The sequence below is a fragment of the Panthera pardus genome, unplaced genomic scaffold (genome assembly GCF_024362965.1).
Source record: "Panthera pardus isolate Hobbes unplaced genomic scaffold, ASM2436296v1 HiC_scaffold_22, whole genome shotgun sequence".
Lineage (NCBI taxonomy): Eukaryota > Metazoa > Chordata > Mammalia > Carnivora > Felidae > Panthera > Panthera pardus.
In genome coordinates, this window is record NW_026526788.1 from 6,676,115 (window position 1) to 6,820,293 (window position 144,179).

Here is a 144,179-nt window from a genome sequence, read left to right on the forward strand (position 1 = left end):
CTGCATTTAAATTGCACAGGCTTGTGCACACAGAGAAACTGCGACATTTAGATTTCCTTTGGCAGCAGATGAGGCAACTAACCGATATTGGGAAAGTTCTAGAGCAACAACATGGGAAAGCTTGAACACCATCTTTTGGGGAAGTTATCTGGGCCTTCAGGCCTGCGAGCCTCAACCTCCACCCCACCCCCACCAGCCAAGCAGGCACGGAGAGGCTTTTTCTGCCCTCTAGTGGTCTCTTCTGGAACTGCCTTTGAGAAGACCTGCCCAGGTGGGGAACCTTCCGTCTCACTCAGGCTGCCACCTAGGCCGGGCTATTCCCAGCTACCCTTCAAGCAAACAAGGAACCAACCACAGAGCCTGTTCTTGCAGACTGTTTGGCCCTTCCATCTCTTAACTCTGGTTGTTGTTGTTGAATTTTCTTTAAGTTCCGAGCAGGGGGGAGGCGTGGGGTAAAAGGAAGAAGGCCCACCGGGCGGGCCCACTCACTCTGGTGGGAGAACTGAGCCGGTAAGTGGGGGCATGGAGCCCTGCAGGGCCGGCCCACTCACTGCCCTGTCCCTCCCGGAGCGCACCTCACCCCTGCGGCAGAGAGGGCTGAGGGAGTCGCAGCAGCCCAAGCAGGCCAAGCGGCGGGGTGACGAGGCTGCAGAGTGAGGGACCGTGAGGACCACGGGACCAATGACTCCAAGAGCCACAGAGAGAGACCCCGCGAAGCCAAGCTGCCAAGCGCAGGCCCCACCGCTGGGGGTGCCAGGCCAGCCTAAGACTGAGGGGGCTGGGCTGGGGGCGTCCTCAGCAGCCAGCCCACGAGCCACAGAGACTTTAGATTGGGGTCTGGGTGGGGGGAGACCCCTAAGGAAGGACCCAGCGTGACGGAGAAATCACTGAATGGAACCGGAATTCTCCCCGAGTGAGCGGTCTGCCATCGCAGGGCTCCAAGTCTGAAAATCACGACGAGCTATGGAAGAAACTGGACTTTTCGGGTACATTTTTTGAGTACATCTGTATGATTCATACCCACTAGCTACACTGTAACATGTGTCCCAGTTGGACACAAGTGTATGTGAGGTGATCAGGAGACAGATTTTAACTTTTTTTTCCCCCTTTGGAGCGAAACTACAGACAAACATACAAGTAGAGATCACAGCCTTAAGAACTGTATCAGGTACGGTCTCGATAGGCAGGTGCGCTCACATTAATTTGAGCGAGGTTTCACGTTATGGGTGGGGTGTGGGGAACCAGCCTGAGCTGTTACCTCCCTGACGCCCAGATTGACTAGGGGAGGAAAGGGGTTCTTGGGACCACTGGCGGGGTGTGGGGAGAGGACACCTGGAGAGGGGGCTGTGACCTCTGGTCAAGAGATACACCCGGTCCTGGGAGGGAGACTCAGCAGGGAGGGAGTGGGCGGTACAGATCTGTTCTCGCTCTCTTCTTTCCCTCCTCTGCCTCCCAGGAGGCCAGGGGGCAAGGGAGTCATTATGTCATCCATGTGGTTTGGCCTCTTGGGGTTGGGATCAGGACGGGGAGAGCAGACGGACAAACGGAAAGTATCTGGCATAACCCCAAGCGGCAACAGCGTATTAGGTTTCTGTTGCTGCCGTAACAAATCGCCCCACGTTTTGTGACTCAAAACGCCACCGTGGAAAGTCTCACAGCTGAGTAGATGAGACGATTAGCATGGCATGGCTCAGGTGGGTCCTCTGCTGAGGGTCTCATCTGGCCGTGACTGTGGCATCTGCAGGACTCCACCCCTTTCTGGAGGTTCTGGGGTTAGAACCCACCTCCAGGCCCATTCAGGTTATAGCAGGACTCAGTTGCTTGTAGTCGTAGGACCGAGGTCCCAATTTGCTGATCGCCAGCCAGGAATTGTTTTCAGCTTGTGGAGGTAACCTTGCTCCTCGCCCATAACTGCCTTCCTCCATTAAGACACCAATGTCCAGGCGGGTCCTTCCTACCCTTCAGCGTCATCTTGCCTGCTTTCTGTTTTTGCCTTAGTTGATTCTTCCGCATTCCTCTTCTGGTTTGTTTTTTTAAATTTTTTAAAAAATATTTATTTTTTGAGAGAGACAGAGACAGAATGCGAGTGGGTTAGGGGCAGACAGAGGGAGACACAGAATCCGAAGCAGCCTCCAGGCACTGAGCTGTGAGCACAGAGCCCGATGTGGGGCTCGAACTCACGAGCTGTGAGATCATGACCTGAGCCGAAGTCAGATGCTCAACCAACTGGGCCACCCAGGTGCCCCCATTCCTCTAAGGGCCCACCTGCATTGTCCAGGATAAAGAATCCCCTGTTTTAAGTTCTTTTACATTTTTTTTTTTTTTACAGTTAGTATTAATTTTTTGAGAGGCAGGCAGAGTGTGAGTGGGGGAGGGGCAGAGAGCGAGGGAGACACAGAATCTGAAGCAGGCTCCAGGCTCTGAGCTGTCAGCATAGAGCCTAATGTGGGTCTTGAACTCACAAACTGTGAGATCATGCCCTGAGCCGAAGCCTGATGCTTAACCGACTGAGCCACCCAGGCCCCCAATAACCCTAGTTCTATTTGCAAAATCCTTTCACAGAAGTACCTAGACTAGAATCCTGGAATCTATACAATGTAGCCAACTACAACAGTGATCAGCATTTTGCCAACCTTTGGTAACAAGTTGTTTTTCTTTTTTTAATTACAGTGATTTTTTTTTTTTTTTGAAAACTAAGTTTTGGGGCACAGTCGGTTGAACGTCTGACTCTTGATTTCGGCTCTGGTCAGATCCCAGGGTTGTGGGGTCGAGCCCCATGTCCATTCTCTCCCTCCCTCTGCCTCTCTCCCCACTCGCTCCCTCGCTCTCTCTCTCAAATTAAAAAAAAAAAAAGCTTTATTGATATATAATTCACATGCCATATACTTCACTTATTTAAAGTACACATTTTATGGCTCTTGGTATATGACATTAATTTTTAGAAGTTGTGATAGAATATATATAACATAAAATTTGCCATTTTAACTATTTTTAAGTGTGTGATTCAGGGGCTGTAAGTACATTCACAGTGTCGTCAGGGCATCACCACCACCTACGTCCCCAACTCTTTCATTACCCTAAATAAAAACTCTGAAACCGTTAAGTGATAACTCTCTATTCCCCCTGCTACCCGCCCCGGTAATCTCTCTGGTAATCTCTCATCTACTTTCCGTCTCTGTGAATTTGCCTATTCGAAGGACCCCACATGTGTGGAATCATGCAATATTGGTTCCTTTGTGTCTGGCTTACTTCACTTAGCATAACGACTTCAAGTTTCATCTATGTTCTTGGAAACTTTTTCCTCTTTGTAGCTGAACATTTCATTGTATGAGTACATTTTATTTATCCTTTCATCTGTTGATGGGCACCCGGGTTGTTTCCATCTTTGGTTAAGGTGAACAGGTGATACTTGTCCATGAACACTGATGGACAAGGATCCATTTGAGCCCCTGCTTTCAATTCCTCTGGGTGTCTACCTGGAAGTTATGATCATTTTCTTCTTCTTTTTTTAAAAGTTTATTTTTGAGAGAGAGAGAGGATCCAATGTGGGCTCCATGCTGACAGCAGAGAGCCAGATGCGGGGCTCAAACTTACAAATCACGAGATCATGATCTGAGCTGAAGTCACTTATGCAACTGAACCACCCAGGCGCCCCAGAAGTACTGTAATTTTCTATCCAACTTTTTGAGGAACCACAAAGCTGCCTTCCTTCCTGCTACACCAGTCTACATTTCCACTGGCTATGCACAAGGCTTCCATTTTCCAAATCCTCCTCAACACTTATTATTTTCTGGTCTTTTTTGTTTGCCTGCTTGGTTTTGGTTTTGATTTTCTGACAGCCATCCTAACTGATGTGAAGTGACATCTAATTGTGCTTCTGGCTTGCATTTCCCTAATGATGAATGGTGTTGGGCATCTTTTTGTCCACTTATTGGCCATGTGTAGATTTCTTTTGAAAAAAAAAATGTTTATTCAAATCTTTTGTCCACTTTTGAATTGGGTTTTTTGTTATGGTCACTGCTGAGTTGTAGTTCTTTATATACTCTGGATACTAACCAGGATTTGCAAATACTTTCTCCCCTTCCATGGGTTGGTTGTCTTTTTGCTGTCTTAGTTGTATCCTTTGGTGCACACAAGTTTTTAATTTTGAAGACCGATCTATTTGTTTTTCTTTTGAGGTTTGGGCTTTTGATGTCATCTACAAGAAACCATTGTCAAATCTAAGGTCCTCAAGACTTTTTCCATGTGCTGGCCCCCCAACAATTAAAAGCAGCAGTCAGCAATCAGAACACACAACCCTGATTTTTGGAGAACAAGGTCCTTATGGCCCACCCTGGCCCCAGCAATGCCACTCTAGGAGCTTGGGCTGCTGTCCCCTCTGCCCCACAGTGGGGCTGCATGATGGCAGATGGCCACCACGACTCAGGAAAAGCTGAAATTGGCCGAAATTCAGCAGCCTCTTCATCAAGCTCTCCCCGGGGTGCAGCTGTGTTTTCCTACATCTAGAGATCCAAAGTAGTTCATGCAGACAGCTCCTGCCAGTGCAGTCCTTGTCTTGGTAGAGATGTATCCCTGGACCACCCCACTCTACCATCGGCCTTGATGTACCCTTTAGGTAACTAGGTTTTATGAACCTAAAACACTGTAAGTTTTAGCCCAAATAGAAGCTGTCCCCTTTAGGAAGTTCACGTTGGCAGGCTGTCACTGGTCCCACGGATGCTGTCATGTCCCACGCAGGCCCTCGGGTACCAGTTCCCTTCTGCCTACAACAGGAGGTCTGAGCATCATCACCCCTGCAACTTCTGAGCCCCCCCTTCGCTCTATCCAAGTCAAAGCCCCATTCCCATCCCACCCAAGGGCCAGGACGGAACAGTCCAGGGATCTCGGGCCATGGTCAGTGCCAGGAAAGTGTCTTTGTTCCTTCTGGAGGTGAGGAGAGGGAAAAGAAAAAAACACGGCTCATCTTCAGAACTGAGTTAGGAAACTCCGTTGCCTGCGGTTGAAGAACAGTTTTCTAGAACATGAAAACAATGTCCAAAAGGGTGGTTTGGGGTCCCTGGTAGAATGATTTTTTAATTCAATAAGCCCCTAAGTCTTTTGTGGGAAACAAACCACCCCTTGTAACACTGGGGATGCCACAGATTTTGTAGATTTTTTTAAAAGAGTTTTATTTATTTGAGAGAGAGAGAGAGAGAGAGAGAGAGAGAGAGAATCCCAAGCAGGTTCCACACTGTCAGTGCAGAGCCCAATGCAGGGCTCGAACTCACAAACTGTGAGATCATGACCTGAGTCAAAATCGAGAGTGGGACGCTTAACCCACTGAGCCACCCAGACACCCCAAGATTTTGCAGATTATTAAATGGCGATCTTCTCATTGTGAATCAGCCCCCAACATTAAATCTCTTTATTCAAAAAGCATAAAGACTTTTTTTTACGAAAAAAATTTTATTTTCTGCGCTGATATTTATACAACTGTAAACTCAAGGAATCATCCGATACTTGTAAAAGTCTGGGGGGAACAGTTAATAAGCACCTTCAGTGGTTTCCACAGTTTAAGAATTTACCGTCTGAAAACTTTTAGAATGAATCTAGTAGAATGAATAAAATAGTTATAAAAATTAATACAAAATCATGACGAACATTTGATATAGAGGGCTTGATATGGAATGATAAATATGAAAAGGTGAAACTAATTCATGGGGCTGGGCTGGATAAAAGACCCACACGTTCCCCAAACTGCGTGATTCTCGGGAATGTGTTTGGCTCTCACAAGGAACTCCGATCATTCAGGGCAAGGCTCGTTCCCGGTCCAGGCTCCATTGCGATGCCGCAGCACATGAGGACAAAGTGAGGAGGGGATACGGGCTGGAGGGGTGATGAGTGTACTGAGGTTTGCAGATAAGGGAAGGACCTCTTCCCCAAGGAGAAAAACAGACAAATTCTTCCACGTCCTCAAGCGAAGGTGTCCTTTGGCAAAATGTGCCGTTTTCTCTTTGGAGAGTTTTTCCTTCTTGCCGTTGCTAAATACCTTCTTCTCCCCTTTCCTCTTGGGTTTTCCACTCCTGCTCCTGACCAACCTCTTTGTGACACTTTCTGCTGAGCCTTCTCTGCGCCCTTACCCCAATCTTTACAGACTCCCATCTCCTGATGCCCCACTTTCAATCCAAAATCCCTACTGTTTTGCACCTCGGGGCGGCAGCTGATAAAAAGATAACACTAGCTGCTCGTACGGCCAGGAGATGTTTCTAAACAAACTGTAGAAACATAAACGTGAAATGTGGCGACGGTCCCTTTAATTACACCAATGAGCAATAACGGGTCTGGGTCAGGAGTATAAATACTCACTCTGGCCCTCGTAGGTGGGAACACAGCCAGCAAGAGCCGTGAACAGAGGGGGAAACAAAGGAGACACGGGCTCATGCTGACTGACTGTAGGTTGGCTCTCACCAGTGGAGGTGGGAGATGAAGGCCTATAGACCTGTCACCACTGGCACCAGCCCCCAGTGGGGCCATGCTGCTCAAGAGACCAGATGCTCGGATCCAGGTGCTTTGGGCAAAGTGGGATCGTTTGGTATCCAATGGTGTAATTTAAGGCACATCCAAGAATCCTCGTCCTCAAAACCCGACTCTACGTGTTGAAATTCCTACCACTGGACACTCCTTTGATTGAAGGGCTTGGCCTACCAAGGGCTGCTGCCGAAATGCCAGTAACTTATCTGGGAGGGAATGCTGACGATCGACCATACGTATCCACATGGCCCTAAGACCAGGTGGGTTTTGAACAAAACGGCAGGGCTTGCTCACTACGATGGGGGCCTTGGGCAGGATGCAGGTGCTATAGAACTTGGGAGTAGAAAGCCAGGAGCATGAAGAGGGAAATCAGAGCACCAAGAGAAAAAAAGAGGGGGAGGGTTAACTCCCTCCTTCATTCACGGCCTTGCCCAGGTGGCCCTGGCTGGTGCGTCGGGGAGTTAACAGGATGGTGGGTGTGTCAGAGTGAGGCTGAGCTTATAAGGCCACAGGGGGAGGGGGCAGCTCAGGCCTGGGCGGGCCCTGCTCATCACCGGGGGGATAAACTGGGGACAGTTTCCAGAGCACTGGGATGGGCACATAATCCGGAGTCGGGGTTTTCTGTCTTTGTGGAGGGGGAAGGGGCTTTCCCATTCCAGAAGCCGGCGGCATATGTTTTGGGGAACAGTGAGGGGAATACTGTCGGGGCTCAGGCTGGGTAGGACCTGGGCCTGATCGCCACCAGGTCGGACAGTTTTCAGTCTGGACCCTTTCAAGTAGGGTGACGCTGAGTACCTGCCGAGGGAATGAGGCCTTCTTGTCTTCATTTCCGCTCGATGCAGTCAACTCCCAGGGTGTTGTCAGGGCAACGGCAGGTCCTGCTTCCGGGGGTGGCCAAGCAGAGGTGGGTGCAGCCACCATTGTTCACCGAGCAGTAGTTGTGACCTGGGAAAGGCAGAGGTCAGTCCAACAGCCATCTAAGAGAAGAGCCCGCCCATCAGTCCCCTTCTCGGTTTCCAGGAGACCAAGCGTGTGGGTGCTTCCAGAAAGGGAATCCTCACGGTGATGGATTTGCCAGAGGGCAAAAACACTGATTTCTGAGTTGGGGACTGTGCGGATTTACCGTGAACGTTATCGATGGTCTCAGGGAGGGTCTTCCGGCTCTGGCTGTAACACGCAGCTGGGGTTTTCAAGCACAGAGGGCTCTCTGTCTAGCTTGTCCACTCGGCTTCGCACTGGCCTCGGGGAGGCGGGGAGCCAAGGGGGGTGAGGGAGGGGAGAGGTCTCCCAAGAGGCAACACAGCAGGTCCTGGAGCCAGGCTGCCTGGCTGACCCTCCGGCTGCACCACTGTGAGCCCTGTGACTTCGGGCTAGTGGCTTCCGTGTCCTTATGCATAAAACGGGCCCACAAATAGTACCTACCTCGTGCGGTCGCCATGAGGATTAAGCGAACTAGCGAACACAAGGCACTTAGCCCACCGCGTTCACATATGTAAAGGACCCAGCTCACGGTAAGCACCTTGTCCGTGTCTGTGATTATTATTAGAGGTAATTACTATTGTGGCTGTTAGGCCAAGTGGAGGGACCCTTAAAGCCACAGAGACCGTAACACGGATGTTCCTATCTGGAACCCGGAGACCACATACTTCTAGACCCGGCCCAAGATTCAATCCTTTTCCTCCCCCTTGTCCACCATTTCCAGTTCATTGCCTAATGTTTCCTAGGTATCGACTTGGCTCACTTCTTAAACAATGCAGGCCCTCGATGGAAGGGAGTGCGTCTCGCCTGCCATGTGACCAGACCAGGGCAGGTGGAGGCCCCACGGGCAGCAGGCAGGATGGAGGCGTGGAGCCACAGAGCATCCCTGGCCCCTGAACGGCAAGAGCACGGGGGCGTTACCTTGGGGACACTGAGACAGGGCCGTGGTGACACCGTACAGCCGGGTCTGCTTGTGGGGGTGGAAGGTATCCGTCTCTTTGGAGATGGCAAGATCTACAGCAACCACAGAACTCCTACAAAACACCAAAGGGCAGCAAGTAAAGACACATCTGGTGGCTCCAACCTTCTGTCTACTGGGCAGCGTCTTCTGGGGTTTCGGGGATAAACTGGAGGCCGTGAGGGGACACGCTGGGCTCACTTCCTAGCCATCCTCCCCTCCTCCTGTGGTGGGAACAAGCCTGCATTTCTCTGGCCTCTTTAAGAAAAAAAAAAAAAAAAAAGGACAAAGTTGAGCTAGCTCTGCCCCTCAGCTCTAAATTCCAGGCTGGGAAATCGGCTTTCTCTCCAGATGCCCGTGGTCACAGCTGCTTCCTCCTTTTTGCAGGAAGAGGTGGTCAAGAAGGGGCTGTGGGAATGTCACAGTTTAAATAGAATGAAGTGGGGGCACGGGGTAGGCGGGGAGCCCGCCGGCCAAGTGAGCCTGGGCCAGCTCCTGGGGGAAGAACAGACATGCTCATGAAGTCCAAGTTCACAGACTTGAAGCTGCCCATCCGGGAGCCCTGGGACGGTAAACGGCCCCTCCTGGCCCCCAAGGAGCCCGGCCCTCACCCTCCTACGCCCTCCCCTCCTGACGGGCAGAAGGGCGAGGCAGAGGGCGGGTATCCTGGAAGGTCAAGCCGAGAGGCCACATGGGAAGGGCCTGGCCTCCCCGAGACAGGGTGGCAGGCTCCTGCTCCCCCGCCACCACATACCCCGCCCCCACCCTCCCCCCTGCCCGCCCCCAGCTCACGTACATCTTCCAGTCTGTGTAATACAGATGCTTCCCGTAGCTGGTAACAGCGAAAGGATACTGGAGCCCTTCGAGAACCTTCCGTCTGCTCGGCTGCCCGGGCTTCAGACACTCCACCCGACTGGTGCCTGTGTGCAGCAAAGACAAGCCGTTCATAGAAGAAATGGCCCCTTGGTGTCAAAACGAGGAACGGAGGCAAGGGTGACAGAAAGTCAGCCTTACGATGACAGATCCCGGACAATACACACGACTTGCTCTTCGACAGCAGAAAGCGGTCTCCTCATCCTGCCTTGCCCCTCTCACTGGTCAACACCCACCTCCGCTGGGGAACCCATACCTGGTTCCCATGTGGGCTGGGCAGAGGACCATTCCTTGTCCCGCCCATTCCCAGAGCAGCTGGGGACCCGGTGGGAACGAGGACGTCTTCCAGCTCTCGCTCAAGTCCCTACGCCCCCCGAAGCCTCCCAGGCCCTCCCTCCCTGCAGTCAGAGCTCTTAACAACTGCTAACCTGCACCTCGGCTGCAGCCCCGCACAGCCTCCTATCAGTGCCTACACTGGGGCCAGCTCACGGCTTGCATTTTGATTTAATTATGCGTGCTTCCCTCCTGTGGTACAGTCCCTGCACCGCCCCCCACCCCGGCCCTGAGTACCTGACAGTATTGGGAACAGGGCAGGTACTCCACAGGCACTCGAGGGATGACTGACCTTGCTCCCCGACTGAGCCCACATCCCTCCCCTGAGGGACACCCCAGGCCAGGGGCTCACATCAGGACCCCATGCCTCTCTTCCCTGGCTCCACAAGTCTTGCCTGAGCCCTTGGGGAACAGATGCAAGTGACAGGATGGAAGTCACAAATTGCATAATGCAGAGATAATAATAGGATGAGAACAACTCTAAGGGTCAGCAAGCTTGTTCTCAAAGGGCCAGACAGTAATTAATTTAGCTTTTGTGGGCCAAGAGGCAAAATTGAGGACACTATGGAGGCATTTATTTATGGAACTTTTAAAATGTAACATTTAAAAATGTAAAACCCAAGGGTGCCTGGGTGGCTCAGTCAGTTAAGCGTCTGACTCTTGATCTCGGCTCAGGTCATGATCTCGGCTCAGGTCATGATCTCACGGTTCATGAGTTTGAGCCCCACGTCAGGCTCTGTGCTGACAGCATGGAGCCTACTTGGGATTCTGTCTCTCTCCCTCTTTCTCTGTTGCTCTCCTGCTCTCTCTCAAAACAATGAATAAATAAAAACCATTTATAGCACCTGACTCGTACCAAAACAGGCGGCTGGCTGGATGTGGCTCACGGGCTAGGATTGGCTGACCCCTGATTTAAAGATGGAACACTTGCCCTGGACACCGTCAAGCCTATAGAAACCATGCATTTCAGAGCAAAGACAGGCAGCTGATTTTTGTGTAGGAAAATAAAACAGGTATCTTATACTCTCTTCCCCATAACAGATCCCAGCCTACAGTGGGTGAGAATAACTGTTTAGGTTAAAAGGAAAAAGCACTGTTGCAACCCCAGCAGCCAGGCGCGGGGCTCTTCGTCACCTGCGTCCACCCAGCAGAGCTGAGCCGAGTAGGCATCGAATGTAAGGCCGTTGGGCAGGCCCAGATCATCCTGCACCAGAACCCTCCGGTTTGTGCCGTCCATATAGGAAGTTTCGATTTTGGGGCTTTCTCTGTTCCAGTCTGTCCAATAAAGGTTCCTGCAGGAGGAAAAGGAAGGGAAAGAGGAACAACAAAGATGTTATAAGAGGAATAACAAAGAACAAAGATGGATAAGAAAAATTTTATTTAAAAAAAAAAAAAACTTTAAGAGAACCCACGATGAACACATTAAAACCCAGGATGGCTAAAAGGGGTCTGGAGGTGATAAGACACCTTTTCCTTTGCAGGAGATACTTGGGTTTGGTTCTTGGTTTGAGTTTGGTTATTCTGGTACTAATGACCTCACTTTCCTTAAACGTAGCTGATACAGCGTTATCTCCATAAAGCTATTTAAAAGAACACAAAACAACCCACACCTGAGATAAACATCTGGGGATTCCTACATGCTGTCACTACACAGGGGTGCATAGTGGACCCAGGGGCTCGGGCACAGAAGCAGATGTTGACAGAGTTGGTGGCTGAGGTGTCTGCCATGGGGGGGGAGGTGGCCAAGCGGCCACAGAACTGGGGGTGTGGTCTCACGGGGAAGGAATCACAGCGTGAGGTGCAAAAGGTCTCGCAGGTAAGATTTAAAACTAACTGTAGGGAAAAGAAAAAAAAGCATTGATGTGATGACAAAACCCCCAGGAAGGGGTCTCCAAGGTGTCCATGCTGTGTGGGTCTCAGCCCCAGGGGTACATTTATGCCACTTGGACACCATTCTGGGGCTGGTACAAGGCAAGTGTTTATCCACATTCGACTCGGATGGAAATACCCAATTTCTGAGCCGTGAACTTAGAAAGTCCCTTCCTAAAAGATTTACAAGTAGAACACGGTTGATCAAGTCCATGGTCACAGGGAACTGTAATAAATGTTCTGGCATTTCACAGTGCATATCTGTAAGGCACCAGCTGTAGACCTGTTCATCCTGGAACTCATTCACTTCAGGAGACTGATGCTGGCATTAGAGCCTGACATTTGAGAGTATCTGAAAGAGCAGCTGCAAGTCGAATAGATTTACACAGATTTACACAAAGATACCCTCTCACGGAATCCGTTACGATGCCTCTGGGATTCACCAAGTCAGTCTCAAACAGCACCCGGCGCTGGGTCCCATCCAGCTTTGCAACTTCTATTCGATCCAAGCGAGAATCAGTCCAGAAAATGTTGCGGCCAAGATGGTCGAGGGCAATGCCTTCTGGGCTTCCAAGATCTAGAATCAAACACGGCATACTTCTGGGTTTTTAAAGCAAGTTAAGATTAGGTTTTGTGCATTACTCAGTGTTATTCCCCTCGGTGTTCAATCCTTGCACTTTGGAAAAACAAATGGGAACATGAAATGCATGTTGCTGATCAGATGAGCCACAGTCAAAGTGACAAGGTCACTCGTTCACTCGGCGGACCTCTCATTATGTACCAAGCCCATAATGACGCCTAAGTGGTGGCCCTGGTTTCCAGGAACTTGCAACCAATCTCAATTCAGACTGAGTTTTGGTTTTATGGGAACGTGGAGGGAGACACTAGACTTAGCCTGGGGAGACCTGGGAGGGATTTCTGAGGGAGACAACACCTCGTAAAGCTGGCTCCCCAAGGACCCACAGGAGTTTGTCAGGCAAAGATCCTGGATGCGGGCTTCCAGGGAGTGGGACCCGCACGTAAGTATAAAAGAGAAGATTGGATACAGCATGATTTTGTATGGCTGGAGTCCATGAGGACGGGAGAGTGCCCAGAGATGAAGTTAGGATGCCCGTGTTAAAGAGCTTCGAGCTTAACCCGCAAGCACGGGAGGGGGGGGTGGGGAGCATAGAACAATGCAACAAATCCATACACCTTGTTCATTAGTTATTGGGGGAATAGGGTCATCTCAGAGGAGTAACTGCAAGAAATCACAGCTGTTACTACTTTTGCACAGGTATCAGGAGTACAAAGAAGGGGTGTCGGTGATCGCATATAGCATTCCCAGAAAGTCCTCACTAGGTTTTAAGTAACTGATTTCCAAGCCAGGGCTGCCACAGAGTAAGCCAGCCGCAACAGGAACCTTCAGAGCCACCGAACTAATGGTTTCCGGACTATAAATAAAAGCAAATGAAACATCAGAACCCCACCAGGGTTTTAGTAGTGTCACTTAGGATTCCCTCCCCTCTACTGATCAGAGAACTGAAGATCACTTAGTATGGCTGGAAGTGTAAGCAGGAGGCAGAAGAAGCCAAGGATGAAGCCATCCTACCCGAGGGATCCTGGATATGAGAAAATCATGCCCCCATGTGTTCTTTCATCAGCGTGGAAATGGTTCAGAACGTCCGCTCTCTCGTATCAGCCTCCACTAGACTCCTAATATGACCATGACCCTGGATGCTGGAAACACCACAGCCCCATCCCCCGGAAAGGACCCCAGCCAGAGGCAGTTTATTAAGCATTAGAAACAGCACTCAAACAAGATTTTTGTTATTCAAACCAAAAGTAGAGATTTGTAAAGTATGAAACTGTTTCCCACGTCCCTAGAGGTGAAGGGACAGCGAGCCTGACCTCCAAAGACCTCTTCCGACTTTCAGACAAAGGTAGAATAAATCATTCTGGGGGTGTATCTGGAATGAGCACATTCTCTGCCAGGACACCAGTCACTCAGACACACAGACAGAAGAGTGGGGGAGAAAAGGCTGTTCAGTGACAGTACTTTGCAAGATATCCAGAGGAACCCAGAAACTCCATGTCTCTCTGGTTCCTTATCAACAGCTCTGATCCTGACCTCAAACCCAAGAGCAATCAAACCTCCTCCAACCAGGAAAACACTACTTTATGAACTATCATGCCAAAGGAAAGGTCTGGAAAGCCTCCCCCTTTACTGTGCAGTCAGGGCAATTAGGGAAGACAGCAAGGCAATATATTCCACACTGCTGATGTCAAAAGGAAACAGATGATGATCCTGATTAGAGATGTTTGGTTAGGAGTTTAGCTCAAGGAAAGAAAGAGAAGCTTAGGATTCAGGCTGCATGAACTAGAGAGGAGATACATACCCCCTCTTCCACTCACTAGGGATGCACCAACCTGTACCACAATGAAGATTTAAGTGGAAGTTTCTTTCTCCTTTATTTAAATATTTTAAAAATTATTTTTCAATAACTATTTTTATTTGTAAATAAAAGAAAATTTATTCCCAGTGATCTTTCTTCTACAAAGATCGCATTCTAGTTTAATTCTGTGTTTTCACAGTGGACTTTTGGCCTGGAATGTTTCTTACTGTGCTTAAAGCTTTCTTGGATAATTATCAGTTCCAGAAGCAACAGGAAATAGCAATGATGACCTATTCCCCTTTTCCACTGGGTTTTGAAGTCAAATCACAGACAATAGCAACCACATTTTTCACACACACACACACACACACACACACACACACACACACACACACAATGCAAAAAGGCATTTTCAAAATTCTGCTCATTAAACGAAACCATGAAAACTACCAGACATTATTTAAATAGCATGTCAGCTTCCAGAAAAGGAGTCAGGGTCTATGTCCAAAGCTAGACATATTTAACTCAACCTCAGCCTGGTTCCTGTTGATCATCTTTTGTGAAGGAGCCAAGAAAGGAAAAAAACTGCCCCATAGGCACCCTTCCGGAACATCAATTATTAGAGAAACATTAAATTGGGAGTGGGAAAAGTGACATGCAGCCCCAAGTAAAAAGAAATACCGAACGAGGCTCATACATTTTGAAACCGTACCTTTGATTTGAGTGTTTTGCAGAGGAAACAAGATGATTTTATACAACTATCATTGGCATAACAATGTCTTTCTTTTTCTTTCTTTCTTTCTTTCTTTCTTTCTTTCTTTCTTTCTTTCTTTCTTTCTTTCTTTCTTTCTTTCTTTCTTCTTTCTTTTTTATTTTAGGGATAGAGAACGCAAGCAGGGCAGAGGGGCAGAGGGAGAGAAAGAGAGAATTCCAAGCAGGCTTCACGATCAGCACAGAGCCTGATGCCGGGCTTAATCCCATGACCCCACCCTGGGAACGTGACCTGAGCCAAAATCAAGAGTTGGATGTTCAACCGACTGAGTCACCCAAGCGCCCTCACGATGTCTTTCGATTGAAAATACCTGCAAGTCAGCTGCTGAGTTACTGACTTAGCAACATGTAATATTTGACCTTTTCAGTAAAGGTGAATTTGTACAGACCCTTGGATTTTGGCTGTAATGGTCTTTAATCTTGAGAAAACATATCCACATAAAATAGTTGTGACTTGTTGAAAGTAGGCATTACAATAACGCATAGAGTTCTTGACCTTAATCAACCTCTGTAAGTTAAGGAATTGAGGTTAAATGCTGAGGGGGAGGCTGTGCCAAAGCGTCGTGCACCTCATTACCAGTAATGCAACTGAAATTTGAGGAATGTCTATGGAAGCCCAGCCCGATTTGCTGCACTCCTCTGACACAGGCCATCAGAACAGGTGCCAGTGGAGCTAAGGTAGAAAAGACATCTCCCCACCACCACCACGATGTCACAGGTTGAAGTGACAACTTTTGACTTGAAAACTGTCTTGGGAATAGACAGCTATCAGGGACGATATTTGCCAGTATGTGTGTAACCCTCCCAACTTTATGATCATCTGCCTGTTGCCTTTGGGGAAATCCCAGTGGAGCATACCATGGGGCAGGCATTCTGAGAATCAAGTCTAGGCTCAACAGGCAGAGGAGAAATGCATATCCAAAGTGGATGGTGGAGTTTGGCCCTTACTGTTCATTAAAACTGGGTACGTAAGCTTTTAGAGAAAGGCGTGGGCACTTACCTGTTTTAACTTTATTCATCTTAGGCCAGCCACAAGTCCCAGCTAAGGTGTTCACGATTTAACAATAAGTCCTTGGAGGACTTTCCAGAGAAGGCTGGAAAGGGTGGCGTTGAGGCCAAGGACCCAGTCAGCCTCAAATCACCATCTCCTGTATGCAACCATACGCCCACTCCTCTGCTCTCTCCCAGGAACCCTTTAGGCTTCCAGAAGCCAAACCAAGAAGGAAGAACGGTATTTGCTTGCCCACCTTGCCGAATGATGGTGGTTGGCTCTCCGCCATGCAGACTGGCTCTCCCAATGGAAGGCTCACTGATGTCGGTCCAGTAAACCATCTTGTCCACACAGTCGAAGGCCAGGCCAATGATGACTTTATCCTGGAAGTGCAGACCAGCCATAAGAGTGGCCCACTCACTAGCATTTGAGTGACCAGTGATGGTGGGAATCTTCCATGTGCTTCCTGGCATTCAGACACCTTTATTTTATGAAAGGTCTTCAAGTCTTGAGTCCACTTAAAAATGTTTATTACTGAGCTGTAGAAGTTCTTTATATAGTTCAGCTAAAAACTTGTCGTGTGTGTGTGTGTGTGTGTGTGTGTGTGTATTTCCACTCATTATGTAGTTTTTTTCAGTTTCTTTTTGTTGTTGTTGTTTTGGGTTTTTTCTTAATGGTGTTTTTAACAGAGCACAAGTTTTAAGTATTTATTAAGTTCAATTCATGACTGCTTCTCTTACACTTTTTTACATCATCTAAGCAACCTTTGCCTACCTAAAGATCATTTTTTAAAAAGACAAATATTGGAAAGGAAGAGGTAAAACCACTCTAAGACAACTTGATTGTTTCTGTAGAAAATCCCAGGGAATCTATAGAACTATTATAACTACCAATTGAATCCAGCCAGGTTGCAGGTACAAGGGCAATATAAAATGGTGTTTCTACATACTAGCACAAAATAAAAAATTTAAGAGAGTAATGTTTAAAATAACATTCAAAACAAAGTATTTAAGGACAAATATTTTTAAATGTGCACGATTCTACACTAAATGCTATAACACATCACAAAGTGAAATTAAAGAAGACCCAAATAAATGAAGAGATAAATTAGTTGAATAGATTGTAACATCTAATATTGCTAAGATATCAACTTCCCCTAAATAGAGTTAAAGATTCAATGCCATCTGTATCAAAATCCCAGTAGGCTTTATTTTTCCCTTTGGTAGAATCTTAGAAGCTTACTCTAAAATGTCTATGGAAATGCAAAGTGAGGCAAAGCAAATATATGAAGAACTCCTACAACTCAGTAACAACAAATGACTCAATTACAAAATAGGCAAAGGATATGAGTAGACATTTTTCCAAAGAAGATACACGGATGGTCCATAAGTACATGAGAAGATGCAGATATCGCTTGTTGGAGAAACACAAATCAAAACCACGACGAGGTCGCACTTCACACATATTAGGATGTCTGGCATTAATAATTAAAAACCTTAAGTATCAACAAGGATTTAGAGAAAGTGGGATCTTTGTACCACGCTCGCGGGAATGTAAAATGGTGCAGCTAAGGAAAACAGTATGGCAAGTTTCTCAAAATATAAAGAAAACATACACAGAATTACCATATGATTAGGAAATTCCGGGTCTGGCTCATCCTTAAAAAAAGTGAAAGCAAGGATGTGAACAGACGTTGGTGCATACATCCCCACAGCAGCAATATTCTCAAATGTCCATCGAAGGATGAACAGGTAAACAAAATGTGGTAAATCTATACAACGAAATATTATCCAGCCTAAGAAGGAAGGAAAAGTCTGGCACGGGCTACAGCATGGATGAACCTTGAGGCCATGATGCTAAGTCAAGTAAGCCCCTTCCAAAAGGATAAATACCAGATGGTTCCAAATATATGAGGCACCCAGAGGAGTCAAATCCATAGAGACAGGAAGCAGACTAGAGGTTGCCAGGGGCTGGGGAAGGAGCGAGTTATTATCTAACGGGGACAGAGTTTCTGTTTGGGATGATGAAAACAGTTCTGGAGATGGATGGTGGTGACAGTCACACCATCATTGAGAAGTGGTTAGAAATGGTAGAAACAGGGGCGCCTGGGCAGCTCAGTCGGTCAAGCGTCCAACTTCGGCTCATGTCATGATCTCGCACTTTGTGAGTTTGAGCCCCGTGTCGGGCTCTGTGCTGACAGCTCGGAGCCTGGAGCCTGCTTCTCTCCCTCTGTCTCTGCCTCTCCTCTGCTCACACTCTATCTCTCTCTCTCAAAAGTAAATAAAGATTTTTTTAAAAAATTTAAAAATGGTAACAATACACAAGACACAAAATAAAAGAACAGTGAGTATCTCTCCTATTGTATCAGTGCCCTCCCCTCCACCGGCCCCACCTCCATTTTCTGCTTTTCACAGCCTCCCTTGACATTTAACCTCTTCCCTTCATCGTGGGCGACAATGACTTTCACAGGGAACCTAGCCCACTCCCGCTACGTGAGCGTGTGCTTGAGAGGACACAAAAGGAGAATGATGCTCACCCTCAAAGGGATTTGTGTGTCAGTGAGGCAACAGGACAATACAAAGATCACTTATTCATTCGGCAGCTATGTTCTGAGTGCCAAGCACTGTTTTGGCTCTAACACTGCTGTGAAACAAATACCTCCATGAAACAGGTGGATGGTTTCTGGTCTGGCATGCTTATGTTCCTAGCGGGAATAGATACATCGGATACGGAACATGTACACTGACACATAATGTATCGAGCAGTACTGAGTGCTATGGTGAACAGAAAGCAGGATAAGGGGGCAGAGAGCAGTGTGGCCAGGGTGGCCAGGTCAGGCCTCTCAGAGAGGTGATGTGCCAACAGAAATCTGAGTGAGGCGAGGCAGTGCACTGCAGAAGGGTCTGGGAGAGAGAGGACTCCAGGCAGGTGCAAAGGTCCTGAGGTGGGAATGTGCGTGGTGTGTTGAGGACCAGCCAGAGGGTCAGAGAGCTGAAGCTGGAGAGTGGGGGGATAGTGGCAGGAAATGGGATGGAGGAGGTGGCCAGAGGACAAAGGAAGAACTGGATTCATTCTGTGTGAAGGAAGAGCCCGTCAGAGGGTTTTGTGCAGGAGAAGAACACGAATCCAATCGAGGCTAATTAGGAGGGGATTTGAAAAGCGTCTTCACTCCTTACGGGACCTGAGGGCCGCCCCCCCCCCCCCTTCCGCCCCACTGCTCTGGCAACCCTGACCCAATCCCGCCGGAAGCCCCCAGGTCTCAGGTCTGGTTTCTTGGCGAGAGGGGGTCAGGATCACAGATGAAACAGAACGGCTTTTCAGAAGCGTCCAACCCCTAACAGACAAAAATTCCCCAACTCGCAGAATGCATCTTTGATGCTTTGGAAAGCTCTAAGCCGAAGCTGTTACCGCCTCGGGGCAGATTTGAGGATCCTGAGGCGATGGTCTGCCAAACACGAGCCACTGTACTGAGCAGGAAGGGCAAGGTCAGACCTGGGAGACGCACACAGACCAGATCTGCCAACTCGTGTGATGCCCCACCCGAGGGGTCAGACACCACAGTGGCCTCCCCATGGCCTTCCCGATTCTGCTCCTGCCCTCCCAGCTACACAGGCGGCTCGGGAACACAGTGGCCCCGTCTAGAGACGGACACCTGCGGTCACGTGGAATCGAGAGGCTCCCGTGTCCAGGGGTCAAGCCCCGGTACTGGTCTAACTACACCCTGCTTGTTTTTCCGGGTCACTGAAGCAGAAGCTGTCACCAAGTGCACGAAGCCAGCACTCACCGGGGCATGAAGCAGCGTCTTGGCTTCTGACTTCTGCATAGTGCTTCCTTCCAGGGGGAGGCGCTCTATCTTCCCGGTCTGAGCAAAGAGTAAGTGGGTCCCAGGTGGCAGAGGGATCACAGCAGTGGGGACAGAGGGTCCGTGGTGAATCGGGGGGGCCACTGTACTCAGACCTAGGTGGCAGGAGATGTCAATGAGCAAGGCCTCTGTGCAGGAGGAGTGCACACAAACACACACACGGGGTCACGCCAGCTTCATGGCACCACAGGCGCACAGCTACTCAATGCCCATTTGTGTCTAAAAGCACAAGTTGCAGAAAGACCTCAGTCAAAGGGCATTTGTGAGGAAGAGGAGGTGGGGCATGAGTCTGCCATTAAAGGTCACTTGAAAAAAAATGGCCTGGACTTCCCCGAAATAGAAATAGAAATAATGCGACCATTCACGTCCTGCTTTGGGCATGGGCCGCGGCAGTGAACCAAAACAGCCCCTGGAAAGCCCTGCCCGCAGGGAGCTCACTTCCCAGTGGCAGGCACTAAGCTTCCCAATGCTGGGGGGACTAGCAGGGAAGCAGCCCCACGCACCCTGTCCCCGTGGTGGGCGAGGGTCACACTCACTGCTGTGCGGGAACACGCCCCTTCTGGGCTTTCAGGGACAGAACGAGGATCAGACACTAATTCGCCCCCAGGTTCCCCCTCGCCTCCTAAATGCTGACCCCGATGCCCAGCACGACGCCCCGGCTCCCCTGACGACAGAGTGTCCCGAGAAGGGTGAGGGGCACAGAGTGGGGGTCAGGAAGCCTGGGTCCCAGACCCAGCCCTCCATTCCCTTGCTGTGTGGATGAGTCATGGCTCTTCCTGGGCCTTCTCTCCCGCTCTCTGAAGAGAGAGGGCTGGACCTGGTCGTCACTGGGGCCATTTCCACGTCTTGCTCCTTGTGCCCAGTCAGTGACATAAACCCATCTGGCTGACGTCTTTACTCTCTCTGGAGTTCATCCCTCCTCTCCAAACTCACTGCCAGCCCCTAAGGTCAGTTCCCTCGAAGCTTCTCACCTGGATTAGTTTTCAGCACCTGGACGGCCCCTCCCCTCCCCCAGGGGCCTCTTACTCTTCTCTCGGCTTCCACGGTCCAACCAGCAATCCGTCTAAAACCTACATCTGGTGGCATCAATGCCTGCTCAAGACCTTCCCCGGACTCCCAGCTGCCCTCGTGATCAACGCCTCTGCTGGGCGTCTCAGATCCTCACCTCGACTCCCCTCCCACAGGACAGACACCCCTGCAATGTCTGTGAGCTCTCAGCCTGCTCCTGCTGCCTGGAATCGGCCTCTCAACCCCAGCCCCTCCCCCCCAATAACTTGGTTCACACCATCTGCTCTGGAAAGCCTTCCCCAACTAGCCCCCCATGCCCACAGAAGCCAGGGACACCTTCCTCTGGGTCTCCCGGCCCCGTCCTCTCTCACAGAGCTCCTCTCCCTGCCCTGCACCTGTTCACCTGTCCGCTGACCTTCTGGGTGCCACACTGTGACTCCCCCTTCTGGACCCCCAGCACTGACCCCAGCATCTGAAGCTCAGTGAATGTTGGCCGGATGGATTAATGACCACTTCCTGCTCACTTAGCAGCCTCTTAGCAGCTTCCCGAAAATATCTGGTAGGGGGTCAATCCCTGATTATTAGCTGTATGGAGAATGGAGATTCAAGGACTGACTGCATCTGATTCTGGTAACTTGTGACAGCTACCATTTCCTACGTTTGAGACAGAGGCAGGATTTTAGAGCCGGGATCCATCCAAGAGACTGTTCTGCTCCTCTGCTGGGTGGAGGCTGAGGAAGCCGAGACTGAGGCCATTCGGGTCCCAAGCCACACAGCCCCGCTGGGCACAGGCCCCTACTCCCTGCCCAGCGCTTCCCAGGGAAGGGCTTCGGTCGGCCTCTCCCAGGCCTTCAATGTCCCAACACCACAGACACTGGAAGGCCAGGCCACCACTGCAGGGACTGTGCCCCGGGGGACCCACAGCACACGCACCCTCTGCTACCAACCGAGAATCACGGCAGCCAGTCCCGCTGGCATCTGTACAGAACAGGTCTGCACAGGAAAGGAGGAGAACGGGTATGAGGAGGGAGGGAGGAAGGACGGAGAGATGGAGGGAGTGGGGTTCATGCGAGGGAGACGGAGAAGAGGGGTGCAGAGGGCAGACACAAAGTGCCACCTGCGTCCTGGGCAAGGCCCCCGGTGACGCTCACGGGCACTGGACCCCCGGTGACGCTCACGGTCCCCCAGGCCCTTCTCAGACACAAGCCCAGCACGGCGCTGCCCTCGGACTTACAGGGGGGACTCATCCCGGGCCTGGTCCTGGTGCCCTCCAGCTCACGGCCGTCGCGATCCACGCACCAGCAGTAGCCGGTGCTGCCGTGGCACTGGGTGGGCACGTAGTGCCCATGCTCGTCACACTCGGGGACGAACAGACCTGGCCGTGGTGGGTCCGCCGCCCCCGCCGCCCCGAGGATGTGTTCTCGCTCCAGCTGGCACCGCGTTTTCTCCATTTCTACGACAGAGACAAACGGAGGGAGACGGTCAGCTGTGTCATCGGTCGGTGCTCACCAGCCGTGGCTGCGGGACACCCACGCTGGACTCGGGCCCCCGGAGGCTGCCCGCTCATCACCGGGTTTTGTTTTGTTCGTTTTCTAAAACGTAAACTATCATCCTGGTTGAGGGATTTGACAGTCACGATTACGTTTGCGTTTTCTTTTGTCTGCTAAGCACTTTTTGGTTTCAGTTTGTGACAACTGAGGCAGAACGAACACGCCATAAAATTATTTCAAAGTGAGCGATTCCGTGGCATTTCGTGTAGTCACGGTGAGAGGCAACCGCCACCCCTACCGAATTCTGATCCACTGTCCTCAGCTCCATAGGAAACTGTATACCTAGAAACAGAGCACTGCTCTCTGTCTCCCCCTCCTCCCAGCCCCTGGCAGCCAGCCGTCTGTCTCCATGGATGGCCTCTCCTGGACACGTCCTATAACTGGGATCATATCACACGTGGCCTGTTGTGTCTGGCTGCTCTCCCTCAGCACAATGTCTTCGGGGCTCATTCACCCTGTAGCATCCGTCAGTATGCCATCCTTTTAGATGGCTGAATACTATTCCACAGGGTGGTTACACCACATTGGCTTGTCCATTCATCACCGGATGGACATCGCTGAAATTTGCTTTGGGAAACTTTGCTTCTCTGAAATTTGTCCTTTTTATCATGTCAAGCTGCTTGATTATCCACGTCAAGTCGAGGTCAAAGATTTGGGGAGACCAAACACCACAGGTCACATTTTCCAACAACTGTGTTTCATTTTAATGATGAGCTCGTGTTTGGCATGAAACATGGCCTCTTAGCCTTGCAACTCAGATCCCCACGTAGGGAAATACTTCTAGATCTTTGGGAATCGCCGATAAGAAGCTATGGCCTGGAATCAACAACTTCCCAATACACAGAGTTCTAGCTCGTTCCGAAGCAGCTGGAGTCCGGCCACCACAAGGGCCAGGCCAGCACCGCCCTCAGCCCTACAGTCTCCATCACACGAGTGATGCCCAGCCATCAGCAACGCTGACTGCTGACAGCCATCCTCCGGCCAAACCCAACTATGTCAGCTGCCTCTGTTTTCCAGGTCTTTCCATGTGCTGTGCGTGGTGGGACACTTCCTCCTTGACCCTGCTTTCCCTTCCTCCCAGTTCCTCCCAGTTACTTCCCCCAGGAAGCCTCGCCAGGCCCTCCAGGGCTGGGTCCTGTGTGCCTCCATAGCTCCCGGGGGGCCTGGGCTCACCTGCCCTGGAGCTATATCACACTGACAATGACACTGACTCTGTTCCTCGTTTGTCTCCCCAAGCGGATTCTACTGCATCATCCCTCACCTCCACTCAGGAAGCACCTGACAAGGGAAGAGCTCAAGGGGCTCACGGTCCAGAGGTGAGGGGACAAGAAAACACACTGTTACACTCTGTCCTGACAGAAGAGCCCAGGACAGGCCAGATCCACAGAAGACATCTCCTCCATGGGTCTCAAGGGCAAAGGGGTACCAAAGTGCTGTTTTGGTTTGTTTTTGTTTTTAAAGAGAGAGAGAGAGAGAACGAGAGCAAAAGGCAGAGTGAGAGAGAGAAAGAATCTTAAGCAGGCTCCCCACTCAGCACAGAGCTGGATGCGGGGCTCAATCCCACAGCCCGGGGATCATGACTTGAGCTGAAATCAAGAGTCCAGGCGCCCCAAAGTGCTGTTTTTTTTTAATGTATATTTATTTATTTTTAATTTTTTTACATTTATTTATTTTTGAGAGACAGAGACAGAGCATGAGCGGGTGAGGGGCAGACAGAGAGGAAGACACAGAATCCGAAGCAGGCTCCACGCTCTGAGCAAGCTGTCCACACAGAGCCTGACGCAGGGCTCGAACCCACAAACCGTGAGATGATGACTTGAGCCGAAGTCGAACGCTCAACTGACTGAGCCACCCGGGTGCCTCCAAAGTGTTGGGTTTTTTTTTAATGTTTATTTATTTTTGAGAGAGAGCGAGAGCATGAGCGAGGAGGGTCAGAGAGAGAGGAAGAGAGAATCCCAAGCAGGCTCTGCACTGGGGCTCAATCTCAGGAACCGAGAGCTCATGACCTGGGCCAAAATCAAGAGTCAGAAGCTTAACTGACTGAGCCACCCAGGTGCCCCTCAAATGTTCATTTGTGACCGTGTCTATACATGGCCTTCGCGGTGACATTCAGCACGCATCCTGCCAATAAATGTTTAAAGTACCTTTGTCTGTGTTGCCAGGTCTCATGTTAGCCTGCCTCATGTGGTTGTTCCCTTGATCGGAAGCAGTGAAGGTGCCTGGAAAGTGTGTGTTAAACCTGGCAAGGGAAAAGTGGGTATTGCTTTCCCTTTTAGCCCTAGGGGCTAATATTAAAAAAAAAAAATGATGTAGGAAGAGCCAAACAAAGATGAAACTAAGCCATGCAGTTGGGAATAAAATGTTGGGTCCTGTTCACTCTTGGACATAGAACTTATTCACTTCCTCAATACCTCCCGTGCGCACAGGGTTTTAGAGTTCCCGTACAAGGGGTCTCCGTTTACAGGTGTTTCATTTAACTCTCTACTAGGATCCTATGCAACAGGCAACTAACTGTATTTTTTTCTACCAAATGAGACCCAAGGCTCAGACTGGTGAAGGGCTCCCCGATCACAGCATGAGTAAGCAGCTCAGCTCAAGCTACAACGTGGGTCTTTGGATTCCTAGCCTAGCCCCCTGCCCCTCTGTACCCACAAGCCCAGTGCACGTACACAATGGGTGGGTTGTGTCAACAGTGACATACACAAGTGAGCTTAATACGCTCATGAAATCATCTGTGGCCCACAGACTCCTCTTCCTTCCATCACCATCTGTGTTTGATGTTGCCTTTCCAACTTGAAACCACACCTGGTGCTCTGTGTGCAATCAACCAAAGCAAACATCTGAGGAAGCAGAGGCAGCTCCATTCTACGTGGCTGACGGTTCTGCACTGACGTGGTGTTTGACCAACGTACAACATCTCAAGCGATCGGCAACTTTTACAGCGGAACTTTTAAGTGCTGTATCCTGAACTCATACAAAGGAGGGGAAAACCCCAGTTGTGACTCAGGAGATGGAATTTCAAGTATGTTTATGGAAAGCTGTGATGTCGCTGGGTTTCTTGGGATGGCTTCTCAGCCTGGCCACCAGGCAGTGGGAGCTGCTCCAGGGGCCCCAGCCCCCCATGGAGAATTTTCCACTGTGGGCAGGGTGAGGACGGGGTAATAACGATCCATTTCCTGGCCCTGTTTCTGGCTGATAAAATGACCACTCAGGCAAGATTCCTTTCACTCATCTAGTCTGATCTGCGCGGGGGAGGAAGCAGTCAAGACCTGCTATTTATCCAGGGAGAAGCAGGAAGTCTGGGGTGACTTTCTCAAGGTTGGGGACAAAGAAAATGAGAGAAAAATGAAAGAGAAGGAGAAATAAGAAAAAAAGTACCTTTTTAACTTTCTTGACTTACATTTCATTCTCTCGCTTGATTACATTTCTTTCTCTGTGCTAATTCGCATAGATAACTATTGCAGCCTCTGATATACTCCATGGGGCTGAGGAACTCATTTGGGGAGGCGCCATTTTTTTAGCCTCTTCCTGCCCCGTCTGCCCCCAAGAGGGGCTGGCTGCTCCTGGGGGCTCTTCCACACACAGAGACTTATTTATAATAAAAATAATCTAACCCAACACCAGAGTCTTTCTTTTGGGGCGCCTGGGTAGCTCAGTTGGTTGAGCATCTGACTCTCGATTTCGGCTCAGGTCATGATCTCACGGTTTGTACGTTCGAGCCCCGCATTGAACTCTGCGCGGACGGTGCAGATCCTGCTTGGGATTCTCTCTCCCTCTCTCTCTGCCCCTCCCCCACTTGCATGCTCGCTCTCTCTCTCTCTCTCTCTCTCTAACTAAATAAATAAACCTAAAAAAAAGAATTTCTTTTAAAAAGGGTTTTACTCGGGGCACCTGAGTGGCTCAGTCGGTTAAGCATCCGACTTCGGCTCAGGTCACGATCTCGTGGTCCGTGAGTTCGAGCCCCGCGTTGGGCTCTGTGCTGACAGCTCAGAGCCTGGAGCCTGTTTCAGATTCTGTCTCCCTCTCTCTCTGACCCTCCCCTGTTCATGCTCTGTCTCTCTCTGTCTCAAAAATAAATAAACGGGGGCGCCTGGGTGGCGCAGTCGGTTAAGCGTCCGACTTCAGCTCAGGTCACGATCTCGCGGTCCGTGAGTTCGAGCCCTGCGTCGGGCTCTGGGCTGATGGCTCAGAGCCTGGAGCCTGCTTCCGATTCTGTGTCTCCCTCTCTCTCTTCCTCTCCCCCGTTCATGCTCTGTCTCTCTCTGTCTCAAAAATAAATAAAACGTTAAAAAAAATTTTTTTTTAAAATAAAAAATAAAAAAAATAAACGTTAAAAAAAATAAATAAAAAGGGTTTTACTCAATTTTGAGAAAAATTGCTATAGAAAATTCTTTTATATACAAAGTTCAAGGAACTTTTTTGTAAACCAAGAAATTACTCAGTCCTCATGTTCTTTGTTTATAAAACAAAGGAAACGAATTATAGAATTCTAGAGCTGCTTCTAGCTCTGACTGGGAAATGCAAGTTTTCTATCATAGGGTTTGATTGAAGTAAAGTGCACGCTGAAACACAAACAAGACATGTAAAAAATAAAAAGTGTACATTAAGTTGTTCGTCAGCTTTCTTTCTCTTAAACTGTATTATCTCCTCGATGTTTTCATCTTCTCTTGCAGCCCTGCTTTCTGAACTCTTGAATTGCCTTTGTGTCTACAGTTGTGTGATGTGTCTCTAGGTGCGAGATGCTGGTAAGTGTGATGGGCGTCACACGTGAAGAGATGTGATCAAACATCCATAGGCTTGGCATTTGCCCTTAAGGACCAAGCTTTGCAACTCTAGCCCAGGACTTTGTATTATATGTCTCTTGATCCGCTAAGAATCCGGTCTCCTACTTTCCAAAAATCTAGCCAATTACATTCCTCCAGACAGTCCTCAGGCAAGGTCATTGGCTCTGGTAGCCCGCCTCCAAGACGGCCCCCATCTCCCGCCTCCTGGTAGTTTCACATTTAGGCAATTCCCTTTCAACGCTGTTAGGGGGCTGGCCTGTGACTAACAGTATCACCAGAAGGGACAGTGTGCCCCTTCCAAGATGAGGTTACAGAAGACCATGGCTTCCAGCTTGGGTGTTCTCTCTCTCATCACCTGGTCTGGAGGGAGCCAGCTGCTAGGTGTTGAAGTCACTGAGGCGCCCTATGAAGAGACCCAGGCTGTGAGGATGTCAAGTCCTCAGTACAACAATGCATGAGGAACAGAGGCCTGTCAGCAACCACGGGGATCCTTCAGCCTCTGATGACCCTCAAAGACCACAACCCCAGCTAATCCCCAGACAAAGACCTCATGAGAGACCCTGAACCAAGACCACCCAGTTAAGCGGCTCCTGAATTCCTGACCCACAGAAACTGTGAGATAATAAAGACGTATCGTTTTAAGCTGTCGACCTTGAAGATCATTTGTTACATCACAATAGATAACTACAAAGGCCTCTTCAACAATACGGGTCTGAACGGTGAATTTTTTTTTTACCGAACAGAACTGTAAATGTATTTTCTCTTCCTTATGACTTTCTTCATGAAATTTTCTTTCTTGTCTCTTACTGCATTGTTAGAATACAGTATGTAATACATACCACATACAGACTATGTGTTAATTGACTGTTTATGTTATCGGTCAACAGTAGGCTCTCAGTAGTTAAGTTTTTGGGCAGTCAAAAGTTATACGTGGATTTTCAACTGCGTGGGGGCGTCAGTGCCCCTAACCCCCGTGTTGTTCAAGAGTCAACGGGACCATGGTGGCTTTCAAACTTTCTGGCCATGACCCACAGGAATACATTCCGCTCAGCAACTCGATACACACATGTATACGCACACACACATACTCATCCGTGCAGATACAAGCATCATTTCGTGAAACAGTACTTTTTCCTACTACATATACTCTATATACTCTGATATCTTCTTGATTCTTGTTTTCGATTCCATCTCATTTAAAAGAAAATGGTGCTAGCGATCCATGGAACATACACAGGTCGTGAGCAAGAGTGCAGAAGCTTGGGGGAAACAAATCAGAATTTCTGGTCTTGCCTGTCACCAGTGGACACGGCAGAAGCTGTTGCCTTAACTGACTCACCCTCGAAGCCAGTTTAATTTTTTCAGCTAGTCCCTTCTGTATACAGTAGGTACCAAATTAAGTGCGGACTGTCCGACGCCCTGCACTTCATTGTGTTTGGCAGTAGGCGTCCGGATGACATTAGTTTTCTCGCCGCTAATATTTCAGAAAGTATTTTAGCCAGCCATAATCTAGAAATATACGATGAAAACCTCAGTGTTCATATTCCAGCTGAAAAATACAAAGTCGCTCTTGTGTAACCTCCACAATCCCAACTGCCTCTCTCCTACATGCAGGTAACCCCGTGCTCTGAGTTTTCGTTTTTCATTCCTCTGTATGCGTTTTGTAGATTTCCTACATATGTATACACGCATAGGTTTATTTTCATACAGCGTTATATATTTTTTAAGTTTATTTATTTATTTTTGAGAGAGACAGAGACAGTGTGAGCAAGGGAGGGGCGGAGAAAGAGGGAGAGACAGAATCCATAGCAGGCTCCGCCCCACGCGGGGCTCGAGCTCACGAATAGTGGGATCATGACCTGAGACAAAACCAAGAGTTGGGTGCTCAACTGACTGAGCCACCCAGGCGCCCCAAACTTTTTAACATTCTTACGTTGTTTACGTTTTTAACATTTTACTCATTTTAATTGCTGCATATTATTTCATTGTATGAATTGTTCCAAAACTCCATTGGTCCATTCCTCCCACCAACAGTCATTTAGATTTCTTTTCCGTTACAAGCAATACTCGGTGAACATTGGTATGTATTTCTAGGGCACATTCTCTCTTGACTATTTAACTAGATGTTGAATTTCTTAGGAGAACAGGATTGAATACATAAACAATCCTAGCAGACTGTGCTCATTGGTTTTATCCTTGTCCCAGCTTCATATCCCAGCCTGCAGGGATGAATTTGTTTCTGTTTACTTAACAGAGCCTTAAAGAGGGGGCAAGGAGTGAGGTTAAAAACCAAAAACAAAACCAAGAGATGAAGACATCTGCTTCTTTTTGAACTGGTGATATGAAGCAAGCTTAAGGAAATAATGCGATGTTAGTGATTTTTAGTAGCTGCTGAAGAGTCTTGACTAAGATCATCACGAACTCTTCTCTATGTAATCTGCCTGTCAGAATCGATGGGCAGCACGAACAGTTTTTACCCACAATTTCAGGAACAAAAAGTTGGCCCTGCCTCGGTTCATTCTGGGGTTGGCAAACATTTTCTCTCAAGGGCCAGGGTAGTAAGTATTTCAGGCTTTGCGTGCCTTATAATCTCTGTCACAACTACTGAATTCAGCCTTTGTAAGATTAAAGAAGCCACAGACTATACATAAACTAACAAGCATGGCTGTGTTCCAATAAAAGTTTATTTATAAAAACAGGAGGTGGGCCAGATTTGACGTGTAAGTGGTAGTATGGCGATACTTGTTCCAATCAGAAGGGAACAATGTAGATCAGAAATATGTATTATATACCCAAATTTTAACTTAATCTATGATTTTTTCCCCTGTTAGTTGGACAACTATCCTAAAAACTGGAAAACACCTAGTCCTGTTGAGAGCGGGGATAAATAAATACTTTAATATACTTCTGATAGAAGTGGAAACTGGTACATTCATTTGGTTCTTCAACAGTTATAAATCTGTGAGCACCATCATGGGCCACATGCTCCACGGGATACCGCTGGACATAAAAATAAAATGCATACGCACCCTACACTCACAAGCTAGTGAAGGAGACAGACATTGATCGCTATTAATTGCTTAAAAAGGTGGTGACATGGGGGCTCCGGGTGGCTCAGCAGATTGAGCTTCTGGCTCTTGATTTCAGCTCAGGTTGTGATCTTGTGGTTCGAGCAGCGCAGAGCTTAACTGGGACTCTCTCTCTCCCTCTCTCTCTGCCCCTCCCCCATTCACGCTCTCAAAAATATGTATTTTTTTAAAGGTGGTGAAATGGATATTTTGTCGAAACCTTATATATTTGTGTATTTATATATATAACATATTGACAGTGGCATAACTATATCTGGCTACAAACAGTAGCAGTCATTAAAAATAAGTAACTACGTGACTCCAGTCTACTGTGTCAAATACATTCTTAATCTCATGACGGAATACCGTGTGGTTTAGAGGACTGAATCCAGGCTTGGAGCCCATCAGACAGACCTGGGTTTGAGTCTCAGTTCTAGCACTTACTACGGGTGGGACCTTGATTACGCCTTTATCTTGGTAAGTGTCGGCATTCTCTGCCAATGGGGATCGTAATAGCGTTTGCTCCAAAAGGACAACGGTGAACATTACATGAAAGAGTACGGGGGAAGCTTCTAGCACAGAGCAGGTTCTAACAAACAGCAGCCAATTACACGTATTCACGCGACAGCATCTGTCGAGTGCCTCCCACGTTCCCAGAATTGAGTCCAGATCCGGACCCAGGACTATCATTATTCTTATGGTCTAATGAGATGCCACCCAAGCCTTGGGTCAGCAGGTAACTTCAGCAGGTGCACAGTCCAGGTATATGTGGTAATACAGACAATTCTGTGCAGTCCGTGGCCTCCACCTTTCCCCAGTGGTGGCCCTTCATGCGTGCTCCCCACCACCACCCTAGCTCTATTCCCCGTGACTCCTAGGAAGCTGGGATGGGTCACTTTTACGTGTGAACTTGACTGGGCCACAGGGTGGGGATATGCCAGATACGTGGGTGCCAGATATTTGGTCAAACATTCTAGGTGCTTCTGTGAGGATGTTCTGGATGAGATTTTACCTTCACAGACTGAGTAAAGCAGATGGCCTCAGCCAAACAGTGGAAGGCTAGGATAGAACAAAAAGGCTGGCCCTTCCCTGAGTAAGAGAGAATCCTTCCTTCCTAATGACTATGAATTGGGACACTGGCTTTTCTCTGCCTTCAGTGTCAAATGGAAACATTAGCTGTCCTGGGTCTCCAGTTTGCTAACTGTAAATCTTGGGATTTGCAAGTCTTTATAATCATCAGAACCTCCCTTATAATACATTCCTTTACAAACAAACACAGATAGACAGACAGACACACACACACACACACACACACACACACACACACACTATTAGTTCTGTTTCTCTGGGGAACCCTAATCTAGAGCAGTTCTTACCTGAACTGCTTGCTCAAGTTACAGGGACGACAGACTTCAGGTTGCCAGTACAGTTACGGTCTGTGTGGCATCCTCTGGAGTTGTGCAGTGCACAATCTGCATGCCCGTCCACTACAGCTGTGCTCTGATATCCCACCTTAACAACTCTGAGGACCCTCCATAGAGACTGCAACTTCCCCACCTCACCTCCTCTCCCAGGTTCAGGGACTCAGGATTCACGAATGTGGCAATGGCTTACCAACTCCAAACATCTCTGACACCTTACCTCCAGGCACACAATGGAAGCCGTCTCCGCGATAGCCAGGTTTGCACTGACATGTGAAGGAGCCGGGAGTGTTGTAGCAGAAGGCATCGGGGTGACATTGGCTTGGCTGGCATTCATCCACATCTGCAAAAGAGCCACCAAGCCCAGGGACAATGACACTTGTTCTGGAATTCATAGTTTATACAACAATTTAAACCACTTCGTCAGCTCTAAGGGACCCTGTTTCTGATCTGGGAACAGTGATTTAAAGTTCACTAAACATTACTCATCAAAACACAATCTCCCTGGGGCGCCTGGGTGGCTCAGTCTGTTAAGTGTCTGACTTTGGCTCAGGTCATGATCTCGAGGTCTGTGAGTTCGAGCCGCACATCAGGCTCTGTGCCGACAGCTTGGATCCTGGAGCCTGCTTCAGATTCTATGTCTCCCTCTCTCTGCCCTCCCCTGCTCATGCTCTGTCTCTCTCTCTCAAAAATAAACATTTTTTAAAAAGCCACTAACTCCCCAATTTCTATCTTGTGTATTTGTAAATGTGTTTCACTTTGATGATTAACATTTTCATGGAAAATTAAGCATGCAAAAGGAAAAAAAAAAGAGAAGATTCTTTTGCATATTATATAAAATGATCCTTCTCACCACAAATGAGAGCTTCAAAAATGTCTGAGAGTTTGGAGACATTATTAACCACTGACAGAAAAACCTCGGAGACAAGAGAAAATTCACATTTACTTTTCGTTCAGTAACAAAAAGTAAATATCCCAGGTATGCCTGGGTGACTCAGTCGGTTAAGTGTCCGACTCTTGATTTCAGCTCAGGTAATGATCTCACGATTCTTGAGTTCAAGCCCTGTGTCGGGCTCTGTGCTAAGGGTGGAGCCTGCTTGGGATTCTCTCTTCTTCTGTCTCTCTCTCTCTTAAATAAATAAACTTAAAAAAAAAAAAGAAAGTACTGTATCTCAGAAATTATAATCTTAGAAAAGCTTGGACTTTTCAGAAATACTACATGGTGTATTATTAAGTAAATTTGCAAATCAGGGGATCAGGGTACTTTTTTTTACAGTTATCTTACCTAAAATCATCTTTAAAAAGCATCTTGGCAGCCAACAATGGACTCACCTCAAGTCTGAAAGAATTCTGTGGAGACATTTACTCTCCCAGACTCTGCAGTCATTTATTTAATAAGGAGACTTGGCTTTTTCTGGAGCAGAAGGTGAGAGCAGACCAGGAGAATGGCTATAGCTATGTTACTAAAGAAAAAGCTGGACCTCAAGTCCCCATGTATACAAGGATTATCTGCCTTTTTGGAAAAGACAATCTCCTCAGTTCCTACCAGACAGCAGGGGTCTAATTGTTGCTGAAGCGAGCAAGTCACAGAACAAAATAGTAGGGGGAGGCTGAGCGTCTTCTCCAGTGAGAACAGCTTCCAAAGGAAAATGCATGGTTCACACTACCAGAGACAGACAAAATGCAGCCCATTTACCCAACAGAGTTGAAAGGGTAATTCTCAGGGCGCCTGGGTAGCTCAGTGGGTTGAGCGTCCAACTCTTGATTTCGGCTCAGGTCATGATCTCACAGTTCATGAGATTGAACCATGCCCTGGGCTCCGTGCTGACAGGGCGGAACCTGCTTGGGATTGTCTCTCTCCCCCTCTCTCTGCTCCTCCCCTGCACTCACTCTCTCTCAAAACAAATAAGCAAACTTAAAACAAAAAAGAATAGCTCTGTTAATTTCAGGATGAGTTGGTAATTAGCACATGGAATCTTTTCGGGTTACACAGGGAGAAAAATCAGAGGAACCACATACCTTGGCAGGCTCGGCCGTCCCCAGAGAAGCCCGGCAAACAGGAGCAGGTGTAGGAGGACCCTCCCATGTAGATACACTGCGCCCGCTGTGGAATGTCACAGTCATGGAGGCCCGTCGTGCAGTAGTTGATGGGGCGCTGGTCCACGACAGCTACAAACAAAATGTTGACACGGTGTTTGGAGCGAGGCCTCTGAGTGGTCCCAGTGACCTTCTAAGTTCCCTCTGCATCAGTGGTTTAGTCCACTGAGGGGAATGTGCAAGAACCCCAGACCTCTAGGCATCTTGCCGGGCATCATCCTCCGCTTTCCACTGGGTGATACCCATGGACTTCCTGTTGTCTGCCACCTGGATCCTGCCTCTGATGGTCTTTGCACACGGACACCATGGCTGCTCATCCAACGTGGTACTCACCCTCTCTGTCTCAGGCCACGCTCCATACCAGGTTCCCCCAAACCCAACTTCCCTTTCACCTGGAAGCGAGTTGGAACACCTGCAGGTGTATGTACACACCTCCCGTGGCAGTTCTGTCAGAGCATGTGAGGAGAAGGATCTGAGACTTCCCCACGGCGTCTTTCCCCTTGGCCCACCGGGCAGGAAGAACACGGTTGAACGTGGCTGAAGTCAAAGTCACCCATTTCCCACGAAGGAAGGAGAAATCAATTTTCCCCGTGCAGTGAGACAGGTGTTATAGAAAGACGGTGGGCTTTGCGGGGGGAGGGTAGGCGTCCCTGGGTTTCTACCAGGTGCATGTGTCCGCCACATGGCTTTGGGGAGGTCACATAATTTCTCAGAGCCCCAAGTTGTTCCTCTGTAGGAATTACTTCCTGCATGCCAAGCACAAGGAGGCCCAGTAGATGGAACTCCTGTTTTCTAAAGGGTCCTGCTGATAGAACTCATAGAACGAGGGCTCAGGAAGTGGGTGAGTGACACAGAAGCTAGCCAATAACACCCCACCTTGTTCTCTTCCCTCAAGTTGGAAGTCAAGGGCTGAGGTCTAGGGCATATTTTCAGTGGCTGGTTCAGGTTCTCTGGGGGTTCCCAAGGTACCAGTTAACTTCTGGTTTTAAAGCTCTAAGACCCAGGACAGAATCCTATCCCTCGAAATGGCAGAACAGAACCTCTCCTTCCCTCGAGGGGGCCCTCGGTGTCTGGATTATCCTACAGGAGGGCTTCTCCTCTTTCTCCTGAGTCTTCCCAAGACTGATTCCAGTTTTTCTGGTCTCATGTGCTTTGAGAGTGAGAACTCTGAGCACTGTCAGGGGATACAGAAAGGAGAGGATACTCTTCAAAGGTCTGTGGGAAACGAGAGGTTAGCAAAGTAGTGGTGGATGGAGGAGGTCTAGCCTGTGCACTTGGCAGCTTAGACTCCTGAAGTCAAGACTAAATCAACTCCCATGGGACAGGCGCCATCAAACTGAGTCTTATGGGCCAAAGGGTTGCTGGATTTTAAATTACTGCCAGCAGTCCACAGATATGTCTGGAAAACAGTGAGCTAGATGATACCTAACAAGTCCTAACACGTTCTGCTTCCTTGGACCCTCCTGCTGTCTATTCTTCTATTCTATTCTTTTCTCTAGGGTCCCCTCCCCCACCCCAACAAATCCTTCAGCTCCTGGTGTGAAAGGGGATGCTTTCAACAAATTAGGATCCCCAAAAGGTAGGGAAAATACTGGCCGACAGAACAACCAGGAAATCAGCCTCACTCTGCTTTCTTTTCGCTCTTCCAACAAATATTTATGTCATTTATAGTTTTTAAGCGATCCTTTTATAAATTACGTTTGCCCGGGGCCTCGTTTTGCTGCACCCTTCTCAACAGAGGGGAACCTTGGTGCAAGCACATATGGGTTTCGGTGTTCTCTCCCCACCATCATCTTCACATATGTATGCGTTTCTATAATCTTCAAATCGTTTCTAGAAAAAGGCAATTTATAACTGAATTTTTCTTAAAATTTTTTTTAATGTTTATTTTTGAGAGACAGAGACAGAGCGTGAATGGGGGAGGCGCAGAGAGAGAGAGAGAGGGAGACACAGAATCCGAATCAGGCTCCAGGCTCCCAGCTGTCCGCACAGAGCCCGATGCGGGGCTTGAACTTACAGACCATGAGGTCATGACCTGAGCCAAAGTCAGACCTTTAACCGACTGAGCCACCCAGGTGCCCCTTAATTTCTTAAATCTAGAAATTTAAGAAAATTGAATCTCTTTTTTTTTTTTTTTTTCAGTTCCATGCTTTGCTCTTTATTTATATGGTATGATAAATGCATCCGAAAAATGCATTCAGAACCAAAAGATGCCTATTTCTTCACTCCAGACTGGGACTAGCTGTACATTAGCCACTTTCTCCTGTCTTAGATCAATCCCTACTATCAGAACACAGTTTATTTAGTAACACTAATGGGACATGCAGACCTGCTTTTTTTTCTTAAACTAAATCGCTCTGCAAAGTCAATAGTCTCTGACTCTAAAACTGGACCCATTATGTTAGAAAATTGAATCTCTTAAGTCATGTTTTTTTTCTTTATGGAAGACCATGTTTCCATGCCAAAGCAATTTTCTTCTTAAAGCGGTTTTAAAAGCTGCTTTCACGATTCCAAACGGTTTCATTCTACTTTTTTCATTTTAAAATAATGACACCACTTTAAAAAAATGACACACTTTTAAAAAAAGACACCAGGGTGCCTGGCTCTGCTTTCTGCAAAGGCCTTGACCTCCCAGAGCTGGTAACCTCTCTAGAACTCTGATCCCGCCCATTCAACTGATGGGCAGCTACTGGGTGGGATGGTGGGGCAAGTTTGGGAAGGAGAGAAAAATTGGGCCCAAATGGGAATTAAAAATGAACTATAGCTACAAGTAGATGGTATGTTGGGGTTGTACTTTACCAGCTCCTCCGTTTGGGAAGACAACCCTGGTAAAGGAAGGGGCCCTGACCTGGAATGAGCAGAGTAGGTTGGCTGGGGCTGAGCTGCTGCCACAACCCACCCCCCCCCCCCCGCTCCCCCCCGGAGACACCTGCAGGCTGGCTCAGGCTGGAAATGAGGCAATGAGAGAGAAGGAAGAAGATGCCGGCAAGGGAGGGAAGGACAACTAAGGGAAAGAAGTCATGTGTTAAAAGGAAAACAAAGGGCAGGGTATAAAGAGCTCCAAGTGGGGTGGCTTCACACAGCCTCGAGTTACTTCCAGTTCTGAAAATAAGGTCACAAAAATGAAGGATTTATAATAACTTTTCCTAGCAATATGACAGGCAAGGAGAGAGGAGATGGGCAAAGGAAGAGAGGGGAAAGGCAAGGGATAACGATGGGTGAGGGAAGGTTAAGCCTAAGCCTCAGCCTGGCCCTCTTCCTGCCCTGAAGGAGGGGCAGGTGCACGGGGCCATGCACTGGGCAAAGAAACCCACGCAAGGGGTCAACAGAACCTCAAGTTTCCCCACGTTCCACACGCAAAGCCACCTATCCTAGAACCGTGGCCACTCAGAGGGGGTATCTGTGTCTTCATGTAAAGGTGATTTATGGGCTTTTTCCTTCGTGTGAACATACTCTGCACATTCTTTTTCTCTTTTTTAATTTTTTAAATGTTTATTTTTGAGAGACAGAGAGAGTGTGAGTGGGGGAGGGGCAGAGAGAGGGGGAGACACAGAATCCGAAGCAGGCTCCAGGCTCTGAGCTGTCAGCACAGAGCCCGACGTGGGGCTCGAACCCACACGCTGCAACATCATGACCTGAGCCGAAGTCGGACGCTGAACCGACTGAGCCACCCAGGGGCCCTGTATTCTAATTCACTGCAAAAGTCTGCATGCCGTGGACAAGAGAAAGTCAAAGGTTTACAGAAAATGCCAAACACGGAAGTCCACGAAGCTGCCCCTCCCATAATGGATGCCAGTCCTCATGAAAAGTTCATTTCCTCCCGCCAGCTCATATCCACTGGGCATGGGCCCCAACCCCTCACAGCTGGCAGGGCACAGGACCAGCCTCCTAACCTGTCCAAATTCTTTTCTCTTCCTTCCTTGCTGTGACCAGGAGAAAACTCTTCCTGTGACCAGGAGAAAACACTGCTTATTCCTTATTCCTAACCCAGGCTTCCAACCCAGGACACAGTTTTCATGAGGAATTCTGGGATAGGTGAAATGGCCATGAAATTATGCAGTGATGAGCCAGAGTGATTTGTTTGAATGCGTTTAGGCAGACCTGGTTTCACCCCCTGAGCCATCCCTCCATGCAGTGAGTCTCAAAGGAGCTGAGTAAGAGGGGTTAAGAGCCAAGTGGGATGGAATCGTGTGGGGCCTCCAGGCAGTGGGAGAGTCAGGAAACCTCACAATGCTGGGACCCGTGGAGCACAGTGATCTTCAGGTGGTTTTCACATTTGTTTCCAAGCAATGGGATCCACCATTCAAACAAAATCTCGCCCAGAATCTGATATGTAGAGAAATCAAAGGCTAGAGGTCGGGGTGGAGGCCAAATCTGCCCAGGCTTCCCTGTGTCCTCACTGGCAGCTCCCGAGGCTTCTTCAAGGGCTCCAGGGGACACAGTGAGCCCAGGATCCAGTCTGAGGAGTGGACGCCCAGAGACATTAAGTGTCTTCCTGAAAATCCGATGCCTTAGGAGTAGACATTTGCACCCCACCTGCCTTACACCCTGCCCTATCCTCCGGTGAGTGTGCATGGCAGGAATGGTCCGGCACAGAAACCCACGACATTACGCCTCACAGCCATTGGCCCCACGACTGCACACTCCACCACCCAAGTCTGAGCCCAAATGTAATGTAAACGGTGCTGTCATGAGAAGTAAACCTTGGAGGGGCGCCTGGGTGGCTCAGTCGGTTAACTGTCCGACTGGATTTCGGCTCAGGTTACGATCTCACAGTTCATGGGTTTGAGCCCTGCATTGTCTGCATGGACAGCGTGAAGCCTGGTTTGGATTCTCTCTCTCTCTCTCTCTCTCTCTCTCTCATAAACAAACATTTTTTTTTAAAAAGAAAATAAACCTTTGAATCGCCTTCATCTCAAAAAGCATGGAAGTCAAGCCAACTACACAGAAATGGTTGTTCTCTATCAAACAAGAAAAAGAAGTAACCTTAGCAGCAGAGCTGAAATCTTCACTCTGTGCGAAGGGGACCGGCTTTTCTAAATCAACAGATGTTTGGGTCACATTCAAAATTTGAGAACTGCCTGTTCCCTCCCGCCCTCGAGACATCACCTCGCCCTGGGACCTTGGAGTCTCATCTGAGCTTCAAGACAGAGCAAACAGAAAGCACACTAGGGTTTAGTGAACAGCAAGGAAGGGGCAATGAGACGGTTCACTGATGCCATAAAAGAAGAATCTGTTTTAAGTTGGGAAGAAATGTTGAGTTCAGATGGTCCATTCCGCATGCTGCTCTCCAGCCCTGGAAATCGCCACAAATCTTTGAACTTAAAATTCTTGGAACCAACAGGTCAAAGTGCGGCAGTAGGAAAAAAAAAAGCGAAGAAATCTAAACAATCTGGGTCTTTGTGGTTGGCCTATCTCCATCGCCACTAAAATCATCACCAACCTAAAGCATTATTAGCCCAATTAATAGCTTTAAGTCACTCGCTTTGACGAGGTTACTACTTGTGGCTTATAAATTCGAAAGCCATGCACATAATGTTCCCAACTGGAATTTTATTTTATTTTTATTAAATTTTTTTTAACATTTATTTATTTTGAGAGAGAGAGGGAGAGACAGAGCATGAGTGGGGGAGGGGCAGAGAGAGAGGGAGACACAGAATCCGAAGCAGGCTCCAGGCTCTGAGCTGTCAGCGCAGAGCCCGACACAGGGCTTGAATCCACAAACCGCGAGAACATGACCTGAGCTGAAGTCAGATGCTGAACCGACTGAGCCACCCAGGTGCCCCTGAATTTTAGAGGTAAATCACGAAAAATTCAATCTAAAGCATCTGTCAGGTGCTCCCTCCATATGAATTTCAAGACCACTGATTATGGGATGCCTGGGTGGCTCTGCTGGTTCAGCGTCCAACTCTTGGTTGCAGCTCAGATCATTATCTCACAGTTCATGAGTTCAAGCCCTGCACTGGGCACTTGTCAGTATGGAGCCTGCTTGGGATTCTCTCTCTGCCTCTCTGTCTCTCTCTCTCTCAAAAATAACTAAACTTAATAAACAAACAAATGAAGAAACAAGTGTAATTGTTTTAACAGGTATTAAAACAATGGAAAGAATTAAAAGGAAATTTATAAGAAGGAACGTAGTGCAAAAAAGCTTATAAAAGGTGAGGGGACACTATTACGATAGCGTAGACAATAACACTGCTTATTCGTTATACGTAGGACCCTCTGGGTAGTTGGGGGTAGGGAATGAAGTCTGATTCATCTTTGAAAACTGCTTCCCTCAACAACAGAAGCCAGCACTCGCCAACCCAGCCAGGACAATTACCTGGGGCAACCCCTTTGCCGTATGAACAAACGTCTTGGAAAGTTACCTACAGAACTTACCCACACACGTCCCCTCCTCTGAAAACTGATAGCCTTCCACACACTCGCAGCGGAAGGTTCCGGGGTGGTTATTGCAGATCGCGTGGCTCCCACACACCGAGGGCTGTTCTGAACATTCATCGATATCTACAACAAATTTTTTCAACAGGCAGACTTTTAAAAACTACTTCTTCAAATATCACCAGGTATAATGAAATAGAAGGCATTTTGGCCCTTGAAGGGATCAATTTTGAAACAAACTGTTCTATATTCCAAAAGTAGCGTTAGTAAATAGTGGTTTTTTTTCCTGGGCGTAACTTTCGAGAGAGATCTCAAGGTCCTCCTGCTGTAAACGTGGGCTTCCCGTGCCTGTCCTGGGATTCGCTGCTGAGCCTGGAGTTCACCAACACCAGAATGGTACACACATGTCAGAAAGATGTGCAGACAAGTGTCCAGACCGTGAGTAAGCCTCCTAAGTTACTGAACATATGTAAATATATGCTCCTCAAAAATATTACCTTTCTCCAGTTACGGTTACAAAGCAAAGTCGAACAATGTAAAGCCTGACTGTCAATTTTTGAATGTTACCTAGAGCTTAATGCTCTAAAAGGAAAGCTGTTAACTCACAAGGTTGTAAATGAACTAGCCGGGTGATGTCCTCTTGCATGATGATACCAAAGCCATCACATGGGGTAAAGTAGAACCAAAAAAGCATATGCTTTGGAGCTGGACGTACTGGGGTTCAAATCCTGCCTCCTTCAGTTACCAGCTTGTGTGCTTTTGGGCAAGTGGCTGACTAGTCAGCCTTAGCTTCCCCATTAGTAAATAAGCAAAGTGCTATTGACCTTGAGGGGTCCTTCTGAGGATGACAAAAAATGGATGTAAGGCAGAGCAGCACCTAGGATTCTCAAGAAATGTAGCTATTATTCTAATTTTTAAGGATTCAACCTATACAACCAGCCATGGGGATGGATTTGGCCAATTCTAGGAATGTGGCCCTCGCATGACCTCTCGGCATCGGGGTCCAATCTAGAGCTAATCCCACAGGAAGCCTGGTTGGCCCGGACAAGAAACCGAGCTAACCTGTCATGACCCTGGTTACCTGTCCACTGATGGGTTGAAATAAACACAATCACACAAGGTCTTTCCCATGCCAACCTCATTCTCAGAGGGTACACGGTTATTGCCGGCATTTCTAGAACTCAGACATGTAGACAGATTTCATGACGGCTGAGAACAGACAAGTCTCTTCCACCTCTCACACCCACCCCACCCCCCCCAATGCCTTAAGGTGAATCTTTCACACTTGGGAGACAAAGCCTCATGCATCCACCACCTGGTCAGTCTCTTCACTGGTAAAACAAATGCCCCGCTGGCCTAGTGGACGTGGCACAAGATAAGCATCTTTGCCACACCATTCCCGTACCCACGCAAAACCCCAAAACAAATGGTAACAGCTTTTTGAAAATATACTGCAATGAACGTTCCTGCGACACGTTTAAGATACAAGGTCTCACACAAGGGGACGGCTCCAGGCACAGCTGGAAGGTCACGGAACAAAGCCCCCTCCCCCAGCAGCCTCTTCCATGAGACTGGGGTGCGGGCGCGGGGATATTGAGCAAGTGTGGCCTCCACAGCTCCATCCACCAGCTGCTGTTCCAACAACACAGGAGAAAAAAAAAAATCATTCCAGCTTCCACGGTCTCCATGCGTAACCCTCAGAGGACACTCCCAGCACAGATGTCTGGACGCCCTGTACAGACTGCAGGACTCCACGGCTTCAACGCGATTGCCAAAGCACAACGGCACAGAAGCAAAGCTTTTCAATCAAAGGGACAGAACAAAATCGCTAGGGGAAGTTTTCCAAGTTCCATTCGCCCCCGGAAGGTTTATGGCAGGGCAGCTGTGAGTTTCAAAAAAGCTATGTAAGTGATTAGGAGGGAGCTCAATCCCTCATGTCCTAGGTGCTACTGGCCAACAGGATGGGGGCGGGGCTCACGGGATGATGGAGGGGACAGTCCCCTGGCACAACCCACACCTCCATAAAAGTCTGCACATATAATCCAAGCAGGGTAACACTTTTTCTTTAGAGCAAGACTCTAGCAGTTTCCCCACTAGAAGTGCACAGTCCTTAAAGTGTGGAAACTCTTCCTAATGTCTAATTTAAACCCATACCCCCCCCCTTCTGTAAATTGAGGCTAGGACTTTAATTCTTACTTTATTGGAAACAGTGCATTGGCGATAACTGTCCCTCCTAAAATCTCACAGTATCTGTTCAAAGTTTATTTTTCTTATTGTATTATCTGGTCAAACTCTTCTTTGGGAAGACATTTCCTCGCACACAGCTCATTCTCTAACCCGAAAGGAAAATGCTGGACTATTCCTGTAGTCACTGCTTCCTTTTTTAGTTTTTTTCAGAATGGCTACTTTTCATGTCTTTTCAACAACTCTAAATTTGCCCCTTTTATAAAGGCCAGGCTCTCTGAGGAGGGGACTTGTTCACTTTGATTTAAGGGTCTTGTGTGTGCTCAAGAGATGACAGGTTATCCACAACCATCTCTACAGACACCCAATCGAGAAACACACGGAAGCCATTCTGCCGGGCACCCGAGCTCTTGTGTTTTCATCTGGAGACCTTCTCCAAACTACCTTCGAGGGTCACTCTGCAGTGTCTCGCCAACACCGGGCTTGTTCAGGATGCCAACTGTCATTATATCCACATCACCCAAACTGAATTACAAAGGATCGTTCTCTTCTAAGTCATTTTGCAGGTCAAAATAATGCATGAAGTGATTTGCCTAATGCAATTTCCTATCAACGGCCTCATGTCTCCATGCATTAACGCTGTGAGGCATGTTCTAGTGACCCAGAACAAAAAGCAGCCTGACTGGGAATCTACCCACATTCCATGGTGCTAATCTGCCAGAGCAAGGGCTAACCCCAGAACAAAAGCAAGTCCCCACATGACCACCTGTCTTCCTGAGTGACTGCATCAGAGAGTTTTCTATGATAGCAATAGATTATGTAACGTATGGCTGGTTGTGCCTTGTGAACTGAATTAAGTGCTCCTTCTACAATAAGCTCAGGTAACAAGAGTGGAAGAATTAGCCAGAGGTCATGGCCCAGCAGCAGCGGGTTGGGGTATCTCCATGTTTTATTAACATTCTGTTGGCATATGAAGTTGACACAGGGCCAGGTAAAGACTAAGGAGGTATATGCTTCCCCCAAAGAAATGAGGGACCCCCTGCATGGTGTCCATCACCACCTTCACAGCCCTGGGAGATCTCTGCTCACTCGTGCTCTCTCTCACCCTCTCTCTCTCTTACACACACACACACACACACACACAGACACACACACAGGACCATGCTTTTTCAAATTCGCCTGAGCCAATTCAGCCATTCAAAACTGTTGGGCTATCTGGGGACATATTGGAAAACTGATGATCTGAGGCGATCAGATCCCTTCCCAGTGGTATGTTCCAAGGAAGGTGAGCCTCCGATTGAATTCTATCCCATGTACAAAGCTATCAGCAGGCTGGTAGCTTTGAAAATAGACTATATTTGACTATATGAAAACGACTATACAGTCTGTTCTTTTAAGCACAGGTCCTGCTCTCCAAGATTTCAGATGCCCCCACGAGGACCTCACATAGAGTTCACTCTGCCACCCTTTCTGTTAAATCAGCACATGAAGCGTGCCATTCATCAGAGGGTTGGATTCCAGACCTAAGGCATCGTTCCCAAATTTCAGGGCTTCTGGGCTCACCAGATTCTTTCTCCCGAGTCATTCAAGGGGGCTGCTCATCTTTCTGGCCAAACACACTTGTGTATGCTGCTCCTGCACTAGGGGGATCTACTTCTAACATTCCTTACGGTCACCAGTGAGCCCTGTGTCACAGATGTCGGGAGCTCTGGTTGAAGCACCTGACTTCCTGGCACTAGCTGCCTCTGCTGTATGGACTCTTCACTGAGTCAGGAATCCACCAACTGGCCCTTGCTACTGGACCTGATACATCACGAACGTATCAGGATCCAGCTGTCTACGTGCATGTATTAAAAATTAAATTATAATGAGGGGCGCCCGGGTCGCTCAGTTGTTTGAGTGTCTGACTTCCGCTCAGGTCGTGATCTCACAGTCCGTAAGTTCGAGCCCCGCACTGGGCTCTGTGCTGACAGCTCAGAGCCTGGAGCCCGTTTCAGATTCTGTGTCTCCCTCTCTCGGCCCCTCCCCCCTCATGCGCTCTCTCTCTCTCTCTCTCTCTCAAAAATAAATAAGTATTTTTTAAAATTTAAAAGGCAGAAGCGAAAGAATGGATCTCTAGAGCTGCTGGAAGAAATGAGATGGGGTTTGCGGGACACAGGACACCAGCAGTGCCTGGGTTCCTTACAGGGACCGTTACATTATTAATGTTAGAAACAGCGCTGACTTCAGCTTCCCTTTAAACCTGTGTGCGGTGCGGCTTTCTAAATTCTACTCTGCTGCTCGGAGTCTGTGCACTGGACCAGATGGAAGAAAGGGGCGGTACCCCTAACGTGACCACAGGAAACCCAGGGTGTGGGGCTTAACCAGGCTCGGCAGGCCCACCGGCGTCTCCTGCACCTACGCTCCCTCGCCACACCCAGCCCTCCAGTTTGCAGGATCTGGATACCCCCTCCCAGCTCGCTTCCCATCCCCTCCACAAGTCAGAATGGACGGCTGTACCGGAGCAGGTCCTCCCGTCCCCTCGGAAGCCGATGGAACACTCGCAGGCGAACTGAACCCCGGCGCCAGGGCGACAGGCTGCGTTGGTGTCGCACCCATGAGTGCCGATGTAGCAAGGATTCTGAAGGGCATCGGGGGAGCCATCTGTGAAGGAGAGACATTAAAGCCAAGTGAGTATTCAGAAACACCTGCCGGTTTTCCTCCTTCCACAGAAAGGAAGGCACAGCTGATGACCAGGAGAACAGCAGTGGGTCCTGGAACAAGAAACCAGACTCCTGTGTCACCAGGGGGCAGCATCGGCAAACTACATCCCTCCAGATCCACGCCTGCTTTTGTAAATAAAGTTTTATTGGAAACCAGCCGCATGCATTCACTTGCGAACAGTCGATGGCTGCTTTTGCGCTCGAATGACAGAACTGAGATCTTGTGACAGACGCTGCATAGCTGGAAAAGCCTAAAATATTCACATTTTTAAGAAAAAATGCGCCAACCCCGATGCCTAGAGCTACAGTTGTCAAAGGATGGAGAAAGGCACCAGCCCTCCTTGTCCTCTGTGGGGCTACGGAAGGACAAACGTGGTCAGCTGGAGAAGTGACCCGGGTGTGGGGGGACCCCACCAAAAATAACCGACAAAGAGAAAGACCTTAATACCCAACCCCAAAGATATGGAACCCCTGGGGCTTGGAGATTCGGATAATGTGAAGTCTGACGCCAAGATGTCATGCTCGCTCTCCAAATGCCAGCTCCTTCCACGCAGCCAGAAGCATGCACAGACCCGACCTCAGCCCCAGCAATGTGCTGTCACAGGCGAAGGGCATCGTAGGCGCTGTGCCTGACTTTCATCAGACTTTATTCAGATTTCCGCAGGCTCTGCGCACACATTCCATTCAAGGCTGAGCATGAGAGTGCTCTAAATGCCCTGCTGAAGCCAGCTGTAGCCTTTTGGATGGTCCGCTCTGTGGGGTAACTCAACGGGTTAGCATTCTTCACCCCAAACAGAACAATGAAGAGGCTTTAGGTTAGCAGAACAGAGACGCCTAAGCTAAGAATCACAGGTGATGAGATTATTTCGTCTGTCAGGCCATATTTTAGCATATTTTCATCTTCTCACTGAGAGTAAAACGTGAAAAGTAATACGCCAAAGAGCGGAGATAGATGCGTGGGCAGACACGCGATGCCCAATCTGAGCTGCCATTCCTACCCTTCACAGGACCGATGGAGTTGCTTAGCGCATAGCGCAAGATGCTCTCCTCCTGGTTGTACAGGACGAACACGCTGTCCACTGAGAGCTGCTGGGTGTTGGGCAGGGCCGGCCGGGAGGTGTCGTGGGCGCACTCCTGGAAGGTGATGGTCTGGCGCCACTGGTAAGTGTAGATGGTGGAAGGGGCAGCGCCATCTTGCCCAGGCTCCATCACGGTGTACTCCCGGGTGGAGGAGGATGTGATCACTGGGATGCGGTGCGACGGGAAGAAGGGAGACAAGGCAGGGAGACAAAGGAGGCAAGAGGCTTAGTCAAGGGCTTTAAAACTATTGGCAAGATTGCCTGCCCAGATGAGAGATCAGATGCAGCAGGTTGCAGAAGGCCATGTATTTCCGTGTTCGGACTCGCTTTGCTACCTAGATTCCCATACTATTATTGGGATTGTTTGCATCAGTAATATGTATTCCTTTTTCTCATCACGTGCTCTTTAGAAGTTCTGAAGTCACCCAGAACCACCCCAGAGAGTAAGGTCTGGTGGAAAGAGCACACGCGGGGAAGCAGATACATCCGAACTTACACCTTGCACTACCACTCACAAGGTGTGTGATCACAGGCCGGTTACAACTGTAGCCTCGGTTTCTTCTACAACATGGGTTGGGGTGCGAATGACATAATGCGTGTAAAATTTCTGGTCTCAAGCGGGCTACCACTATTAAGATAAACTACCATCTATGGAGCATTGACCACGTGACCAGCAGAGCGCTAACTGCTTCATACAAGTTATCTTACTTAGGATTCAATAAATAGGGGCTGCTATGTGTGACCCTAGATTAAGCAGTTCTCCCATATAAAAAATGAGACACTAAATGGGTTTCAATAACCAATTTTTGAAAAATTACTAAAGTGCTGTGAGCCAACCTCAACAGAGAAGAGAGACAGCCCTCCCCACTCAGAAGAGCCTCCTTTTCACCCATATGATGAAACTCTCAACTTCCTATTTAAGAAAAAAAAAGAATAAAAGGCTCTTTATATTTGTGTGCTCTGATGTAGTTCATAACAAAAGCCAGAAGATAAATAAAAGATCAGTGTAAGCTGCCTCCTGTCCAGCTCCCATGTGCTTGTGCTGCCAGAAACACCATCTGGTCGCAGGCTGACCGCAGACTGGGGTCCTGTTCCCCAGCTCTTGTCATCCCCAGGAGAGCCCAATCAAGCCACAAAGCCTTGGTCATTAGCACAACCTTTGTGGATGGCAATTTTATAAGAGCCTTCTAAAAGTTCCTGTTGTTTGGCTCAGCAGTTCTATTTCTAGGAATTGAATCTTAGAAAAGAATCAGAAATTTGGTCAAGATTTCTGATGGAGATGGTCATTTCAACTCGTTACAAGATGGGAAAATTGGAAATAGCTTAAACTTCAGAAAACACAATGGTTTAGGGGCGCCTGGGTGGCGTTCAGCTCTTGATTTCAGCTCAGGTCATGATCTCACGGTTCGTGAGATCAAGCCCAGCATTGAGCTCTGCACTGACAGCGTGGAGCCTGCCTGGGCTTCTCTCTCACTCCCTCTCTCTCTGCTCCTCCCCCATTGTGCTAGTGTGTGTGTGCACACACACGCTCACTCTCAAAATACATAAACATTAAAAAAAAAAAAGGAAATAGAATGGTTTAAAGTAATAGCCGTATAATAGTACAGACTCACTAAGCAATGTTTTCAAAGCCCACTGAAAATGAAGATATGATAATGTGATATAATTGCAATTTTACTTAAATAACAACTATATACCCAACTGTAGAATATGTAATAGAAATGCATCGATGTTAAATTTCCTGACTGTGTGATCATTGTACTGCAGCCACGTAAGAGAATGTTCTTGTTCTTAGGAAAAATAGGTGACTTATTTAGGGGACGGAAGATCACAACAACTACAACTTATTCTCAAAAAATATGTATAATTTGTGATATATATACGCATATATATATATATATATACACACACACACACACACATATGCGCAATGGAATGGTAAAGTAAAGGTAGCAAAATATTAACAATTGGTAAAGGTGCATAAATGGCAAATGTAAACTGTGTTGTTTTCAACTTTTTTGTAAATTTGAAATTATTTAAAACAGGTTAAAATATAGAGACATACATATGTACATATATACATACAGTACATACAGATATAATATCCATGCTGTACGTTATATCCCCGGAGACTTATGAGATCTATGTTGAGATATTACATGTATATGTTGGGGTATTTTATATATAAATATACACATATGTATATATACACACACACACATATATGGGGAAAAGGCTGAAAGGAAATAAATGCATTTAAATCTAATAATAATGGCATGGTTTTACCATTATGCTTATTTTCTTTTTTGCACGAATTTTCTACAAGTGTGTACTATGCCTGTAATTAGGGGAAAAGGTGATTTTAATAAGCTAGCACCCATCTATTTCCTGCTCTGAAGCCCAGGAGACAGTGCTGGGGCTGCAGCGGTGGGCGGGCCGGAGGCCGGGACCGCCCCCCAACCCCCTAGCCCCACCCCCACCCTCCCCCACAGCGCTGGCTGCTCACCCCCGGGGGAGTAGTGGTAGAGCTCTGTGTAGGGCTCGATGTGCACCGAGGAGCCGAAGGGGATCTGTGGCACGCGGCCCTCCAGCTCCGTGGTGATGGTCAGGTGTCCGTGCTCGTCGATGCCGCTGAACCGCTGCTTGATGACCAGCTTGCCCGGGTGCCCCACGAAAGTCACCTCGGCTTGGCGGGTGAACTCGCCTCCTGGAAAGCAAGGGCAGTCTGTCACCTTGCCGTCTGGGAAGCCCCCTCCTGTCAGCCCTAGGCTCACAGTGCTGCGCGGGAAGGAGGCCAGAACCTCCTCTACAGGTGCTTTAGTCTGATTGCTAGAAACGGAGCTGGCAACACGGAGGACAGAGCGGGGATGTCCATGCGGCCCAACTGAGTGCTGAGCATTGGAGAGACACTCCTTCCCAGCCCCACCCCTGCATCTGAGATGGGCTGGCTCAGGAATGGTGCTGCAGAACAGAGGACCAGCAGTGCTAGGTACCGACTGGGTAAACCAGCACACGTCCCCTAACCCCGCTGAGCCTCCATTTCTTGGTGATAAAGGAGTGATCCATTCTGCCTTATGGACACCAGAAGAGGTAAAGGATGTTAAAAACTGCTTTGCCAAGGGCACCTGGGTGGCTCGGTCGATCAAGCGTCCAACTCTGGATTTCTGGATTTCGGCTCAGGTCACGATCTCACAACTTGAGGGATCGAGCCACACCTCCAGCCGCACCTAGGGCTCCATGCTGACAGCACAGAGCCTGTTTGGGATTCTTGTCCTCCCTCTCTCCCTCCCCCATTCTCTCTTTCTCTCTTTCTCTCTCTCTCTCTCTCTCTCTCTCTCACACACACACACACACACACACTCTCTCTCTCTCTAAATAAACAAACATTTAAAAAAATTTTTTTAAAAAGTGCTTTGCCAAACGTCAAGCGTTCCCAGATGCCAGTTACAATGATGATTATCGTAACAGCTAAATGGTGGTCAGGAAGGGGGAGTGGCTTAGGGCAAACCCTGGCCACTACCGGAAACCACCTGAGGAGCACTTATTACAGGTGTTGGCTCAGGAAACCTCCTTGGTCTGTGCAGGGCAGTAGCCCCAGACAGGCAACAAAAATACCTGCCCCCTCTTCCGGCTTCTTCCCTTTTCCACATTTGCACACTCCCATTACAGCAGGGGTGCTGGCAAACAATGACCCCAGGGCTAACTCTGGCAGGCAGCCCTTGGGCCAAGAACGCTCCTTACATTTTTAAATGTTTTTTTTTTTTTTTTTAAAAGTCAAAAGAATGATGGGACGCCTGAGTGGCTCAGTTGGTTAAGCGTCCAACGTAGGCTCAGGTCATGATCTTCAGTTCGTGGGTTCGAGCCCCTCATCGGGCTCTGTGCCAACACCTCAGAGCCTGGAGTCTGCCTCAAATTCTATGTCTCCCTCGCTCTCTGCCCCTCCCCCACCCATATCAGTCTCTCTCTCAAAAATAAATAAGCATTAAAAAAAAAATTCAAGGGGCGCCTGGGTGGCGCAGTCGGTTAAGCGTCCGACTTCAGCCAGGTCACGATCTCGCGGTCCGTGAGTTCGAGCCCCGCGTCAGGCTCTGGGCTGATGGCTCGGAGCCTGGAGCCTGTTTCCGATTCTGTGTCTCCCTCTCTCTCTGCCCCTCCCCCGTTCATGCTCTGTCTCTCTCTGTCCCAAAAATAAATAAAAAAATGTTGAAAAAAAAAAAAAAATTCAAAATATCACCATTTTAATTAACCCCCCATATAAAGCAACACCAGCATGAAACGCTGTGCAGGGAAGGAGTAGCGTCTGCAGGTCTGACTGCAAAGCTCAACTCTGTCTGCCAAGGAAAGAGCATGTCTGCGTGAGAACATGAACGAGGTTATAATACTCAGGATATATATGCCTGAGGGGCAGAGAGAAGAAATATTAGGCCAAACATTAGATATCTTATGGGTAGGTCCACCCTTTTCCAAATATATATCCTCTCCTTTCTGAAAATGGCCACATTTCAGCATGTATTTACGCTCCATCACTTTTGGAGGGTTACCCTTGTAAAGCCCAGAGACCCTGCTTTTGGGGTGTTTCCACAACAAAGCCACGGCTGAGGCTCCAGCGAGGGGAGGCGGTGGTGGAGAAAACGGAGGCAGCGGCTAGGTACCTGTGACCCAGAACAACAGGCTTCAGGTCCCGGAAGTGGCCGGAGAAGAAGAACAGAGTCTCCTGCACCCAAGCTGTTCCAGAAAAGGGCCTCTAGCACGCACAGGGCTGCTGGCCTCAGCAGAGACCATGACTACTCTACAGAAACCTTCCTCCCAACCATATGCCCCTGTGTCCAATAAAGACTGAACTTTCCCTGGCACAGCCTCTAAGAAGCTTCAAGGAAAGTCAGGTTTTCTAAGACGCAGGAGGATTATGTTTATCAGGCTTAATTTACCAGCTAGAAATGACAGGTTCCTTTTCTCCAAGCAGATACTGAAGAAACGTCAACTATCAGTTCAGATTGGTTGGGAATCTGGAGGCAGGCTTGATAACCAGAATGAGGGAAACTGTGAGCCCCACACTTGGGGTGTGAGGATGTATAAAATGACATCACTTGCTCTGCTGGAGACTTCGAAATCCCGCCCCACATGAAATCACTCCCTGATCACAATGCAATTCTAGATAGCTTTAGTTAGTACACAGTAATGAAAAAATTGATGATTTTGCCTCAAAATCTTATTTCTGGAGCCACAAAATGTTCATCAGTAAGTTTTTGCAGACAGGAAGTTCCCTTTGCATTCACCCCCCAGCCCTCCCCCAGGGCCCCAGGCACCATCGTGCAGTCCATTAATTTCAACGTCTGAGATGAATTACCTGTGATGCTGAATCCATTCTTGAATCCATCTTGTTCCACCGCAAACATCCATCCAATGATGCCTCCAACAGGGGCCAGAGGAAGCAGAGAATAGCCGACGGTCTCGGGAATGGTGCTGATGGCTGTGTACGAGCGCCCGTGGTTCATCACCACATAAGAGTGGAGGTCGGTGTTCTCGAAGACAATGGGCACCGGGCTGTTCCCCACCAAAATCCTTCCTTTCACCTTGCCGTTAACTCGCTGCGGGGAACCTGAGCAAGAAACAAAGAAGCCAGCCTTTTAACAAAGAGTAACATGCCTGATAGGACCTGTACCTATAAAGCAAGTTAGATATTCCAACATCTTGGGGCGCCTGGGTGGCTCAGTCAGTTGAGCGTCTGACTCTTGATTTCGGCTCAGGTCATGATCTCACAGTTTGTGAGTTCGAGCCCCATGTCAGGCTCTGTGCTGACAGCACGGGTCCTGCTTGGGATTCTCTCCCTCCATCTCTCTCTCTCTCTCTCTGTTCCTCGGCTTGCTTTCTCTCTCTCTTCCAATCTCAAAATAAATAAACATTTTAAAAAGAAAGAATTAAATTCTATCAGTTATTGACGGCACATATCTTGTTTCTCTTCCTAGAGTACTAGGGACAGGACTTTCCTACCCAGCTCCTTCATTGGTCTCTGCAGAGTTTTCTGCACATATTTAAGTTCTTAATGAAGTCTGTTGAGTCACACTAGACAGAGGGGCTTGTACCTGACCGTCATCGCCCATGTTCAGAAGACCTTTCGCTATGTTCGGGATGCCCAAAGGTCACTGACAAGCCAAAGCATACACACACAATAACTACGCACACAAATTGTGTCACTGCACTGGGGAATGCTATTAAGTTGGGACGACTAATATGAAAAAAATGCATCCCCTAAACAATTACAGAAACAGGCAGGAAAGCCAAGTTAAGGAAACCAAACAAATTTTTTCCACCAAACCTTGAGCCAGAAAAATGTTTCCAAAGTAGCAAGAATCCAATAAATATTTAAACCACAGAACTATTATGGGGCGTGTATAGAATATCAAAATATGTAGCTGAACAGTTTGTTATATCTGAGCTTGCAAAACAAGCACAAACTGCTCAGCATTTCCAGCTCCGATATTTGGCATAGAAAGAGCTAAGGAGGCTGCTCTTTAAGAAAAAGTTTTCAGTGTCGATTCTAGAAGCTTGTCTCAGGGTGAGGGAAGTATAAAAGCCAAGCCTAAAACAAAGAAGCGAAGGCACACCATACCTGGGGGGTGGGGGTGGGATTTACATTTACAGAAGTTCAAAACATCCCCCTAAATTAACATGAAAAGTACACGTAATTTTCTTTCATTGCTTCAGATAGTATTTAACAAAACTCACTTTATCTCATTGTGACCCAGAAGAAAAAGAAATGTTTTTAGCAAATTAACTGATTTTACCACAGCTATGGCTGGGGATGCGAAAAACGGAAACCATTTCTGCAACTGAGTTTTATTTAGTCAAATTTGCAAAGCAGTTGGGGTTCCCGGTGAAACACAAGGAAAATGGCCGGTGACAAGTGAGGTGACTTGGTGTCTGAAGGGGACAAATGTTCAGTATGGTAGGGTTTTTGCTGGTTTTAATTTTATGGCCCTAACCTCCTGGACGCCTCACTGTCTGACCCTCTAGACCTTCACCGAGAAGATTCTTCTCACCTGAGAACATCAAGACTGGCTGGTCCTGTTGGGTGCAGAGCTCAGAGCTGATGTCCGCCCACAGCTGAATCCATTTTGGAGTCAGCCCCCCCCCATGGGTCTGGAGCCCGGAATTAATTGGTGTGCCCCTTATGCTCTGCCATCATCGTGCTGTGATTTTAGAGGCATGGGGGAAGGACAACCCAAGGGGAAGGGTGACTGGACTAGACTTTTCCCCACTACAAACTCTGGTCTACAGCCACCCACGTTGGCCCAGCTGGGGCTTAACAACCATTAGGCCAGTCAGGTCTTCGAGTAGCACCACATGGGAGGTTGGAAAGAAAGTGAGGGAAACAAGAGGCATTAACGATGCCAGGTCCAGGCCGCATTCTTTCAAAATTTCAGCCTTGGTCCAACATTAGGGGCAGTTGTGAAGATGGGCTCATTTCAAAGATGGAGGAAAAAACAGCGCAGGAAAGAAAGAGACCTCACCGTGCTAGAAAAACGGGCATTCCCCGAGAAATACCCTTTAGGAGAGGATGACAAAGAATGGGAACGAGATCTTAAATATGATTGCCCTACTAAAAAGACTACCCACCTTTAGAGATCTGGGTAAAAGCCAACCTTTCAAAACAAGCACCAAAACAGAAACTCCACTCCCTCCTTCCTCCCGCACAAATCGAACACACAAAAGCCGAGTACCTTCTGCGACACACTGTCGGCCGTTCCCAGTGTAGCCAGCAACGCAGCTGCAGCAGAAGCCCGTGGCGAAGTCCCTGCATTCCGCGTGCACAGAGCACTGGTGTCTGTTGTTGGCACACGTCTGGCGGGAATCCGTGTTGTAGCTGAATACTGTTTAGGGAAAACACGGCACACCGGTTAGCGTGTGCATGGCGGTGGACCAGGCTGGGTTAATGACACTGTGCGCCCCCAAGCCCTTCCCGTCTGCTGGGGGGATTCCAGGACAGTGCTCACACCTGTAGCTTCTTACGTAGTATGGTGGCTGTAGTATGCAAACCACCAAGGCAAATGGGTCTAAACGGGGCTTGAGACATCGCAAGGGTGAATTATTATAAAATGCTATAATCCTACGCACTGGGTCATGCAATCAATATTATCACTGTATCGATATTAGGCTACTACCACCAAATACAATCTTAATATGGGATCCAGGTAATGTAGCCACATGGGCTTGACATTTTAGGGCAGATCGTACATTTTTTTAAAAATTTTTATTTATATTTGAGGGAGAGACAAGAGCGTGAGTGGGGAGAGGCAGAGAGAAACTGAGACAGAATCCGAAGCAGGCTCCAGGTTCTGAGCTGTCAGCACAGAGCCCAATGCGGGGCTCGAACCCATGAGCTGTGAGATCATGACCTGAGCTGAAGTCCAACGCTTAACCAACTGAGCCACTCAGATGCCCCTGAGACCGTAAATTTTTTTAAGTTTATTTATTCATTTTCGAGAGAGACAGAGGGTGAGTGGGGAAGGGGCAGAGAGAGAGAGAGAGAGAGAGAGAGAGAGAGAATCCCAAGCAAGTCCTGCACTGTCAGTTAGGAGCCTGATGTGGGGCTTGAACTCACAACACTCGAGATGATGACCTGATCTGAAACCAAGAGTCAGATGATGAACCGACTGAGCCACTCAGGTGCCCCTAAATTTTTTTTTTTTTACTGTTATTTATTGTGGTAAAAGAAAATTACACATATAGACCTATCTCATAAAATGTGTCATTTTAATGACCTAAAATATTTTAAAACTTTGTTGCCTCTTTCTTCTCCCCAGGGGAAAACTCAGAAGCCCTTATACTCAAAAGCTGATTCGAAGTAATTCTTTAGTCATCCTTGGTCTAAAGGCCTTTGACCCAAGAAACAAAAAGAATTTCTATTTCCAATTCCTACTTCCCAGGTTCATTTTATTAGAACTATGAACTAGCTCATTAAATTTAATAATCCAGAGCAAATTAATTTGCAATGAACTTCAAAAGCACAAGAGGGATGGACTTTCAGAGGGGATAATGATCCAATTTATAAGTGACTGTTACGAGGGAAGATTAAAGTTTAACCTCAGGTGGATTTGATTAGTCTACACCCTCCGAAGGGAATTTCCAGTGTGTATAAGGGTGGCGTTTGGAGCTGGGAACCTTCGGGCCCTGAGCTGAACACACAAGACGAGACTAATTACTTCAGCTCTAGCTGTGGGCCCAGCTCCCAGTGGGTCCCTTATGGCCTGTGTATCTGTGGGTGACTTTTCAAAGAACACCGGGAATGTACTGCTGGCTACAGGAGACTGACCTTTCTAATAAAAACAGTGGGATTGGAGGGACAGGAAACATCTGTTCTAGACACATTTGGGGTTCAAGTCTAGGCTTTTACCAGTACCAAGCAATAAACCACCATAAGTTGTTGGTGCTAGGTATGATGAAAGCTTCACAAATGTTATGTCAGAGACACCTAGACAGGGAAAAGCAGAATAAGATTCCAGACTAAACGCCTACAAGTAAATACACCCCACATGTCTGGGGGGATCAGTCTGGAACAAGTTCTACGAGTAAACACACCCTACATGTCTCGGGGAAATCAGTCTGGAACCAGCTGTAAGCACAGAGTGCCATATGCTAGCTGTTAGCATCACCCCAAGAAATCCAGGGCGCAGCGTGTATAGGGGAGCCCTGAGACATGAGCACATGTCCTCATCATGCCAGTAAGGGGTAATTTCCCCATTTCTGTGCCTAAAAGGTAAGTACTCTTCCCCTGCCGACCAGATCTTGTCCATGCTTTGGGATATTCGAAAAGAACAAACACGTATAAGGACTTGGATGAAACAAACCAGAAGGAGAAATAAAACAGAGTGAATCATGTGCAACGGAGTAGATTTTCCTGGGGACCTTAAAACTTCGTAGTAGAAGCAGGAAAGAGTCGCAGTAAACAACATTTAAAGGCTTGGGCCATCTCATTTATATGAATGTTAATGGATTATGCGTCAGCCTGAAGAGCGAAACATAATAAATACAGTTTAATTTGAACATCTTTTATATGACAAATCAAAGCACGCTGGAGCCCAAATGGTTTTCCCTCAGAATGCAGCAAAAATCTGATAGAATGTGGTTGACTAGAAGAGACTGTATTTTAAAACTATCTTTAAAAGAGGGCTCTGTTTGTGTTGCATTTTTAAATCTTCACAAACCAACTCTGAAGCTGACAGGACCAGGGAGGAAAAATAATCAACCATTCTCCTTCCAAAACCAAGAGGAAATAAACGTCAAAGATAAACTGCGTAAATAGCCAAAGAAACTTCGAAAATGTTTTTTCAGGTGGGTGAATACATTTCTGATCCCAGAAGTCACCAATAAGAAAATCAGACTTGCAAAATAATTCCAAAGCACTTTTCTCTTTAAAACGACAGAAAGAAGTAAGAGGAAACTTGAAAGAGCACCCGCTCAGCAGTCCCCCGTAACCTCAGCCCTAATCCCAAAAGATTGGCTTGGAGTCTTTGAAGCCATCAGGCCCATCCACCGAAGCTCTACGGCTGAGAACGGGGTCTGCCTCTACTTCCCCAGCTCACGTCCTCACAAACCACCATGTGAGACACACGACTGACATCCCCCCAGCAGGACTCCTGTCTGGAAGCCCAAGTGTCCAGGAACATACCAGCTGCAACCTCAAAGGCCTTACCCACTCCTGTTTCCTCAACTTCATCCACGTCTATGACCTGTGGGTGCTGCTGGTGAAACCTCTCCCCCGGCAGCTGGAAAGATCTGGTCCTCTCCGTAGGAGGTCCGGGAGGTCCAGGGGGCCTCTCGGTGGGCAGGCGGCGGGGGGAGAGGACCCAGGGCACGCTGTGCATGCTGGGGTCTCCGCTTCTCGGAGCCTCATAGGGGAAGGATGTCGTGCCCACGTCCTCTAGGCCCAGATGTGTCACCGAGTCGTAATCTTCATCATCATATTCTGCTCCGTCGTCCAGTCCGAGGCTCACGTCGGAGGGCACTACACCGCTGGCCGTGGCCGGGCTCCCGATCTCAAACACCCAGACGCCCTGCTGCCCGGAGTTACTGCTCCTAGAGGGGAAGGATGGGCTTCTTAAAAACAGGCCAGCAACCACAAACCGCCCCCACTAACCAAGCAGAAGGAGCCCTGGGGGTCTGGCATCAGCCTGAAACCTCTGGCTCTGCCACGGTGCTCCTAAAATCCTTGTAATCTCTGGAGTGATGAGATGGGCTTTTCTCTGCCAATGAACGAGTGGTGGCTGCAACCCTGGGGAGCTTCAGGATGGGGGCGGGACAGTAGAAAGACCAGGGCAAGGTTGGAAGGTTGGAACTTTCAGCCCCACGCCCTGACTTCCAGAGAGGGGAGGGGGTTGGAGACTGGGTTAATCATCAAGGCCGATGAGTTTATCCATCATGCTTATGTAAAAAAAAAAAAAACCCTAAACGATGAGGTTGGGAGAGCTTTTGCGTTGGTGGGTGGTGTGCCCAGGGGTAGCATGGAGGGTTCAAGCCTCCTCTCCCTCCCACACCTTGCCCTATTCATTTCTTCTATCCGGGCTGTTTCCGACTTGTATCCTTTAAAATAAACTGGTGGGGCGCCTGGGTGCCTCAGTCGGTTATGTGTCCAACTCGGTTTCGGCTCACGTCGTGATCTCAACGGTTTGTGAGTTCAAACCCTGCATTGGGCTCTGCTCTGACAGTGCGGAGCCTGCTTGGGATTCTCTCTCTCTCCCTCTCTCTCTCTCTCTCTCTCTCTCTCCCCCAGCCCTCTCTCTGCCCCTACCACACTCTCACTCCCTCTCTCTCTTGAAATAAATAAATAAACGTTAAAAAAGAACATAAAATGAACTGGTGATAGTAAGAAAAGTGCTTCTCTGAGTCTGAGCCATTCTAGCAAATTATCCAACCTGAGCGGGGTGGGGGGGGGTGGGGTCAAAGAAACCCCCAATTTATAGAGCTGGTTGATCAGAAGTACAAGTGGCAACCTGGAAAATGTGGCTGGCATCTGCAGTGGGGCCGGTCTTGCGGGACTGAGCCCTTAACCAGTGGGGTCCGTGCTCACCCTGGGCTGTTAGTGTCAGAACTGAACTGAATTGTAGGACACCAAGTGGATGTCCAGAGAGTTAGAGTATTGCTTGGTATGGGGCTGGGAGGGGGGGGGGGGGGAGGGCGGGGGGGGGGGAAATCCCACCTATTTGGTGTCAGAGGTGTTGTGAGTGAAAACAGTACAGACTTGGATGATCAGAAATCCCAAGCCTATCAGCCATGGAATCTTGGACAGGCCTCAGTTTACCTTTTTATGTTCCAAAGGTACAGTGAGATGCAAATGAGATTCAGAATCTAAAGGCCTTTTATAATTAAAAAACACAGCAGAATAACCCTAATCTCTCCTCTCGGCACCATGTTTACTGTTCTTATGTGTCTGTGATCGGAAGTGCTCCTATCAGAAACTACGCAAAATGACCAGCTTCTGCAGCGGAAGGAGGGGACAGACGTTCCTCGGTGGGGAACACTGAGCAAGATGCTGGGGTGGGACGGGGGGATGAGGATCCAGAAAGCCCTGCAGAAATAAGATGTGTATTCAATCTGTCTGCCAGGGACTTCCAGGAAAGGCAAGGGTGTACAGGACCTTGCTAGCACCAGCTCATGAGAACCAGTTGTTAAATGTTAGCAATTTTGCAAGCCAGTTATTAAACACAGCCATTGTAAGTAATTAAATTACGTAAACTTATAATTAAATAAATTACATTAAAAAAACAAAGGCAACAAATACTTGAAACTCATCACGTTGATTTATTTTACGATCGCCTCCATGTTCTGGAAGTTATTGAAATCTATTGCATCTGCGTGCTGAGAATGGTTCTCTTCTGAGCCCCATGGTTGAGCAACACGAAATGGGTAGCCGGAAAGCGGCCAATAAAGGAGAATTTACACCATGGAAATAGGCAAGAAGTATAAATGAGGGCTTTCCTCACCCATATAAAGCCAGTTGCTAAGCAGGCCATTAAGTCAAGGGCAGGGGAGTTTTAGAGTCAATTTGACAATATGATGTTGAGGGAGGGTGTTCTTTCTTCATTTTTTAAAGCACACTGGGAGAGGAAAGATTTTAGTTTCAGAAAAAGTAGTCTGAGCTTTCCCTGCTTCCGCCAAATTCTACAAAATAGCCCAAGAGAGCACTATTTCTGTTGTGAGAATTTCTCCTCTAGTCCGTGTGGCGGGAGAAGGTTTTTCTCAGCCCTGGGTTCATAGCAGGAGATAGGGTTTGAATAGCTTTTATTTCTACCTTTATACTTGCAGAAGAGATGGTAGAAACAGTTTCAAATGAGCATGAGATCTAAAAAATAGGAAACCTGCTCATCCTAAGAGTGTATTACTTTTAGTTCATCAGGAAAAAAACACTACATAATATAAAAAACTACATACAAAGTTTAAATCTGTGGGAACACTTTTAGGTAATGTTCCATAGTGCCCATTATATCATATATCATCCTTAGTAAAATAATAAAATGATCATCTTAATAGTGAAATGATCATGAAGGGGATAATCGACTGAAGAACAAAGAAAGCGTACTTGGCCAAATTTCCAATTGATTCTCTGTCGTTGGCAAATATGTTATAAGCTCCATCGCTCTTCCATATAAATCCTTGTACACCTTGACTGAATGCAACCACAGCGGGAACTTGGGTCTCATCCTTCTTTGAAAATGTCGTGTCGAACTGCAGACCGTCTTCAGGATAAAGGAAAATGGCGTAGGAGCTGGAATCAGAGGAGGCCAGAACAGCCTGGAATGTGTTTCTCTGTGAAGATGAGTTGAGGTTGAGTTACTCAGGAAACTATCGATGGATCTTAAATTGTTCTATTTCCCAGACTACACAGAGAACATCCAGAGATGGCAATGTCCTCACCTTATTCTAAAAGTATTTTTGTAGCAAAAACCAAGTATTCCAGGATGGCTCCACTTAAATATTTCTGAGCCTTTGTCAACATGAAATTTTCCAATTAATGAACGAATACTTTCTGCATGAAGGTTAGCCAAAAATTACAGAGATGGTACCTCCAGACCTAAATCTTATGTAACTTGGCAAATTCTTATCCATAGAATTTGTTTCCATTGCTATGAAACTTATTCAAACATCATGCTCAACAGCATTTAGCATACATCTGTTGAGCCCAAGCAACACACAGTAAGAAGAATCGTGAGCTCTGGAAGAAAACAGATGTGGATCCAAATCCTTGCTTGACTCATCATGGGTTGTGTGACTTTGGGCCTGTTACTTAAATTCTCTAAGCCTGGATTTCTGAATCTGCCAGATGGAGAGAAAACCATCTACTTCGCAGAAACGATAGGAGATCTGTGTGAAATATGAAGGGCCAGGCACAGAGAGATATTCCTTAAATATTGGTTATCTTTTCTATAAATACATGGTCCCTGTGCTTGAAAATTTCTGGTCCAGATGGGAAGACGGACATGTGAAGAAAACATTGCAAAACTAGGGGACAGGAGTGCCTGGCTGGCTGAGTCAGTAGAGCATGTGACTCATGATCTTGGGGTTGGGAGTTCGAACCCCATGTTGGGTGTAGAGATTACTTAAAAATAAACTCTTAAAAAACAACGGGGGGCAGATTCTATAAGGGAGTTGTATCCAAGTGCTATTGCAGCCACAGAAAGAAGTGCCCGATGCTGGGAGGGAGGGAGCAGACAAGGCTGGGCAAGTTGGGAGGCTCAAGTACAAGTTCGACACCAGCCGTGGGAGTCGGGGGAGAGGCTGTCACAAGCAGAGAGGAAAGCAAGTGCAAGATATTGGAGGGGGGGGGTGGGGAGCAGGATGATCAGAGAATTGCTAATAATTTGGTGGAAATTGTGCTGCAAAGGGTGTGTGGAGAAGTAAGGGGAGATTAGGCCCAAGAGGCAGGCAAGGGCTCTGCACAAGGGGTTGGGCATTTATCACTCAAGTGACAGGGACAGACACTTCAGAAATGGCAGGTTTTAAGCAGTTTCCAAGGACGGCACTCACACAGATACAAAAAGCAAACTGTGTCACGCAGGCCCACGACAGACTTTCCCCAAGCGTGTTCTGTGGGATGTAACGGGTCTTATTCGGGAGGGGAAAAAAGAATCTGGCCAAAAGGTTTGGGGACTCCTAAATTTTTTTAAAACATTAAGCCAGTTTCGGGGCTCCCGGGTGGTTCAGTCGGTTAAGCACCTGACTCTTGGTTTCTGCTCAGGTCACAATCTCACGGTTGGTGAGAATGAGCCCCACACTAGGCTCTGTGCTTACAGTGCAGAGCCTGCTTGGGATTCTCTCTCTCTCTCTCTCTCTCTCTCTCTCTCCCTCCCTCTCTCTCTCTCTCTCTGCCCCTCCCCTGCTTGCATGCTCGTATGCTCTCTCTCATTCAAAATAAACAAATAAACTTAAAAAGAAAATTACACGGTCTTCTTTATTGTAGGACTTTTCAGAGTGAGTCACCAGGAGAGAGAGAAAGTTTTGCATCTCCAAATTTATTTGCCCGGGGGGGCTTTTTTCTCAAGGACTCTCGTGCAGGACTGGGTGTTCTATGGTACACACTTTGGGAACCACCAACCTGGAACCTCCTGTGTTTAAAGGGAGTGGTTAGGGACCTTTCAAGGTTCTCTCTCCTCTGTAATACTGTAAACATTAAATAATGGCGGAGTGAAATTATTTTTCTAAGGAGAAACAGAGGCGTGTCCTGAACAGTGACTTCAGATCTAGAGACGGCTTCTCGACTCACTCAAGTATTTTCCCTCCTTCGAGGAAGACTGAAGTGTACAAAGCTAACCTGTGGAGTATTTGCACTTGTACCTGGGTGAGCGCTTACCTTGCCTTCCTGGGCGGGGTCCTTGCTGGGCCCTTGGTAAGGGGCCACGGATTCCCAAGTGACAACCACTGCGCTACTGGGCTGGAAAGAGATTTCTGGGAACCCTCTCTGGACACACTCCGCTGCCAGCCGAGTGACAGAGGGGGATAAGTCTTCCCGGTAATAAACCTTCCCAAAGCCATCTGTCGTGTCCAAGTCCGCCAGGAAAGGTGCAACTACTCCGAAGGTCGGTGGGAAGAGCCCAGGGGAGGATTCTTTGGCCGGGGGTTCACTCATGGCAATAATGCCATTTGTGGTGACCTGTACAAAACCAAGCATAGTTACGAGGCATGTGGGAAAAAAAAACGTCTTCCTCAGGGACTCTGAACTGCCACTCACGGAACACTGCCACAGCCACCCCCCCATCCGTCAAATACAACGGAACTGGAGAAGGGCAGGGTCCCGAACTGTAAGACTCGGGACTGCCCTCCTCAGCAGGATGACCCAGTGGAAGGTTCCAGGGCCGAGAATCACAGGACCTGACTCTGGCATAGACCAGTCACCCAACCTCGGACACGTGTCTTGAACTTCAAATCTTGGGCTTTCCATGCATGCGTGCTTTGCCTCTCGCAAAGCACCCCTCACACATAAGCCATTGTGAAAGCCTTCATCACGTTCCCCAACAAACTGAGTAGTCGTTACATCCCAGGATTGTGTCAGGTGCTGTGGGTAGTACCCAGGCTCTGCCTTCAAGGATCCCATGATCCAGAAGGATATGGGGAAGGATTGACACAAACAGATGATGATATAATAAGTAACGAGTCAATAACTAAATTTGGGGGCACCTGGCTGGCTCAGTCAGTAGAACATGGGACTCTCGATCTCAGGGTCGTGCATTCAAGCCCCACTTTGGGTGTCGAGCTTACTTAAAAAAAGGTAATAATAAATAAATAAAATAAATTGGAAGCGTATCTCTTAAAAAAAAAAAAAGAAGAAGAAGTACACGTCGGGGCGCCTGGGTGGCACAGTCGGTTGAGCGTCTGACCGTGGTTTCAGCTCAGGTCATGATCTCACAGTTGGTGAGTTCGAGCCCCACATCGGGCTGTGTGCTGATGGCACAGAGCTTGCTTGGGATTCTGTCTCTCCTTCTCTCTGCTCCTCCCCTGCTTGTGCTGGCTTTCTCTCCAAGTAAATAAATAAACTTAAAAAAAAAAAAAAAGAAGTACATTTAAATGGGACATTATGGTATCATTAATGATTATGTCTGGTTTAATCTGTCAAAATAATAGCTAACACTTTGAGTGTTTATCATGTTCCAGGCATCTTTTTTTTTTTTTTTAAGTTTATTTATTTATTAAGAGAGAGACAGAGAAGCATGAGCGGGGCAGGGGCCGAAAGCGAGGGAGACAGAGAATCCCAAGCAGTCTCCTCACTGTCAGTGCAGAGCCCGACGCAGGGCTCGATCTCACGAGATGTGAGATCATGACCTGAGCTGAAAACAGCAGTCAGATGCTTAACCAACTGAGCCACCCAGGTGCCCCCATGTTCCAGACATCTTATTAACATTTAATCCTTAGAAGAACCCCATAAGACTAGATACTGTTATTTTCCATGTTTTTCTGGTGGAGAAAATGAGGTAAGTTAAATCAATTTGTCCAAAGGTACCAAGTGTCAGCACTGGGATTCGAACCCAGGGAGCCAGACTCCAAAGTTGGCCCTCTTTAATCACTGTGTACAGCCCCCTTGAAATCAGTTTTAACGCCCTACAAAAAGAGCTCAGTGTTCTCATCCGGCTAACCCCCACACTCCTTGGGGAAAAAAGGGAGGGGGACAAAGAGCCCCTTGATGGAAGGCACTTGGTGGTGGGAGTGCTTGGGTCTCCTGCAAAGCCATGCTAAGAATGAGGCTTTGACCCCCTTGCTCTTTCTTGTTAGTGCACAATCTCTATGATGACACAGAACACCGCTCCGGTTGCTCGTTTTACTCCAAGAATTTGTGAATAAGAATGCCCAAGGGGCGCCTGGGTGGCTCAGTCGGTTAAGGGTCCAACCCTTGATTTTGGTTCAGGTCATGATCTGGCAGTTCGTAGTCTGAGTTCTGCATCGGGCTCTGTGCTGACAGTGGAGAGCCTGCTTGGGATTCTCTGCCTCCCTTTCTCTGCCCCTTTCCCGCTTATGCATGTGTGTGTGTGTGTGTGTGTGTGTGTGTGTGTGTGTGTGCGCGCGCGCTCTCTCTCTCTCTCTCTCTCAAAAATAAGTCAACTTTTAAAAAACTGCCCTAATCAAATGGGAGAGATTTTGCAAATGGCACCTTAGTGTGCTCTTTAAGAGGCTGTGGATCAGAAGAACATGAATGCAAACAAGGCACTCTTTATTGTTAAGCAGTCGATTAGAGAAGGCTTTCGGCGGGAGGGAGGTTGGGTTTTCCAAGTCACTTATTTCCCCCCACCCCTTCCCTCCTTCAGCCTTCTCCTCCACTCGCTACAGACCTCACTACTAGAGAAGGGGGCGGGGTAGACACTTAAGAGAACTAAAGACCAAACCCTGCAACAGGCCGAGAACTGGGTGAAAAGGTTCAAAGGGGTGGAGCAGATCTGGGCTCCAGGAAGAGAAAGCCACAAGAGTTCTGGGAGTTCCGCGTGGACTTTGCAAAGCCCTCCCTTTACACCCGTCTTCACGGGCTGTTAACTGTTTAGAGGACACAATTTCCAGCACCATCTGGCACAGTGATGATTTTCCAGAGCGTGCTGCTGGCAGGCTGCGGAGAAGGGAGTCGGGGAAGGAGCGCTGCCAGCTCATTTCTCACCCTCTCGTCCCGGCAGCCCATCCACACATCTCCCCGCACGGACATCCCAGCGGGACTTGTGTGTGGGGGCGTGGGAAACAGCTCACTCTCCCAAAGCCTCCAGAAGCTGGCAGTTACCAGCCGCTAGTGGGAAGCGATCACACGGAGGCCACATGCACACAACTTAGTTTTAAAAAGCTGTTTTCCGGTGGCATTTAAGTCAGTCCCACAATTTTGAAAACATTCCCGGTGTCTTTTCTTATTTAGAATCTGGGCACGGGGCTGTTTCTATTATCACAAGGACTGCTTTGGGAATCGAGTGTTTAGACAAGTATCAAGAACACTGCAAATGCTTTGGACACAGACCACATAACCCTCATTAGGATCTGTCCTGCACAATTACTTTTCAGCCATTTTTTAATGGTACATGTGGCTCAGTTGCTGGTGATAACGAAGAAAGATGACAACAGAGTATAAACGTCGTATACAGAACATCCAGAAGTATCGTCTGACTCTTAGCTTTACACTTCTTCCGGGGGGCGCCTGGGTGGCTCAGTCAGTGAAGCATCTGACTTGTCCTTTCCACTCAGGTCATGATCTCACGGTTTGTGAGTTCGAGCCCCGCAGGCAGCTCTGTGCAGACAGTGTGCTGCCTGCTTGGGATTCTCTCTCCCTCTCTCTCTCTCTCACTATAAATAAATAAACTTAACAGAAATATGCTTTAAAAAGAAAAAACTCCCCAGTAAATGTTTCTTTGTTTGTTTGAGACATACCAATTAATGGCTGACTTGAACAATAATATTCTCTTACATTTGGATGCCAGTCTCACTGTACAAACCTCTCAAGGGTGTGATGCTCCCATTGTCTGGTTCCTTTTCTCCTTCTTTTTTTTTTTTTTTTTTTTTTTAAATTTTTTTTTTTTTCAACGTTTATTTATTTTTGGGACAGAGAGAGACAGAGCATGAACGGGGGAGGGACAGAGAGAGAGGGAGACACAGAATCGGAAACAGGCTCCAGGCTCTGAGCCATCAGCCCAGAGCCTGACGCGGGGCTCGAACTCACGGACCGTGAGACCGTGACCTGGCTGAAGTCGGACGCTTAACCGACTGCGCCACCCAGGCGCCCCCTTTTCTCCTTCTTAAAGTCAAGCAAGCAACAGAAGCACAGGGGACACAAAGGGAAGGGCCTAGAAGGTTCTTAAGAGGCCAGGAGGACGGACGTGGGCACTAAAACCTCCAAAGGGAACAGAGTGGGAACTACTCAGAGATCCATGCCATTTGCCGCATTGCTTAAGCCAGGAAACTGGAGAGTCGGCCATGATTCTTTTCCCTTTCCCAGGCCATGTCCCATGTGTCCCACCTCCAAGGTCCCTGGCATGCTCTCCAACCCTGCCACCAGCAGCACTGTCTCCCCAGCCCCATACAGTCACATAACTGGCTCACTCCCGTCCTCCAGAGCTCAGGGAGGTACAGCCTCTAAGAGAGGTAGCCAGCATAGTCTCCTCCTCTTCTTTCCTCTCTTCCCTCACTCCCTGGCCCCCCATTTCTGTCCCCACTTCCTGTTTGTGTCCTTCCAAGTGCAGAACACGCTGTGTAATGACCTTATTTACTCATGTGCTAGCTCTGGCTGCTTTCCCCGCGAGGCAGTGTGTCCCCTCGAAAGCCGGGACAGGGTCCACCTTGGTCACTACTGTAGCTGCAAAGCTTCGACAATGCCTGGTATGTGTTAGCCCCGTCCCTTCCTGACTTCCTCTAGAAAATAGGGTGAGGAGATTCATACAGAATAAGGCCTGAATACCAAGGTTGTTCTAGAAATAGTGCCCGAAGGTGCATGAGTTCCGTTTGTGAACGCATGAAGGATCACGGCATGATGTGTTAACGGAGGTCCTTCCCACTGGTCATTGGTCCATCACACCAATGATTAAAACAAGGAGTCTGGGGGCACCTGGGTGGCTTGGTCGGTTAAGTGTCCAACTTCGGCTAAGGTCATGATCTCACAGTCTACGGGTTTGAGCCCCGCCTCGGGCTCTGGGCTGACAGCTCGGAGCCTGGAGCCTGCTTCGGATTCTGTGTCTCCCTCTCTCTCTGCCCCTCCCCCACTCACGCTCTGTCTCTCTCTGTCTCAAAAATAAACATTTTTAAAAATTTTCACTTTTAAAAATAAAAAAATAAAAATGAAAAAATAAAACAGAGTCTGTTGGGATGCCTTGGGTGGTTCAGTCGGCTAAGCGTCCAGCTTTTGATTTTGGCTCAGGTCATGCTCTCAGGGTTCGTGGGTTCGAGCCCTATGTCAGGCTCTGCACTGACAGTGTGGAGCCTGCTTGGGATTCTCTCTCTCTCCCTCTCTCTCTACCCTTCCCCCCACCTCAAAATAAATAAATAAGCTTAAAAAAAAAAAAACGAGAAGGAGTGAGGTTTAAAAAAAGAAGAGTCTGCATAAATCTAAACTGGTAACAAGTCTCCAGATCTAACCACCAGTTTATAGGAAATACAGGGCCCAGAAGAACATGTTCAATGATACTGTAGGGACATGATCAGCAAAATCCAGAGTATGGGACACTGTGAAGGGCAAATACCCAGTTTCTTTAATAAATACATTTCAAGAAAAAAGGCTGTGAGGGGAACCTGTAGATTTAAGAAGTCCTAAGAAACGTATCTGCCAGATCTGGGTCCAGTGTCGGACTGATCCAATCTAAGCTGGCCTGGGTCCAGCATGAGGCCTCGGGGGAATAAAATTTTGTTTTAAGGAGGAACAAACAGGTTGACCTTACCAAAGATAATCTTGAAATACAGTGGCCCACAGTGGAGAACTTTTAACCTAGATAAGCTTATCCATTTATGAGGTATCCTACAGAAAAAGGGGTCTCAGCCAAGCACTCACCATAAAAGGTAGAGGGAAAATTATTTTTCCTGCCCTATGGTTTCTGGTGACCAGGATATGACCTGCTGGGACACCCCACTCCCTCCAGAGCCTACAGATGGGATCCTGGGAAAACTAGCAAAAGCCAGCAAACGGTGAGAATTCTCGCCAAAGTCAGCTGTCCCAGATCTCTATCTGTAGCGCCTGGTTGAGAGAGGAAGGTAAAATTTCATGCTGTCCCTTCCTTTCCAAATTCAGATTGGCAGGCAAAAAGACATTTGTAACAATAAGGTCTTTGAATTGTGACTCTCGAGAATTTACTTTTGGGTACCCATTGGTTGTTGATCCTTTCTCTCCCGGGGACAGCTACTGCCTTCTTATTTATCTTGCTTTGTGTCAGGTTGGGGGCCCCCCAAATTTGGCCAGAGATGTGCGTTGCACTCCATTTGCGGCTAGGGTCCTATCAACCATTGCCAGCTCTCAGGAGAACTAAGTCTTTCATTCTTTCCGTTATGTTCGGGGGAGGCTGGTGGTTATCTTGGGCAGGCAGTATCTTCCGCACCCTCTTTGGGGATGCCTCTTGTATTCAAGGGATTGTTCAATACTGCCAGGAATATTTACCGTTTGTGCCTGTTGAAACCTGACAAGATATTTGAAAGGATCTTGTTAAGTAGCTCTATGGTCAGAAGTGGGCCAGCCTGCAAGCCGGTCTTCAGAGATGAGAGGTGAACACTTTTTAGGCCTTCTCACCCGAACTAAAATGAAACCATGTAACCCGGAGGGAAAGAAACACATTCTCAAGTCTTTCCTGGAAGGATTTACTAAAATATTCCAAAGACCAACAGCTCTAAACCTAGAACACAAGAATCTTGTGATTTCCATCTTGGTTGAAGATCTTCTCCCTGATAAAAAGAAGCAAATTGAAGCCAGTGTAGTTAGATGGGCGGTTCAGCCCCTGGATACCTTTAAGACTATAAGCCAGTTTTCAGAATTAAGAGCAACTGTCCCTATCTTACAAATCTTCGCAAAACCAGAAATGCAGCTCTAGAAACAATTCAAAGTCTACCTATCTCGACCATCTCCCAAAACCCCCCTATTCATCTCAGAATGGCTACAGATGTTGTAAAAGATCAGAACTTTGGAATCAGAACCTTCCTGCTTTTCAGAAAATGAAGGAACAATTTAAGTAGTAATTACCCTACCCTTCTGATAATAGACAAATAGACCCTAAAACTCCTAGAAGAAAACTAGCTTTCTCCCAAGGTCCCTTGAAGATGTAAATGTTACCACGTTTCTTTGAAATGTAAATACCCCAAGGAGGTAAGTAAAACAAGGCTCACAGTCACCTGAGACAGAAGGGAAAAAGAGGGGAGGGGGAGGCTTTTAAAAATATAAAGTTAAAAAAGCTCTCTGGGCCCAAATCTAGTCCACAGCCTCCCTAAGGTTACTTGCCAAGGACAAATACAAATCTCAAGTCTCTTCCACAAATATTACTAAAAAGCTTCAGCCACCTGCCATCTGAGCAGATAAACTTTCCATCCGCCAGAAAGAAAATTTGGATCCAACTGTTCGTCTATAAACTAGTTAGTTTTGCCTCACGGCAAAGCTTTTAAAATAAAAGCCAGAAGATCTCTGTTGGCATCTGTCTATGTGTTTACGTATGGATATTATAAATGTGTGATTTTTCTTCTACTTCCACATAGTAATGCCACGATGAAGTTGTAAAGGGCTCTCTTTAATTGGCTTAAAGACAAAAACACATTCTATAAATCAAGTATGCTCTCAGAAATATGAAACTAACCCAACGGTTTTGCAAGTGATCTAGGATAATATTTGGTACACAGAAGCTAGTTTAAGTTTGTTGGTTTAATTAAAACAGGCTTGTCTTTAGAGTTTCATTTAGAGTTATCAACATTAAATATAGAATACTTTTATTCCACATAGATTTACTACAAGTCAAATAACTACTGATCTCTCTATTACAGAAATTTGTCAATAAGAAAAAATAACTTCAGATAATGGTTAACCTGTTTCATGTCTTGTGAAATTTTCATGGTTTACCTAAACATAACTGTTCAGAACAAGTGAGTTAAATGCATGCAAGTAAGATAAAAGTTTATAAATGAACTTTTCAACAATAATGATGCTTTACGATATGTCTACATAAAACTAGTTTCCAAAATCTTTTTCGTAACTTGAAACCTTAAAGTTATACTGAGATAAGTTAAATGATGGATATTCACTGAATATCTAGATCGTTTCCAAATAAGATAAAACACTGAAACAGTAATTACTGAACACAGACTTATTTATCATCCTTTGGCTTTCTTTTCTAGAGGAAGTCAAGATTTTTAGGGTGTATTAGTAAACATGTTCTGTGCCACATTGGAAAATTTACGATTAGGAAGAATATACTTCTAGAAATTATAAAATGTATTTATAAATTTGTCAGTCTACAATTGCTTACTTCTTAGTGTTCACCAGGAATTAAGGATTTTAATACTTAAGAATTCTAATTAACATATGTAATTAAACCTACTAGAAATAATAAGAGGTTTTTTTATTTTTAAAAAATTTTTTAAATGTTTATTTTTGAGAGAGAGAGAGAGAGAGAGAGAGAGAGCGAGCGCACAAGCAGGGGAGGGGCAGAGAGAGAGGGAGACACAGAATCCAAAACAGGCTCCAGGCTCTAAGCTGTCAGCACAGCAGGGCTCAAAACTCAGGAACCATGAGATTATGACCTGAGCCGAACACTCAGCTCAATCAACTGAGCCACCCAGGGGCCAAGATGCTAAACTTTATTAGGTTATATTGTACAAATGCATATTACTAATATACGTGCTCTAGAAATTGTGTGAAATTGCTAAAAATCTGGTATGTCCTGGTGTAATGTTATCAGTCCCATTTCCAGTTAATGTCTTAAAATGTTGTAGGTCACAGAAACAACCAAATTTTCTATTATAATTACAATTCTGTTATAATAACTCTCATCAGATGTTGAAACATGGTCATTTTATGTTTTTTGTCACTTATAGATGTTTATTTTACTCTGACGCTTTCGCAAAAGTGCCTCATCATCAGAAAGACAGGGGAAAGGACTCAACAAATACTCGAGAGTACACGTCTCTGGGAACTTGAAGATTATAAAACTGCACTGGGTACGAATTTCCAGAACTCATGGACAAACTGGATTAAAGCAGGACAAGAATTAATACCATGGGACTGAATGAACTAATGAGGATTATTATTATTTTTTTTTAACAAATTAGTCTTTGAGACATTGCTGGTTCCTTAATGTTTTGGTTTTTTTCAGCTTCAAGGAAAGCATTTTTACTTTTTAATTTTGTAAAGTTTGCCTTTGTAAGTATAATTTTTTTTTAATTTTTTTTTTCAACTTTTTTTTTTTATTTATTTTTGGGACAGAGAGAGAGACAGAGCATGAACGGGGGAGGGGCAGAGAGAGAGGGAGACACAGAATTGGAAGCAGGCTCCAGGCTCTGAGCCATCAGCCCAGAGCCTGACGCGGGGCTTGAACTCACGGACCGCGAGATCGTGACCTGAGTCGGACGCGACCCGAAGTCAGACACTGAACCGACTGAGCCACCCAGGCGCCCCGTAAGTATAATTTTTTAATGTTAATTTATTTTTGAGAGATGGGGGGGGGGAGAGAGAGAGAGAGCACGCGCACATGCGCACGCATGCAAGCGAGGGAGGAGCAGAGGGAGGGAGACAGAGGATCCAAAGCAGCCTCCACTGACAGCAGGGAGCCCGACATGGGGCTCAGAACTCAGAACTCACAAGCTGTGAGATCATGATCTGAGAGGAAGTTGGATGCTCAACCAACTGGACCACCCAGGTGCCCGTACCTTTGTAAGTATACATTAAATATTTACTTTTTATCCCTACTTGGTTCCTCCAGAATGTGGAAACTTAGTATTGTTATTTTCATATCTATATTGATATTTGCATAAGTTCAGTAAGCATCTGTTCTCCCTTGGACACAACGGGAAACATTGGTTATATGACCAAGGCTTCGACTGGTATGTCAGATTTGAGAATGTGCACAGAATCAGATAGGACCAAACAGCTTTGACAAACTAAAACTGACTTTGCAGAGCCAAAAACAGCACCTTGGAAAAACCAGCCTGGTGTCTTGCTTATAGGGGTCCTGGCAGCCTAACCAGGTAAGGACAGTCACTTCCCAGCAGCCATAGGAATCTCAGGATATCTTGGGGACCTCTTGAAGAGAGAAATTCACCCAAATCTATAGGGATTTCAGGTGAAGTTTGATGGTGAGTCTTTGGCTTGCTTGGCTTCTTAGTCTGGAGAGGTTTTAAAAGTCCAATCTAAGATTCCTTATGAAAAGTTCCAGCAAAGTGGATTTTTAGAGCCTATACAGTCAATCACTATTCTTGCTGCACTTAACGCAAATAGTCTGGTCAAATGTAATTTTTCTTTTTTTTTTTTTTTTAAACATTTATTTATTTTTGAGACAGAGAGAGACAAAGCATGAGCAGGGGAGGGTCAGAGAGAGAGGGAGACACAGAATCCAAAACAGGCTCCAGGCTCTGAGCTGTCAGCCCAGAGCCCGATGCGGGGCTCAAACTCACAGACCGCAAGATCATGACCTGAGCCGAAGTCGGACGCCCAACCGACTGAGCCACCCAGGCGCCCCCAAATGTAATTTTTCAATTTATTTTACAAACAGATTAGTCTATGATTATCTTTGATAGAAATAAGGGTGATTATTTCAGTAGAAACTGATAACACAACCTTGTGGATATCATAATTTTTTTTAAATTTTTATTTATTTTTGAGAGAAAGAGGGAGAGAACAGGGGAGGGGCAGAGAGAGAGGAAGACCTAGGATCCGAAGCAGGCTCTGTACTGACAGCAGTGAGCTCGATGCAGGGCTCGAACTCACGAACCGTTGAGATCATGACCTGAACCAAAGTTGGACGCTTAACCGACTGAGCCACCCTGGCACCCTGTAACCTTGTGGATATCAGATTCTACTCCCGTTCATTTGTGTTCGAGGTTTTGTGATATACCTCTAATTTGGACCAGATTCTTCAAGGTTCCTCAAATCAATTCTTCGAGTTTCCTCAAATGTCTGGCTACAACTCTCCAGACTGACATTTCCAATTTTCTCCTACCCTTCTCATTTGGAATCACTAAGAACAAAGACTGCCCTTGAACCTCCATGTAAGGGACTATACCAGGTCCTCCTCACTACCCAGAGAGGAGTCAACCTTCAGGGACTTGAACCTCAGGTCCACATCTCCCAAATAAAAAGAGTTCCTCGAGATGCTTGGAACGGCACACCAGCTGGAGTTATAAAATTAACATCGACAAGGGAGGCTCCTCCCCAGAAGCAGACAGCATCTCGAGGTGGACGGCCCCTCCCACGGTCACAGATCAAGATCTTCACCTCCACTATGAAGATTTGATTCCTTTTTCCTTTTCACTACTTGCTTTTTCTGTTTATGAATGCATGCAAGGACGATGCTCCCTAACCGTGGCACCTACCTCTGAATCTATTGCTAAAGCAGTAACTGCCCAACACAAATCCTTCCTCCCCAAAATTGTTCTCGATAATAGGACAGCCCTTGATTATCTTTTAGCTGAGCAAGGAGGTGTGTGTGCTATGGCCAGCATCACTTGCTGCACTTAGCTTAAGAAAGTGACTCCTTCAGGGTGCCACTGAAGCACCCTGGGTGGCTCAGTCAGTCAAGCGTCCGACTTCGGCTCAGGTCATGATCTCGCAATCTGTGGGTTCAAGCCCCGTGTCGGGCTCTGTGCTGACAGCTCAGAGCCTGGAGCTTGCTTCGGATTCTGGGTCTCCCTCTCTCTCTGCCCTTCCTCTGCTCACGCTTTGTCTGTCTCTCTCTCTCTCTCTCTCTCTCTCTCTCTCTCTCTCAAAAATAAATAAATATTAAAGAAAAAAAGTGACTCCTTCAATGGGGTCTTTCTTTGACTTTATTTGATTCTGACTGGTTTGGTTCTTGGATGCCATGGCTCCAAAGAGCACTCTAGACATTGGGAATTATCTTCCTTATAATAATCATAGTAGTCTCCCCAAAACACTGTGTTTTCTCAGAAGCTTTAAATGCATGTTTACGGCCGCTAGCCACCAAGCAGATGATCTTCCTAACACTAAATCATCAGAAAAGAAACAAAGAGAATAACTGACTTAAGGAATGTGAGCCCAAAGTCATGACCTGCAAATACCCCAGATAGATGCAGCAGAAAGGCATACTGACCTATGAATACCACGTGGAGGCCGCGGCAAACGGAGGATGAGGCAATAAAACCTGCACGACCTCAAGAGCTGGGAGAAGCATAATGCCTTAAAATCTGATCACATCTCTCAGGCTGAGAGCCTGATCAAAAGGGGAGAATTGCCAGTGGGGCGCTTGGGTGGCTCAGTCAGTTAAACGTCTGGCTCTTGATATCAGCCCAGGTCATAATCTCATGGTTCATGGGTTCGAGCCTCACATCGGGCTCTGTGCTGACAGCACAGAGTCTGCTTGGACTTCTCTCTCTCTTTCTCTCTCTCTGCCCCTCCCCCAACTTGCATGCTCTCTGAAAATAGACGAACAAACTTTTTAAAAAGGGGGAGAATTGTTAAGAACAAAACAAAACAAAAAAACCCACAAGACAACAAGCCCCAGTGGAGTCGCTTATGCTAAGCTCCACATCACCAAACCAAGACTTGACTTAATTACAGTTTCAGCTCTCCCCAAAATGGAATCAGAAACCAGTCAATCAGGAATTGCCTGATCAGCACTAGCTAGGTCATCTGCCCTCCAGACAGACCCCTACCATCCCGTAAAAGGAAACGGACTGGGCCATAACCAATCCATTTTCCACCTAGTATAAAAGTTCCTTGTTCCTGCTCCCTTCTGGCTAGGAATGTCTTCCATTTTGTACAGCTCCTCAGAGCTCATTTCTACCTGCTAGGTATGGATGCGGTCCAATGCCAATTGATTTTTGTTCAAGTAAACTCTCGGTTTACCTTCAAACACAGTTCTTACCTCGGGGCCCCAACTCAGGTGCCCTGACTCCCAATGGCACCAGCACATTCCTTGCTGTAGATTATGTGGTGTCTAAAGGGGGTGTCTCTTGATCAGCTGGGGCCCCACGTGTGGGGTGACGATCAGGTAGAAGCCCACCTGAAAACATCCCCCTGAGGGAGAACGAAGGAGACAGGAGTTTACTGAATCCAACACAAGGGCGTGGTGGGCAGGACAGCAGAGGAGAGGTGGTCTGTAAGGAGGCAGTGGGAGGGGGCTGCTCTTAAGGAGGGAAGGCGAGGCGGTATGGTGATGGATGGAATTCTCCCTCTTTTGGTAACTGTGCCTAATTGTTAGTAGCCCCTTGATCAGAGCCGAGGGCCTGTCTGTAGTCAGCCATGTGGTCAGTGTGTCCCTCTCTGCATTCCACTGCTCAAGCCTGTTTGCCTAAAAGTAGCCTCCACAGATTACACCACAAAACTCTTATGGACTGAATGTATTCCTGAGAAAGGCTGACTGAATTATTGACAGAGTAATAATAATAATAATAATAATAACTGTAATAAATAATGTAATAGTATGGTCTATACCACTTCTTTATTGAAACCAGCTACTTTCAGTACATTGACCGATGTAAATATTGCCCTGAAATCTTATTTACAGTTCACACTGGGAAAAAGAAGTTCCTTTAGCAAAGTTAAACTTCAGCTCAGTGTGTTACTAGCACAACTTAATGCCCCCTTTAAAGAACGTATCTAATGCTTAGGTGGCTCAGTCGGTTAAGCGTCTGACTCTTGATTTTGATCTCAGCTCAGGTCTTGATTTCAGGATCCTGAGTTCAAGCCCCAAACGGGGCTCCATGCTGGGCGTGTGGAGGGAGGGAGGGAGGGAGGGAGGGAGGCAGGTAGGGAGGAAGGAAGGAAGGAAATATCTAGGGGCGCCAGGCTGGCTCTGTCAGTGGAGTGTGTGACTCTTGATCTCAGGATCACGAGTTCAATCCCCATGTTGGGTGTAGAGCTTATTTTAAAAAACAAACAAATAAATAAAAATCTAAAAAATAAAGAATGTACCTATTCACCCACTCCAAGGAACACACCAAACAATAGGCTCTTCATCCATTTGCACAGCGCAGAACAAGTCGCTTACATCACAAAACACCCCAGGGTGAAATGCCCAGCACCACATGGCTAACAGCTGGAGCCACTTAACGTACAATTGTTTCAACTCAGCTGACATTATGAAGAGGTAGACAGAGCAACTATTCCCCATTTAAAAAAGCACTTCCTGTTTCATGTTTGTTCCTCTGTGAAGACAGACAGCATGAATCAGTGGAGAAAGTCTAAATGCAGACACCCAATAAATAACATGTTAAATTCCTTACATTCAAATGCACAGGGAAGAAGCTGAAACAACCATCTCTTGAGGCTTAAATGAGCCTAGTAGTGATCCCCAGGGCAGAAGGCAGCCTATGATTGTTGGGGAAAGCCCTCTCCAAAACAGATGTGGTTAAGAATACTGGAGGGTAGGCACAAATAAGAAACAAATGCGGTCCTTTTCCAAATGCAAATTGTTGTAATCAGTTGTACTGAGAAGACAATGAAATTGCATGCAGTTGCAAAAGCAAACTCCATGGGTGGGAGAAAGTGGGAATTTAAGGTAAAATTATTTGGGGTAAAGAAGGGAAAGGCAACAAACACAGACTGTCTGCCAACTCAGGAGTCCTTTACTACAGCTGTCCGCAGTTTTAAAAATTTAATACGACCATACTTCTTTTCACATACATAAAAAAGACAAGCAAATGGGACATAATTTAGTTTAATGTCATAGCCAGTAAGTGATGGAACCAAGATTTGAACTCACATTTGCTGGCATCCATAACCTCTGCTCTTTCTCTTGTATTTGCTGGCTACTTGGGAAGACTTGTAAGCCACAGTGGAAGTTGCAAAGCTTCATGGGATAGCTTCATGGATAAAGAATGGATAGCTAGAAAAAACTAAGAAACTAAAAGGGCCTAAGGAAAGGAAAACTTGATAAAGAAGTCCAGGAAAAAGCCAAGCTCGTAATACAATCGAGGAGGAGGTTGACTGATTTTAAGTCGAGGGCAAAAAAGGGATCTATGGCCTTACCCCCTTCTGTGGTACTTTACAAAGCATTTTTATTCCAGTTACCTGATTAAATCTAGTAAAGCAGGCATTAATATCATCTTCATTCTTCACGTGAGAAAAAATGAGTTTCAGTTTATAGGTCTTGCCTAAGATCACACACTAGGAGTGCCAGAACAAAACTCTTGAGTCCAAATTGCAGACCTTTTCCATTAACCCCACTGAGCCAGAGAAATGGCTCTGGCTTGAATTAGAAATAAAAATAAAAGTCTTCACACATAAAAATAAGGGACAACCTAGGGGTAATAGTTAAGAGATTTGCCAGTGGTTTCAATTTAATCCAGTTAATGTCTAATGGGAGACTTTGGATCAGTTACCCATCTCTTCTGCAGGGAATTTCTACCTGAGATTACCTTCCAATATTTAAAAATGGTCAGGGTCTTTAAATGTTCACTTCTAGTGTGTCTATCAAAAAAGAGGTAGAAATGTGCCTCAGCAGTCCAGAATAGGAGCCAGTCAGGGAAGGGAGAAGGGCTGGTCTAAACTCTCAGTCACTGGGGAGAAGCATGCTCTTCTTTGACACCCTAGAGATCAATATCAGAAGTTTCCCTGTGGCAACTGGAGCCCCAGAAACTCCCCTAATTTGGATTACACCAGCCCCTTAATTTGAACGCCAATCCCTTCATTTGAACATTAGAAATGATAAAGAAAGAATTAAGTATCCATCTGCCTTTCCAGAATGGACCATATGTCAATATCACCCCAAAGCCCCAGTTGATGAGGGAAAGCTACTCTTTACAAAGAAGTATGCCGGCTAGTAAATATACAAAGAATTATAGAGGGGCGCCTGGGTGGCTCAGCCAGCTGAGCATCCGGCTCTTGATTTTGGCTCAGGTCATGATCTCAGGGTTGTGAGATCTAGCCCTGTGCCTGCACTGAATGCAGAACCTGCTTAAGGACACTCTCTAAATAAATAAATAAATAAATAAATAAATAAATAAATAAATAAAGGGGAGCCTGGGTGGCTCAGTCGGTTAAGTGTCTGACTTCGGCTCAGGTCATGATCTCACAGTTCATGAGTTCAAGCCCCGCGTCGGGCTCTGTGCTGACAGCTCAGAGCCTGGAGCCTGCTTCAGATTCTGTGTCTCCCTCTCTCTCTCTGCCCCTCCCCCAATCATGCTCTGTCTCTCTGTCTCTCTCTCAAAAATGAATAAACATTAAAAATTTTTTTTTTCATAAATAAATAAATAATATAGAAAGAATGATAGAAAGAAACAAGCAAACCAGAAAACAAACTAAAATACGACTTGGCAACCCTTCATTTAATAGCTGAGTCAGGCAACGATCATCAATGGATGCTAAGCATTAGTTGAAAGGTTGGTGGGAAAGGGGTCCCCTCCATAAGACCAAAGTATCACCCCATAGCTTGCTTGCTGTTCACAAGGGAAAAAAACATGACTTGACAGACATGATTTCGCTGTCATCTCCTTATCAGTAGCAGATAGTACAGCAATAACCACGTTATCACTTGCCTCCTGATGTTATACAGTATGTCACAACTTCATTCATGAAGGACTCTTGTTAAATAATCTTTAGCCTACTCTATAATAAAAATACAAATATCCTAAATAAAAAAATGAGTAAAGGATTTGGATAAATGTTTCTCCAAAGAATATATATAAATGGCCAATAAGCACATGAAAAGGTGCTCCACATCATTAGCCATTAGGGAAATGCGTATCAAAACCGTAGTGAGATACCACTTGACACCCACTAAGTTGGGTAGAATCACAAAGTCAGATAATAAGAAGTGTTGACAAAAGATGAGAAACTGGAACCCTCCATACATTGCTAGTGGGCACGTAAAATGGTGCAGCCACGTTGGAAAACAGTTTGATAGTTCCCCCAAAATGTTAAACAGTTACCACGTGACCTAGTGCTGGGAGGAGAAGTTTTCCTCCACCCTTAAAGGTTCTTCTGGCTGGTCTAAGAATTAAATTGACACGAAACAGATTAACAGGAGAAAACCACATTTAGTTTCAAATGTACAGGAACACCACATGCATGGGGCATTCCAAGACAGGAAGGTAAAATGAGGCATATATGTTTATCCTGAGCTAGGGAATGAGATGGAAGAGTAGGGCAATTCACGGGGTGATAAGAGCAGATTTTTCATAATCAGAGGTTTGCCCTGCCACATTGATGGGTCACTCGAGTAAAACTTATCTCTGATAAAAACTCTCATCCTGGGAAAAACCCCCAACTGACATTCATTAGGTAGTTAAGGGAGGTGCAAATGTTTTCAGCCCACGAGGTCTTGATCACTTTCAGCGCAAAATAACCCACATGCTCAAGTGGCATACTTTATGGAGACTTCTTTTGAACCCCTTCACTTGCAATTCCAGATCTCACGACAGATTCAGGAGAACTGAAAGCAGATGTCCACACACAAACTTGTACACAAACATTTACAGCAGTATTATTCATAAACAGTCAAAAAAAAAAAAAAAAAAGAGAGAAACAATCTGGATGTCCATTAACTTATGAGTGGACAAATAAACAACAATATTAGTCGTGGAAGAATAAAGTACCAATCTATGCTGAGACATGGAGGAACGCTGAAAATGTTATGCCAAGTGAAAAAAGCCAGTAACAAAAGATCACATATAGTATGATTCCACTTGTGTGAAATGTCCACAACAGGTAAATCCATAGAGACAGACAGTAGATTAGTGGTTGCTAAGGATCAGGGATGTAGGGGAGCAGGGAGGAGATGGGATGTGACTGCTAAAAGATATGAGGTTTGTTTTGAGGGGAATCAAAATATTCCATAGTTAGAGGTGATGGTCACACAATTTCCTGAATATACTAAAAATCACTGAATCGTATACTTTAAAGGGGTGAATTTTATGGTATGTGAATTATATCTCAATAAAGCTGGTATTTAAAAAAATCAAGGAGGTATATAAAATCAGGGGGTAGTTGTATATACACGTATGTTTGTAATTTGTGAATCTCTCTGCAAGGAGATAAAAAAAACAACTCATGAATAGTGATTGTCTCTAGGGAGGGCAGTATGGGGCTGGAGGCCAGGGTGGGAAGATTTCCCTGTTCTCTGTTTTTACAATTTTCTTTTAACCATTCGCATTGTCTTCCTATTTCCAAAATTAATTTTAAAATAAAATTCTACATGCTTTCTAAAGAAAAAAAATTTTAACCTGAATTATTTTTAAGATTGCCAGTTTTCAGAAAATACAGGGATGGAATAACATACATAGAAATGGTCATTACATTACATTACATTACACAGAAATGGTCAAATGCAGAAGGTGGGGCATTCTACGGGACAACAGGCAGTGATTCTTGAATAGGCTGATGACTCAAAAGGGGGAGGTCAAGATTAAAACAGACTACAGAGATGCAGTCAAATGTAATGCTTGTCTTTCTTTAAACCCATCTGAGTAAGTCTAGCTATAAAGGAAAGCTTTGGGAACATTGGACAGCTGTGATATGGACTGGATACAAACGGATAATAGGGAATTATTATTGATTTTGTTACGTATGATAATAGTAGGCTGGCTATATAGGGAAATGCTCTTTTCATTTTAGGAATGGACACTAAAATAGTGATGTAAGTCACAAGGACTGTAATTTACTTTGGATACATCAGCAAAGGGAAATTAACGAAATAAATAGGGAAAACGGCTCACAACTGTTACATTTAGGTAATGTGCCTATGGGTGCTCATGATATTTTCTCCCTTTTATGTGTGTGTTTGAAACATTTATAATTAAAAATTAAATAAAAGAAAAAAATTTACCTGAGGACAAAAGAGGTTTAGAGACTTGCTCTCTAGGGGCTAAGAACCAACTTTTCTCACAAGTAATGCAGTGGTGAGTGGGGTCACGCAGGGGTGGGTAGTGCAGTGCACTGGCGGGTAATCTGATTAGTGGTGAGTGGGGTCACGCAGGGGTGGGTAGTGCAGTACAATGGCAGGTAATCTGATCGGTGGTGAGTGGGGTCACGCAGGGGTGGGTAGTGCAGTGGCGGGTAATCTAATCAGTGGTGAGTGGGGTCACGCAGGGGCGAGTAGTGCAGGCAGTGGCGGGTAATCTGATCAGTGGTGAGTGGGGTCACGTAGGGGTGGGTAGTGCAGTGCAGTGGTGGGTAATCTGATTAGTGGTGAGTGGGGTCACGCAGGGGTGGGTAGTGCAGTACAATGGCAGGTAATCTGATCGGTGGTGAGTGGGGTCACGCAGGGGTGGGTAGTGCAGTGCAGTGGTGGGTAATCTGATTAGTGGTGAGTGGGGTCACGCAGGGGTGGGTAGTGCAGTACAATGGCAGGTAATCTGATCAGTGGTGAGTGGGGTCACGCAGGGGTGGGTAGTGCAGTGGCGGGTAATCTGATCAGTGGTGAGTGGGGTCACGTAGGGGTGGGTAGTGTCATGCCCTAGTGAGCTTCATGAGAGCAGAAACCATGTGTGATGCCACTCATCACAGCTGCCCCATAAACCCAGCCCAAAAGTCTATACAGAACAGGGACTGATAAGATACTGTCAAATTGAAGGGGTTTGGGATGAAGGTAGGGTTCGCAGCTGACACCCAAGAAAGAATTCTTGAAGACGTCTTTGGTGCGAAAAGGCGATTGTATTAAAGCATGGGGACAGGACCCATGGGCAGAAAAAGCTGACAGGTAACTGATTATATACCTTCAGGTTGGGAGGGGGTTAGGTAAGTCTCTGAGGTATTTTGGAAGCAACGTTTCCAGGAACTTGAGGCGCTAGGTGCTGTTAGGAAAACACCATTTATCACCACTTAGTAAAACCTCAGTCATGAGACCCTTCAGATGGATACCAGGGGCCATAAGCTTGGAGTATGATTGCCAGCATACATCTTGGGGGATTTGAGATGAAGTTTCCAAAGGAATTGTATGTTAAAGCAGACTCACAGGATCCTGAGGGGTCAAGATAATGTTAAGCCAAGATCCCCTTTTGCCCCAGCAAAGTGTCATCATCAGGGCAGCTGAGCTCCTAGAGGGAGGTCACCCTGCCTGTTTCAAGCACTTGTCTATGGGCTGTAGGCTGTAAGAGAATTTAATTTTTCATTTGCTTTAGTTTCCCACATCACCATGCAAGCCCTTAAACCCCCTTCCTTTGTTCTTGGGTAGCCAGGAGTCTCCGGGGAATATCACACATATTCCACGTGGGGAGGGAGGGGGCCAGCCTGTATTTTTCCCTCGGCTCGCATAATACTTCCTCATCAAAATGAATAAATGCAGAAAGGAAAGGAAGAACGTGCTGTCTTACATGGCATAGTATAAAGACCGCAGAACTCAAGAGTCGGAAGATCCAAGTTCAAGTTCCAGCTCATACTTATGAACTGAGTGAACCATGACAAGTCCCTTAGCTGCACGTGGCAGTTTCCTCCCCTACGATACAAAGCTCATCCCATGCTGCACCTGAGCCACCCTGCAAAGCGACATGTCTCAAGTGAGCTAGCACAGGAGCAGGCCTCCTTGTTCCCACCTTCCAAATGGGTCTGGAACCCACCGCCCTCATCCACACACCGACTCTCCTCTGGCCCCTGGCAGCAGGCCTCTCTGGCTCTGAAATTCACTCTCTCTCCTCCACCTTGCCCCCCAAAATCCTCTGGCTGGAAGGCAGCGTAATTTTTTAAAAACTTTTAAAAACCAGACTACTTACAAGGGAAAATGTCAACACACACAGAACAGCGTAACGAACATCCATATACTCATCAATCAGCTCCCACAATTACCAACAGGCTCCACTTTCCGTTTTACCAATTCCTCCCACGCATGAGCATATTTTTTTTTTGAAACCTTTTAAATGAAATCTCAGACATCAAATTATTTCACCTGTCAATATTTCCATATGTATCTCTTCTAGAAGAGCAGTATGTGTCAAAGATGTCCTTTTATGGCCACTTTGTTTCAATCAGGACACGACAAGGTGCTCCCCCTGGCATTTGGTTCACATGTCTCTTAAACCTAATCTTTTAATCTATAGGCTTCTCCCCCTCACACTTCTTCTTCTCCCGTGCTGTCTTTTCCTTAAAGAAAGTGGGGAATCTTTTAGAAATAAATCATGTGACTCATCTTCTTAGAAATGTCTAACGGCATCCCGCTGATGATAAATGCCTAGGGTTCATTCATTCATTCATTCATTCAGTAAATCATAACAGAGCACCCACTATGTGCCACAGGCCACTAGTGGATGGGGGAAATGCGGGTGAATATGGCAGACCCTGCCTTCACAGGGCTCAGACTCTAGTGGAAAAGAGAGCCAACAAACAGGTAAACTAATAAACGAGCAACCTGGTTTTAGGTGGTGATGCATGCCATGATGTAAATAAGACAGCATGCCGAAAAAAAAAAATCACAAATGGGGGTCTGCGTGTGAGCAGAGGCTGCACAACAGGAAGGCGTAGCCACAGAACAGCGGGGCCTTGTGTCCCAGGCAGAGGGAAACCAAGCACCAAGCATGACAAGCTGGCTGTGGTGGGGAGAGAAAGCAAGCTGGTGTGGCCGGAGCCTGGCTGGTGAGAACAGGGTGAGGGATGGGGGCAGAGACACCTGCTGGACAGGGCCACAGGAGGCTTTGGGAGCGTGATGGGAAGTCTGGATGTCGTGGAGAGCGAGGGAAACCTTTCGAGGGTTTCTGACCTGGGGGTGACAAGGTCTGATATAGCTCTCCAGGGTCTGGGGCCACTGCCCTAGCTCACAGTGCCTTGCATTCCTGTGACATTACACACTCCTTTTCTCTACACTCATGGTCTCATGCACAGTAACGTGCACGGTCCTGCCCACCTGCCATTTTCACAGGCCTCGCCTCTACTCATCCTGTAGTTCCAGCAGGGTTGGGAAGGTTCTCCTGACCCCTCCATCTAGCTCAGGTGCCATCACGGTATCCGGACTTCTCTTTCATAGCACTTGTCACAGGGGCAACTGGCCAATTATGGGTATAATCATTGGTTCAATGTCTGCCTTCCCCAGCAGACTATAAGCTGAGAACAGAAACTGATCTTGTTTCAATCTGTATCTCCGAAGCCTAGCACCATGCCTCGCATATTAGGCAATAAACTGTTTGCTGAGTGAATGGATAGCATTATCTTCACATTGCACTGAATTTTATGAGAAAAAATATCCACTGTCTTGAAATAGAAATGCACATATTCAACCCCTGGTCACTCAAAGAATATTAAAAATCTAAGATAAAACGGAGCTCAGAGATAATCTTGTCGAATCTTTTCATTTTAGAAAAAACAAGACCAGAAACAACATGAGGGTGAGAAATGAAGTGATTTGACCTCAGCTGTAAGTTGATCAACAGGGGTACCTGGCTGGCTCAATCGGTAGAGCATGTGACACTTGATCTCAGGGTCATGGGTTCAAGCCCCAAATTGGGTGTAGAGATTACTTAAAAATAAAATCTTAAAAAAAAAAAAGTTGATCACCATAATGACTCAGTTTCATTTTAGTCCCAACTGGAAATTAATAATCTTTTAAGTATTCTATTATTCAACCAGGGCCTCTGCTAGACCATGGGGCACCTTTGGGCAAATCAAATGCAGGTGTCCTTTCCTGAGTGGCCCCAGTCCCAGGCTGAGGTTGAGGGCTTGGTCAGTGGCCTGTGGGATGGGCTCCAGCTCTCACTGCCCCCTTGGTCATGGCCCTTGTGCAGCAAACAACCTGTAGACCCTAGGCGCTGGCCCTGGGCTCAACCAACAGATTCATAAACTTCCCATGTGCCAGTAAGCGTGTCCCTTCTATGGATAACAGCAATGGGAATAGGACCTGATCTCTGGGAGCGGGGCGGGGCACCTCTCAACTAAGGATGGGACCCTGAATGCCCTCCTAGCAAACTGGGGCCACTGCTCTGGGCTGCCACCTCCAAGGAAAGTCATGGGACTATGTTGGACATGGAGAAACACCTATTTAACTTGAAGTTTTCTGTGAAAGAGCTTAAAAGAAATGTCAAACACGATTAAGAAGGAGAGGCTGAGGGGCGCCTGGGTGGCTCAGTCGGTTAAGCGTCCGACTTCGGCTCAGGTCACGATCTCACGGTCTGTGAGTTCGAGCCCGGCATCGGGCTCTGGGCTGATGGCTCAGAGCCTGGAGCCTGCTTCCGATTCTGTGTCTCCCTCTCTCTCTGCCCCTCCCCCATTCATGCTCTGTCTCTCTCTGTCTCAAAAATAAATAAAAATGTTAAAAAAAAAAAAAAAAAAAGAAGGAGAGGCTGAGGGATGCCTGGGTGGCTCAGTCAGTTAAGCATCTGACCCTTGGTTTTGGCTCAGGTCATGATCTCCGGTTTCATGAGGCCGAGCCCTACGTTGGGCTCTGCACTGACAGTGTGGAGCCTCCTTGGGATTCTCTCTCTCTGCCCCTCCCCCTTCTCCTCTCCCTGCGTGTGCCTGCACGCGCGATCTCTCGCTCGCTCTCTCTCTCTCAAAATAAACTAAAAAAAAAAAAGAAAGGCTGAAAAAGCTGAGAGTAAAAAAAAAAAAAAAAAAAACCCATTCAGAAGAGCAGCACAAATGTTTTGAGAACACACACTGAAAATGAAATCCACCAAAAGAACCAAGCAATTAATTTCTCGAGCAGGAGTGCTAAGGTTAATGCGGTGGGTGCAAGCGTTCAAACTGTAGGAACAACAGGCAAGAGAACGGAGGCCATGGCCATCTGGTTAAGTGGATGCTAACTGAGGGGTATGAACCTTGACAAGATTTCCGCCCTGATGGACCAACGCCAACACCAATGTGCAATGCTGGATGTTTCACTGCAGCAAATGGTAGGCACAGGAGTAGCACCACTACCCTAACAATACTGCAAAACCAAGTCCATATGCGGCTGCAAGAAATGACCCATGAAGCTGGCCTTAATGTCCACATGCAACCACCACAAGGTCAGATAGGTTCTGCAGATAGGTTGCTTCCCAGGGAACAGGATGAGCTATCACAGCCTGGCTCCTGATCAAGAGTAATTTAAAGAACAGGTGCTTCTGTTAATTTCACTTGCTTCTCAAATGTGTTGTGTGTTTATATAGATAAGCTGCACTTCAATTACTCTAAGAAAGCTGTGTATGGCCAGAAAGCTTAAATACTATTTGGATGGAATGCTTTCTCCTGCCTTGCTATACTTCCCAACGCATTAAGAAATACCAGGGAGTTTTCACCTTGACAGATTTGATGATCGGTTATGTGTAAAAGCACAGGGGCATATTTTTGTAGATGCCTTTGACAAAGCTAGCATCAGCTTGTTACATATGAGACCTCTTTTCTCAAAAGTTACATCAACTGTATAGCACCAAAGTACTACAGAATAAAGTGTAGAATAAAGGTTTGGGGCTTTTTCAAAAAAGACACAATCTCTGCTCTCAATGAAGAAGAAAGCCCGCAGTTTTAGAGCACCTTACTACATGATAAGCTGTCTGAATACATTAATTCAGTGAATGTTCACAACTCCATGAGAAAGGCAATGACGTTTCAGTTTTGCAGATGAACAAAATAAGGCTTTCAGAGGTTGGATAACTTACCCAGGGTCCACAATAAGTAAGTGGTAGAACAGAGATTCAAGCCCACACGTATTGGGCTCCAGAGACCCCACTCTTCCCACATTACCTACTGATACTCCCGTTGAACAGATTAAGTTATGTAAACATTTATCAATATACTAAGCTCCAAACCAGACAATATTGGAGTTACAGAAGAGTTCTAAGGACTGAGGGGTGAATGCAGTCTACAAGTACCGGTCAGTTAGAAAGGAGGAAGGGCCTAGAGAATGGGAGAGAATCTGAGAGGTTAAGAGATGGATAAAGTGAAAGAATGAAAGAATGAGTAAAGGGCCAAAGTGAGACATATTCTACTGTCTTAGAAGTGTTAAGACAAAGCTGGAAATGAAGCTAGAGTGGTAGGATGAGGCCCTGAATCCAGGTCAAGGAGTCCAGGGTCCTCTGAAGTCAGAATGGAGGGAGGGCACTAAAGAAATTGAACATCAGGGCACCTGGGTGACTCAGTTGGTTGAGTTTCCGACTCTCGACTTTAGCTCAGGTCCTGATCTCACAACTGGTGAGGTTGAGCTTCTCGTAGGGCTCTGGCTGACAGCATGAAGCCTGCTTGGGATTCTCTCCCTCTCTCTCTCTGCCCCTCCCTCGCTTGAGTGCACAAGTGCTCCCAAGCCCCTTCTCTCTCTAAAAAAAAAAAAAAAAAAAAAAGAAAGAAAGAAAGAAAGAAAGAAAGAAAGAAAGAAAGAAAGAAAAGAAAGAAACAACACAGTTGGAAAGTGTCACTGCAACAGGACAAGAAAGATACAGATGCAAGGGCCTTCTGTGAAGGTGAAATGGGGAACTGATCACCGTGTAACTCAAGCCAATGGGCAACTCTTCAGTCCTCACCTTTTGTGCCCATTTAACCTTGGTGGTTCACTCCCTCCTCCTTGAGACACTTTCCTCATTTGGCTTCCAGGACTCCACTTCCTTTTCATTTCCTCTCAACTCACTGGCCACATCCTGTCAGTCTCCACTGCTGACTCCTCCTCTTTTCCCTGACCAGTGGAGGCTCCCTTGGACCTCTTCTCTATTTGCATATACTCCCCTGCAGGGGTCACTTTAGTTCTGTTTTAAATACCATCTATGGGCCAATGATTCCCAATTTATACCTAAAGCCTAGGCTTCTCTTCTAAATTCCTGATTCACATACCTACTCCATCCCAGACCCTTTACATTAGGTAGTATATCACCTCCTGATATATAATTTACTTACTATGTTTGCTGTTTGTTTTCTTGGTCCCACTCCCCTGCTAGAATGTAAACTCCCTGAAGATAGGATTGTTTTGTTCACTTGCATTTTGAGTGCCCTAAATAGTGCCTGGTACATAGTAGGCACTTGGAAGGTATCTGTGGAATAAATGAATACAAAGAAGGGGTAAGGCAGCCTCAAAACAGTGTAAGAACCCGCATAAGGTACTATGAACAAGGAAAACCAAGTAGTAAAAGTATCCGAGGGGAGGAGGGAGGTGAGTGATTTTCACTTTGCCGCGTGGAATCTGAAGTGACAGACGGGCATTTGGGTGGAAACATCTGGTAGGATTTTGGAATTCTGGGACCAGTGTTTATTATTATTTCTTCATCTGAAAAGGAGGAGGAGCCGTTTTGAGGATTAAATAACGTGAAACTAGCAGGTCCTCTGACACATGTGGTTATACTCACCCGATACTTTTCCTTCTCAGTGAATGTTCATATTCCTAGCCAAGTGCCCAGGACCGTGCAGACCATCTAGCTCAGACACACATCCCTGTCCATCCACCTTTTACACAGTAGATGACCCTCGAGTCCTGGGAACGCAGCCCTCCAATGTCGGCCCTCTTTGAGGATTGCCTCCATTGAAAAACTGCTTGGCCCAGGATCACACTTCCTTCCAAGGCAGCCCTTACCCGTGACTGATCGCTGCAAGGACACAGAGGCTGAGCCCTCTCAGGCACACTGGAGACAGCTCGAGACACCCCACCTCCAGAGCTCCCAGGGAGCTGGCTGAGACCTTTGCTGGCGAATCAGCCTCTGCTCAGTTCTTCACCTCCCTGCCTCCATAAGTGTGGAAGTGAGGAGCCCTCCCCCAAGAAATAACCTGCTGGCTAATCTCCATTTCACAGTCAGCTTCCTGGGAAGCCTTGGGGGAGGGGCGGGGGGGGGGGTGCAGATACAACCAAGAGACCTCCGGGATTCTTTCTCACTGAAATGCAGAGTAAACCCAAATAGACCTGGAAGGTATGGCTTGACAGGAATCGGTTTTTTTCAGCAATAGATTTTCTAGGTCTTTAGAATGTAATGTGGTTAGTCTGATGCCACAAGTAAAGGAGGGCAGGAGGTCTCAAATTTAACACAGGGGTTCTGAACTTGGGGCTCATGAATAGAATTCGGTGTGTCTGTTAAGAAGGGAAAAAGAGAAATTTTATTTTTATTTTCAGTAAGTCCTAAGCGGTATTTTAGCATTTCCTTCCATTATGAATGCAGGCAACAAATCGCGGTAGTAGGAACTCTTAATGACCTTGCCACCAATAGGAGTCACTGATATTCCCATTTCACGTTTTAGTCATTGTAGGTGTCCTCAAACACTGTTCACAGTCCTCATGATCTTGAAAGTTCAGTAATTACCTGACCCTCCCCCCCCTTATACCTTATATTTAAAATGGCTAAAAATACACACGTTACTTCATACAATTTCTAATATTTGTATCTGTATTTGAACACAACTGATTTCCTTGGCAATCCTGTGGATGTTATTCTATGTAATTAAAAAATCTTATTCTAAAAAGGGGTCCGACAGGCCTCACCAGACGGCCCACGGAAGTCAGACAACAAGGGCAGCACTCTCTGTGGGTGGAGACTTGAAAGGCTCCTTCTTTTTAGGCAAAGCCGACAAGCTCCACGTGGGTGTTGTCCAAGGCACGGTCGGCCCGGGCCAGGCGACTAGCACAGCCATTTCAAGGGCAGGACAGGCTCCCGCCGCTGTTTGCGCTGTTCCCCCCACTTGTGGAATGCGCACAGCTTTATATGAAATCCACATGGTGCGCGGCTGGGGAAGGCGGCGGCACGGAAGGACTTTACCAAGTTGACAGCGTCCCCGGGCCCGGCCAGTTCTGAGAAGGCTCCAGAGAACTAAAGGCCACCTGGGCCCGCTCCCCCTTTGGGGCCCCCCATGGTGACAGTGCTCTGCTACAGGAAACTGGATCATCGGGTCGCCCTGTTTTCCCAGCGCTAAACTCTGGAGTGAAACGAGCTCAACTGGAGAGCAGAAACATTGCCAAGACATATCCGGAGTCCACACTCACACATGCAGGCTGTCGGCTAAATTCCCGGGGCAGAGGCCGGGTTTGGCGGTCTTTTCCTGACCCGGCACCTACGGAAGTCCCAGGGCCCGCGCGCCGCCTGCGACCCAGCTCTCGCCTTTGCCCGAGTCCCACCGGACCGGGTCCCGTCCCCAAGGGAACAGGACAATAGCGAGACGCGGACCGACTTCCCGGCGGCGATGCCGCCCACAGCCGCCGGAGAGGAAACTCCGCCCGGGGTCCCGGGGTCCCGGGGTCGGGAGGGCGCGCGCGGGGCCGCGCAGACGGGACGAGCCCCCCAGACCCGCGTGCTCCTCTGGCTACAGTGGCCAGGCGGCGCGGAGACGTCGGCGGGCCCGGCGGGGGCGGGAGGCCAGGAGACCCAGCGCCGCGCCCCGCGCCCCGCGCCCCCGCGCCCCCGCGCCCAGCGGGTCCCGGTCCCCGCCCACGACGCCCACGTCCGTCCGGCCCCGCGGGCGACCCTGCCAGCCTCGGCCTTCCTTCCGACCCCGGCTCGGCCCCCACGCCCTCCTCCCCGACGGCCCCCTCCGCCTGCCCCGGGTCGCACTCACGTAGACCGAGTTGATGTCGGATTTGTCGAAGAAGCGGAGCGCCCGCCTCAGCTCCAGGGCTGGGGAGACTTGGTCATCCCCAGCCTCCAGCTCCAGGTCCCCGTGTCCCGGGCCGAACGGAAAGAGCTCCTGGCGGCTCAGGCAGCCCCCGGGCCCCGCCAGGAGCAGCTGCAGCAGCAGCGCCCGCGTCCACGCAGCCCCGCTCCGGCGGATCGCGGCCAGCATGTTCCCGAACTCCGGTCCCGCAAACCTAGCGGCTCGGCGGACACGGCCGAGGAAGGCGGAGACGTAACCGGACGCCCCTCCGCAGCCCCTCCACGCCTCCCGCCTGCCTCCCGGCGATCCCACCCCTGGAAATAGGGGAGGGGAACAGGGGAGAGGGAGAGGGCCCCGCCCCGTCCACAGGGCGCGCCGCCGAGGCTGCCCAATGGCCGCGAGGGGGAGGGCGTGGGCGAGGGGCGACACCGAAACCCCCCGGCGGTTCCGGCAGCGTCACCCTCGACCCCTGCGGGGTCTTGGGCGCTGGTGACCCTAGGTTCCCGAAACCAGCCCGGTTGCCTCCGAAGAGCAGAGCTTGGGACTTTGCACCACTGTCCCCGGGTCAGGGCTAAGTGGGAGGGCAGGCTACGTGGAAACGCTCTGGATTCAGGAACACAGCCCAACCCAGGGCTGCTCGGGGGCGTCCAGAGGTCGGACTCACCGGGTCACGCCCCAGTTAGAGGAGGGGGTAGGTGCTGGGAATTAGCAAGCAGGGACTGGACCAGGAGCATGTTCCTGAATACATCCATCCAGATTTTCAGCGTTATTGAGTGCGGGCGGGATCCTTTGCCTGGTGATGTGGACGTTCGGCCAAACATGGGGTCCTACCCGCGAGACAAACTCACGAGTGTATAAAATAATTCAGTGTCAGGTGGGTGGGGTCCCCAAGTGATAAAGGGCAGTAGGGCCGGAATAATTGCCCAAGGAGAGCTTCCTGGGGGGATTGGGGGGTGGGAACAAACCAGGTCTTCTGGAAGGGATGGAATTTCATGAGGAGGCTGGGGAAGGGACGTTCTGGAACGTGGAGCAGCGAGTGGATTCAAGGCGCCATCCCCCAGTTGAGAATTTGGAAAAGGAAAGTTGAGAATTTGGGAGGAAGGCTTAATACCAAACCTAGAAATGTGAACTCACTCTAACACTCCCAGGACAACCATTGAGAGTTCTTGACAAAGGGAGATTAAGTGGTATCCTGACGAATGGGTTGATCATTAATTTGGCACTGGGTTGAAATAGAGATGGGACATTCAAGGCTGTTGAAAAGGAAAAGGGAGTGGGGGGAGGATGAGAAAGGAAAAGGTGGATATTGAGAAGAATTGAATCTAAGAGGCATTACAATAAAGAAGGAATGAGACCTGATTTTGAATTTGATATGAGGGTTGGGGAGAGGACTTAAAATTGGGTGTAAGGTTTTGAGCCCGGAGGCTGCCTTTTGAAGTCAGGGGGGAGGACCCAGGACAGTGGGTGTTGGGTATGTATTTGCTGGCAGACCTGTTAAAACCTGGAGGTGTCAACAGGGCTTTTTTCTTGCCTGTTGCCAACTAAAATTAAGGACCTAGGACCCAACTTGAAATAATTTTCCCAATAAACAGCAAATTCAGCATAATATAAGGAGCGTGAGTCCCGAACCAGTAGAAAACATAAAAAGCAAATGAAGTCCACTCTCTGAACATAACATCTTTACTCTACTCTCGACATCTTTTTCCTTTAAATTCATTAGCCATCAGAGAAAATACTAAGTTTCTACAGGTACTAATTGGCTTTGCAACCGCAGTAACCCTCAGGAACAGAGACCCATCCCCATTTTATTCAAGAGGGGCACAGAGATCAGAGAGGTTTAAATCATTCTGCTAAGGTCACATGGCTGGAAGGCTTCAGGTGATCCAAGCTGGTCCAGGATCAGCTCCAGGACAACCTTAACCACTATATTAACCTTAACCAATACATAGCTTCTGTATGGTATTACTGTGTGTGTGTGTGTCTTGTTGTTTTTTTTAATTTTTTTTTTAACGTTTATTTATTTTTGAGACAGAGAGAGACAGAGCATGAACAGGGGAGGGTCAGAGAGAGAGGGAGACACAGAATCTGAAACAGGCTCCAGGCTCTGAGCAGTCAGCACAGAGCCTGACGCGGGGCTCGAACTCACGGACCGCGAGATCATGACCTGAGCTGAAGTCGGACGCTTAACCCACCGAGCCACCCAGGCGCTCCATGTGTGTCTTGTTGTTAAAGTGACTAAGGCTGCTTGCAATCCGTGGCAACCCAGTGGATTTTCCTTCAACTCCCTCCGGGAATTGCAGTGCTCTCTGCCTCTGTTCCCCTGCCCCAAAAGTACTTCCTGACTACTCCATGCCACCCCTAGCTTCAGCTGCTGCACCTCTGGGCTTCCAGGCCCCAGCACTGCCCATTCGAATTGCCAAGAACTCCGTCTGGAGGCTCCTCTTCTTCCTCTGTGCTTACCTGCACACAGCATGAAGCCTGAAAACACCCAGCTGGCTTTTTCCTGCCTGTGCCTCAGACTCTCTCCTCCTTCAAACCCCCACCCCACCTCCTGTTTCGCTTCAGAGCTACGCTGAAGTTATTGCCTGTGCCTGGAATGCTCTCACCCCTCTCACGAATTCTCTCCGTTTTTGGTGCTCAGGCAGCTTCTGAACCTCCTATTGGTTCACGGAATTTTCCTCGGCTAATAGAGGAGCAAGAGCACTTCTCCAGTTTACTGGTTCCAAGTACCAAGACCATTAAGACACAATCCCTTTTGTGCACAGCTCACAGTCTATGGAAGACAGACATACCAGCAACACGGTGGGATGTTAATTAGTTTTAGCAGAATTAATACTAGCAACAGTTGCCTAAGTTAGTAGCTTCAAGTAGATGTGGAGAAATGAGATTTACAGAAGTTAGATAATGCACCCGGTTCCAGAGTGGGAAAGCCAGGATTTGAATGTTTTCAAATTTCAGTGTCTCTGAAACCAAAGCTCAGATTCTGCCACACCCTCCCGCCTTTCTATAAATGGAGAGGTTTCTCCCTCGATTTCCATCCACAAGGTGTATCTGCTCTGTTGTTTATACATAATGTTCATGCTGTATTTACATATGCTTCTGTTCACTTATTTCATCAGTATGTTCTTGCTCAAGTAAGTCTCATATGTACTGTAAACTGTCTGTCGTTTCCTATTTATAGCCCTGCACTCAGTGGACACTGCCTGGTGCTGGGGAATGTGACATCTATGCTGTGCTGCTGACTAGGACAATGTGGGCTGGCTGCCAGCCAGCCACTCCTTTAGGATTTCTAGTTTTAAATACATGTAGATGCATAATCTTCATCATAGAATACTTAATTTTATGTAGTGCCCTGGTCATTTCCTAAGTGTATATAATAATTAGGTATTTTTCTCTAGTTGTCTTGAGTGTCTTTTCCCCCGATATAAGCTCTTTGGGGAAAGGCTGATGTGTTCTATTCTTTTCCAGAGTCCACAGAGCCTCACTAATACTGTGTGCACATTAATAAAAGCTAACAGTTTGAAAACTCAGTAGTACTTTTAAGAACTATTTGATATCTGCAGTAGCATATGAACCCACAATGACATAATACACCAGTTTTTTTTTATTATCTTTTTTTAAACCTGCCACTTTAGAGACTCATACTTTTTCACTGACTGCTGTCATCTGGATGAGACAAAAGGAAGACAAAATTCAGGAAGCAGGCTGTATCTATAAGAAACCAAGTTAAACTTTCTATATGGTTTATTCAGACAAAAGTCCAGGCAAATGAGCAGAGAAATAGCTCAACTGGCTATTTCACTGAAAAAGACATCTGTTCTAATCTCACTCTCCTGTGAGGTTTGGCCACTGACCACATATGGTTATGGAAGATTCCTTTATTTACTAGATGTTATGTAGAAATAAATGTGTTATTGTCTCAATTCCAGGGGAATTCACCTGATTTGTGAATAAGATGATCACTATTTTAAACAACTTAACCTCAATTATTATCTCAGATAAAGATAACATAAATTAAATAACCATCCTCTAACAAAGGATGATAACTATTTGTGAGAGTATTTTTCTAACTATGTCACGTTCCAAAACAATGTTCATCCCAAGATAATATTATAGGAAACTATTAGGAGATCAATCCAAAAACTTTATGGCTTCTCAGATCCTACTTTTAATTATCTTATTCTAACAATGAGTTTTCACATGTTAATCACTTTTTTCCAATCTTTATTGAGGCATAAATGACAAATAAAAATTATAAACATTTAAGGTGTACAATGTAATAATTTGATATGCATATAATATGTGAAATGATTACCATAATAAAGGTAATTAACATATCTATCATTTCACATGTAGTCACCATGCCGTACATTATATCCCCAGAATTTACGGCATAACTGAAAGTTTATACCCTTTGACCAACACTTCCCTATTTTCTCCACTCTCCAGCCCCTGGCAACTGCCATTCTACTCTCTGCTTCTGCGAAAGAATATTGTGACCCGTATTCATTTTAGATGGCCCACATGAATGTTTCATTGAAAATAATACTGATTTAGGGGCGCCTGGGTGGCTCAGTGGGTTAAGCGGCCAACTTCGGCTCAGGTCATGATCTTGCGGTCCGTGAGATAGAGCACCGCGTCGGGCTCTGTGCTGACAGCTTGGAGCCTGAAGCCTGTTTCAGATTCTGTGTCTCCTTCTCTCTGACCCTCCTCTGTTCATGCTGTCTCTCCCTGTCTCAAAAATAAATAAAACGTTTAAAAAATTAAAAAAAAAAAGAAAATAATACTGATTTAGCCGCAGGAGCCCCACAAGAAAACAAATAGGAGGCATCCGTACTGGTAAAGAAGTTAAACTGTCACTACTTGCGCATGACATGATATTTTATATAGAAAATCCTAAAGATTCCACCAAAAAAACTATTAGATTTGATAAATAAATTCAGTAAAGTCACAGAATATAACATAAATATACAGAAATCTGTTGCATTTTTATACATGAATAAAGGAGTAGCAGAAAGGGAATTTAAAAACAATACCATTTACAACTGCACCAAAAAGAATAAAAAAACCTAGGAATAAGTGTACCCAGAGGTAGAAGACCTATACTCTGAAAACTATAAAATGCTGATGAAAGAAGCTGAAGATGACACAAACAAATGGAAAAATATCCCCATGCTCATGGATTGGAAGAATTAATAATGTTAAAATATCCATATGACTCAAAGCAATCTACAGATTCAATGCCAATTCCTATCAAAATACTAACAGCATTTTTCAGAGAACTAGAACAAAAACTCCTAAACTTGTATGGAACCACAGAAGACCCTGAGTAGCCAGAGAAATCCTGGGAAAGAAGACCAAAGCTGGAGGTATGACAATACTGGGTTTCAAGATATGCTACAAAGCTGTAGTAATCAAAACAGTTTGGTGCTGGCACAAAAACAGACACGTAGATCAATGGGACACTATAGGAAGCCCAGAAATAAACCCCATGATTATATGGTCAATTAAACTATGACAAGGGAGGCAAGAACATACAACAGGGCAAAGGTAATCTCTTCAATAAATAGGGCTGGGAAAACTGGACAATTATATGTAAAAGAATGAAACAGGACCACTTTCTAAACACCACACACACACACACACACACACACACACACACACACACTCAAAATTAATTACCTAAATGTGAGAACTGAAGCTATAAAAATCCTGGAAGAGAACACAGGCAGTAATTTCTGACATCAGCCATGGCAACATTTTTCTAGATCTGTCTCCTAAGGCAAGGGAAACAAAAGCAAAATTAAGCTATCAGGACTACACCAAAATAAAAAGCTTTTGTACAGCAAAAGAAACCACCATCAAAACAAAAAGGCAACCTATTGAATGAGAAAAGATATTTGCAAATGACATATCCAATAAGGGGTTAATATCCACAATACACACAGAACTTATACAACTTAACACCAAAAAGACAAATAATCTGATTAAACATGGGCAGAGAACCTGAATGGACATTTTTCCAAAGACGTACAGATGGCCAACAGACACGTGAAAAGATGCTCAACATCACTAATCATAAGGGAAATGCAAATAAAACCACAATGAGACATCACCTTACACCAGTTAGAAAGGCTAATATCAAAATGACAAGAAATAGCAAGTGTTGCTAAGGACATGGAGAAAAAGGAACTCTCATGCATTGTTGGAAATGTAAATTGGTGCAGCCACTGTGGAAAAAGTGTGGATATTCCTCAAAAAATTAAAAATAGAATTACCATATGATCCAGTAAATCCACTATTAGGTATTTGCCTGAAGAAAATAAAATCACTAATTTAAAAAGATGTATGTACCCCTATGTTTATTGCAGCATTATTGATAATAGCCAAGATATGGAAGCAACCTAAGCATCCATCAATAGACAAATGGATAAGGAAAATGTAATATGCATGTGTGCAGTGGAATATTATGCAGTCATGAAAAGGGATGAGATCTGGGATGAGATCTTGTCATTTGAGACAACATGGGTGGGCATACAAGGTATTATGCTAACTCAAATAGGTCTGACTGAGAAAGACAAGTACCATGTGATTTCAGATATAAGTGGAATATAAAAAAAAATGGATAAACAAAGAAAAAGAAGATTCAGACCTATAAATACAGAGAACAAACTGATGGTTGCCAGAGACAAGAGGGGTGGCAGTTGGGCAAAATGGGTGAAGGGAAGAGGGACATGCTGGCTTCTAGTTACGCAATGAACAATCATCAGAATAAAAGGCACGACATAAGGAATGTAGTCAATGCTATTATAATAATGATTTAATGGGACATATGGTAGCTATACTCGTGGTGAACAGAGCATAATGTATAAACTTGTCAAATCACTAAGTTGAAATAAATGTAACATTGTGTGCCAACAATACTCAATAAATAAATAACTAAAAAGTAATAGTGATTTGTGATAGATCATATTATCTTTGCCTGAGATTGTCAAATAACATTCAATCTGAGTCAAGTGCAAAAAAAGGTATTATTTCTTCTTGATTTTGTTAATAAATCTTCATAAAGTCCTATTCCTAGAGTGCCTGAGTGGCTCAGTCAGTTAAGTGTCTGACTTGACTTCGACTCAGGCCACGATCTCATGGTTTCTGAGATGAAGCCCTGCATGGGACTCCATTTTGACAGCACAGAGCCTACTTGGGATTTTCTCTCTCCGTCTCTCTCTGGCCTTCTCTGGCTCCTGTTCTCTCTCTCTAAACAAACAAACAAACAAACAAACAAACAAACTTAAAAAACAGTTCTGTTCCCATGTGGTAAACAATGTAACCAAACTTGAAATTTTGCATAAATTTTGCAAGAATTCAAATTTGCATAAATAAATAAATTCAGCATAAATTGTGATGACTGACTGATTGTAATGTACTTCACTATATGACTGCACTCAGTCATACAGCAAGAAGGTTGTTAGACCATGATGGCTTATTACTTTGTCTTAGCTAATTAGAAGACAAGTACTTACAAAACTATATTTGTAAAAATCTCCTTGTTGGAATGGGATTGATCAATAGTCACCATTTAGCTTCTGGCTCTATATTTAATGCTGAGAGTCAATAACGACTTAGCAAGGTGGGTAGGCATCAGATCTGCCAAAATTTTAAAAAATTGTAACACATTTCCTTATAAGATCCTTATGAGATCAAGTGTGCTTAGCAGGCTAAAGTAAGTGACTATGTTTAACTAGAACTTCTGTAGACAATCCACGCCAATGGTATAGGCTACTTAGATGCTGCGATTAGAATCCAGACCTTCTGGGGCAAGGTTGCATTATAAAGCGTTCTCTGGATATTTTATCTTTCTATAAAATAGATTAGACAACTGGCTTCAGGGGATTATTTTAGAGGATACAAAAGACTTCTTCAAGTCCTGATTTACCCACCAGCTTTAATTTTAATTAATTTAATTTTGTTTGCCTAACTTAAGGTTTTCCTTCCAATTAAAATCAGAGGCCACCTAAGTTTGGAAGTTATGTAAAAGCACCTTTTCATAAAGCAGAGAGAATTTCAGGAGACTAGATGTAAGGACACAATTGAGGATGGGAAAATAACAGACTGGGAAAACTGGGTGCTTAAGGCACAATTGTCCTGTTCCACATTCCCCCAGGGTCAGCCAGGTATAGCCATTCAAGTATTGAAGACAAGGCACACATTTGGTGCTAGACTTTTTTGATGAGTTAATTGACCCCGAATAATTTTACCTAGCATTTATATTTATACCTTCAATAAACCTATGCTGATCATGCATTCATCAATTACTATTTATTGAACACTTACTATGTACCTGACACTGATAAACACCTGAGAACAAAATATTCCAGTTGGGGGAGATGAACAACAAAGGAATGAACAAGTAATTAGATACTGTGTGAAGTGCTGATGGGTAAAAGTGCTAATGAATGAAAACAAATTAGGAAAAGACTTGAGAGTAGAGTGATGTGGGTGGGTGTGAGAATAATTTATTTGGGAAGATCAGGGAAGTCCTCTTCAAGTGCTTATTCCCCTTGGAACAGAGGCCTGAAGAAGTGAGGGAGCCATGTGGACAGGATAAAAGAGCAGTGTAGGCAGATGTCTGGATGGGGCCCCATTTGGAGCAGATGTGGGGACCGCAGATGTAAAGTTCCTCAGCAAGAATGGGCCCCTCTGCTCAAAGACCAGCAAGGTCAGATGGGTGAGCAGGAGTAGACCCTTTGGCCTTATTAGCCACAGTAAGGGCTTTTGACAGTTAGTAAGCACCTGAAAGTAGTTCAACAGGCAATATCAAAACTGGAAGTAATCAACCAAATTACCAGAATACTTCCAAGACTGAATTCAACGGCTGCCTCTGAAAATGGTACAAATCTAGTACCAGAGAACCAAGAAGGAAAATGATTCCAGCGTGAGACAAAATGAGACATTATCATTGGAAAGGTTTTAGTACAAAGAGCAAAATTCTATTGTCTTCTCACTGAACTTTAGGTACACTCAGTTCTGCTATAATGCTTGTTTCAAAACTGCAGATCTGTTCCAACACGAATGATATATTAGGGTACACTTTTAGCATAATGCGATTTTGCATTTGCTTATGCAAAATTTTGTCTTGGAGAAACACCAGATGACCACAGAAAACTGCACCCACTTGAACTGAGCCATGTAGGAATGTGCAAAATGCATGCCAGCACAGCTCCGGCCAGGACAATGAGCCACGCCCAGTCCCATCTGGGGTTACAACTTTCTGTCTGATTTCAGATATTCCTCCTTCCACTCCTTATGCTAACTGGCAAGCAGCTCCTTTTGCAAAGGTTGTCCTGTCCCCCTGGGCCCAGTGATCTTCTCTTTAATTCCTACTCAGCCTACTTCGTATTTTTCCTCTCTGTTCTTTTTCTCCCTTGACTTCATTTCTCTCATTTTTCTCTCTTTTTTGTTCCCTTCCTCCAGCACCCTGACCATGGGCTTGGGAGCCGTGCAAATAATTCTACAGAAAGTTTCAGGTGTTTCTCAAGGGAAAGGTGCCATAGGTGCTTCAGTATGTATGCATTTCTCAACCATTGAGCATGTATCAAACTGAGATAATATGCGAATTTCATGTAGTATTGCTGCTAAGGCATATATACATTATTTCGTATTCACTTTTTTCCAATCAACACTATAGTATACTGATTTTCCATGTTGGGACATATCTTTCATAGTTATTTCATACACACTGCATTTATTAGAGCATAAGTGATCTGACCATTGCCCTACTGTTAGCATTTAAGTTGTTTCTATTTTTTTTTTTGGCTATTATTGAATCACATCTGCAGTAAATATTGCTCTTTCTCTCTGGGGATTATTTCCTAAAATCCTCTTCCCCAAAGCAGGATTACTGGGTCAAAAGATGTGAACATTTTTTTCAAAAACCAACTTTATTAAAATATGATTGATAGACACTAACCTGTAATAAGCATGTGAACATTTTCATGGTCCTTGGTATGTCACTGTCGGGAGTGAGGGCAAAGGGAGTTGAGAGGTAGGACACAGACAAAAATCACAACCATCACTGGGGAAATAAGATGCGTGCCTTTAAACCTTTCTGCAGATCCAGTTCAAATGGATCTTCTGCAAAAATCCTTCCCATATCCCCCCAGAAGAATTAATCTCTCTCTTTCCTACATCCTATTTATCAATGATTTTAATGCCACCTCATCTTGGCTGAGAACTCTTTAGTTTACATAGTATGTCTACAACCTCATTTCTTCTGCAGTGTTTAGCCTCATTTTACAGATAAGGAAACTGGGACTCAGATTAAATGCCTTCCCAAGGACACCTAATGATCCAGAGGCAATGCCAGGTCTTTAAACACAGGGTCCTTTCCATTACAGAGATATGAAAGGACAACTCATATTAATGGTGAACTTTTCATTTTGGCTTTTGAAATAATGCTGATTTCTCCATGCAGCCTCTCCAAGAGGTTGGGCAGCCTCTCAGTTTTTCGAAACTCCACCAGGGACAAGAAAGCACATCCAGCTGTCTTCAGAACAGTGATTCCTGGCAGGGTGGACTGAGAGTGGGAAGCAGAAAGGAGGGTAAGAGTCAGAATCACCTTCCACAGATTCTGATAACCTGGGGGTGTGCCAGGACCTGGGAAGGGGGTGGGGAGACAAGTGCAGCTTACAAAGAGAATCTGGTAAGCAGCCTAGATGGACCATAGTCAATCAAAACTTAAGATCTGCCAACTGTCCACGGGATCATCGTTTCTCACCTGGTTCCATTGAGGACATTCCCATCATAATGGGATTTCCTGCTTATGGACCATTTAATTCTGATTACAAACTATTCCTACACACACACACACACACACACACACACACACACACACACACACAAAGGTGTAAGAATAAAGAACATTTGAACCAATACAATGGGAGCACATCAAGGAAGGGCATTTCAACCCCTCTTCATTATAATCCTGGGAAGAAATGTGTCCTACTAATGGCTGAGTGGCCCAGGGGGCAAAGGGCTGGCCTAGAAATCATGAGTGCCAACGAACATGAAAACCAATGGGTTGTTAAAAGTATTCTCTATATCTATCTAGTGAAAGCCTGCTGGGAAGTTCCTCTTCCTTCCTTCATCTGCTGCCTGGGATGCAGATGTGCTAGCTGGAGCTCAGCAGTTGATTGAAACCATGAGGTGTGAAACCATGAGGGAGAGTGCTGCAAGCTGCAAGGACCCCAAGGACTGCATGGACCCCCACTGCCTGCACTGGTGACCTCTGGACTTCTCTCATGTGAGAAAAGAATCAGAGTGAAGGGCCGAGTCCAACAAAGGGGATCAATCACAGAGAGTCTCTTGCAGAGTGTACCCCAACCCCTCATAGCTAATGGCACAAGCTTCCTCTGCAGGGTACATCCTGATTCTCATCTTTTCCAATGCTTGCAGGTTGGAGCTGGACTTTGGTCTGATAGGAGGCCTTGTACAGGATCCGGTCTGGAATGAGGGTATGGTAGAGGGTATGGTAGAGAGGAAACAACACCTACATGGTCACTAACGTATTAGTGCAGGTGCCTGCCTGGAGGAGAGCTTTTCAATCTGCGCATGGGGAAGGATTAGCTTTTATTTTATTTTCTTTTTATTTTTTAAAAATATTTATTTATTTTTAGAAAGAGAGAGACACAGAATGCCAGCAGAGGGGAGAGAGAGAGAGAGAGAGAGAGAGAGACAGACAGACTCAGAAGGAGGCTCCAGGCTCTTAGCTGTCAGCACAGACCCCAACGCGGCATTCAAACCCACGAACCATGAGATCATGACCTGAGCTTAAGCCAGATGCTCAACCAACTAAGACACCCAGGTGCCCCAAGGATTAGTTTTTAAATGCCCGATCTGTAGTGGACTGATACTTCTATTTTTTTTCAAATTTTTTTTTTTAATTTATTTTTTTTGGGACAGAGAGAGACAGAGCATGAACGGGGGAGGGGCAGAGAGAGAGAGGGAGACACAGAATCGGAAACAGGCTCCAGGCTCCGAGCCATCAGCCCAGAGCCTGACGCGGGGCTCGAACTCACGGACCGCGAGATCGTGACCTGGCTGAAGTCGGACGCTTAACCGACTGCGCCACCCAGGTGCCCCACTGATACTTTTATAAAAAACAACGAAAATGAAAAAATTTTTAAGTGCTAAAACTCATACTTTTAATTACTAGATTGAACAGATACAAAATTACTCTATCAAATTGCTATAAAACTTTCTAATCACAGATGCTCTCAGGTTGTGTACTTGTATCGCTGAGTACTGGTCACAATCCACAGACTAATTCTGGTCTGTAGACCACACTTTGGATAGCATGGACCTTTTAACCTATACCCAAAAGGAATACCGTGTGTGTGTGTGTGTGTGTGTGTGTGTGTGTGTGTGTGTGTGAGATGTATATTAATTGAAATGTCTCATCAAGATAGAGTGAATAATCCTATGTTAGATCATTTTTATACTGAACAATGCTATAATAAATGTAAGTAATCTGACAAGGTCACCACTGGTTAGTTTTCACCAGCTTGTTGGAGGCAGTGAAGTGAGTGAAAGACAATTCACTAAAGGTCTTAGACTCCCATAGCTAAACACATTGTTGGGCCCATGAATCCACCCGCCCTGCCTCCAGCTTTCTGGTTATGTGAGATAATATAAATTACCTTTTGGCTCAAGCCATTTTGAGTAGGGGTTTCATTTACTCGTAGGCAAAAACTTCTTAAAAGTTCTGGATGCTGACCTTCAGTCCATATGCTGATCCTTAAATAATGTGGCCATGCCCTCAGTCGGTAGCACTAAAGGTCTGCTTATAGTCTCTCTCAAAGAGAGAGGTTTGCTGGTTAATAGTCAGGAGCCTGGTTGAAAGTTGTGGTTTTAAGGCTGGGTTTTCCTACTCATTCTTCTGATAACCTTGGAACATTCTGGAACATCAGAAAGCTGTACACTTTGATCAGGTTGTTTGGACCCATACATGGTTGTTCCCACTGTGTTGTGACTTGGCTTAGATATAGTTGTCTCTGGCTCACAAAAGGGGATTCTGGAAGAGACACCTGTAGGAATCACTCACATTTATCACCTGTACCTTGTTGAGGATATGGCTTACAATATTACCCAGAGCCTTAGATTGCCATTAAATCCAAATGCCAGGAAAATCTTCATCTTCCCTAAGGTACTAATACGGGTTTTCTTCCAGAAATTTAACTATTTTCTTTTTTGTTCCATCTGCTCAAGGAACTATGAGGGCAAAATATAAGGTGCAGACCTTATATTTATAACTGCAGACCCTACGTATTAGCTCCTTTAGCATTTCTCCCATCTTGATCTTCCACTCCCATCTATATTATTCTCATTCTCAATTTTCAAATTTGTTGTAATTTTAATTGTAAAGCTCCTCAGATCAAACCTGCTAACCCTCTTTTCAATTTCTGACTACAGATTAAATCAGATTACTATGAAATTCAAGGGCAGGTTTGAAGAAAAAATAATTCATAAACATAAGCCATCCTTAAGGGTGTGGGGAGGGCAAAGGGATGATTTTTGGTGATGGAAGGGGGATGGAAAATAGATGTCAGGTGACAACTTAAGCAGGTCCTCTACCAAAGAATTGGAAACCATCTGATGGGCAAATGGATTTGTTACCTACAGTTAAAGCTGTAGGCCCCCTTGGGATGCCTGGGTAGCTCAGTCAGTTAGGTGTCCAACTTCGGCTCAGGTCATGATCTTGTGGTTTGTGAGTTCGAGCCCCACGTTGGGCTCTGTACTGATAGCTCAGAGCCTGAGGCCTGTTTCAGATTCTGTGCCTCCCTCTCTCTCTGCCCCTCCCCTGCTCATGCTTTGCATACCCTCCCCCACCCCCACCTCAAAAATAAATAAACATTAAAAAAATTGTTTTTTTTTCTTAACGTTTATTTACTTTTGAGACAGAGAGAGACAGAGAATGAACGGGGGAGGGCCAGAGAGAGGGAGAAACAGAATCTGAAACAGGCTCCAGGCTCTGAGCCATCAGCATAGAGCCCGACGCGGGGCTCGAACTCACGGACCGTGAGATTGTGACCTGAGCTGAAGTCGGACGCCTAACCGACTGAGCCACCCAGGCGCCCCTAAAAAAATTGTTTTTAAGCTGCAGGCGTTCTTAATACCATACTAGTATTTTAAGTATTTACTTGAAGCCCAGAAGGTGTTCACACTCCCAAGTCGATACACCAAAGCAGGCTTTGGCAAAGGTGAAGAGAATGCCTTCCTTTTGTAAAGTGAGAGGATAGTAGTTTTGAAAAGATTGCTAGAAAAGGAAAACTAGAGTGTATGGGCTGAACTGTATCTCCCCCAAACTTCATACGTTGAAGGCCTAAGCCCCAGTATATCAGATATGACTATATTTGGAGATAGGGCCTTTAAAGAAATAATTAAGTTAACATGTGGCCATTAGGATGGACCCTAATAATGACTAATGTCCTTATAAGAGGAAATTCGGACACCCAAGGAAATACCAGGAGTGCACAGAGGAAAGACCATGTGGAAAGGCATCACGATGGCAGCCATCTTTAAGCCAAAGAGAGAGCCCTCGTGGGAAACTAACCGTGCTGACGCCTTGAACATTTCCTCCAACATTTCCAGAAATAAATGTCCGCTGTTTAAGCTCCCAAGTGTGCTAGCGAACTAAGACACAGTGTGACACCTCAACTTTCTGAGTTTTCTCAGTCACATCTTTCTTTTTAAGTCTGTGCATTATGACTATGTAAGAACATATACCAAGACAAAAAAGACTGGAAAGAAATCAGCCACATGCTAACGACGTATGCATTAGGATGTATATACGTACACAAATTATTTTTATATCTTCTATTTTTAAAAATGTGACATAGTTGTATTCTTTTTCCTGCTTTAAAAATAACTTATTTCGAAACTGCTTAAAACTCACAAATAGGTGGATCATTTTTTTTTTAAATTTTTTTTTTTTAACGTTTATTTATTTTTGAGACAGAGAGAGACAGAGCATGAACGGGGGAGGGTCACAGAGAGAGGGAGACACAGAATCTGAAACAGGCTCCAGGCTCTGAGCTGTCAGCACAGAGCCCGACACGGGGCTCGAACCCACAGACCGTGAGATCATGACCTGAGCCGAAGTCGGACGCTCAACCGACCGAGCCACCCAGGAGCCCCATAGGTGGATCATTTTTAAAAAGGAATGCAATGGAACTGGAGGATCTAGCATGGATTCCTTTGAAACCACCCAAGTTTGTGTAGGCCTTGGAGGGTATACCCGACACAAACCCCAGTTGGAGGCCCTGCCGATTACATAACTTATTTGACCCATTTTGACCCATTTACTCTTTACATCCCATTCTGCATCCATCTGATAATAACCACTTGGACTGCTTGTCCAGCCACTTTCACCTGTTGTCGGCATCTTGCTCATTCTAGGTCTAGATCTTATGCTCTGAATCCCATGAGTCTTGATCTCCCCCAACCCGGCAATGAATAGTCCTACCTTGTCCTACCTTTTATAGTGTGATTACTCTGATTTGTATCATACTTAGTTCTCTATGTTTTTGTGCTCTCTTCATTGCACAAATGTTTGCTGAGTAGCTACTATGTATAAGCATGGATCTGAGGAAATAGGGAACAAAACAAAGTCCCTCCTCTGATGATGCTTCTTACAGGTGGGAAGACAGATAATAAACAAACGAAAACCTACAGTGTCCAGTAGTGACCCAGGCTGTGAAGAATAATGGAGCAGGGTGAGAAGCCAGAGAGAGGGAGGTGTGGGTAAGAAGGCATGCTAGTTGGATAGGGGCATGAGGAAGACCATGCTAGTTGGATAGGGGCATTGAGGAAGGAACCCCTAATGAGGGGACACTAGCCCAGTGGTTTTCGAAATGTGGGACCAGCAGCATCAGCAGCATTTGGGAACTTATTAAAATGCACATTCTCAGGGCCCTAACCTAGACCTAACGAATCAGACACCCTAGGAGTGAGCCCCATATCTGTGTTTTAAGAAACCTTCCAGGGCATTCCGATGCTGGCTAAAGCCTGAGACCCACTATGTAAGTCCATAAGACTCATCAGCTGGCATTTACACAGCCATCTCCGAATTATCCTCTAGAATTCTCCTCTGGTGCAGGGCCCTGCACACATATCAGGTGGTCCATGAATGTCTTTAGGCTGGATGGAGTAAGGCACTTTTCTTTGCTCAAGCTGTTCACCCCAGCCTCCATGAGGAATAGTGATGCTTTTGTCGCACATCCATGATGCCTTGGTTTCATAATCTCTTCTCACTTTTCCTTGCCCTCTTTCAATTCTCCTTCTAATTTCCCTTTACACTATTACCTTTTTACTTTTACTTTGTTTGACATGTACCTTCTCTTTCCTCTCATATTCTCTAATAAACAAGAGACATACCCACGTACTTCCCCTTTGATCCAGGTAATTCTGAAAATCAAATTCCTCCTAAACACAGCCACACAGTTCCTGTTTGAGTTCAACTGAAAGTAAAATCGTAGTCATTCAGTCATTCACTCATTCATTCATTTGTTCTTTCAGCATCTACTATGTGCTGGACATGGTTTCAGGCAGGGGTAGATAAAATCTATCTGTAAAGGGCCAGAGAGTAAATATTTTAGGCTTTGCAGGCCAAGAAGCAATGTCCTCAACTCTTTTTTTTTTCAAGATTTTTATTTTTAAGTAATCTCTCCACCCAACATGATGTGGGGGGGGGGGGATGGTTCTGATCTACAACCCCAAGATCAAGAGCTGCATGCTCTACTGAGCCAGCCAGGCGCCCCAGTAATGTCCTCAATTCCTGAAGCAGCTTCTCTCACCAAAAAGCCAGTAGTGGTTTTGTTTTTGTGTGTATGTGTGTTTTTTTTGTGTTTTTTGTTTTGTTTTGTTTTTTTCAGATTTTAAAATGTAAAAACCATTCTTAGCTTGCTGGCTACATAAATACTAGGTTTGGGCTGGATTTGACCCTGGGCTATTGTTTGCTGACCCCTGGTTTTAGACACTGGCGATACAACATTGCATGGGATAGATGAACACGACTTCTGTCATGGAACTTACATTATGGTTGAGGGAGACAGGAAATAAATATAATAAATAATATGTAAGAAATGCTTAGTGCTATGGGGAAAATAGAGAAAAGTGGAAACACTGGGAATGTGACAGGAGGGAACTATGAATTTTAAATAAGGTGGTGAGGAAAAGCTTCAATGAAAAAGTGTCAATTGAGCAAAGACTAAAAGAAAGTCAAGGAATGATCCATGAGGCTGTGCAGAGGAAGCGTATACCAGGCAGAGAAACAGTCAGTACAAAAGTCCTGAGGTTAGAGTATGCCTGGTATGGGAAGTGGCCAGAGGAGCCAGAGAAAGAATGAGAGAGGAGAGTGGTAGGTGAGGTCAGTGTGTATAGTCATGTGTTGTATGTGTGCATGTGCTTGTGTGGTGTTTGGGATGTGAGCAGAGGAGCAGTTGTTGAAAAAGGGATGTTCAGGAGCACCTCCTGGTCCCTGAACTCTGTCTTACATCCTGAGCCTGACCCCAGTTTGCTCCTCCCAATTAAATCAGAAAGGATCTGATATCAGCCCCTGTCCAGAGTCATTCCACCTGATTCTCTGTCATGGCTGAACGCGGGCCAGCGGTGGGAGTACAAGCTGCTGAACAGGGCCTCGGTTCTAAGGGAGAACTGAAAACTCCACTAGAACATTCAGGTAACCTCTCAGATTTGAAATGAAGGGAAAAAATAAAGGATTTCCTGTTAGAGTTGAAAGGTTCTGGCTTTGAAAGGACCACATCGGAAAGGACTGGGTGTTTTGGGTGGTTGTTTACAGGATCTTTACTAGAGGAGAGAAAATAAACCACTTCCTAGGAAAGGAAAGACCTCCCCTCCACCCCCCAATCAATGTGCATCATGAGGAAGGGAACGCAGGTGGCTCTGGTTTAGGGCATCCTTAGGCATATCCAGGACAGCTGTGACTTGGCTTGCCAGAATTCAGGCTTAAGAGGGCGCGCTCTTACGCTGAAATACAAACAGAAATGGACTTTGGGAATTGGGACCCTCGTTAACTCTGGTCTTGATCCTAAGTTATCCCCAGTGGGCCCACTACCACCCATCCTCCATACCACTGCCAGCGTGAGCTTTCAGACAAGACAATCCAGTTCCCACGATTCTTCAATTGTCCCCTCCTATCTCTTTTAGTGACTCCCAGAATTATAGAATTCCTAAGCCTGTGAAAGTTTAAGCAAAAATTGAGGGGGCCAATGTTGAATTGCCAATTTTTTATTGTTACTATTGCTTACTGATGGGCCACTTTACCACCAAAATAGAGGAATGATGTAATCTCAAAATAAAAAAAGAGTCTTTTTCAATTGAATATGGTTAACCACGAAACATTGGCTTTATATAAACTTGCTTTACTTACATAAAATTCACCTATTTATATGGATAACTATGTGATTATACACATATAATATGCAATGATAATGCATGTAATTTTAGACAATCCTACAGATAGAGTAGGCAGTTAGACATGCGCTAGAGGCTACAATCGTGATAAGTTACACATTAGAAACCTGGGGACACAACATCCTGATTTTGAGGCTTCCAAGACCTCAGTGCTAAAAGACCAGGAGCCACAGATGCAGAACATGTACCATCCTCCTCAACCTTTGTCCCAGGGTAACCTATAGCTTCATTATATTTACTTGGGGTTTCGACCTCCCCCCCCCCCCCCCCCCCGAAGGGGAAGTTGGCCATGACACTTTGGACAAGGACCTTGTAGGGCCTAAAGCTCCCCCACCCAACTGGTGGGGAGGCATCCCTGAGATGATTGGAAACAACCTAGCAATGACCCATAACCTGTGCAAACATATAACCCGGTGCGGACGCCACCTCTGGGCCTGCCCGCTCTCCCACCTTGAGAATGTACTGTCCTTAATAAACCGCTTTGTGCTTGCCACCTTCTTTCTGGTTGTCTTTACTTGAGCGTGGATGTCACATAAACCTTTCCTGGGAAATCCAACAACCAAGACCCGAACAAGGCCGGCCCCAGAACAGTGCCTGTGAGCACTAAGCCCAGCGTGAGTTCGGTGACAGCCCACGAGGCCCTCCCCCAGCCCTCACGACCCACCCGTCACGCTAGACGCACCAGCTATTCTGCACCCCTGCCTGTCAGGTTCCTGAGCTTCACCCTTTCTCCTCCCAGCCTTTGGGTAAGCTCCTGCTCGTCTCTCAAACCCTGCTCAGTTACCTTATTGGGTTTTCTTTGTTTCTGCCTCTTAGAAAACAGACTTGATTGGGCAGGTGCTCGGCGTGCTCCCGGCGGGCCCCGCGCGGCGGCCGCGTGCTCCCGGCGGGCCCCGCGCGGCGGCCGCGTGCTCCCGGCGGGCCCCGCGCGGCGGCCGCGTGCTCCCGGCGGGCCCCGCGCGGCGGCCGCGTGCTCCCGGCGGGCCCCGCGCGGCGGCCGCGTGCTCCCGGCGGGCCCCGCGCGGCGGCCGCGTGCTCCCGGCGGGCCCCGCGCGGCGGCGGGGGGACTTGTCCTGCTTATACTTGCGCGTGAGGAGCCCTGGCCAGCTGTGCGCGCCAGAGGCCGCGTCGCAAGGTAAGGTGCAGTTCTAATCACCCGCTAAGGAGGCAGAGGGAGGGCTGGGTGCCTGCCAGACCTTGGAAAGCGAGGGCCCTTTGGACCAGCTTCCCTTCAGAGACCCAGGGTCTCTTAGCCAACGTGCTGTTGCTGTCAGGCAAGGTTCTGTGAGGGGCGGCCCCGCGCGGTCTGGAATGGTTAGCAGCAAACATGGTCACCACCCGGTAGATGCCGGGCAACCACAAATGCCCCCAATTTTGCCAGCTGTCACCAATTGCCCCTTCCCCGGAGAACGACTGTGGTGGGGTGATGCAAGCCAAACACTTCTAGTAGGATCTACTGGTGTTTAACTTTCTGGCACCGGCTTGCTTGACCGGACCATAGGAGTCCAAATCCACTGGCAATCTTGAGTAGCACTCGTTGACCTCGTGTTGTGTAGCAGTGAACCCTGTGAAGTGGGCACTGGCATCTTTTATACACAGGAAGAAGGAAAATAGCCTGACGCCCTTAAATCAACTGAGGAAGTCATTGAAGACAAGGCAAGGCTATCCTCTCCTACCTTGGGTCCTACTTTTGAGTCCCCCGAGGTTCAACCAGGGGTGGGAGCCTATTTAAAGGGTAGAGCCTGGACCCAACTCAGGTGTGATCCCAAAGGCCTTCTGTTTTCTGGTTCTAAAAGTGTGAATATTTCTTCTGTATAACAGCATAAGGATATATCTTTTATAGCACTGATTAAAAGGTGTTTGGAAAATAGCTATGTACTCTTGCTTGTGTACTGAACAGAGAGCATTAATTAGAAAGCCTGGCAACTCCACGGAAAGACCGTAATAGGAGTATTACACTATTCCAATATGTTAGGAAAAAAGTGCTTTTCTGCAACATGACTACTTTTTGAAGTATCATTTCTTTGCCTAAAAAATGCATATTTGGAACCTATTGTATATCACAACCTAGAAGTAATGGTATGCATGCATATTTAAAAAAAATTTTTTTTAATGTTTATTTACTTTTGAGAGAGAGCACAAGCCGGGGAGGGGGAGAGGGAAAAGGAAACACAGAATCTGAAGCAGGATCCAGGCTCGATGAGCTGTCAGTACAGACACAGGCACGTGAACTCACAGACCGCAAGATGGTGACCTGAGCTGGTGGGATGCTTAACTGACTGAGCCACCCAGGCACCCCAATGTTTCTTTTTTTTTTTTAATGTTTATTTATTTTAAGAGAGAGAGAGAGCATGCACAAGTGCATGTGCAAGTGGGAGAGAAGCAGAGAGAGAGAGAGAGAGAGAGAGAGAGAGAGAGAATCCCAAGCAGGCTCCACAATCACCATGGAGCCTGATGTGGGGCTCAATCCCATGATGGGGCTCTGTCCCACAACCATGAGATCAAGACCAGAGCCGAAATGAAGAGTTGGACGCTCAACTGACTGAGCCACCCAGGAACCCCTGCATGTATTTTTCTATAAATAATTACACAAGACTGCATGCCTCATTGCACATTGTTTTGTATATTTAGCTTAAGAAACCGGGTTAGTGGACCCGGGTTAGTGGAAACCACAGTTAGCAGACCTGACTCTTCTTGTGAGGCAGGACATGGTAACCAAGGCGGGAGACCCCTGTAGCCACACCACTTCTGCAATCTTCATCCACTATCACAACTGCTGAGGGGTCTTGCCTGAAGTCCTACCCAGAGTCTCCTGAGAACACACCTCATCCTACATCAACAGCTCCATCATCTGGATCACAGCACTCAAGGAAAACTGCATCAGGATCCCAAGGGAATGGGAGTGCTGGGTAAGACTCCACTAAAGCCAAGCAAAGGAAAAGAAAAAAGAGTGCTTCAAGCCTGTGTGGTGTTGAGGCTTACGGCGATGCGAGCCAGCGCTGCCACATCAGAGCGGCCGTTGGATGCTACAACCACAGTGTGGGTTCCCTTTCCCCATTCACAAGTGCTTACTACAGGAATGGGATGGCTTTCCTGGCCTGTTGATGGGACTGTGACTGCAACAAAGGAAAGGCAATGTTATATTAAGGTGATTTCTATCCCCTTCTTTGCACAGAATACATACAAGTTTACCTTTTCTGTAATAAAAAAAAAAAACCCACAAAAAACAAAACAAACCCAAAACATAAAACTTTGGTAATATGTCTAAACAGTGGGGTGCCTGGGTGGCTCAGTCAGTTAACTTGATTTCGGCTCAGGCCACAACCTCGTGGTTTCTGAGATGGAGCTTTGCATGGGGCTCCGTGCTGACCGTGCCAGAGACTGCTTGGGATTCTCTCTCTCCCTCCCTCTCCCTGCCCCTGCCTTGCTCGTGAGTGTCCCCCCACTCAAGATAAATAAATAAACGTTAAAAAAATCTAAACATTAGCAAAGTATGTAACATTCAGAGTATCATAAATGTTGGCGTTTTAAAATGTTATATCACTCTTTGAAAAATATTGAGATAAACCTAAATTTAATGGTAGTTTGAAAACTGTCAACATCTATGTTAAATTATATGAGTAAATTAATTAAAAGACAGGAAAAAAAGATTTTTAATTCATGCCCTAGAATAGTATCATTTTTATATCTTTGTTATCATGTTGATAGAAAAAGAGAGTCCTTTTCCCTGACTAGACTCAACATTCCAGGTTTATTTCTAGGTCCTGTCACAGAAGGAGCATAGTAGGTGCTCATGAAATTCATACCAAACTGAACTGATTTTGAGCGAAAATTATCCTGTTCAAAGCAAAGTTTCCTTAATGAGAATGACTCAGACACGAGTCCATTAGGTAACAACACCACCTCCCTGGGGTATTAACATCAAATCCTACATGAGAGACCAAGTAACTATTCTCCATCCAGAAGGGTCCTGAGAAAAAATGATAGGTGTCCATACAGGCTAAAAGCAAATACAGTTTTAGGGTGCCTTGGTAGCTCAGTTGGTCAACTCCAACTCTTGATTTTGGCTCAGGTCATCATCTCACGGTTTGTGGGGTTTGAGCCCCGCATCCGCTTGGGATTCTCCCTCTCTCTCTGCCCCTCTCTGGCTCTGTATCTTTCTCTCTCTCAAAATAAATAAACTTTTAAAAAAAATTTAAAAATATATAATTTTGAATTGTTGCCCACAAAATAGAATCATTTGGTAAGATGATATTCCATAGATAATGCTAAGAAATAAAACACAGCTGATTGTCATATTGTTGGGGGAGGGGAAAGCAAATGAGTAAAACAGCGATCATGAAACTGTTGCTAACATCATCTTTAAAAGACATAATGTGTTATGGGTAGAGTTTTTTAACCTAACGTGAAAACCTAAAAAGAAAATATCATTTTCTATAAGTAGTCTAACCTAGGTGCAAACTGTAGTTTTCACTTAAAACCTGCTGGCTTAGGGCTTACATGGGCTTCTGTGTAGTGCGTACGCATTTCCTGTCAGCCAGGAAGCCCTGCAGATAAATAAATGCACAGAAACCCTAAGTGCTGTTAGTCTTGCAAATCCAGTAACTGTGTGGACTTAATATCCTTCATTCCAGTTAGAAGATCTGAAACTAAAACAATCAGCAAGCCACTCTTTTCAGTTCATATATGGTGTGACATTTTGTCTCGGCACACCCCCCGCAGAGTTGTTATGCAGCACAGGAGGGTTTACAAAAGTCAAGACTCATCTTCTTCCAGGAACTAGAGGGCTAAATATTTACAAACGCAAAGAGAGACTGTATGTCTGAGACCCTCTCAAGGGAGGAGTGGTTGACTGAGAGGGTCTTTTTTTTCCCCTTTCTAGGTTTACGTTGAAGATATATCATAGCAAAACAAATGATGAAAAATGAGAAATGTGTCCAACTGCTTGTTTGGACAACAGCAGCATCAGCTGGCTGGTTTGGCCCATCTGTGGAGCATTTTCAGACTTATTCTGCTGTCTTTGCATCAGATCCATCCTTTACCACTGTCTTGTGATATTAGGGCTCAGCACAGATCAGCTTTCCTGCTGTCTTTGAGCCTGAGCAATTAGGCCTGAAAAGTGAATTTTTTCTTCTTTTTATGAGTTTTATTTTAAGTTAATGACACCAGTACATTGTGGTTATTTTTTACCAAAATATCTAGATTTAGAAAAAAAACTTTTATAAATTACAAAAATAATGCAAGGCTGTTATAAAAAAATTCAAACATTCAGAAAAGCGTAATGTAAAAAGGAGACTTTTTCCTTTTCCCTCCATATATTCCACATCCAGAGGTAATATGGGATTTGTATTAGGAACATAGCCTCTGGAGTGCGTGTCCCAACTCTGCCACTCTTATTGGGAGACCTTTGGCAAGTTCCTTGGCCTCCTTGTGTCTTAGTTTTCTCATCTGTAGAATAGGGACAGTTACGGAACTCAACTCATAGGGTTGTTGTGAGGGTTAAATTCGTTATTACATGTGAAGTACCTGGAACAGTGCTTGGCACACAATAAGCACTGGATGTGTGAGTTACAGTTCTCAGTAGTGGTAATACTGTCAACGTGTTCTGTGTTACTTAGGATACAGGATTAGCTGCTGTAACAGAGACTCCAAACTACAGTGGCTCAAACACTATAGAGGTTTCCTCCTCTTTCTAGAAGCATTTGGAGGAGTGAGCAGGTAGTTGCCTCTGTTCCACGAAGGGGTCCTTGTCTGCATCAAAGGGTTATCTCTGGGTCCAGCTGCAGGAAGAAACAAAGGAAGTGAAAGACAACCAGCTTCCTTTTGAAGGATGTGACCTTTACTTGTATGCATCATTTCTGCTCACGTCCCTTTGGCCCGAATTTAGACCCTCTGCCAAACCTGGCTAAAGAAGGAGGCTTTGGTCATCCATGTACATGTAGGATTGGGCTACATTGCCCCCTGGGATCTCTATACCCACCCAAGCTAATGTAGTCTTTAGATGCCCATTTAAAACGTACAGGATTGGCAGGAGACCAGAATTCTATTACTAAATGAAATAAAGCAGGGATACTGAAAAACAATTAGCAAGCTCTGCCCCACAAGCTTTGTTTTTTTAATGGTATCATTTCACGCATATTGCTCTACACATAGATTTTTCTCTTAGCAATATGTTGGGCAGGTCTCCCTATGTCAGTATGTAAATATTTATGTTGCCTGTCAGTTCATTGTATTCCGGGAGCAGAGGTCTCTTAACTCACTGAACCAAGCCTTATTGATGGGCATTAAGACTGTTTTCAGTTCTTACTCTTATGGAGTTTCCATGTGCATCCTTCTACGTAGATATTTTTTGCAGGTTTTTTGCTGGCACTTCTTTAACATAGGTTTGTAGAAGTGTATATGGGCTTAAAATTTTGTTACATACTATAAAATTCTACTCTGAAATTATTGTGTCAATTTGAGCTTTTCCAATAACGTATGATAGTCTTCTTATCTATAGAGGAGAGAACTCCCCTTTAGAGAGACAACCATTTCTATCTGACAGCCTTGTCTGGAGGGACTGTGGTAAGAACCCCCACCCCACCCGTAAATGATAGTCCTGATTTATAGCTGGCTCAGTCTTATGGTACAGAAAAGGGACAAAAGACAAGAGGAAGAAACCTGACATTTATTGAGGACTAGGTATTATTATTATATATATGGAAATAGAGACACAGAGCTGTTATGTAACTTGCCTACTTCACCTACCTAGTAAGGCCTTGCTCCCCTCTCTTTGCTACCTCTTTTTGGGAAGCTTTCTTTATGTTTTCTCCTCTTAAATTAGCTTTATTGATGTATTACTTACATGCAGTACAGTTCAGTAACCTTAAATATGCAGTTTGGCAAATTTTAACAAATAGATACAGTCATGTAACCACCATCACAATTATGCTATGGAACATTTCCATCACGCCAAAAAGATCCTTTGTGGTTTTTGTTTTTGTTTTACAGTCAGTCCCTGTCTTCCACCCAGCCACTTCTCCATCTCAGTTTCCTCTTTTGTTAAATTGGCTAATAATAGTGCCTACCTTCTATGGTGTTTGCAAGGATTAAGTTATTCCATATAAAGTACTTAAAACAATGCCTGGTCCTTTAAGCATTAAGGATGTGTTTGGTATTCTTCTTTCATGATCATCCTTATCACTTGTTACTGTGTACCTGTAAGTTAACTAAACTTGGTTTCATTGGCACTCTGAGATTTCCTTGCCCAGTACCAAATATAACTGTCTGGATTATACAGAGGAGGCAGCCTCAGGAAAATGGGGGACAAGGGCTATCGTAAGGCAGCTACCCCAGCCTTTGATTCTGGGACAAAGTTGTCTAATCCATAGAGGGAGCTATTGGGAGCATTTTTTGCAGATTTGCACTAATATGCCCTTTCATCACAGTGGGGGGGGGGGGGGGGGCGGGGTGGGATTTGACAAAGGTTCAGGAGAGTTATAGCTCTACACTAACCTGCTGAGTTAGTGAGCAAGTATTAAGTGTCCCCATCCACTAGTTCCCACTCAATCTCAGAACATGTGGCTCTCTTTGATTAGATTACATGAATCCAGCTTTTTGCATACCCTAGACATGTATAGCACATTGTTGCAAAACTAGACATGCTTTAAAGTTAATTTGAAATCCATGTATCTTTTTCAATGCACAAGATTGTTGTTAAAGTAGCTACATTACATTCCCACAGACCTGCAACACTTACTTCCTTCCTGGCCAGAGTATTTGACTCACTTCTCAAAGCACTGGCTGTGTGGGGCAGTGTGCCACAGTAGACTGGGAGGAAGCTCTACAGAACCGGAAGGCAACACAGGACATCTGGTCTGGCCTGGCCCCACCACATAATGCTTTCAGGAGACCTGCTGTCTACACGAGGGCTGAGCCCGTGTGTAGCTACCCTATAAGCAAAGACAGAGATGGGCAGAGAAATTGCAAGTGAAAATTATTTATTCATAAAGAAGAGAGAAGATGGAAAAGAGGCAACTAAAACAGAATTGCAGTCCATTACAATGTGGTTTTTGAAGCTCCTGGGGCTTTCTTGTAAGTTCTGTGAGGGCCAGGCTGGTGTCTTACTTCTCTTTATGAGCTGCTCAGCAGAAAGCAGGCACACAGTGGGTTCTGGGTGAACTGTCTTCTCCCTTGGAAGCACTGCGAGTGGACAGTCTCCCTCTTCCATCTGCGACAATCCCCAGGATCCTTGTCCAGCGCTCTTCTTTGTACCCCCTCTGCATGTTGGTGTTCTCTGAGTTTCCTCCTCTTACTACTCTAATACCCCTTTTCAATTGATTATACATCTTCTACTGATTTAAATGTCCTTGTTTGTGCTGTGAATCCTCTAAATCTTCCTCTCCAGCCCCGATCTCTCTACTGAATGCCCAGTGGACATTTCCATTGCTGTCCCATAGACATCTTAAATTCAACATTTCCAAAACTGGAAATTAAAATTCTTTCCCTCAAGTGTGTTCTTCCACCTGATTCTTCATCTGGGTCCGTGACACCATCTTTCCCTACTTAAAGGGAGTAGGTAAAGATGCTTTGTCTAGAAACCTAAGTCTTCGATTTCTCCTTTTCCATCTCCACTCCCCACGCCTAATCAGTAGTCATAATTGTAGCTAATATTGATTGAGCACATCCTATGTGTCAGACATTATACTAATCCCTAATATTTTAATTTAGTACACTAACTATATGAGGTAGGTACTCTTAGCATCATTTGATAGGTGAGGAAACTGAGGCACAGATTGCTTGCTCAAGGTCACAGAGTGAATGGATAGCTGAACTGAAACTTGGATCTGTTTAATTCTAAAACTTGAGTTCATCATTGCCACTGTGCACCACCTTTGATCACATGTCCTAAACCCTCCTCACATCTGCATCTCTCTCTCCAACCCCTGCCCTGGGCTGGCCTTTTTGATACTTGCATCATTTCTCATGTGGACTAATGCCACCTTCTATTAATGTCTGCAGCTTCCAGCCTGCACTTCCATATGGCTAATGCAGAGTTCTAAAACTTTTCAGTGGTTTGGCATTGCCTGTAGGAGACAGCCTGACCTCCTAAGAGTGGCAAAAGGAAAACAGAGCTCTTCACCCAGATTTTTGCCATCATCTCTCTGCTTGCCCACACATGTCCTGTATTTCCATCTACTCCATGATGGGTCATGATCTTTCATTTCTTAGGGACTTTGCCCCCTTTGTTCTTTTTTGTGGACTGACCTTTTTACCTACACATCTGTGAATTCTACTTGTCCCTTAAAATTCAGCTCAAATGGTAACTTCCCTATAAAGACATCTGTGATACTGTGCTTTATAATAAGAAATATATTACTTAGTCTTTGTCCTTTTTCTGGCACAGAGCTCCTTAAACCCTTGGAATTTCCTAAGTGATAAGAGTCATAAAGATCTCTTTGTTATTCATAACAAGCTCTTTTCAACCACACTGGGTTTATGTTAATAAGGTGACTTTTTGAAAGACCCTGAGGATGGGGGCTGGATGCCAAATATAACTAGATTTGGAACTTTCAGTCCCACCTCCAGACCTCTGGGGACTCCAGTGGGACTGGAGGTTGGATCAATCACCAATGGCCAGTGATATAATCAATCATGTCAACATGATGAAGCCTCCATAAAAATTCCTAATTTAGAGTTCATTCATTCATCTGATAAACATTTAACACTTGCTCTGAACATGTCTTACACTAGGCATTTGGAGAGCTTCTGGGTTGGTGGCCATAGGGAGGTGTTGGAAGGGTGTGGGAGCATCATGTCCCTTCCTCCATACCTGGTGCTGTGTGTCCCTTCCTGCATACCTGGTGCACATATATATTAAGCAGCCTGTTTTCCTGTTCTTCAAGCTATTCTAGAAAACTATCAAACTTGAGACGGGGGAGGTGGGAGGAACCTCTGATTTTATAGCTGGTCAGAAGCACAGGTGACAACCGGGGCTTGCAATTGGTATCTGAAGTGAGGACAGTCCTGTGGGACTGAACCCTTAACCTGTGGGATCTGACATTATCTTCAGGTAGATAGTGTCAGGACTGAGTGAATTGTAGGACACCTAGCTGGTGTTGGAGAATTGCTTGGTGTGAGAACCGCCCCCCCCCCCCCGCCACACACATGTTTGATGCCAGAATTATTGACAGTAGAATGGTAAATAGAGGAGAAACAATGAGTTCCTCCCTTTCGACATCACAGCCCTCCTAGGCACAATGAAATGTTCTTTCCTCTGCTATGTTCCTGTTATTTCTTTAATAAGCTGCAGCAATAACTCCTTTATTTGCATGTTACCACAGAGTCCTTGCTGAGAACATACCGTTGCCATGTCCCTTCTAAAGAGGACGCATTGCCATCGTTACAAGTGGATTCTTAATCATTGGCCATTTATTCATTCAATAAAGTCTTACTGAGCTCCTTCACTTAAATCTCAGTGCTAAGTACAGGGGGTAGAAAATTAGTAAGACCGGGAACCATGCATTAAAGAGCTCTTAGCTCGTTAGTACACTTTCATTATTATGTACCTTATCTCTTAGGGCAGGGACCAGGTTCTAATCATACATGTGTTTCCAATTCCTAATATAAGGTGTGCTCAGGGCAAGTAAATGTTTGTCAAATGAATGAATGAACCTGAACTCTACTTCTGTTCCAACTTATGGATTAAAAACAGAAGTGAGGAGTAAGGATAAAATCTCTCTCCAGAGCCTGACATCTTGCTTTCCAATGAACATCCTCAGAGGATTCCAAAAACCCAAAGCACACTTCCAGAACCAGCACTTGCAGCATGGACCCCACCCACATGATCCATGTAGGGGCCCCTGGCTTGAGGCCCAGATAAAATTATTGTGATCATGATGCTAATGGATAGGACTTTCATAAACCATGGAAGGGTAGGATTTTGTTTTCTCCTGTGTCTAGAACATATCAACCTTAGTGAAGCCTTTAACATAAAAATGGGACCTGCATGGGGTCCCTGGATGGCTCAGTGGTTAAGTGTCTGACTCCTGATTTCAGCGCAGGTCATGATCTCATGGTTCGTGAATTTCAGCCCTGCATTGGGCTCCATGCTCAGCATGGAGTCTGCTTGGGATTCTCTCTCTCCCTCCCTCTCTGCTCTTCCCCGACTTGTTCTCTGTCTCTCACAATAAACAAGTAAACTTCGAAAAAAATGGACCTGCAGTTTACTTCCAACCCCTGAAATTACTGCCTTGGTTCTCATGTTCTAAAAACCCAAAAGGAATTACTCATTGGTATTTGTGGGTCATTATCAGGATAAACAGTCATTGTCAGAGGAAGAAAGAGAAGGGTACATGAGGATGACAGTGTGGGTCACAAGCAGAGTGTCCTCTAGATTAAGCCAGTTGAGGGGCACCTGGGTGGCTCAGTCGGTTAAGCTCCCGACTTTGGCTCAGGTCATGATCTCACAGTTCGTGAGTTTGAGCCCCACGTCGGGCTCTGTGCTGACAGCTCAGAGCCTGGAGCCTGCTTCTGATTCTGTGTTTCCCTCTCTCTCTCTGCCCCTCCCCTACTCGTACTCTCTCTCTCTTAAAAAAAAAAAAAAAAAAAAAAAAAGATTAAGCCAGGAGTTTCTGCCATCACCATGGAGCAATTTCAGTGTCCACTGTCCCATCTCCAAGAAGGTTGGGAAACCCCAGGAAACATAGAAATAACTCCCAGGACTATAATTCATCAGGCCCCTTGGTTCCAGAAACTAGGCAGAGCTGCCACACTGGTCCAAGCCAGTGACACCGGATAGCCCCAGGCTTGGTCCTAGCAAAGCTCAAACAAGGCTAGAGTATGGAAAAGTAGGAAGAGACGGCCCTTTGTCATCCCTCAGTTTTGGAGAAAACCTTCATGAATCTCAGCATCGTCAGTAGCAATGTGACTTGCTCCTCAGGTCTCAGGTGGAGGTGGGCCTCTGGGGCAGCCCCAGGAAAACTGAGGGATAGAGAGGGTCTGAGGGTCTTCCTCTGTGAGTGTGTATGTTTGTGTGTGACTGAGGGTAAGTGTGTGTGTGGGTATAACTTTCTGATCCCAAATCATCCCTCACATCTGCTCTTCCACTTAGAGGCCCTATTAAAGGCCACCTGAGCACTCCTCTGTCCCTCCCCTGCCAACCAAAGGGACGTCTCTCCTCTGTGTCTCCTAGCACACTTTGTCCTGTGATAGCGACCATTTCCTGCTATGCGTTGTGGTCATTTAACTTCTCTGCCTGACCTGACTGAAAGCCCCCTGAAGACCGTACGAGATCCAGTCTGGCTTAGGGCTCCCAGCACATAGTAGGTATTTGACGAGTATGTCATGACACTTGAATCAATCCCATGCTCAGCTGCCAGTGTTCTTCAGTACAGACTTGGAGAGTTTTCTCTCCCTACATCCGTCCCTTCAGCTCCAGAGAGCACCTGCTCAGGCAGCCTGGCACGGGGATGGGAACAGCAGCTGGCCCAGGCTTTGTCCTTACCACTCCACACAACGGAAGCCCCACCTGGCCCGGGGGTTTACAGGGCACCGGGTGACTGAAGGCCCAGCCTGGGAGCCAGAGGTGCTGGTCTGTGGGGTCTGGACAACATATCAGCCCTCCTGGAGCCTTAGTTTCTCTTTGGTGGCTAGAAGATCAGCCCCTTTCTACCTTCCTCACAGGGTATTGGGAGGTGACAGCAATGGCAGCTTTTAAAAAGCATTAAGCGAGGGGCATCTGGGTGGGTCAGTCGGTTAAGCGTCTAACTTCGGCTCAGGTCATGATCTCATGGTTCATGGGTTTGAGCCCCATGCTGGGTTCTGTGCTGACAGCTGGGAGCCTGGAGCCTGCTTCGGATTCTGTGTCTCCTTCTCTCTCTGCCCCTCTCCTGTGTGCACTCTCTCTCTCTCTCAAAAATAAATAAACGTTATAAAAAAATGTAAAAATAAAAAGCATCAAGTGATGCACTAATATCAAGTAATATTACGATGAAAATAATTTTGGTCTGACCTTTTTGGGGAGAGAAAAGTGTAGTTATCAGTGTCCTACAAATAAGCCATTGAAAATGAATGTGAATGAAGTAAAACTCAAAAGAGGAAGAAGAGAAAAGAATCCTGAGCCTTTCTGAAGCTGCTCCTTGGTGTGGAAATGAAGCCAAGACACTTAGCATTAACAGATCAGGCTCCCCAGGTGTGACTTGCCCAGACCAATGGTGAAGGTCTGTCCCTGACCCAGGAGGCCCGGACTATCGTGGGGAGAAACTTTCCAGCAAAGCTGCTGCTGGGTGTCCGGCTTGTTGGTACACGCAGCTGGCATATCTTTTCTTGTTGTCATTTTTTTTTTTTTTTTTTTGCTGTGGTTATCTCATGTTAGAAGTTGCTGGAAGTACATTTCTCTCTCTCCTGAGAGAGAAGGTTATGCTGGCTTTGCATGTAGAATCACTTCTCAGTTTCTCCAGACCAGTGGCCTTTCCTTTTCCCATTTTTCTTTCTCTAGTCTTTGGCTATTCTACTAGATGTTAGTATTTGAAGGGAGGGTAGATTGGAGGGGAACGTAAGTAGAGTTAAAATTACATCTGACAGTGGATTTGATAAATGTTTTAGTAGGGGAGAAGTTAGTATTTAACTAATGTTTTATTAAATTTGTTTCCCATATTTTTTCTTTTTTTAAAAAAAATTTTTAATGTTTAATTTTTTTCTATTTTTTTAAATGAAATTTATTGTCAAACTGGTTTCCATACAACACCCAGTGCTCATCCCAACAGGTGCCCTCCTCAATGCCCATCACCCACCCCTCCCCTCCCTCTCACCCCCCATCAACCCTCCGTTCTCAATTTTTAAGAGTCTCTTATTTTTAATGTTTAATTTTGAGAGAGAGAGACAGACCATGAGCAGGGGAGGGGGAGAGAGGGAGACACAAATCTGAAGCAGCTCCAGGCTCTGAGTTGTCAGCACATGCAGGGCTGGAACCCACGAACCTCGAGATCATGACCTGAGCTAAAGTCTGATGCTTAACTGACTGAGCCGCCCAGGCGCCCCTCCCATATTTTTTCTTATAGGACATTTTCAAAATTGGCCATTTATCAGAGAACAGAATACAAAATATCCATCATATCAACTTTAGTAAATTCATACATGGCATGTAAAAACAGGAGCTTCCAGAAGGTGGTGCCAAAGTCTGCCTTTTCTCCACCTCCTTCCTCACTCTTTAGAGTTTCAGTCTGCACATTTCACTCTCAAGAAAATGAAGTTTCTGTATCAGCACAGCCCAGCTCTAGTGAGAGATCCACAGCAGAAGATGTTGAGGGGGGAAAAATAGCCTCAAGAGGCATAGCCGTGGTTGACACAGCTAAGAACTTCCAGGTTTCCCGATTGTTGATGGATTTTGTGCTAATTTAGGTTTGAAGAAATGTACCAGCGGGTGAAGGTCAGCCTCGCTTCCCATCTGCCACCTCTGCCTCCCACCGACCTCAGGGAGGTCAGATGTTTTGCTTAACAGTGAGGTACTGGGAACCCAGGGCAGAAGAAGGCTCTAAATTTGAGAGTAAGAGACTATAAATGTAAGACAGGAGATCCTGAGCCCCAGTGGCTGCCACTGCTGTCTTTAGGCTCATGACTCTGCCCCAGGCCACGGCAAGGACACAAATGGAGATGAAAGAAAGGGAAACCATCCAAGTGACAGGATTGTCTCTATGCATTCCCTCAAGTCTGGGGAAAAGAGCTGTGCAGGTGAGGAAACCAAAGAGAGTGAGAAATTGCAAAGCCAGGCTAACTAAACATTGACACCAAGCCTAAGCATCTGTTAATTGCTATCTAGGTACGTGGCATTATGAAAACAGAAAAGAGATGCAGTCCCTGGCCTCCAGGAATTAATAATTAGGGGGAAGGAAAGATTATTCCATCCAGGAGTACGTTAAAGCTAGCTGGCACCTGTGTGCTAAGTGTGGCCATCTGTGTTCAGTAATACCGCGTCAGTAGCTTCATATCAGCGGTGGTGGGAGTATTTACACCAGGGAAATCAGTCAACACCGCAAATCATGGCTCCCCCTCACCCAGAGCTGAATGTTAACCATTTACCAGCACACAGATTATTTGTCCCACAGCACAAACTGCTTAAATAAAGGGGGAGCGGGACATGCCAAGGCTGGGAAGCAATGGAGAGTGTTGTGGGTTTGCATTCAAGGTCAAGCTCTCCCACTTGTTGACCGGCTGACCCTAGCCTCAGTTTCTATCTGTCTTTGGGACTAAAATCCTATGCTCATTACCAAGGTGACAGGGGTGACCTTGTAAAATTTGTGAAATGATGCATGTCTCATCCCAGTTTTATGAGAAATACAGAAGATAATGAACATTTATTTTTTCAATTATTCAATAATGTTCATTGATTTTTCCTATATGCCAGACATTGTGCTACCTGGGCAGTCATAAAACATAAAAATACTTTGTAGATTATAAGGCTTTTGTACAAAATCCTTTATAAACTAGAAGGTGTCATCCATGGTTTTTTTTCCTCTGCTTTCTTCATGTCTCCCAGTCTGGATACACTCAAGTTTGCCCTATGACACATCCTGCAACTCATTGTACTCTGATGCCTTCATTTAAACTACAACACATGGCAGCCATCAAGAACAATGGTATGGAGACAAAACTGAGCCAAGAAAATATCCTTGAAGTATTTCATTGACTGGAAATACGTAATAACAAAATTTGTACCAAATTATCTCTACATGTATATATGAACCCAAGAGAATATACATTAAAATATTCACAGTAGCTTTCTCTAGGTGGTGAGATTGATGATTTTGATTTTTCTTCCTTGCTTAGATGTAATTTTACTTTTTCTACAAAAATTACCCATGTAATTTTTGAGTTAAAGATGAAGAAAAACATAAAAAATTTTCATTTAGCTATTTGTTTTATAAAATATTAAATTTAGATTTGAAAGGAGCCTTAGAGATCTTTACAGACGAGGAAACTGAGGTCCAGGGAGATGAGAACTGAACTAGTTGGACTTCCTTCTCTAAATTGGACATTTTCTCTCCCCTCTTTCCAAATGTGTTTGCAGAGCTCTTGATTATTAGTCTGAATCTATGCACTTTGTAATTAGATTCTCATCTTTAATTATCTTTCTGACTTTTTGATGTCTCTCCTTACCCTAGTATGGTAGTTTTTCTTTCACTTGTTTCTTTCTTTTCTTTCTTTCTTCTTTCCTTTCTTTCTTTCTTTTTCTTTTCTTTTTTTTTTTTTTTTTTAATAATATTCAAGTGGCTGCTTGGTTTCTTTGACTTTTGTCTTTGAAAGACTCCTGAGGTAAATAAGCATTTTATCCTAATCAGTAGCCTCTTTAATTATATCTTCTCACATTTGCCCTTTGGTCTCTACCAACTAATTTTCTCAGAAATTTCCAAGGATGAATCATAATTCCTCAAAGCCATCATTCCTGGAATCAGAATATTTTTTTTCTTTATCTGATGTAGGCTCAAGTAAGAGTTCTTGTATTATTAATACAAAGGTTTTTGCCTTCTGGGCCTCAGTTTCCATCTGCTAAGTGGATATTTTCTCTACTCACTTGATGACTATTTCTTACTGAAAACATCTTGGAAAATCTGAAGCCCCTCCAGCCTCAACTGACAGACACTTGACTCCTTAGATTGCATCTGAGTGAATGGATCTGGGCCAGGGGTTGTGATGGAAGCTAAAGAATCAGAGCTGCCTCTCAAGATGGGGAAGCTTGGACTGTACGTGGGGGAAGCCCAAAGGACCACAGCCAGGGTCAGAGCAAGTGAATTTGAATTCGACTTTTTTTTTTTTTTAACTAAAGCCTCTTCTCTGACTGATGTCCCACACCCACTTACCCTGCTCAGGCCACCTGTGACTACAGTTTGCTCCCTTTTCTGTGGCCATTCATGAGACTTAAAACACACACACACACACACACACACACACACCCACAGAGTAAATGAATTGATGTAAGCTTTCAGGTTTTCTCTGAGAGTCAAGGGTGACAGTGTCAAGTACAAATATATTTCTGTATATTCTATACATATGTTATATGGAGAATATGTAGGTGTTTATATTATAGATATTATATATATATTTAATATATATAATGTGTAATGAATCTATATAATTAACATATATTAAATTAACATTTATATTTATATACTATGTATGCAAACCACAAAGGTAAGCTGCATATGTAATTTCAAGTTTTTTTTAGCAGCCTTGTTAAAAAAAAAGGAAAATGAGATGTGACAGTAATTTTAGTAATACACTTTATTTAACCCAGTATATCCTAAATATTATCATTGTCACATGTAACGAATAGTAAAAAAATATATAATCAAGATAGTTTACATTCTCTTGTTCCTACCAAGTCTTTGAAATCCAGTGTTCATTCCACATTGAGAGTACCTCTCAATTCGGACATTTTAAGTGTTCATTAGGCACATGTGGTTAGTGGCTACACATTGGAGAACACAGTTTGGAGGTGTATCTATATGAATTGCCAAGGTTTGTAAGATGGAGAAGAATATAAAATGGGACTTCCAAGTGCATTTAATCTTATTAAAGGTGTCCCCTCTGTGGAATTGGATACAGGGAATGAAGTTTTATGCAGTTATTTTTGTGTATAAATCAAAACTCCCAACAACCGTATAAGACGAGTAGAGAATGCTTATTTTACAAGGGAGGAAAATGAAACTCAGGTAGTCTAGATGGCTACCTAAAGGTGCCCCAGCGAGCAACTGGAGGAGGCAGGATACAAACCCAGGTCTTTGTAGTGCCAGAGCGCAGAGGTTTTCCCTCCCCCACACCCTCAGTGTTCCAAGCACACAGATGTCCTGGATATCTGGTGGGAGACAAGCAAGTAACCAAGTGTGGTAAGGTTGCTCAAGGCCAGTGTGAGAACACTAAGAAAGGGCATCCAGCTCAGACTGGGTCAGGAACAGCTTCTTGAAACCTACTGAGTCTGCTGAGGGTGACGGGGCTGAGGGAAAGGCCACCTCAGAGAGCTGCTGCAGGAAGGTGTCAAGGGTGGCTCTTTGGGGACCGCAGATGTCTCCAGGTGGCTAGAACAGGGCCTCCATGTGCTGTGGCAGATACATGGGCTGAAAGCAGAGAAGTCAGTGAAGGGTATAGAACCAAGGGATTTTACCCCCCAACGGCTATGGGGTTTTAAGCATGTGATTGATATTGAAGGGATTTGACTTACATGGCCCCACACCCTGGACACAGAATGGAGGGTGAACGAGGGACCCTGCCTGGGTATGATCCCACTTGTACGTTTCTTTTGTAAATTTAAGTTTCAAGTCTAACCAAAGGGGGTAACCCCCAGAGGTTAGGACCTGCCCGATCAACAGAATGAAGCAAGAACTCTGGGAGGTGCTTGATGTTCATGCCAGGATTTGGGGCCAGACAAATCTAAACTCAAGTCCTGGCTTTGCTGTTCTCTAGCTGTGCCACCTCCGCCAAGACTCAATTTCTACATCTGTAAAGTAGGAACCACACAGGGCCTAACCCGGTAGAGCTCTTGTGAGGATTAAGTGAAACAGTAGTGGCCAAATGTTTAGCAGAGTAGCTGGTACCTGGCCAAGGCTGAATCAAGCGTGCCCGATGGTGTCACTGTTACCAAAGCAGTGACACAGCCAAGCATCTAGGACCATGGGTGGATGGCAGCACACGGTCTTCCCAAGTCACTTCCTGTGTCACAGGCACCTTGGCATGTAGCCAGGTACAGGATACCTGTCCCATGACTGAGGTTAGTTAAATGATACAAACAATATGTAAAGTACAACTGTGGCCAGTGTTTCAGGGGAGAACTGTGCTCTAGTTAGAAGTGAAGAAAAGTGCTCAGTGTAGTTTTCCAGGGCTGTGGTAACAAAGTACCACAAACTGAGTGGCTTGATACAACAGAAAGGTTTTCTCCCAGCTCTGGAGGCTGGAAGTCTGAAATCAAGGCATCCACAGCCATGCTCCCTCTGAAGGCTCTAGGGGACAATCCTTCCCTGCCTCTTCCAGCTTCTGGTGGTGGCTGGCGACCCAGCATTCTTGGCTTGCAGCGCCGGCTGCAAAGGGTGCACCTGCATCCCATTAGCAGGTGTGGGCGCAGAGGCTCGAACAGGTGGAGGAACATGGCGGCTCCTGTTCTTCCTCTCCTGTGTCCTGTTTACACTTAGTTCTGCCTTCTCTCCCTCTTTTTTTTTTCTTAATTTTTTTTTGAAAGACAGAGAGAGAACGTGACCAGGGGAGGGGCAGAGGGAGAGGGAGACACAGGATCTGAAGCAGGTTCCAGGCTCCGAGCTGTCAGCACAGAGCCCGACGTGGGGCTCGAACTCACAAATCGCGAGATCATGACCTGAGCCGAAGTCGGACTGAGCCACCCAGGCGCCCCTGTCACTCTTTTTAATATCACCCAACATGGAGTCGAATATATTTTAAAATATTTTTGTACTTGCTGAAAAAAATCATCATGCCCTCTTCTCTAGCTATCTGGTGCATGAAAAAAGTGAGTTAGCTTTCAGAATATACATTGCTAATCCTTCCCTGCAATTTGTCAGGAGATATCAAGAAACTTGGAGGCAGGAATTTCAGTCTGGGGACCTGCTCTGAGGATAAAGATATGTTCATTAAGATGTTTTCCATGTCAATATAAAACTTTCTTAGGAAGTGTACTTTATCTTTCTGTTAAATAAAACAGCTTTATTAGGCTATAATTGACATGAAGTAAACTGCACATATTTAAAGCATACGGTTTGATAAATCCTGGCACATGAATAAACTCATCATTATGATAACATTTTGTAACTTATTTTTGTCCACTATTTTATAACATAGAATGTGCATTTTGTCAAGTTATGAAATATCATTTTAGAAAATTATTTTAGATGGATAGGAAGATGGCGGCGTAGGAGGACGCTGGGCTCACGGCGCGTCCTGCTGATCACTTAGATTCCACCTACACCTGCCTAAAGAACCCAGAAAACCGCCAGAGGATTAGCAGAAGGGAGTCTCCGGAGTCAAGCGCAGACCAGAGGCCCACGGAAGAGGGTAGGAAGGGCGGCGAGGCGGTGCGCGCTCCACGGACTGGCGGGAGGGAGCCGGGGCGGAGGGGCGGCCCGCCGGCCAAGCAGAGCCCCCGAGTCTGGCTGGCAAAAGCGGAGGGGCCGGACGGACTGTGTTCCGACAGCAAGCGCGACTTAGCGTCTGGGAGGTCATAAGTTAACAGCTCTGCTCGGAAAGCGGGAAGGCTGGAGGACAAAGGGAGGGAGAGCTGCTGAGCCCCCGGACGGCAGAGCTCAGCTTGGCGGGGAACAAAGGCGCCAGCGCCATCTCCCCCGCCCATCCCCCAGCCAAAATCCCAAAGGGAACCAGTTCCTGCCAGAGAACTTGCTCGCTCCGCGCAAACACCCAACTCTGTGCTTCTGCGGAGCCAAACCTCCGGCAGCGGATCTGACTCCCTCCCGCTGCCACAGGGCTCCTCCTGAAGTGGATCACCTAAGGAGAAGCGAGCTAAGCCTGCCCCTCCAGCCCCCGTGCACCTTGCCTACCCACCCCAGCTAATACGCCAGATCCCCAGCAACACAAGCCTGGCAGTGTGCAAGTAGCCCAGACGGGACACGCCACCCCACAGTGAATCCCGCCCCTAGGAGAGGGGAAGAGAAGGCACACGCCAGTCTGACTGTGGCCCCAGCAGTGGGCTGGGGGCAGACATCGGGTCGGACTGCGGCCCCGCCCACTAACTCCAGTTATACACCACAGCACAGGGGAAGTGCCCTGCAGGTCCTCACCACGCCAGGGACTCTCCAAAATGACCAAACGGAAGAATTCCCCTCAGAAGAATCTCCAGGAAATAACAACAGCTAATGAACTGATCAAAAAGGATTTAAATAATATAACAGAAAGTGAATTTAGAATAATAGTCATAAAATTAATCGCTGGGCTTGAAAACAGTATACAGGACAGCAGAGAATCTCTTGCCACAAAGATCGAGGGACTAAGGAACAGTCACGAGGAGCTGAAAAAAGCTTTAAACGAAATGCAAAACAAAATGGAAACCACGACGGCTCGGCTTGAAGAGGCAGAGGAGAGAATAGGTGAACTAGAAGATAAAGTTATGGAAAAAGAGGAAACTGAGAAAAAGAGAGATAAAAAAATCCAGGAGTATGAGGGGAAAATTAGAGAACTAAGTGATACACTAAAGAGAAATAATATACACATAATTGGTATCCCAGAGGAGGAAGAGAGAGGGAAAGGTGCTGAAGGGGTACTTGAAGAAATTATAGCTGAGAACTTCCCTGAACTGGGGAAGGAAAAAGGCATTGAAATCCAAGAGGCACAGAGAACTCCCTTCAGACGTAACTTGAATCGATCTTCTGCACGACATATCATAGTGAAACTGGCAAAATACAAGGATAAAGAGAAAATTCTGAAAGCAGCGAGGGATAAACGTGCCCTCACATGTAAAGGGAGACCTATAAGACTCGTGACTGATCTCTCTTTTGAAACTTGGCAGGCCAGAAAGGACTGGCATGATATCTTCAGTATGCTAAACAGAAAAAATATGCAGCCGAGAATCCTTTATCCAGCAAGTCTGTCATTTAGAATAGAAGGAGAGATAAAGGTTTTCCCAAACAAACAAAAACTGAAGGAATTTGTCACCACGAAACCAGCCCTACAAGAGATCCTAAGGGGGATCCTGTGAGACAAAGTACCAGAGACATCACTACAAGCATAAAACATACAGACATCACAATGACTCTAAACCCGTATCTTTCTATTATAACACTGAATGTAAATGGATTAAATGCACCAACCAAAAGACATAGGGTATCAGAATGGATAAAAAAACAAGACCCATCTATTTGCTGTCTACAAGAGACTCATTTTAGACCTGAGGACACCTTTAGATTGAGAGTGAGGGGATGGAGAACTATTTATCATGCTACTGGAAGCCAAAAGAAAGCTGGAGAAGCCATACTTATATCAGACAAACTAGACTTTAAATTAAAGGCTGTAACAAGAGATGAACAAGGGCATTATATAATAATTACAGGGTCTATCCATCAGGAAGAGCTAACAATTATAAATGTCTATGCGCCGAATACCAGAGCCCCCAAATATATAAAACAATTACTCATAAACATAAGCAACCTTATTGATAAGAGTTGGTAATTGCAGGGGACTTTAACACCCCACTTACAGAAATGGATAGATCATCTAGACACACGGTCAATAAAGAAACAAGGGCCCTGAATGATACATTGGATCAGATGGACTTGACAGATATATTTAGAACTCTGCATCCCAAAGCAACAGAATATACTTTCTTCTCGAGTGCACATGGAACATTCTCCAAGATAGATCATATACTGGGTCACAAAACAGCCCTTCATAAGTTTACAAGAATTGAAATTATACCATGCATACTTTCAGACGATAATGCTATGAAGCTTGAAATCAACCACAGGAAAAAGTCTGGAAAACCTCCAAAAGCGTGGAGGTTAAAGAACACCCTACTAAAGAATGAGTGGGTCAACCAGGCAATTAGAGAAGACATTAAAAAATATATGGAAACAAACGAAAATGAAAATACAACAATCCAAACGCTTTGGGACGCAGCGAAGGCAGTCCTGAGAGGAAAATACATTGCAATCCAGGCCTATCTCAAGAAACAAGAAAAATCCCAAATACAAAATCTAACAGCACACCTAAAGGAAATAGAAGCAGAACAGCAAAGGCAGCCTAAACCCAGCAGAAGAAGAGAAATAATAAAGATCAGAGCAGAAATAAACAATATAGAATCTAAAAACACTGTAGAGCAGATCAACGAAACCAAGAGTTGGTTTTTTGAAAAAATAAACAAAATTGACAAACCTCTAGCCAGGCTTCTCAAAAAGAAAAGGGAGATGACCCAAATAGATAAAATCATGAATGAAAATGGAATTATTACAACCAATCCCTCAGAGATACAAACAATTATCAGGGAATACTATGAAAAATTATATGCCAACAAACTGGACAACCTGGAAGAAATGGACAAATTCCTAAACACCCACACTCTTCCAAAACTCAATCAGGAGGAAATAGAAAGCTTGAACAGACCCATAACCAGCGAAGAAATTGAATCGGTTATCAAAAATCTCCCAACAAATAAGAGTTCAGGACCAGATGGCTTCCCAGGGGAGTTCTACCAGACGTTTAAAGCAAAGATAATACCTATCCTTCTCAAGCTATTCCAAGAAATAGAAAGGGAAGGAAAACTTCCAGACTCATTCTATGAAGCCAGTATTACTTTGGTTCCTAAACCAGACAGAGACCCAGTAAAAAAAGAGAACTACAGGCCAATATCCCTGATGAATATGGATGCAAAAATTCTCAATAAGATACTAGCAAATCGAATTCAACAACATATAAAAAGAATTATTCACCATGATCAAGTGGGATTCATTCCTGGGATGCAGGGCTGGTTCAACATTCGCAAATCAATCAACGTGATACATCATATTAATAAAAAAAAAGAGAAGAACCATATGATCCTGTCAATCGATGCAGAAAAGGCCTTTGACAAAATCCAGCACCCTTTCTTAATAAAAACCCTTGAGAAAGTCGGGATAGAAGGAACATACTTAAAGATCATAAAAGCCATTTATGAAAAGCCCACAGCTAACATCATCCTCAGTGGGGAAAAACTGAGAGCTTTTTCCCTGAGATCAGGAACACGACAGGGATGCCCACTCTCACCGCTGTTGTTTAATATAGTGTTGGAAGTTCTAGCATCAGCAATCAGACAACAAAAGGAAATCAAAGGCATCAAAATTGGCAAAGATGAAGTCAGGCTTTCGCTTTTTGCAGATGACATGATATTATACATGGAAAATCCGATAGACTCCACCAAAAGTCTGCTAGAACTGATACATGAATTCAGCAAAGTTGCAGGATACAAAATCAATGTACAGAAATCAGTTGCATTCTTATACACTAACAATGAAGCAACAGAAAGACAAATAAAGAAACTGATACCATTCACAATTGCACCAAGAAGCATAAAATACCTAGGAATAAATCTAACCAAAGATGTAAAAGATCTGTATGCTGAAAACTATAGAAAGCTTATGAAGGTAATTGAAGAAGATATAAAGATATGGAAAGACATTCCCTGCTCATGGATTGGAAGAATAAATATTGTCAAAATGTCAATACTACCCAAAGCTATCTACACATTCAATGCAATCCCAATCAAAATTGCACCAGCATTCTTCTCGAAACTAGAACAAGCAATTCTAAAATTCATATGGAACCACAAAAGGCCCCGAATAGCCAAAGTAATTTTGGAGACGAAGACCAAAGCAGGAGGCATCACAATCCCAGACTTTAGCCTCTACTACAAAGCTATAATCATCAACACAGCATGGTATTGGCCCAAAAACAGACACATAGACCAATGGAATAGAATAGAAACCCCAGAACTAGACCCACAAACGTATGGCCAACTAATCTTTGACAAAGCAGGAAAGAACATCCAATGGAAAAAAGACAGTCTCTTTAACAAATGGTGCTGGGAGAACTGGACAGCAACATACAGAAGGTTGAAACCAGACCACTTTCTCACACCATTCACAAAAATAAACTCAAAATGGATAAAGGACCTGAATGTGAGACAGGAAACCATCAAAACCCTAGAGGAGAAAGCAGGAAAAGACCTCTCTGACCTCAGCCGTAGCAATCTCTTACTCGACACATCCCCAAAGGCAAGGGAATTAAAAGCAAAAATGAATTACTGGGACCTTATGAAGATAAAAAGCTTCTGCACAGCAAAGGAAACAACCAACAAAACTAAAAGGCAACCAACAGAATGGGAAAAGATATTTGCAAATGACATATCGGACAAAGGGCTAGTATCCAAAATCTATAAAGAGCTCACCAAACTCCACACCCGAAAAACAAATAACCCAGTGAAGAAATGGGCAGAAAACATGAATAGACACTTCTCTAAAGAAGACATCCAGATGGCCAACAAGCACATGAAAAGATGCTCAACGTCGCTCCTCATCAGGGAAATACAAATCAAAACCACACTCAGATATCACCTCACACCAGTCAGAGTGGCCAAAATGAAGAAATCAGGAGACTATAGATGCTGGAGAGGATGTGGAGAAACGGGAACCCTCTTGCACTGTTGGTGGGAATGCAAACTGGTGCAGCCGCTCTGGAAAGCAGTGTGGAGGTTCCTCAGAAAATTAAAAATAGACCTACCCCATGACCCAGCAATAGCACTGCTAGGAATTTACCCAAGGGATACAGGAGTACTGATGCATAAGGGCACTTGTACCCCAATGTTTATAGCAGCACTCTCAACAATAGCCAAATGATGGAAAGAGCCTAAATGTCCATCAACTGATGAATGGATAAAGAAAGTGTGGTGTATACACACAATGGAATACTACGTGGCAATGAGAAAGAATGAAATATGGCCTTTTGTAGCAACGTGGATGGAACTGGAGAGTGTGATGCTAAGTGAAATAAGTCATACAGAGAAAGACAGATACCATATGGTTTCACTCTTATGTGGATCCTGAGAAACTTAACAGAAACCCATGGGGGAGGGGAAGGAAAAAAAAAAGAGGTTACAGTGGGAGAGAGCGAAAGCATAAGAGACTGTTAAAAACTGAGAACAAACTGAGGGTTGATGGGGGGTGGGAGGGAGGGTAGGGTGGGTGATGGGTATTGAGGAGGGCACCTTTTGGGATGAGCACTGGGTGTTGTATGGAAACCAATTTGACAATAAATTTCATATATTGGAAAAAAAATTATTTTAATGATTACATAGTATCCTATGGGATATAACTTATAATATTGAAAAATGATAGATGATTGAAGTATCCAACAAGAGAGAATTGTTATTGGCGAGTGAATATACACACACAAGCATGCACACACATACAGAGGAAAAGACTGAAAAAAATTTTAACTGCTAACAGTGACTATCTAGGTGGTAGGATTCCAGGAGGCTTTTTCTCTGTTTCTGTTTTTCTATGTTTTATGCACAGAACCATCATAATTAATTTTAAAAAACAAAAATAATTCATTTTTTTCTGAAAATTAAAAACTTAAATGTCTAAAAGTAGAATTTTACACACATCAGTGGGATATATTGTCATTTAAAATGTTTAGGTGACTCAGTTAAGCAGCTCACTTTGGCTTAGGTCATGATCTCATGGCTCAGTGAGTTCAAGCCCCTCGTCGGGCTCTATGATGACAGCTCAGAGCTGGAGCCTGCTTTGGATTCTGTGTCTCCCTCTCTCTCTGCCCTTCCCCCATTCACACTCTGTCTCTCTCAAAATATGAACATTAAAAATAATAATAATAAATTTTTAAAAGAATATTTCATAATATGAGAAAACATGTTATATTTAGTAAAATAAACAGCTTACAAAATAATACAGCTTAATTAAAATTTTTCAATGTTTATTTTTGAGAGAGAGAGAGAGGCAAAGCGCGAGAACTGCGAGATCATGACCTGAGCCCAAGTTGGATGCTTAACTGACTGAACCACCAGGCGCCCCAATAGTTTAAAGAGCATTGAAAAGACAAACTATCATTAATATGCCAAATGATCTCTAGACAGTGGGATTATGGGAGATCTGAATTTCCTGTATTTCCCAGATTTTCAACAATGGATATAAATATATCAACTGTAAGAAAAGTTATTAAAAGTCATGTTATAAAATTCAGTATTTTCAGGTTGTGAAGCAATGGTTAATTTTTATCTTATTTGATGGCTTTCTATATTTTCAAATACTCAGTGAAAATAAAAATGAGCTTAAACTGTATCAGTTACTGCAATACAAAATAGTAAGATCAGGGGAACACTAATAATAACGTACCTCATGATCGTTTGACACGCATTGTGTTATCCAGTGTTTTCGTGTATAGCTTCTCACTTGACCTCAAAGGAAGTCTGAACAGGTGAAAACAACCGTGTGGCTCTGAAAAGATGCTGCCTCCCCGTGCCGGTTACCCAGCCAGCATGTCCTACAGGACATGTCCAAATCTGCAGCCGAAGGCCGGTGCATGCTGCTTCTAAGCCTTCTACATAAGTAAACAAAATTGTACGGAATGCTTCAGTTTTCTGTAAGCTGGGTTTTTTTTAACCTGTTAAAGATCGAAATAGATACAACATAAAATTTACCATTTTCACCATTTTTTAAAGTGTACATTTCAGTGGCATTAAGTGCATTCACACTGTTATGCAGCTGTCGCCTCCATCCACCCCCAGGACATTTTCGTCCACAGCCAAGGGATCGTAAAGGGTTCTGAATGGATAGTCACATAACACATTTTACTCCTGTCCTAATGGTCAGGTAAAGAAACCGAGATCTTCTAGCTGTCCTTGCCTTGCCTTTCCCATTTTCTTCTCAACACCTGCAGTCTGGCTTCTGCCCACAGCTGCCCTGGAACTGGTCCCATCACAGGGCTGTCAGCATGTCCTGGTGGCAGAATGTCCTGGGCTGCTTACTTCTGGTCTGCAGGATTGGAAAATCTGTTTTCGAATCCCTCCTGGAAATTTTCTCCTTCTGAAATTTCTTTAACACCGTCTCTCCTAGGTTTCCTCTTACCTCTTGGATCTTTCTTCTGACTTCTCGTCCTGGCTCAGGAACTCACCTCCACTCCCAGAACCACCTGTCTGGTTTCCCTGCCTCTAGGCCTGCCCTGCCAACCAGTATGATATTTCTTAGAGGGAAATCGGATCCTGCCTCAAGTCTACAAATGTGACGTGAGTTGACAGGATAAAACCCAAGCTCCTTACTTAGATATAGAATGCTCCTTCTAACCTGGCTGTCCATGACCTCAAACACCATCCTCAGTAGTACCCCTTTAACGTCTGCAGCATAGAACCATTTGTAGTTCCAGTGTTGGAGAACTAGGCTGCTTATACATCGTCAGCATACGTGTAGTCCCTCTACTCTAGAATGTAAGTTATGATTGCTTGTGTGGCTGTCTCCCACCACAGGGCAATCTCCTGGAGGGCAGGGATCTTGCTTGCCCTCTTATATCTCAGTGTTTAGTATGATACCTTATAGTTGGACAAAAAGTTAATAAATGTAAGCAGCTCCAGAAAATAGATTGATGTCTTGATGGAGATCTCAAAATCATTAAAGGGTACAGCTAGGACTGAAAGCCGGGTCTTCAAAAGTCCCGCCCTTCCACTATAAATATTCTTAGTACTGAGCGACCTGGTCCAGGGACAAGATGCCGAGAGGAAATGGATGCAGTTCCTGCACGGTCCTAGGAAAATAAGAAAACAGATTAAGTGCTGCAACCCTAGACTAGGGTAGAAAGACTTACTACCAGAAATCATTTTATAGACAGCCCAAATTGAGGAGTTTTATTATAGCTGGTATTATAAAGCCACACCACAACAGTGAAGAAGACCAGCATCTGGTGGGAGCCCCTCTCCCACCTCCTGCTGTATGTTCTGGAACAAGAGCCAGCACTGTGCTTCAGCAGAGGATGTCACTCTGTCCTCCCCCAGACTAGGGGGTCTGCTTGTCCCCGATCACAGCCTACAAGAGCTTGTGGCTGCGTATGAGCTCACACAAGACAGAAAGGCAGAGTGCTATAGCTGAAAGAGATCTTAGCTACATCGGGGTCCTCAAGTCTTCTTTTCTAGATCGGCCACTAACTGGCTGCATGACCTCATAATGCCCAGGAGCCTTCTTCATGTGTACACCAAAGGGGTATTTAGAGATATTTCAACTCTGACATTCAGAAAGAGGAAAATATTGGCAGTTAAAGATTGTTCAGTACTTTTAAGGTTGAACTGATTCACATTTTCCAAACTATCAAAGGAATGGCTGAATCCTCTTAGGGTGCGGGTAGTCACAGACTTATCTCCACTCGCCCATGACTACGACCCGAGTCTTGATTCCTGTTGCTTATGTAAATGCCCAATTTATTTGAGGTGCTTCTTGGGAAGAAAGGACTTTCACTGCACTCTTGGTTTTAACTATTTTCACATGTTATGAGTTGGGATAAATGACATAATTGATTCATCTGTGTGGTATAGAACCTGCTCAGAGTTCTTTGAAAGATGGCTGTACTGAATGAGAGATCTGGCCAGCGCCACTGCTGAGAGGGAAAGGAGAGAGAAAAACAGAGAGAGACAGATTACCTCTTACAAACCCAGTTGGTTTCCTTAGTGGTTGTGAGCGGTTTCCACAAAACCCACCTATCATTTAGTCAAGACTGTTAATTAGGGGGCACAGATTTGGACTGCTGTCTGTACCCCCCAAGCTGGTTATTAACCAGGAGGCTGAGCTCGTGGCTGCAGCAAACACTGGAAATTCACCAAGTGCTGCCCCGGGAGAGATGGTCCACCTCCATGTCCTAGACGGCCATGGGGTTCAGGCATTTCATTGTCCAAAGTCCTACATGTATCTTACGTTACTTAATATTCACAACCACAAAAGGGGTAGAAAATACAAGATTTAATCGCCAGATTAGGAAACTGAGGGTCAGAGAGAAAAAAGAACTCACCCAACATTACACAACTGGGGATTCAAAACCATTCCTGACCCTAAGACCATACTCTGCCTCTCTAATAGCCTGATCCACCTGCTTCCTTTCCCTGCCTGCTAGGTTTTCTGCATTTCACCATCTACCAAACGAACACAGCCACTTACATCCCTCCTTCTGTCTCCCTAATCTCATGATTCTCTCTGACTCTGATTGTTTCATGGGTTACTTACCACCTGGTAAGTTTCCTGAGGCCAAGGAGCATGGCTCCTACTTCGTTTTTCATCCCAAATTACTAGATAGCAAGCTGGGCACATTTGATGGTCAATGGGGCAACACAGAACCCACAAATGACATGTTCAAAGACCACAGATTTTTGACTCATGGAATGACCCGTCCCTTTGTGTCCTCAACTTTTTTCTCTCCCACAATCTTGTTTGTGTTTCACAGACCCCTGCAGCTCTTCGGATGTCAACCATAATGTCATTCCACCAGAGTCTTCCCTGACCACTGGATTTCAAGTTTTACCCTGGTTATTCCCTTTCATGGTCTCCCTCTGTCTCTCTCTCTCTCTGTCTTTAATTTCTCTATAAATGTATTGTTCTTTGTTTATGTTATAGAACCCAAAGTTCTAAGCCACATCTTTGAATTATTCTGTCCCTTGTACATGTGAGATGTGAGATATACATGTTAATAAACTTGGGTTTGGGGAGTTTTATTTGTTTTTGCCTTGTTAATCTTGCTTTTATTATACAATGTCATCTGAAATCTATGATGAGTAGAAGAAAATTCTTTCCCTACTGTGTGTCCCGATTGTTGTTTTTTTTTTTTCATTTGTGTATTTACTTGATAAGCTCCTGGTTGTCCCGAATGGCCTCTGCTGTAACAACAGCCTCCCTTTCTAGTGTTGATAGGTTTCAACCGTAGAGTGCTGGGGTCCACTGCAGTATTGCTAATAAGTACAAAAAAAACTTTGAATTTTCTGCTTGGAAAAAAAAAATCTCCCAAGAAATGTGTTTAGGCCTATTAAGTGTCACTGTCTGTTGACATGCTAAAAGTCTCTTCGTTAAAACCAGTTGTCACAGATCAGGATGCCAGCCCCATTGCTTCACTCACCTGTGACCATGACCTGCATCTAGATTACTGCATTGGACATAGATTTGCTTTGCTATTTTTTCAAGGCATCTCAACATAATAAATTATGTTTTTATTCAAGTATAATTAACACAGTGCTATATTAGTTCAGGTGTACAATATAATGATTCAACAATTCCATAGAGTTCTTAGTGCTCATCAAGATAAACGTACTCTTAATTCCCTTTATCTATTTTACTCGTAACTCCTCCTACCTCCTCTCTGGCAATCACAAGTTTGTTCTGCATATTTAAGAGTCCGGTTTTTGTCGTTTCTCTTTTTTTGTTTGTTTGTTTTGTCTCTTTAAATTCCACATGAGTGAAATTATATGGTATTTGTCTTTCTCTTACTGATTTATTTCACTTAGCATTAGAATTAGACTCCTAGAAGATTCTCGGTCCATCCATGTTGTTGCAAATGGCAAGATTTTATTCTCTTCTATGGCCGAGTAGTATTCCATTGTATGTATTACACCACTTCTTTATCCATTCATGTACCGATGGACACTTGGATTGCTTCCCCATCTTGACTATTGTAAATAACACTGCAATAAATATAGGGGGCATATATCTTTTCTAATTAATGTTTTCATTTTCTTTGGGTAAATAACCAGTAGTGGATCATATGGTAATTCTATTTTTAATTTTTTGAGGAGATTCTAGACTGTTTTCCACAGGGGCTACACCAATTTGCATTCCCACCAACAGTGCGTGAGGGTTCCTTTTTCTCACATCCTCACCAACACTTGTTATTCCTTATATTTTTTATTCTAGCCATTCTGACTAGAGAAAAAAAGTGATTTTCATGGTGGTTTTAATTTGCATTTCCCTAATGATTAATGATGTTGAGCATCTTTTCATGTGTCTGTTGGCCATCTTTATGTCTTCTTGGGAAAAATGTCTCCTATTCACATCCTCTGCCCATTTTTAAATCAGATTGCTTAGTTGTTGTTGTTGTTGTTGTTGGCTTTTTTGGTGTGGAGTTGTATAAATTCTTTAGATATTTTGCATATTAACCTCTTACCAGATATATCATTTGCAAATATCTTCTCTCAGTAGGGTGCACTTTTGTTGGTGGTTTCCTTCACTATGCAGAAGTTTTCATTTTGGTGCAGTGTCTATAGTTTAATTTTGCTTTACTTTCCCTTGCCAAAGGAGACATACCTAGAAAAATGTTTCTACAGCTGATGTCCAAGAAATTACTGCCTATGTTTTCTTCTAGGAACTTTATATTTCCAGCTCTCACATTAGGTCTTTAATCCATTTTGAGTTTATTTTTGTGTATGGTGTCAGAAAGTGGTCTAGATTCATTCTTCTGTATGTAGCTATCCAGTTTTCCGAACACCGTTTGCTGAAGAGACTGTCTTTTCTTCATTGCGTAGTCTTGCCTCTTTATCATAGATTAATTGACCATATAATTGTGGATTTATTTCTGAGTTCTCGGTTCTGTTGATCTATGTGTCTATTTTTGTGCCGGTACCATACTGTTTGGATTACTACACATTTGTAGTATATCTTATAGTCTGGGATTGTCATACCTCCAGCTTCATTCTTTTCCAAAATTGCTTTGGCTATTCAGTCTTTTGTGGTTCCATACAGATTTTAGTATCATTCATTTTAGTTTTGTGGTGTATGTGCTCAGTATTTTTTAACATTTTTAAAAATGTTTATTTATTTAAGTAATCTCTACACCCAATGTGGGGCTTGAACTCACAACCCAGAGAATCAAGAGTCACATGCTCTTCTGACTGAGCCAGCCAGATGCCCTTATACTATTGGTATTCTGATAGAGATTGCATTAAATCTGTAGATTGTTTTGGGTAATATGGACTTTTAAACAATGTTAATTATTCTAATCCGTGAGCCTGGAATATCCTTCCATTTATTTGTGTTGTCTTCAATTTTTTTAAATCAGTGTTTTATAGTTTTCGGAATATAGGCCTTTCACCTCCTTGGTTAAGTTTATTCCTAGATATTTTATTATTCTTGGTACAATTGTAAATGGGACTTTTTTTTTTAATTTCTCTATCTGCAACTTTATTATTAGTGTATATAGAAATGCAACAGGTTTCTGTACATTAATTTTATATCCTGTAACTTTGCTGAATTTATTTATCAATTCTAGTAGTTTCTTGGTGGAGTCTTTAGGGTTTTCTGTGTATAGTAGCATGTCATCAGCAAATAGTGAAAGTTTTGCTTCCTATCCAATTTGGATGCCTTTTATTTCTTTTTCTTGTCTGATTGCAGTGGCTAGGACTTCCAGTATTATGATGAATAAATGGTGAAAGTGGATGTCTTTGTCTTGTTCCTAATCTTAGAAGAAAAGCTCTCAGTTTTTCATCATTGAATATCATGTTAGCTGTGGATTTTTCATATATGGCCTTTATTATGTTGAGGTGTGGTCTCTCTGAAACTACTTTGTTGAGAGTTTTTTCATAAGTGGATGTCGTACTTTGTCAAATGCTTTTTCTACATCTATTTATATAAATCATATTGTTTTTATCCTTTCTCTTGTTAATGTGGTTGATTGACTTGTGAATATTGAACCACTATTGCATCCCTAGAATAAATCCTACTTGGTTGTGGTGAATGAGTTTTTCAATGTATTGCTGAATTTGGCTTGTTGATATTTTGTTGAGGGTTTTTTATCTATGTTCATCAGAGATACTGGCTTGTAGTTCTTTTTTCATAGTCTCTTTATCTGGCTTTGTTGTCAGAGTAATGCTCATAGAATGAATTTGGAAGCTTTTCTTCGTCTTCTATGTTTTTGGAATAGTTTGAGAAGAATAGGTATTAACTCTTCCTTAAATGTTTGGTAGAATTAGCCTGTGAAGGCATCTGGTCCTGGACTTTGGCTTGTTGAGAGTTTTTTGATTACTGATTTGATTTCATTGCTAGTAATTGGTATGTTAAAATTTTTTATTTCTTCTTGATTCAATTTTGGAAAGTTACACATTTCTAGGAATTTATCCATTTCTTCTAGATTCTTCAATTTGTTGGCATATAATTTTTCATAGTATTCTCTTGTAACACTTTGTATTTCTGTGTTGTCAGTTTTTATTTCTCCTCCTTTATTTCTGATTTTATTTAATTTACTCCTTTCTTTTTCCTGATGGGTGTAGTCCAAGTTTTATCAATTTTGTTTAATTTTTCAAAGAACCAGCTCCTGGTTTTATTGATCTGTTGTGTTGTTTTTTAAATCCTGATTTCATTTATTTTTGCTCTAATCTTTACTGTCCCTTTCCATCTACTGGCTTTGGGATTTGTTTGTTGTTCTTTTTCTAGCTCCATTAGGTATAAGGTTAGGTTGTTTGAAATTCTTCTTGCTTCTTAAGGTAGGCTTGTATTGCCATAACCTCCCCTCTTAGAACAGCTTTGCTGCATCCCAGAGGTTTTGGACTGATGTGTTTTCTTTTTCATTTGGCTCTATGTATGTTTTTTTTTTATTTCCTCATAGAAAGAAATTGTTTAGCAGCATGTTAGTTAGCCTTGATGTATTTGTGTGTTGTCCAGATTTTTTCTTGTAATTGACACCTGGTTTCATACTGTTGTATTTGGAAAAGTTGCATGATGAATTCTTTATTCAGTGTTTTTGAATTCACTGAAATTTGTTTTATGGCCTAATGTGTGGTCTGTTCTGGAGAATGTTCCATGTGCACTTGAAAAGAATGTGTATTCCACTGTTTTCAGATGGAATATTCTGAATATATCTGTTAGGTCCATCTGTTCCAATGTGTCCAAAGCCACTGTTGTCTTGTTCATTTTCAGTCTAGATGATCTATCCATTGATGTAAGTAGGGTGTTGAAGTCCCTTACTATTATATATTACTGTCAATTTCTTCCTTTATGTCTGTTAATAGTTGCTTTATGTATTTAGGTGTTTCCATGTTGGGTGCGTGAATTTTTGTAATTGTTGTATCTTCTTATTGGATTGTTCCCTTTATCATTAGGTAGTGGCCTTCTTTGTCTCTTGTTACAGTCTTTGTTTTAAGGTCTATTTCGTCCAATATAAATATTGCTACCCCACCTTTCTTTTTGCTTCCATTTGCATGATAAATGTTTTCCCATCCCTTCACTTTCAAGCTGCATGTGTCCTTAGGTCCGAAGTGAGTCTCCTGTAGGCAGCATATAGATGGGTCTTGCTTTTTTATCTATCCAGTCACCCTGCCTTTTGACTGGATCATTTAGTCCACTTACATTCAAAGTGATTGTTGATTGGTATGTTCTTATAGGTATTTTGTAACATGCTCTATGGTTGATTTTTAGTTCTTTATTCCTTTCTTCTCTTGTTCTTTTCCTTTGTGATTTGATGGCTTTTTTTATTGATATGCTTGGATCTTTATTTTTTGTACATCTATTACAGTGTTTGACTTGTGGTTACCATTGGGTTCATATATAACATCTTATGCATACAGCAGTCTGTATTAAATTGGTGGTCACCTAAAAACACTACATTTTTACTCACCATCTTATGTTTTATGTATATGATACTGTACTTTACATTCTGCTTTTTTGTGAATTCCTTGGCTGATTCTTACAGATATAATTGATTTTACTGCTTCTGTGCTTTAACCTTCATAGTGGTATTGTAAGTGATTAATCTACTACACCTGTGATATTTTTTTCTTTTCCTAATTTTCTTACTCCTGATTATGACCTTTTCTTTCCACACAAAGAATTCCCTTTAACATTTCTTGTATGGCTGGTATAGTGGTCATAAACTCCTTTAACTTTCATTTGTCTGGGAAACTCTTTATTTCTCCTTCTATTCTAAATGATAGCCTTACTAGGTATTCTTGGTTGCAGGTTTCTTTCCTTTCAGCACTTTGAATATATCATGCCACTCCCTTCTAGCCTCAAAGTTTCTGCTGAAAAATCCACTAATAGCCTTATGGGATTTTCCTTGTACATAACTGTTTTCTTTTCTCTTGATACTTTAAAAATTCTCTCTTTATCACTACTGTTTATCTTGGTGTGGATCCCCTTGTGTTGATTTTGTTGGGGGCTCTCTGTGCCTCCTGGATCTGAATATCCATTTCCTTGCTCAGATGTGGGAATTTTTCAGCATTATTTCTTCAAATAAATTTCTTGCCCCCTTTTCTCTCTCTTCTCCTGGGATCCCTATAATACAAACGTTATTATGCATGATTCTGAGTTCTCTTAACCTATTCTCATTTTTTATTATTCTTTTTTCTTTTTGCTGTTCATGGTTGCTTTCCATTACTGTCTTCCAGCTCA

The 144,179-nt window shown here is 45.3% G+C and overlaps 1 protein-coding gene across 1 annotated transcript; it reads right to left on the reverse strand.

Moving 5' to 3' along the window:
• Positions 1–5,542: 5,542 nt before the first annotated feature.
• NID1 (nidogen 1) lies at positions 5,543–90,161 on the reverse strand. Its single transcript, XM_019418940.2, has 20 exons — positions 89,788–90,161; positions 61,639–61,938; positions 59,371–59,597; positions 56,488–56,870; positions 53,516–53,665; positions 51,142–51,393; positions 48,301–48,501; positions 45,714–45,959; positions 44,513–44,656; positions 39,830–39,955; positions 33,371–33,520; positions 31,572–31,694; positions 21,763–21,981; positions 19,443–19,615; positions 15,915–16,041; positions 11,927–12,098; positions 10,787–10,944; positions 9,243–9,366; positions 8,410–8,522; positions 5,543–7,455 (listed from the first exon to the last, which is right to left on the reverse strand). Exons 1-20 carry the CDS (start codon positions 90,010–90,012, stop codon positions 7,334–7,336), a joined length of 3,735 nt encoding a protein of 1,244 aa, XP_019274485.2. The 5' UTR covers positions 90,013–90,161; the 3' UTR covers positions 5,543–7,333.
• Positions 90,162–144,179: the final 54,018 nt, after the last annotated feature.

Excerpts from the sequence above, each read along its gene's own strand:
- NID1 (XM_019418940.2), bottom strand. The coding sequence starts at position 90,012 with ATGCTGGCCGCGATCCGCCGGAGCGGGGCTGCGTGGACGCGGGCGCTG. Across the intron at positions 19,616-21,762 it reads GCCCGGGATGAGTCCCCCCT|GTCTGAGTACAGTGGCCCCC; the intron begins GTAAGTCCGAGG and ends CCTGCCACCTAG. Across the intron at positions 10,945-11,926 it reads GTAACGGATTCCGTGAGAGG|GAACCTTTATTGGACAGACT; the intron begins GTATCTTTGTGT and ends TTCCTCCTGCAG.